Consider the following 106,748-nt stretch of genomic DNA (forward strand, 5'->3'; position numbering starts at 1 on the left):
GGGTCCTTTTCGGGTCCAACAATTTGGATCCGGTTAAAATCGGGCATAGGCAAAGGGTTCCAGTCTTGCTAAACCACAACACTGTACCTGTCTAGACCTGATCGTGGGACCCGACTAGTATGTGTGGCCTAGCAATGGAATGGGGTTAAAAATCGGACCAAGTTCATCTCCTAGCCGTTGAATGAGGTTTGCTAAGGCACACACGTGTAAGAGGGCCCATTTACGGTACGTGTGTTAAAGGGGAACATTTTGTGCGATCCAATCCATCCAATCGGTGTTCTCAAGTCAATGTAAATGGACTTATCTGAACTGCATCCGACTCAAACCCAGTTTCCAAAGAACCGATTTGAGTACCCAGACTCGATATTATCTGGGTCCGTCCTAAATTTGAGACCGGAACCCGAAACGACCAGTACCCGCCCAGATCCGAACGGAATCAGCCCAGGTACTGTCGGACCTGACCGGAGTGGAAGCCGTTGCATACTGAGTATAAACTATGTGGGGCCCACCGTAGATGTATTTATCCTATCCACGCCGTCCATCCATTTTTTCAGCTCATTTTAGGGCATGATCCTAAAATTTAAGCATATCCAAGGCTCAACTGGACCACACCAAAGGAAATAGTGAGGATAACGACATCCACCATTGAAACCTTTCCAGGGCCCACAGTAATGTTTATTTCTCATCCAACCTATTCATAAGGTCAAACAGACATGGATAAACATAAAACACAAATATCAGCTTGATCCAAAGCTTCTATTGACCTCCAAGAAGTTTTCAATGGTAGGATTTCAATTCACACTTTTCCCTGGGGTGTGGTCCGTTTGAGCTTTGTATTTTGCTTTCATTTTTGTACTTGTTCCCTAAAAGAAGCTGGTAAAATGAATGGACGGCATGGATAAGACACATACATCACAGTGGGCCCCAAAATACGCAATTGGCTTCCCACTAACCTCCCACTGACAACAATTTCAACCGTACTTCTTTTATATATAGAGCGATTGAAGAAGTGCATATTGGCACATGTGAAATATTTAGAGCATTTGAAAATGAATAATACACATGAGCAGACAGGTGCATGTGAGGTGTTTTATACACGTGTGTCATAAGAGAAGATGAATGATAATACCCGTGTTACATTAGCTAACAGATGCAGGCGGCAAAAGATAATAGATAATGGCACGTGTGGCATACTCGTGCATAACAGACAAGGTCCCAGGAGAAGATTGGAGAGCAGATTAGGTGAGACTCTGGTCTTACCCATGATGGTGTGGCCCTTACTGTGGAGCCACCTTAATGAATATGTTATGAATCCACTTTGTTCATCCATTTTTACATATCATTTTAGAGCATTCTCCCAAAAATGAAGCAGATCCAATTATCAGGTGGACTATGCCATAAGAAACAGTGGTGATGGACCGCACTATCATTAAAAACTGATTAGGGTGCAACTTAACGTGTCTGTAGTTTTTTCTTTTTAAACCATCCAATTAGTTGATAAGGTGGCATAAGCCTGGATGAAGAGAAAAAAACAAATATCAGCTTGATCTCAAACTTTCGTAGCCCATGATCTGTCAATCAACATTGTTTCGTATGGTATGGTCTACCTGATAACCGGATCTATTTCATTTTCAGGATAATGCCATAAAATGACCTGAAAAAAAATGCGTGGACAATGTGTATACATAATACATACATCAAGGTCACCCCACGGTAAGGGTTGTACTGTCTTGGGTAAGGCAGGGTCTAACCTAATCAACTCTCAAAAGGCAGATATAGCAATATTTTAAATATCGATGATATGAATGGATATATCTCACAATATATCTTGTATCTCGCTTATGTGATACAAAATGCACATGTATTGCCAATATATCCCACATGTTTTATTCGATGAGCATTTTCGATTTTCATTTTTTTTTTTTTTAGAAATTATGTTAAATTAGTTCAAGTGGTTATAAATTCATTAGTTTTTCATGTTTTGCATAAAAAATCGTTGAGTTTATGCATTGTTATGGGCAGATACGAGTCCCTACAATTTCAAGGAGTGACATCCCCTTAATCCGATCGGACACACAAGAGTCAACTTGAAACGATAAATATTATTGAAGGAAGATTCACAGTTGAGCTCCCGCTCTGAGGCTGGCAGTCAGGTCAGACCGAAGACTTTGAACTGCCCTACTATTGTCCGACGAGAAGACTCAACTCGATAGGACAGGTCCGTCGCCCGCCTCGGAGCTTAGAGGGGAGACCTTCAGGATTCTCAACAATTCAATAAAGCCAAGTCCATCATGAGTTTAGGCCGGGGCTCGGCTTGGACTCGAGACGCAATCCCCATTTAAACGACTAAACATTGAATGTTCATGGGCATGTTAGCTTAAATTTGAGGCTTGAAGTCAGGGCTCTTTTAACCAGGGGTCCTAAGTCGAGGCCGACGCAAGGCGGGATGAGGACGCTCCATGCGCTAAAATAGGAAACTACCTTAAGCAGACACGACTAGAGCTGGGCAAAATTGATTCGATCCGATGGATCTAACCCGATCTGACTCGATCCTAACCGAACTGATGGCCTGGATCGGTGTGGATCGAGTTAGACAGTTCAAATCCAAATGATTTTCGGATCAGGATCGAATCGTGGTTAATTCGGACCGTTCCGACACGAAACCCAATCCAAATGGATCCGATTCGATCACATCCAACCCAATTCGGAGCCTGAGGAGGATTTTAATGGAGGATATCTAATCATTATTGTTTCCTTTGGTGTGGTCCACCTAAGATTTTTATCCATCTAATATTTTATATCAAGTGACCTCTAAAAATGGATGAACGGCACCGATGAAATACATACATTATAGTGGGCCCACAGATCACCGAACAAAGGGAGTAGCTAAGTCGTTTCCGTCAACGTCGAAATCGGATTGCGTACTTAACTACTCAGTACGCTTTTATCACACTGAGTAAACTCAATTGGGCCTACCATGAATGTGTGTGGATTACCCACGTTGTACATCTGTTTTTACAGCTAATTTTAGTGGTTGAGCCGAAATTTGAAGCATGCACAAAGCTCAAGTGGACCACACCACAGGAAACGGTAGGAATAATGACTTCCACCGTTGAAACCTTGGTAGGCCTCGCAGTAATGTTTATTTGTCATCCAACCTGTTCATAAGATCACAAAGACATGCATGAAAGGAAAAAAACAAATAACAGATTGACCCAAAACTTCTGTGGCCCCTAAGAAATTTTCAACGGTATAATTTTAATTCACACTGTTTCCAGGGGTGAGGCCCACTTGAGATTTGTATATACTTTGTTTTTGGTCTAGTGCCCTTAAATTATATTTTAAAATTGATGGACGGACTGGATAAACTATATAAATCATGGTGGACCCCATAGAGTTTACTCAGTACGCAATCTGCGTCCCAGTACCAAGCACCAGCTAGCTGTAGGCTGTAGCCTAGGCCAGTTGGATGTGGCGTGCGAAGACGAGAATGGTGCTCCTCGAGCTCCGAGTTGTACGAACGGTTCAAAGGACATCAAAGTTATATGGGCCCACAATTATGTATTTATTATATCTACACCGTTCATATATTTTTAGAAATTATTGTAGAGCATTATTTTAAAAAATGAATAATATCCAAAGATCATCTGGACCACACCAAAAATAGCAGCTGAGAATGATTTTCACAATTAAACATTTTGTGTCATAAGAGAAGACGAATGATAATACCTGTGTTACATTAGCTAACATATGCAGGCGGCAAAAGATAATAGATAATGGCAGGTGTGGCATATTCGTGCATATCAGACAAGGTCCCGGGAGAAGATTGGAGAGCAGATTAAGTGAGACTCTGGCCTTATCCATGATGGTGTGGCCCTTACTGTGGGGCCACCTTAATGTATATGCTATGTATCCACTTTGTTCATCCATTTTTAGGTATCATTTTAGTGCATTATCCCAAAAATGAAGCAGATCCAAAGATCCAAATATCAGGTGGACTATGCCATAAGAAACAGTGGCGATGGACCGCACTATCATTAAATACTGCTTAGGGCGCACCTTAACATGTTTGTAGTTTTTTTTTTTTTTAAACCATCCAATTAGTTGACAAGGTGACATAAGCCTAGATGAAGAGGAAAAAAATAAATATCAGCTTGATCTCAAACTTTCGTAGCCTATGAACTGTCAATCAACATTGTTCCGTATGGTACGGTCTACCTGATAACTGGTTCTATTTCATTTTAAGGATAATGCCATAAAATGATTTGAAAAAAATGAATGAACAATGTGGGTACATAATACATACATCAAGGTCACCCCACGATAAGGGTTGTACTATCTTGGGTGAGGTGGGGTCTAACCTAATCAACTCTCAAAAGGCAGATATAGCAATGTTTTAAATATCGATGATATCAATTGATATATCTCACAATATATCTTGTATCTTACTTGTGTGATACAAAATGCATATGTATTGCCAATATATCCTGCATGTTTGAACATTTTTGATTTATTTTTTTTTGAAATTATGTTAAATTAATTCAAGTGGTTATAAATTCATTGGTTTTTTCATGTTTTGCATAAAAAATCATTAAATTTGAGCATTATTTTCAATATCCATTGGTTCTTCATTTTATTTTTTTTCGAAAATTTCCTTTAACTATCTATTAACTGAGACTAATTTCCAAGTTCGTGATGAAATGATCATTATATGCACTATAATTTCAAATTTTGAGAGTAAGTGATTCGATTAGAGAAAATTTTGAATAGTTTTCAAATTCTTCCAAATTATTTGCAATGTTGCACTCTAAACATGAAATCATGTATAAGGGTTGATTTACTGATTTGTTAAATCCTGGTTAATTTTTTAAAAATAAAAATTATTTTTAATTACAAATTTATAAAAGTGTGTATTAAGGTCTTTTTTAACAATCCCTAAAGCTATAAATTGAGACTAATTTGAAAGCATTTAGGAGTTTTTAATGAAATAATCATTACATTCTCTAAATGTTATGTATTTAATTTGAACGTAGTTGCATTAGTTTAGTCAAACAACACATAAGTTAATATTTTATATAAAAGAAACATGTTATGTGCATTTCTATTTTGAGATGTAATAATTTTGAAGTGTGTATTAAGATCTTTTGGAACAATCCCTAAAGTTTCATCGAAAAATTCAATTATTTTCCTAGTGTTTTCTCATGTTTTCCAAAAAGTGCGATAAATTACTCAATACAAACGATATATCTTATGTAATAACCGATAGTATCTATATTCCAAGGATGTAATGCGTTCCCACATTTCAAACACTAAATAGTGGTACTTATCTAACACATTGGCATTCATGAGGAAACAGATTGTGTGGTGTGTTGATCTCACCAAGTTTCGCAAAGGCCATCATGACATATGTGTTATATCCACACCATCCATCCATTTTACGAGATCATTATAGGGCATGGACCCACAAATGAGGCAGATCCTAAGCTCAAGTGGACCATACCATTGAAAGCACTGGGGACAATGATTCCTACCGTTGAAACTTTCCTAAGGCCAACCATGATATTTATTTGTCATCCAACCTGTTCATGTGTTCACAAAGACCTTGACGGAGAGAAATAAAAAAAACAATTATCAGATTGATCTAAAACTTCCATGGCCCTGAGAAGTTTTCAATGGTAGATTTTCAATCCCCACTGCTTTTTGTGGTGTGTTCCACTTGAGCTCCAGACTTGCCTCATTTTTTAGCCGATGCCTTATAATGATCTTGTGAAATGGACGGACAATGTGGATATAACACATACATCATGATGGGCCTACAAAACTTGGTGATCTCAACAAGCCGCAAAGGTCACACACCACGCAATCCGTTCCCCACGAGAGGTGATCAGGTGAGACCCCGGCCTCACTCAAGATCGGGCGGCCCTTACCGTAGGGATATCGTGGGGCCCACCTTAATGTATGTATTATGTATCCACTCTGTCCATCCATTTTCTCAAATCATTGTTGGGCATTACCCTAAAAAATGAAGCAAATTCAATTATTAGGTGGACTATATCATAAAAAAGTGGTAATCGCCCGTCTTACCATTAAAAACTTGTTAGGGTGCACCTTAATGCCTTCACAGTGTTTATTTATTATCTCATCTGTTGATAAAATTACGGAAGCCTGAAGAATGGAAAAAACAAATATAAAACTTTTGTAGCCCATTAATAGCCAATCACTACTGCTTCTTATATTATATGGCCCATCTGATAAATTTATCTCCTTTGATTTTGGAATAATGCCCTAAAATGATATGGAAAGAAGGATGGACTGCGCGATACATAATACATACATCAAGGTGGGCCCCACAGTAACCCCACGGTGAGGGCTGTGTACGAGGCCCAAAGTGGTTTATATAAATCATCAAATCCATATATATAGCTCTTCCCACCTTAGATGACGGTACTCTAACAAACATGTTATTCAAGTTAAGGTGTACCACATCAAGTAAATTTAGAAGTTTTAGGCTGATTTTACAATGTTTCCTCTGGTTAGGCCCACCTGAGTGTTGGATCAGTTTTATGTTCCGGATCAATGACTTATATGGGGTTTTTCACCTGATGGACGGTGTGGATTTAATCTTCATGAAGTCGTGTATCCACGTCATCGAATCGTCACACCCCCGTGTGACTCCGCGTACTCGGGCAACCGTTTTCACATTTTGCGCTTAAGCGGATTACGTCCGAACCCGCCTGGACTATAATCTGTCCGACCAGGGGCTCACCTGGGCCCACCGTGATGTATCTGTTTATCCACGACGTCCATTCATTTTATCAGATAATTTTAATGTATTATGAGAAAAATCAGGAAGATCCAACGTTCAAGTAGACCAAAAAAAATAGTAATCTTGGGTTGCATTAAATGCAAGATTCATCTCTTGTGTGGTCCACTTGAGAGTTGGATATATCTCATTTTTAGTTTCATGAATTAAAATAATCTAAGAAAATGTATGGACGGCGTGGATAAACAGATACAATACGATGGGCCCACGGGATCCCCTGGTCGGACAGATTATTGTCCAGGCGGGTTCGGACGCAATCCGCTTCCATTTTGCGGAAACCCGTTAACAACTGCACACGCGGCAGGTAAGTATCAATCAGGGCCGTTCATATAGTGGGCCCTATCATTGATCGCCTATGTTTCAAAAATCACACCTTTGATAATCCATTCTATCAGCTTTCTACACTCCCGTGTTGAATGTTTCACCCTTAGCACTTTTGTTTTCTACCGTTACTTTGAAGGCTACTGATCAGACGGCTGAGATAATATAATCCATGTTTATTTTGAACGAAATTCATCCAAAGTAATTGAAACAAGATGGACGGTTCCAAATGATAAGCTACTTTGCCACGTCAGTATACTTCACACACTTATACTGTTGATAAGTACGCTCTCTTTGCCATTTTTGATAATACAATGTACAAAAGAAAGGGAATTATAAATTAGTACCTACTTATTCTAGAATTTACATTCCAATACCTTCTCAAAAAAGTTTTCAGAAAACTCCCTCGTTAGTCATTAATGGATATAACTATCGTTACGTTGCCTTCTGCTAGCATCCATCCAAGCAAATTGATCAGTGGATCAGGTGGGCCCCACTATCATGTTTATGTGAATCTAACCTTACTATCTAGTGCTTCATCAATTATTAGACTAAAGACCCAAAAATCAACTGTATTTATCATTAAGGTGGACCACATGATTCAGAGTATTGTTTAGGGCAATGCTCACCCTCCAAAGTTTTTCCAATAGCATGGCCCATATCAATCATTAATGGGTATTTTTTTTGGAACATGGGACTAAGATATTGTATAGAATCTAATGGTTAGAGTGAATTTTCTATAGTCATCATGGTAAGCTGTGTAAAAGTCAATGGTGGACATCTGTCTCCCAAATCTGGGATGTTAGTATAGAAGTTAGCTTGATTTTTTGTACGAGGGTGTAACATGGACTAAATATCTAATGGTTAGAGTGGATCTTACCTCAACAATCTCATTCAACATGATCTAGACAATCGCCTCCATGGATTAGTCATCGGGCAAAACATCACTACTAAAAAACAAAGCAAAGGCTATGGACCATGGGATATATATATATATATATATATATATATATATATATATATATATATATATATATATATATATATATATATATATATATATATATATGAGAAATTCACCAATTTACGTCTCTGATTCCAAAAAGCAATTAGACCATAATTTAAGTGAATACACAGCAAAAACAGTTGTGAAGAGACAGTCACTTTTGATTTTTACAATAAACACCATGATAATTATATGAAATTCACTCCAACCATTAAATGACATATCAAAATTTAAATTCAAAGACTAAGAATCAGTTCCATTTGTGATTCAAGTGGGTTATGTTAAGGTAAATATTTAGAAAGGGTTTTGTTGTTCTATACTCTATTTCCAATCACATGGTCTACCTAAATCACGAATGGAGGTGAGTTTTGGACCCTTGCCCTAACATGGTGTGATGAATTATTCAGTGGTCGGGATAGATTTTACTTAAAAATCACAGTAAAAGCTCACCCAAGTGGCCTATCAATTAATTAGATAACTTTTTGAAAAGATATCCAAACATAAGTAGTTTCTCGTAAAATTCTATATACCCAATCAGGTGAAAGTAAGCAAAACTACAAAAGTTCATGAGCAATAACTTTATTGTACAAGTGCTGGGTGTGGGACCCACAAGGATTTGTGTTAAGGGCATCCAACCAGTCCATCAAGGTCTCTTCATAATGAATGCCGGACCCAAAAATCAGGCCAATCCATCATGTTAGCCGCCACTTATTTAGAGGGTTTTTAATATTTGTCCATTGTTTTATATAGTGTGGACCATCTAATGATTAACCTGATTTTATTTTTGGAGCATTACATGGTCATCAGTGGCATATACACAACACGACAGGCACATCATCATAGCAAACAAAGAACAACCCTCCCACTGCTAAATTCACTTGGGTAATTGGATGGACCTGATTTATGAGGCCTACTTTTATGGTAGGATGCACACCTTGGTGGGTCCCACACGGGTTACCCCCACCACACGCATCACAAATAGCATATGCCGGAGGCGGATTGGCTAGTGACTCTGCCACTAGGCAATGGCTAGTGGTCTGTGCCTTGTGGGCCTAGCTTGATATATGTGTTTTATCTAGGCCGTCCATCCATTTTTTTCAGATAATTTTATGAACTGAGCCAAAAAATGAGGTAGATCCAAATCTCAAGTTGACCACATTACAGGAAACAGTGTTGATTGAACGCCAACTGTTAGAAACTTCTTGGAGGCCACAAAAGTTTTGGATCAAGCTGATATTTGTTTTTTTTTTTTCCTTTTATCCAGGTCTGTATGACCTAATCAACAGGTTGGATGTCAAATAAAAATTACAGTGGGCCCTAGTAGGTTTTTAATGGTGGAGATTCAATCACTACTTTTTTCCTGTGGTGTGGCGCACCTTAGATTTATGTCGGCCTCAATTTTGTTATCAAGCCCATATATAATCCAGAAAAATGAATGAACGGTGTCGATAAAACTCATACACCATGTTGGGGCCCACGGTCACCACTGCGTACGATGGAGCCTGCAAATAGAATAAACGGTGGGCCACTTGCTCTTGCTCATCGGCACTGGTCATGAACAGACGGAGGTAATCCCAGCCGTTGAGAAATTGAGATGGATCAAACATGAGGGATAAAAATAGGCAAATACACGTGCACACGTTGTGTAGAATTCTAAGAAGAACATATTGCACACGTCGTTAATCCAAACCATTGATCTGATGGGCCCACTAAAGATGTCAGATGCCCAAAAACTCTCTAAGAAGAACATATTGCAACGGTCCACATTCATTTAGAAAAAAAGGGCCAACCCTTTGGATGGCTAGGATTTCCAATGCCTGTTTTTTAAATACACCTCCCATCGGCAAAATCACCTTCACCCGATCTAGAGGTTAGTCATGCGCGATGTTCCTGTCCCTGATTCGACTCGACTTACATTCAAACAGAGGTACTAAGTACGGTGTGCGTTTATCAAAGTTCATTAAATGGTGGCATCTCGTGTACCGTATGCATTAATTCAGACCGTCCACATCGTGGGCTTACTATGGATGGACGATAGCCCAAAAATCACACTTATCACTTGATCTAAACCGTCCCAATTCAATGGCCCACTCAGATAGTTAATATCTTCGGACCAGTGTAATATCTGGACTACTCTACATCCACAACGGGCCCCACGGTGGGCCATATCCATCAACGTACATATGTGCCACGTGTACGCCCGTGATTCTCTAACCTTCGAAGTGCAAGCATGAGTTTGTGACAAGAGCCGTGATGTACTTTTTTAATGGACGGTTATGATAAAAGTAGAAAAAAATGCCATGAGAATGGCGCGAGGGCAGATTAAAGAGGTGGATCAATGGCAATAGGCCATCTTGAAAGATCTGAGCCATTCATTGTGTGGGCCCAACTGTGGACATGCCCTGGCCAGTAAGTCAGGCTAGTCAACCCTTCAGGTGGCCCACACCCATATGAGGAAAATGAACGGTCTGAAAGCTGATGGTCTGTAGTTCACATTCATGTGTGACCATCTGATTAGTGGAGTAGTCAGGCTTTCGGAGGATGGAAGGCTTATATTGAGCCCAACCTAATAAACGGCCAGGATTTTGCATGCCGCGGTTCACATCTTTAATCTCTCCTCGCGCGAGTCGCAGTAGCATTTCTCAGAGACGAAACACAGCTTTGTCGTGTCCACGTTCTACGGTGGAGAATAGCATTGTTGACCACATTCTACGGTGGAGAATAGCCTTAGAGAAAATATATGATACGTGGACACCATCTTAGCGTGTTTTCAAATATGACATTTGGGCCGTTGATTTGGTAATCCACACCGTTGTTATGTTGTGTACCATCTTGGATTGACTATGAGTCAAAAGTCTACTTTACAGGACAATCTTAGCCTTTTGATTTCTGTCCTACAGGTAGACGGTTAAGAAGAGAAATCAAACAACATTCCATATTCAACTGAAAAAACGTTATTATCGGATGTTGAATCTTCCGATGTGAGAGATTTTTCGGACCTACCCCATCCACGGTGGGACCGAACAAACTGACGGTCTCAATTACCTAACCAACGGTCCAGATTGCCAGACACGTCCACGCATATACAATTTCTCGTACATGAGTCTTCATCTACAGAGAGGTCACGATATTCACGTGTATGGCACTATGATTTCATGGATCATGGTCCCATGGCATCTCAGCAGTATCTGCCACGCGTCGTAGACGTAGTCAACGTACGTGAGCATGCATGGGATGCCCAAGGTGATCATGGCCCCATGTTGTTGATGGGACTCCTACTCTGGAAGAGTGTGATGGATGATACACAGGCCCTAGAAATTAATACAAAACCGCATACGTAGCATATAAGTCAAATAAAACCGTTTAAATTTTGGTTCCCAACTTGGCCGTCACATGAACCAAATATTACTATTATTTGATTATCTAACCATTGGATTGGTGGACACTTATTGAATGGTTAAAATGAAGATACTGAGGTTCCTATTTCAACAATCAAGTGTCCACGTTTTACACCCTGATCCATAGCTAGGTGGTAGACTGGGTGAAAGATTCCTCGTTTCAACACTGAGATCTTGGTATCAATTCCCAGTGGGAGTTGCTAACACTGAAGTGTGAACTTACAGTGGGTGTACTAACAAGCCAACCCAAAAAAGAAAGACACACAACCTCTCTCTTTAAACTCCTTTGAGTTTGCCACTGAGCCATGAATATAGACCCTCCATGAATCGTTAGGATTGCTATATTTTTGGAACGGCCACTTCGGAATAGTGGGTTCGATTTAATGGGTTTAACTTAGTTAATGTTGTTAAGCTCAAATTTGGGTGCCGTTGATTATGTCAGGGTCGAATGTAGTCCGATGCGAACCAACACTTTTAACTCTATTCATTGCAATAGACGGTCTCATGACCGAGAACCTTAAAGATTGGTTGTCTATTCTGTCGATCAAAACTAAATAATTTATGAAGGGAAGAGTTCATCCTTTCATGAATTCTTTTTCACCTTTCAATCAAAAGTGCATTTTACAATCATGTTTGTAACTGTTATTCAACAATAATACAATAAAGATAAAAGATTCAAGAGATAAGAGAACTAAATAAAATCAAATAAGTCATTAGTTAGGCTTAAGTCATGTATCATTTCAAAAGCTAAGGCCTGTTAGGTTATCATCTTTGACTCATATTGTACATAAGAGGCTCGTTGGATTTTAAGTAATTTGATATTTCAAATATTTTTCAAAATACACCATAGTCATTTGATATCATAGCTATAGAGATATTTTCTCTAGAGGAATTTTTATTTCCGATCCCAGCCGTTCATCGACTTCGATAATTATCTCGCAACAGATAAATGGTTGGAGAATTTCAAAAATAATAATAATAGAGGATTGCAATGTTTCGAATATCTATGTTCTCTTGTTATTTCTTTATTGTTCTATTGTAACCAATTACGTTTATTTAATATGAAGGACGTGTGCAATCCCAGCATGAATGATTTCTAAAATACACCATAATCATTAGATCCCAATCTAGATTTTGTGGTCCTTTTCGATATCCACACCAAAAAAATTCGCTGTAATTAGTGTCGAATCATTTAGAAGCTTTTTAGAGATTTTTATTATTATTATTGGATCAATGTCATTTGGAATAATCTTGATTATTGATGTAAATTAGTTAAACTCCTCATTTGAGACCGACTCTTGAACTGTAATCTTCTCTTTTACAATGTAATACAGGTTTTATAATCCACTCTCTTGTGTTCTCTTGCAATTTCATTAAGTCCTTAGTTTTTGATAGTTTCTGTTGCAAGCATGAAAAACACATTTAAATAGCTTTGGAGCATTGTATCAATACCACATTGACTAAAACTTGACTGAGTTTTGGAGTTAATCTAACCTGGTTGAGTTAGATTTTTTAATCTATAAATAAAATAATAGATGTATTCCAAAATAACTCTCACACCCTCGACTGAGCCACGCCAATGACCGGATGATGGGTCCCGGTGTCATCAAGGGCTGAATTTCCTTGACCAAACCTATGATCATTGTCATGTGTGCTCTCATCAGGACTTAAATAAAGTTAGGCATTAACAAAACTGATATAATTGCAGGATGAAATATGTAAATGAAGATTACATGACACTTACAGGGATGTTTGTTTTTTTTGTTTTTGTTTTTTCTCCAATAGCTACCATAAATGATGGTAGTGTCTACATATGTGGGCCCCACCGTGATCTGTACTTGAAACCCAACTCATTCCATCAGTTGACAGAGACCCAGAAATCAGCATGATTGTAATTCAGGTGGGCTACACCACAGGAAAGAGTGGAGAGGAGATGTCCATCATAGGTTTGTGTGCGGGGCCTACCATGCTGTTTGTAAGCCATCTAACTCGTTCATTATGTGAGAAGGGACAGCTCAAAGATTAGGCCATTCCAAAACTCAAGTGGGCGATACCAATTGATGTAAATATTTTATGACTGACTCTACACCATTCTTGATTGTGTGGCCTATTTGAGTTCTGGATCTGGTCGGTATTTAGGATGTCCCATTTTCACAATGACATAGATATCATTTGAAACAAAATTGAAATAATGTAGAATCTTAATTTAACCATGTGTATAAGAAAAAGAAACGATTAAAATCTGTTTTCTATTTCTAAGTTAATCTACAAAAATGAAAAAAAATAAAATTATTTGACCGTTGACCTTTTTAAATTTCCACATAAATTCATGGACAAATCAAACACAATCAAATACCTAGTTTTCCATTTCAATGGATTACAAATTCCCATTTGATATCCACGAAATAGGTTCCGCCAAACACACTCACCCTAAATTGTGTGTTGATTCCTACCATTCAATTCATCATCATTGATAAAAGAAGTGGAGCAAAAGTATATAAAAGAAAACAATAGACACCGAGAGTTTCCAAAGCATATATCCTTTCAAAAGTGTCATCACACAAAGCATCTCCCCTTGCATCAAAGGTATCAAAATCACTCCTTAACACTGTCAAATCACATTCATTACACTCCACAAGAAACCCTTCTCTAATTCAAGATTAATTATCTTAAAGCTATGTTTTAAAATACTAAAAATTGGGGTTTAGATTATATAATAATATGCTTTTGAGACCTTTCACTTTCTTAATGAAAACAACATAAATGAATGGCATGCAAGAGAGATATGATAGAGATCTGATAAATGGCCCACCTTAGACATAAATAGTCAATGGCCCTTTTTCTGGAGGTTGAATTATTGAGTTGGAATATTGTATATACTTCCACATCTTTATATGACTTTGCCATCCACAAAGGATTATTAAAAAAGAAAAGCACATAAACCATCTTTCCTTTTCAAACTTTCCAACCTGACAAAGATCTTGATTTGAATGCAAGCAAGAAGCAACACTCTTCAGCTTGTCATGACACCCACATTCTCCTTTCCACTAAAGAAAGCGCATTTGGTGGGCCCTTCATCTATCAGGCCACTGTGTGTGTGTCGAATATGAACCATTGGAAATTCTTTTAGACCTTCTAATTTCCATTAGTGGCCCATTAGCCTACTTATTCCCAGGTATCACATGCTAACATGCGCTGAAATTGTCACATATGGGTGGGACATCAGAGACGTGCATCAGATGGGCCCTACCATGTTGATGGTCTAATCCAAAAATTGGGTCGGCCCACTCATCAAATGTGCCGTATATGTTTGTTGGATGTGGATGGTTGTCAATTTTTTTGGACTCCCCCTATCTTCACTGCAGAGCCTACTAGATGGACGGCTTGGATGTCGCATAAACGTGCCGACATGTACAATATATAGAACCTCATCTGTAATATGGTGGCCAAAGGGGCCCACTGTATTTTTAATCTTTGGAGTTGCATTCATATGATTTTGTCTAGCATAAGCTTGCATTACACTAAAGTCGCTCCATCATTGAGACGATCACAGCCAGTGGCTAATGGTGGGCCCCCATGGATGATGGCATGGGCCTCTAAAGTGTGCCTTCCCTCTCCTGTCCTTCTCCTAAAAGTCTTGTGGGCTTTAAGGATGCCACGTGGCGAAGCGACGGGCGTTGGTTGAGTTTCGCAGGAGATAAAGCAAATCACTATGTGCCATCATTTAGTGCTACTTACAGATTGAATGTAGACCTCAAAGTCTATAGTCAGTGTCAATCCATGGGGCCCACCATAGATCATATGTCAGCATGGCCAGGACTGAACTAATCCCAACCATCTGAGTCATATCCAACTCGGGTGAGTTGACCCGATTTTCATCATGAACGACTCATACTGGTAGCACAAGTTAACCCCCTGACTCAAATCGAACGAGTTAGGACGAGTCACTGAGTCAGAACAAGAAAACCATGATGGCAATACATCTGGACTCACTGAAATATGATATGTTGAGATTATATTGGACCGTTTACTAGATGGGTCTCACTGTCGATGGAGGATATATAATAATGCAACTCCCCAATTGGAATACTTTAACATTTTAATTATTTTAATGTGGACAGTTTCTGCTTCTACGATCGTTGCGCTGTCGGCCATTGATTCTAAAGTCTAGGATTTTTCTATCTTAGAATATTTTTTAGGACGCTACTTCATCATTGTATTTCATCACATCAACCATTACACACCATATAACAATATGTCGGGATGTATCATAGCCAACCTCCAGGGTCGAACCCATTCGCAGAGCTTTTAAAGGTTGGGCTGGTTGGGTTTTCGGGCCACAGTTCGACTCTAATCTTAAGTTCTTGGGCTGGTAACGAACCTAAAACTTAAGCCTGTTTATTAATCAGGCTAAGCTAGGGCTATGTCTAAGAACCCATCAGCCAGACTGAGCCTGGCATGGATAATGGCCCATCATGCATACCACACAACCAAAATCTTTTGCTATGGTGTAGAAGCATGGATAGTTTATTGGATTTAGTGGATGCTGCGCATGGAGAAACATGGTAAATGAGCATTCTACTCAAAGTTGGTGGGACCTACTTAAATTGGAAAGGGACGGGGTGCATCCCAGTGGCCTTTTGGGTGAATGGACGCTCCATCTGAGAGGTACTATATGACTTGTAGTCCACATCTTTCCATAGCATGCAGTAGTTTTTATTTGTGATGATGGTCCTACCATGGATAGAGACGGTCCAAAAAAGAAACAGAAGGAAAAAAAAAAAAAAACACTCCCAAATTGGAAGATCCGAGTGACGATGAATTTGAACCGTTGCTGTACTTCTCTTCTTAACCATTACCAGGCCACAAATCAAAATATTAAGATTGTTGTATCCAGTGCGTTATGAGGGGTGGGCCAACCACAATGAGAGACAACATACCAATGGTCAGGACTACGGCAGGCCCCAGTTATAAGCACCGAATCTGCAGGGGCCGTATCAATATCATCGTAATATGAAGCAGAAAAAAACATTCAGCTAGGCTCTGGATTTCCAGCATGAATCTGATGTCAATCAAATCCAAATGGGACCCACATGAACAAAATGTGTTCTGAAGAGCAATATAATGGATATATTTCATTACATTGATCTTATTACACTCCATAAGCTTATCTTGGGTTTTCATGAATTGCTTGTCCGTGTGTGTGTTTTTTTTTGCTTGTCCCCAGATTCATCTTCAACATACATTCCTTAACAACAATGCCTCACATTATCTGACTTAGAAGTTTTTCATGAATTGAAAATTCTCTTCTCAACAGGTAAGATGAGATGATAAAAGTGATTCTTGAGATTGATGCACAATCTAAAAGGTGATTAGATCCATTTCCCTACCATTGACATGGGTTGGCCATTTCCCTAGCGACTGATTGGATGTTCCAACTTAAACAGCACTGCAGCAGCGCAAGTGATGGCAATTGTCCTGGTCTCGTACACCAAGGAAACTATTCGCAGACATGCATCTGCCGAATGTGAGCACCCTACATGCATTGACGGCGTAAGATCGGCACCATTCATTAGGCAGGCCCTTCATTAACCCAAAGGCCCAGCTGGTCCACTCAATTGGAGGGCAACACAATTTTGAAATGGGGAGGGGAAAAGGACTACCTTCAATGTACATTGAGCACCAACCTGACGAGTAGACTGACTATATTTTGGGTCAAGTAAACATGGGGTGATTGTGCTCAGTACGTCAAATGTACAGCTGCAAATAGCATTCTTCTTCCATCATCTGGTCCACGGCTCCATCAGAATGACATAGTCAGCTTCTGTTTGCCACAATCAAAAGGCTGGGGGAAAAAATCAACTGCTAACAAAATGTATGTGGTTTGGAATATTCAGATAGATCAGCAAACTCATTTTCTACTGAAATTCCATCAAGCCCAAATGGCAGAAGCAATTCAATTCAATAGCGAAAGGCTAATCATCGTTACCTGATGATCATGCTTGAAATGTTTTAGAGGCACAACATAAGATTATCATCAGTTCCTCCCTCCTGCATCCCTTACACGTTGCCAAACGCGTACAAATTCATAAAATAATGAGAAGTCAACTTCTGCCGGGTTCTCCCTATCGACAGTTATTTTTGGAGTTCCAGAAACAGGGGTGCATGGGTTTCCAGCAAAGACAATGTCGAATCCGCCAAACTGTCCAATCAAGCTTTTAATCTTCTGACTTGAAAGCCCCTGAATGTCGTCGATCAGCCTCAGGACCCCAGTTTGTTTGGTGTCCTGCCACCACTTCTTTTGGATCTCTCGATTTACTCTAGAAGCTTCGACGGAAACAATGCATTTCAAGCGTAGCCCAAGCTTGTGTAGGGCGACTGCCGCACCCCCAATCCCACTGAATAGCGATAACATGCTCACACCATCTGGAAAGATGTCCTTCAGGGGGGAAAGATGATATCCCAATGTGTCTGTTTGGAAGCTGTTTTTGAGTGATCTAAGTCTCTCCGCTGGTGGGCATTCCCCAATCTGAGTATGGCCTGATGGGTAACCCAACATGCGGTCCACCTGATCAGGCTCGATGGGGCTCAATTTATACTGGCCCACCCATACCAGATTCAATGTCTTACATTGATGAAGGATGTTCATCTGCTGTTCCTTTGAAAGCACCCCTCCCGAATCCACCAACATCCTTCCCAGCCGCTCGCATATCTGAGAGATACCTGTGGTTTCAGAGCTGATGCAGCTCAACTGTTTTCTAGTATCCCATGATGGCCACCATTTCTTTGTATGTGGGAGCGCATCTTCAATTGTCATTGGTGGACGCGGAAGAATATGGAATCTATTGCTAGTGGGAAGATTGTGCACATAGCCTTCTTTCCTAATGAAAGCCGAAAAGAACTGAGAATTTACATATTCTGGCTCAGCACCATGTAAAAATTGAGATATCTTCCTCCATGACTCTTGGGAGATGTTCGCAACATTCCCGTAGAAGAAATATGGGGGTTTACCCACCAGCTGATGAGGATTTTTATTGAGTATGGGCCGTTCTCTCATTTCGAATTTAACAGGTCCAATTTCTTCCGCTTCGCGGAGCTCTCCATATGTTTCTGTTTTAACCCCTCTTGCTTCCGACCTGGAAGTTCCAAAGAAATTGAATTTTTCGTCTTCAGGGTCGGGTTTTACCCTTTTTCCCTTTTCCATATTGTTGAAGTCTCTGTCCCTCGCACGAGGAATGGCATTTGAGCTTGATGACTCGCTCTCCTCTGTTTTTACAGGAAAATGCCGTTTTTTGTTTTCATTCCATGAACGGTGCTTCATCTTATATTCGAATGAGTCCTGCACAAAACCAGAGAGAAGGCACTCTTGAGTGAACAAATCCCTGCTCAGAGAAATGGATTGCCATTAAGCATATAAGCAGAGCATATACATGAATGGAATGCGGAACATGATTCATGTAGCCAACCTCAATTAGTTGGGGTAAGGCTTAGATGATGATGATATGCATGCATGGAATCTCTAATCATATGGCCATGTTTTGAAGTAATTTTCTTAATGGAGCCATTAACACTCACCCTGATTGATTTGCCACACCCAATTCCCATTTAGGCCTGTTCAGACTTCAGATTGGCTGAAACGCGAGCAAGGATATGGAGGGCAATAGAATCTTATGGAAGGAAACCTATCAGTTCCATATTGTTTTATATTGAGTGGTTTCAAGTGTCATTTTCCATGGATTAGATGTAGATTTCCTAATACTCTAATTGGATTGGCAATCTTCATTCATGGACTGCCTGTGATGTGGGAATCTGTAGTCTGTGATACTATAACCAGTACTTGCACCATTATAACAAATAAATCCCTACATCAAAGACCAAATAAATTTTATACTTCGTACTTGGATGTTAACTGCAAAATTTGCAGGACAATCCGAAAGAAACACACACACACACACATACTGCAAAAATATGTTTACTACCCCCTTAGTGGCCAAAAAAAATAATCAATGTATTGCATATCATTAAAAAACCATGGATGATAGTTTAACAGTCAACATAAACCCATAACTTGACAAAATCCCAAACTCCATGCATGGCTGAAAGGCATTGAGAAGACCCCAGAACTTGACAAATCTAACAATCTGGCATTAAATGACCTCAGAATCTTCAAATAAAACCCCATAACTTCATATTCACAGAGAAATCCTCTTTCACATCCAAAATACTATTGTCTCCTTCAAAGCCTTTCGGTCTATAAAAACCCTATCAAAACTCTGCTTCTGAAATGGGGGGGGGGGGGGGGGGGCGCACTATCTAAACTCTGCTTCTGAAATTGCTGCTTCTTCAGGATTCTGAGATGAGCTGCGAGACACTGCTGAAAAATGGTCTGAAAATGAAGGAAGAAAATGTTGTCATTGGTGGTCACGAGGTGTAGAGGAGATGTGGGCTCTTCTCAAATGGTCATCTCATTTCCTTCACAAGAGAGGGAAACTGATTTAACCCCTTATTTCATCGACATCAATTTCCACAATCTTGGGGGATAGTGAGGAAATAGAAATCAGTTTCTGAGCACCTGAAACGTCAGATTCTGTGAAGATTGCTTTCTTTTCAATGTTTTCATCTAATCCAGACACCACCTCAGGGGAACGGGACAGTACAAAAGTCCACTACTTCAATACCCATATGTCAAATCTCAAGATCAACTTGCACATATGTTCACCAAAGCACTTGGCTGTGGTAAATCTGAGCTAGATTATTCCAAGCTGTGCATTGAAGATACCTACTCACCGGCTTGAGTAAAGTGTTAAAGTTGACGTATTGTGGGCTGTACAACTGCATGCCCCATCAGATCAGTGTGTGTCAGTGTGGCCCTTAATTTTGCATCAATTATAGTACACATAATGTGAACTATATGAACCATCCTATGTGAACATTGTTGTATTGTATTATCAGGGCAAGCTTTATCAATATTGAATTTTTATTAATAGAGTATAGGAGTCGGGGTGTGTAACCTAATGAACACACTTTCACTTCTACTTTTCCTCTATTTTCTTCCCTTTTTTTCCCTTTCTCCTCTTTCACCATGCCATGATTTCCACAGACTCAATAACTTCAAGCATTGATCCATTAGGGCTTATTGTGTTCCACATTTTCCTTCAAGAGTGATGTTTCCCAATATAGCAGACAGAATTTCACACAATTATTCTGAAGGCAAGTCAAATTGCCTCAGAAAACACAATTACTTCGCATGATATACTTATCCAGCCAAATCTTTAGGTGTCCATTGGTCCATCCATAGAATTTGATGTAGCTCCTACAAATTTCCAGATTTCTAAGACCAATTATGATTGGCCAATCCAGATGATTTGTAGCCAACAGAAACATTTAAACAAAGAAACCCATCTGAAGAAACATGGCAAACTGTAGTAATAGATAAACCACAACATTTCAGCAGAAACAGCTTATCAACTGACTTAAATTGGAGGGAGAATACATTGTCTTCTTGTACACATGTATTGGCAATTTGGTTGGCAAAGATTGAGTCAGCCAGCTCCAAAAGTGGAACATCTCCACCTGAAAGTGAACAAAGGCATAAGAATATCAAATGTCAAAGTCAATGTGAAAGAATGATACATGGTCATGATACTTTCAAGTTAGTCAAAATTGAATGGTAACTTCTTGCAACTTAAAAAATGTTTTGAATCCATACATCCGCCAGGGTTCTCACTGATATTATCGGTATCAGCAGGTTGGTGATACCGAAACTCCAAGTTGGCAATACCAGCGATATTTTGGTCTATGTATATCTTACCCAAAAAAAAAAAAGGTCTTTGTATAGTATAAAAGTTCCCTGGTATTGGCGATACGAACAATAATGTCATGGACACCAGGAATACTTCTGCAAAATGTCAGAAATTTGAGAATAGTCCCAAAAATTGAAAAGATCATTGTTTTTTGTGGAAATTTTTTGCTGATTTTTCTCTTGGTGATTCAACAACCCCTTCTGGTTTTCTTGAATAAAAGCTTGGATTTGGGGGAGAAATCTCAACTCATGGCGGAGACGAGTCGGAACTCAAAGGTGACAAAAAATCCATAGAAACTTACTTTTTTTTTTTTCATTTTTTTTTTCTTTTTCAAATGTTAGCATGGATTGCAATGTCTTTGAATAATTCTCATGCATTCATATCGATTTGCAGCGAATAAATAAACATTTGAGTGGGAGAATGGGGATTGGGGGGGAAATCTTAATTTCCACCTTTTTTACGCCTCAAATTGAGAATTGATGTTTTATTACTTGCATTGTATGGTATTTAAATGATATGAACTCATTTTGGATATGATTGCATTACTTTTTCCTACAACACATGGTTTAGGCCTGTATAAAATGGAAACTTATTATGTAAAGTTTTTTTTGGGGCAATATTTTAACTTCTAAATCCGTAAACATGTCTTTTAACATCTCCTGAAATTTCGTTGGAAAAAAAATCACCTTTTTCCCAGTGTTTTCCTCAATCAGCAATATTTTTTGAGCATCAGTGATAATATCAATGATAACGATACTCTGAACACTGCACCCAACTAAAACACCTGATTTAATCTAATTCGATCCTTCTTGATTGTTAAAAGCAACTGATGTCACATTCTTGAAATTAATTATTTCTAAATCTTTTGCCTCTTTTAATGATTTCTTTTTTTTATTTATGAAAGAAGAAAAAAACTTGTAATGAAATTTTCAATATCAACAAAAAATAAATAAAGTATTTCTAAACAAAACTGACCAAATTTATCAATAGCTGAAGAAATTTCATCTCCTGAAAACCCCATGTCAAGCAAGCGAAGTGTCTTGTCCATTGTCCCAAACAATGTCTCAGTAGTAATTACCTAGAAATTTATAGCACAATTAATGTTAGGAAGCATCCTCAAGACCTGATATAGGCAGGAGTAAAATAGCAACATGCAAAGAACCTTGAACTAAGGGAGACACAAATCCATGATGGAGGGCTTCCAAACAAATGCAGTCACATATAGACACGTTGTGCACTCTTCACAAATTGGCTCAATTACAATAACATTACATGCCTGCATATTGTTCACACATCAAACATTTTCACACAAGAAAGCATTAGAATAATTACAACCCCATTCATAGACAAAACTCGAAAACCAGTTTGGAGTTGTACACCTTCAGAAAAAAAATAATAATAATAAATAATCTGCAGTTGGACTCTGTTTTTTCTTTTTCTTTTTTTTTCTTTTTTTTTTGGTAAATCAGTATAGAGTATACTTTCAGCAACAGCACAATGCAAATAATTTGCAACTTACGGATGTGCTTGAGAGTAGTCTACTATGACATATGAAAATCCATACTTGAACAATTGGACTCCACTCATGGCCTGATTAGGACCTTGTTTACAACTAAAATACCCAGCTTGAGATCTCCATCCAGTAGAAATCTAGAGAGAGAAAAAAACACACTAAAATGACATTGTTGTATTATGTGAAGACGGTTTCAATTTCCAGCAAGAAGAAGTGATGGGGACATCTCGCGCACACGCACGCCCCCCTTACGCACGTACGCAAGGAGGAGGGCCCCACCTTCAACCTGGATCGATGATGACATCCATTGAGGGCCTCCTAGCTAGAGGACTGTGTTTTAGATCCTTGAGGTGGACCCGATCATCATGTGGATCCCATCATTGGATCTCATGATTGTGGCCCACTACCCTAAGTGACCTAGGACTTTGAGTTTTGCTTATTACCGTCATTAGGAACATCATGAACGGTTTAGATTGCATTGATTAGTTGTTATTTTTTATTACTTCGTTTTTAAATAATAGTATGCGCACATGACATGGCTTTTGGGGTATAGGTTTTTCTTATAAATAGGCAACCCCTTGTAGGGTTTTTTTCATTGAAGATGATTAATAAAATTCTGCGTTTTCCTACTTCTCTGATTCTCTGAGTTGTGAAAACCTAATTGGGTGCGAAACCCTCCCTCCTTCGAAGGGCTAACTACCGTGGTGCGAAGCCACCCCCATCCCAAATCGTCCCCATCTCCTACCCTCCATATTCTTCATCTCCTACAGCCATCCCCTCATCAAATCTACCCACGTTTGCAGCTAATCTCAGCAGATTTCCAGAATCTGCCCCTACAGGAGGGCTAAAACTTCGGCGAAGCACTGTGTTCAAACCGATCATCCGTTTGGCCTGAAATTTGGAGGGAAGGTGGCCCATCCCTGGCCAACTAGGCCCTAGCTGGCCGATTCCAGATTCGTGGGCCCCACACACGTGCGGGCAGCCATCCAGGCACGTGCGTCAGGCCGATTTGCTGTCCACACATGCGGGCTGATCACAGGTTCCCTCTCGTTTCTATTTCACTACTCTTTCGCCTTGTTTCCATAACCCTAACCCTAAATCATCTCAAATCCCTAAGTTCTATTCCACTTTTGAAACCCTAGGTTTTTCCGAATTGAAACGTGAGAATCCCTTGGATTGGGAAATAATCCTTCGAATGTGTGGATGAATCTACTATCCTTTGAGCATTGTTTGGTCTATAATTTTTAATTGATTCAGCCCTAACATGTGTAGGCTTAGACCCTTGTAGATTCTCCTTGTTGAATGCTGACTTTATGTGGGATGTGGAATTATTCTAATTGTTTCTAAATGATTATGATCTAAAGCCTAAAATCTTGCACATCATATCTAATTTTCATGTCCTGCATCAAGAAGATGAGGAAACCTTGAAGGAAGATGGCTCACACATCTTCACCGGTAGCTAAGAAAGGCCCATACAACATTTATGTCCAGAATATACCATTTGCCTCCTCTTGAGATCATCAGAGAGCTTTTTGGGAGGTTTGGCATGATTGTTGATGTCCACAACCATATGGATAAGAACTTTGGGAGTGGGGGATTCATTTTGGTTACATAATCGTATCTTGATGAACCATATAATGCCAAATTGATTAATGGAAAAAAGGTAGGAGGCAGAGAGATCCAGCCTATTGAGGCGAGAAATGGTAAGCGCAGGAATCCCGGTCCTCCTGATGTTCCAGGCCTTTGTAAGGAAACGATCAATGTGGGCTCCAACTCGAAGAGACCACAAATCACTCACGGGGAAGGTCCTTCCGGGATGCTGCATCTTCTAGCCCTGGTTGATTCTCTTTGGCAACTTCTCCAATGGTCCGTGCTCACAGCTCTATTGCCGAGAGGATAGTTAGTGTTCAGTGCAATATGGTTGTGGCTAACACCAGCAATGTGTCCGTCTCAAATCTTAGTGAAGCATCGCAGTCTTCCCCCTTTGGCAAGGCCCACATATCAACTGCCCATCTAACCACCAACAAATTTCTAATTGCATTCCAATCTAGAGAGGAGCTTGTGGCATTCTCAGACAATGTTGTAACTCAGCATGCTTTCTCCATAGCTAGGGTGCAGAACTGGTGTCCATGTGATGTGGTCACCAACATAAGTATCTGGGTTCAGTGCAATATGGTTGTGGCTACCACTAGCAATATGTCCGTCTCAGATCTTAGTGAAGCATCGCAGTCTTCCCCCTTTGGCAAGGCCCACATATCAACTGCCCATCTAACCACCAACAAATTTCTAATTGCATTCCAATCTAGAGAGGAGCTTGTGGCATTCTCAGACAATGTTGTAACTCAGCATGCTTTCTCCATAGCTAGGGTGCAGAACTGGTGTCCATGTGATGTGGTCACCAACATAAGTATCTGGGTTCAGTGCAATATGGTTGTGGCTACCACCAGCAATATGTCCGTCTCAGATCTTAGTGAAGCATCGCAGTCTTCCCCCTTTGGCAAGGCCCACATATCAACTGCCCATCTAACCACCAACAAATTTCTAATTGCATTCCAATCTAGAGAGGAGCTTGTGGCATTCTCAGACAATGTTGTAACTCAGCATGCTTTCTCCATAGCTAGGGTGCAGAACTGGTGTCCATGTGATGTGGTCACCAACATAAGTATCTGGGTTCAATTGTTTGGCATCCCGGTGCATGCTTGAATAGAGTTGGTGATTATAGAGCTTGGATCTTGCTTTGGAAAGGTGTTGGGAGATTGATCCCATCATTTCAGAGGTGTAATTCTTGCTAATCACTACGGTGAAATTTCTTCTGAGTGTTGACGCCATGATCGAACAGATTATCATGTTGGTGGTGGGTGGTTGTCTTTCCCCATTTTCGCCTCTATTAAAACTCCTGGGTGGATCCATCTAGTTAACGTGTCTTATTGGGATGGGGCAAAAGGCTCCTATGATTCTGCAACTACAGTCTCTATCAAAAAGTGTGTTGATGTTAGCCTCTTTGCTACCAACAGCTATCATCCTTGCCACTCAAAGCCGATGTTTTCAGTGTCCTTGGGTGATGTACGAGGAACAAGGGATGGCCTACCTGGTGTTGCTCTTGGGCATGTTTTTCCACTAGGAATCAGGCTGGAGATAACATAGCATGTGGACATGGGTCTCAAGGTGTTCCAAAACGGTAACGGTGGCCGTAACGTCACGCCCCGGACTCGATAACCGAACTCACAAGGAACCCGATAGCCAGTTCTGGCCGCAACAGCCTCCGTAGTACCCCATTCTCGGCTCCTGAGGCAGGTTCCAATCCTGGGATCCTATATGGAGGATTTCCATAATAGTATAATCATTTCCAATACGAGCATACCCAAGATCACAGCAAGTATATCTGAGAATAACAAAGGCATACATCACAAAACTCACTAAGAATTTGAACTTTTACAAGTTTTCATAAGATCCAAAAGGACATACATAAGATAATAGAAGAAGGAGAGAAAAAGTTTGCAACACCGGGGTCCTCAAGCTCAATTCTAATCCAAGCTCTGCCGCTACGACGCGTGCCTAGGATCTCCTGCACGCGTCAATCGTGCATAAGCTTATAGAAGCTTAGAGGGTGGTGAAAGTGTGTGACAATAGTGCGCAGAAGAATAATAGGAGGTACGAGAAGGGAAACATGCTCAATGACAATATCACTAGCCTTATTACGGCCTATCATGAATACTATGCAATGAGTACTGGGCGCCTTACAAAGGCGATGCATAAGGGGGCTTATACAGCCAATGCGAATGCAATGCGAAGTGATGCCAATGGTCATATCCGAATCCACATGTCAAGTACATTTCCAATCATAAGGAAATCACCGGGGTCCAATACACTGCTGGATGACTGCCGCTCTACAGACCCGCACAGTCCAACGAGCGTAAGAGACCTCACTACCCGCCTGTGGACAGCCAATCACCAGCAAGGCCTGACGGTAGCGGACCCATTTACGAGCCGGTCAGACTCAGCCTAGTAATGTCTCCTTACATCAGGTGAGGAAGGCCACACCCCTACCCAACTGACTACACGACAGTGGGAGTCACGGCCTAACAGTATAAGGCCCTCATGCGCTCATAGTTTCTACTTGGTCACAGCGTTGGGGCAGATCCTTAGTACCATGGAAGTTTTGGAATTTTCACCCATGGACATCCTATGCACCCGGTATGCTCAAGTAATATTTCTGGTGCCCACACATACGGCCATCCACGAACGTCCCTGTGGAGGCAAGGCCCTGGTGAAGCAAGGGTGGTATCATCATGAAATGTGATGCCAATGCATGAGTCACATACATACAGATCATGCACAAGCTTCAGGCACTCAATGTGCACAAGAGGAGAAACTCCATCCCTCTATGACCACCACACAATGCAATCAATTCACACAGATGATGCATATGGGTCACAATGAAGTAAGTGTGCTACCTGTAGAATATATATTCCTCCTTCTCAAGGAGGGACAAGGTCTAGATACCTAGACGGGTAATCTAAGGAGAAGTGAAGTCTTCTAATGGGGGCCCAATACTTTGGGATGGCCCACAAGCTAAGAGAGTTATAAAGCCTCAAGGAGGAAACAATCCTAACAAGGTCCGAGGTGGGCCTTCAACCATCTACAGGAACCCTATGGGCCTACCTTAGGGCCACCAAGGAGGACATCCAACCTCAACTGGGTCCCAAAAGGTAGCCCGCTACGCATATAAAGTAAAGTCCAAGACCCAAGCCATCCATAGCCTAGTGGGCCATACACTAAGCCCAATACTTAGGTATCATGGTGGGCCCTTAAACAAGGTTTGGGCCCAACCATTATGGTCATGAGTCCACTCATTGTGGTGGGCCTAATGGGCAGCCCATTATTTCAAACATATGGATAATCCTTACATTTAAAACAAGTAAGTTGAGCCTCACATCTAGGCCCAAGCATGGATTCATTTTAAATGGGCAAGCAAGGGCCCAACTACTTGAGTATTTGGCCCATAAAACCCATCACAATAGTGTGCTATTTATAAGCCCAAGGGCCATGTGTCCAACAAGAAAATTCTAGGTCAATGGGCTTAGGAAACCCAACATGCAAATATGAATATTATTCCAATAAAATCCCAATTGAAGTGGGCCTTAAGTATGCACTAATTAAGCCCAAAATCTCATTAAAAAATAGGGCAAGATATGTGTAACAGTATCCCCAAATTTAGTGGACCATGCTGCCCTAAAACATCCATTTATAGGCAGCAACCATGGGTCTATTACTGAAATTCCAGCCCACCCACAATCTGGCATTGCTGGAAATTCAAAAATTAATTAAATTATATGTTTATTTTAGTTCCCGGTGACCTATACATGTCACAGGGGGGTCTACCAGATGAAGGGAGTAGATGGAACACATAAATCAGATGGGCCATGCTACTGGACTGGATGTCCAGTAGCAGCCCAATGGGGTGGGCGTCCCATGTGCAGGCAGCCCTATAGGCCTGGGTATTTGGCCCAAAAACTCATCCAATGGGCCCCAACTGGATGCTATTGAAGGGGAGGATGATCAAGTCTCCTATGGACCCCACATGGATGGACGGTGGGATATAAAATACAGTAAGGTGGGCCCACAAAGAGGCCTGGACGGCCAGCCAAGGCTAGATGCCCCAGCCTGGTGGGCCACTCCAGGATGCACCACGGTCGGTATAAGGGCCCGTTGGCCTTGAAAATTCACAGGGTGGTCCTCCCATGGGTGGGCCACACCTCAACAAAATTTCATGATTTTTGAACACTTAGAAATATTTTATTTTAATTCAGGATTACAATCTGTCCAGAAATTCTAGGCGTCCTAGCCTGGTGGGCCGGTCCAGCCCTTGCCACGGTGTGCACAGGGGTCCGTTGGCCCAAAAATTGGTAGGTGGGTCCCAGCATGGGTGGGCCACCTCCAGATAAAATTTGAGAATTTTCTGAGCATGGGAACTATTTTTATAAATCAAGAGAAAACAATCTGTCCAAAAATCTGGTTATTGTTGGAATTTTGACTATCCTTATGTTTGGGACCACATGGAGCGGGCCTGGAACCGCCCAAACCCTTGAAAATTTGGGGGAAAGGTGGTCCTACATCTAGTCAACAAGTGATGTCCATTGGGGTGGCCCACTTCTTCCAAAAATTCAGGTGAACAAGATGATTTCTGCTATACTACATTGCTGAACTGTCCAGAAAATTCTGGACAGTTGGTCATCTTTGGCCCAACCGATGGGCCTAAATCATGGGAGGTACGGTGTGGGCCCCATCCCACATCAAAGTGGGGTCCACAGACTACAAATTCCCTAAAGAAATTTGGGGAAAAAGAATCTGGAAATAGGTCTAATCATTAACCCAAAACACCTACTCTAACTGGGTTGAAATCTGGACAACAACATATGTTGTCCATATTTTGGCCCCATGCATAAAAATCGAAGGGCCCATGGCCCTGATTTAACTTGTGGGGTCCACCTTGACATGCTAGCAAAATTCTAGGCCCTTGGTTCCATTCAAACCTCCATAAAAAGGGAGGTTTGGAGATCACCCAAACCATGCATGCATGGTTGGGCCTAGACGTCCATTCAAGTGGGCTTGGATGTCCACCCTACTTGAGGCCTGGGAGGTTGCTGACCTTCATTGGTGGGCCTCACTTCATCAGCAAACATGAAAGGAAATTTCAGAAAAATAAGAAAGAGAAAGAGTGAGATCCGGCCATAGGTGGGTGGTCACGCCACTAATGGACCACCCACACACCATCCACACCATTACTATCCTTATAAACTTCATGCATGGCAATTTACATGGAAAATAAAGTGCTAGATGGTGGGGATTCCTCTCCCCACATGCATGCAAGGCCTATATGGCTCTAGATGTACAAGAAATGGGAAGAAGAAGAAGCCTCATGGTGGGTCCATGGAGAATGGCCCACCATAGCTAAGTTATGCAAGATCGAGGCCATTAGCCCTACCTAAGAGCCATGTAGGGCCTCCACCATGGATTGGTAGGCCCTACATGCTTCCATGTATGAGGCAAAAGAGAAAGGAAGGAGGGAGGAAGAAGAAGAAGAAGAAGAGACCAAGGAGAGCACCCACTTTCAAGATCTTCTTCTTTTCTTCACCACAATAATCTACTAGCTCCAAGGAATAGCTTTCAATGGTTGAGATGGGATTGGTATGGATGGATTGAGAGGGATTTAGAGAGAAAAGGGCTGGAGAAAAGAGTTCTCATGGATGTCCAAGGGAGCTCAAGCAAGGAGAAGGGAAAGAGAATGAGGGAGGAAAAGAGAAAAGGAAGGCTTGTAGCTTGAAAATAATGATTGCTTTCTAGAAAAGATAAGAAATGACGAGTTTTTCTTTCTTAAAAAGAGAAAAAACTGAAATCACTCTCTTGGTTAGAGAAAAGAAATGAATAGTTTATGGGATAGAGAGGAGGTTGTTTAGAAGAATGGGTTAATCATAGCTTAGAAAAGAGAGGCTATAATGAGAGGCTAGCTACCTATGGCCTATAGCCTAGGCTAGGGAATGATGATATCTAGGGTGATGTCACGCATGGGGATTCGTGCACACCCACGGTGGGCCCCACAAATCGTGATCAATGGTCCGCAATAAACACGGCCTACATCTTTTAATCTACAACTCGGATTGCCGCACGAGACGCGGCGTTGGAATCGCGGCGACGATGCGGTCGCTATGGCACTAAATTTGGGTCGATCCGGGTCGGGTATACGTGACTGGACTTCAGGATAACCGCAAACACTAATCGAAGGTTGCGGGTCGCTGGGATTTGACCGGTAGGACCGCGAGACCTAGAGGAACAAAATGCACACACTTAAGTAGAGTCTTACAGCTCCCAGCAGTTCCCTTGGGGAGCCCTGATATTATTTGTGAAGAAGAAGGATGGCTCGTTGTGACTCTGTGTGGACTATCATGAGCTCAACAGAGTCACCATCAAGAATCGATACCCACTTCCCCGTATTGATGATCTGTTCGACCAGTTGCAGGGTACACAGTATTTTTCCAAGATAGACTTGCACTCCGGTTACCATCAGATTCGGGTCCGAGAGAAAGACATTCCGAAAACGGTTTTCCGGACACGCTATGTTCACTTTGAGTTCCTGGTCATGCCGTTCGGACTGACCAATGCGCCCGCCGTATTTATCGAGCTGATGAACGAGGTCTTCCAGCCGTTCCTCGTTCAGTTCGTGGTGGTATTCATTGATGATATTCTTGTATATTCGAGGACCCGAGAGGACCATGTTGAGCACTTGCAGATTGTGCTGGAGACCTTCTGTGCCCACTAGCTGTATGCGAAGCTAGAGAAGTGCGAGTTTTGGCAGAAGAAGGTAAAATTCCTCGGTCACGTGGTGACGGGGAAGGTGTCGCTGTGGACCCCTCGAATGTTGATACAGTGCGTCAATGGGGCCAGCCCACGAACGCGTCCGAGATCCGTAGCTTCCTCGGTCTAGCGGGATATTATCGACAGTTTATCGAGAGTTTCTCCCGTATTGCTGCACCGCTGACCCGGTTGACTCGGAAGGGCGTCGAGTTCATATGGAGTGACGCCTGTGAGGAGGCATTTATGGAGTTGAAGGATCGCCTCACGTCCGCTCCTATTCTCGCTCTTCCTGATGGGAGTGAGGGTTTTGTTGTTTTCACCGATGCCTCTAGAGTTGGCTTGGGTGCTGTACTGATGCAGCACGGGAAGCCAATGGCGTATGCCTCACGCCAACTCAAGGTCCACAAGCTAAACTACCCCACCCATGATTTGGAGCTTGCAGCGGTTGTCTTCGCACTGAAGGTGTGGAGGCATTATCTATATGGGGTCAGGTTCAAACTCTTCTCAGATCATAAGAGCTTGAAGTATCTATTTTCGCAATTCGATTTGAACCTGCGTCAGAGACAATGGATGGAGCTGTTGAAGGACTATGATTTTAATCTTCAGTACCACCCGGGCAAGGAAAACGTGGTAGCGGACGCGCTCAGCTGTTAGCCACGAGGCCTAATGGCTCAGATGATGGTGCGTGAGTGGCAAATGCTCGAGGATGTCTCAGAGTTTGACTCTGAGTTCGGTTTGCAGTCTTCCATTGTTTAGCTTTCGAGCTTGTTGATTCAACCCTCTTTGGTGGCTAGGGTGATCGAGACTCAGCAAACGGATGAGTCACTTCAGGAGTACCGAGCAGAGGTGACATCTGTGGAGCAGTCAGACTGGCAGATTGGTTCCAATGGTAGATTACGCTTCAGAAGCCGATTGTGTCCTGGACTTGCTAGAGTTGCGTCGTAATCTGATGGCTGAGGCACATCGATCGAGGCTTACTATTCACCCGGGCTCCACGAAGATGTATCGTGATATAAGGAGGCAGTACTTTTGGCAGGGGATGAAGTGTCAGATTGCTAGTTTTATGGTGGAGTGTGACACATGTCAACGTGTCAAGGTCGATCACTAGAGACCCCTTAGTCCCTTGCAGCCATTGAGTGTTCCAGAGTGAAAGTGGGAGCACGTATCAATGGACTTCATCACAGGTTTGCCGAGGACTCAACACGGTCACGACACCATCTGGGTTATCGTCGATCGTCTGACAAAGTCGGCTCATTTCATCCCGGTGAGTGCTTCCTGGTCTATGGACCAGTTTGCAAAGGTGTTTATTGAGGAGATAGTGAGACTGCACGGCATCTCAGTTTCGATCGTTTCAGATCGAGACTCCAGATTTACGTCTCAGTTTTGGAGTTTCGAGCAGGCAATGGGGGTCACTTTGCGTCTCAGCACCGCTTATCAGCCGCAAACGGATGGGCAAACCGAAAGGGTCAACCAGATCCTTGAGGATATGCTCAGAGCTTATGTGATTGACTTTGCGGGTAGTTGGGATGAGCATTTACGCCTCGCTGAGTTCGCATGCAACAACAACTATCAGGCGACTATCGGCATGGCTCCTTTTAAGGCAATTTATGGCAGACCGTGCAGATCTCCTAGTTGTTGGAACGAGGTTGGAGAGCGTCGTCTCTTAGGTCCCAAGCTTGTACAGCAAATGTCAGAGGCTATTGATGTTATCAGGCAAAGGATGCGCATAGATCAGAGCCGGCAGAAGAGTTTTGTTGATCGTCAGCGTTGACCTCTCGAGTTCGCAGTCGGGGACATGGTATATCTCAAGGTCTCGCCTATGAAGGGCGTGGTTCGCTTTGGTGTGAAGGGCAAGCTTGCCCCGAGATTCATTGGACCTTTTGATATTACTGAGCGCGTGAGCGCTGTGGCCTATAGGCTTGCCTTACCTCCTGAGTTGTCCACGATCCACGATGTGTTCCATATTTCTATGTTGCGGAAATGTGGGTCGGACACTATTCCTGTGATTGATTGGCAGCCACTTGAGGTTCGTGAGGATGCTTCCTACATTGAGCAGCTGATTCGTATTCTTGATCGGAAGAAGCAGGTCCTCAGGACCAAGGTCATTTCCTTAGTGAAGGTGCAATGGGGTCATCATTCGGAGGCCGAGGCATCTTAGGAACGTGAGGCCGAGATTAGGGAGCGTTATCCCCATTTGTTTGATGCTTGAATGTTATGTTATTCTATATATTGCCTTCTCTTGTGCTTATTATCTTATATCATGATGTTTATGTATTGTTGTCATTCTGGTTTTTGGCAATTTCGATGACCAAAATTCTTTGTTGGTGGGGAGAGCTGTAAGACCCCACTCGAGTATATGCATTTCGTTCCTCTAGGTCTCGCGGTCCTACCGGTCAAATCTCGACCCACGACCTTCGATTAGTGTTTGCGATCATCCTGAAGTCCGGTCACGTAGACCCGACCCGGATCGACCCAAATTTAGTGCTATAGCGACCGCATCGTCGCGATTCCAACGTCGAGTCTCGTGCGGCAATCCGAGTTGTAGATCAAAATATGTAGACCGTGCTTATTGGGGACCATTGATCGTGATTTGTGGGGCCCACCATGGGTGTGCACGAATCCCTATGCATGACATCACCCTAGATATCATCATTCCCTAGCCTAGGCTATAGGCCATAGGTAGCTAGCCCCTCATTATAGCCTCTCTTTTCTACGCTATGATTAGCCCCTTCTTCTAAGCAACCTCATTTCTATCCCATAAACTACTCATTTCTTTTCTCTAACCAAGAGAGAGATTTCAGCTTTTTCTCTTTTTAAGAAAGAAAAACTCATCATTTCTTATCTTTTCTAGAAAGCAATCATTATTTTCAAGCTACAAGCCTCCCTTACCTTTTTTCCTCCCTCATTCTCTCTCCCTTCTCCTTGCTTGAGCTCCCTTGGACGTCCATGAGAACCCTTTTCTCCAACCCTCTTTCTCTCTAAATCCCTCTCAATCCATCCATCCCAATCCCATCTCAACCATTGAAAGTTATTCCTTGGAGCTAGTAGATTATTGTGGTGAAGAAAAGAAGAAGATCTTGAAAGTGGGTGCTCTCCTTAGTCTCTTCTTCTTCTTCTTCTTCCTCCCTCCCTCCTTTCTCTTTTGCCTTATGCATGGAAGCATGTAGGGCCCATCAATCCATGGTGGAGGCCCTACATGGCTCCTAGGTAGGGCTAATGGCCTAGATTTTGCATAACTTAGCCATGGTGGGCCATTCTCCATGGACCCACCATGAGGCTTCTTCTTCTTCCCATTTCTTGTACATCAAGGGCCATATAGGCCTTGCATGCATGTGGGGAGAGGAATCCCCACCATCCAACACTTTATTTTCCATGTAAATTGCCATGCATGAAGTTTATAAGGATAGTAATGGTGTGGATGGTGTGTGGGTAGTCCATTAGTGGCACGACCACCCACCTATGGCCGGATCTCACTCTTTCTCCTTCTCATTTCTCTGAAATTTCCTTTCATGTTTGCTGATGAGGTGAGGCCCACCAATAAAGGTCAGCAACCTCCCAGGCCTCAAGTAGGGTAGACATCCAAGCCCACTTGAATGGATGTCTAGGCCCAACCATGTATGCATGGTTTGGGTGATCTCCAAACCTCCCTTTTTATGGAGGTTTGAATGAAACCAAGGGCCTAGAATTTTGCTGGCATGTCAAGGTGGACCCCACAAGTTAATTCAGGGCCATGGGCCCTTTGATTTTTATGCATGGGCCAAAATATGGACAGCATATGTTGCTGTCCAGATTTCAGCCCAGTTAGAGTAGGTGTTTTGGGTTAATGATTAGACCCATTTCCAGATTCTTTTTCCCCTATGCATGGGCCAAAATATGGACAGCATATGTTGTTGTCCAGATTTCAGCCCAATTAGAGTAGGTGTTTTGGGTTAATGATTAGACCCATTTCCAGATTCTTTTTCCCTAAATTTCTTTAGGGGATTTGTAGTGTGTAGACCCCACTTTGATGTGGGATGGGGCCCACACCGTACCTCCCATGATTTAGGCCCATTGGTTGGGCCACAGATGGCCAACTGTCCAGAATTTTCTGGATAGTTCAGCAATGTAGTATAGCAAAAATCATCTTGTTCACCTGAATTTCTGAAAGAAGTGGGCCACCCCAGTGGACCCTACTTGTTGACCAGATGTAGGACCACCATTCCCCCAAATTTCCAAGGGTTTGGGCAGGTCCAGGCCCGCTCCATGTGGTCCCAAACATAGGGATAGCCAAAATTCCAACAATAACCAGATTTTTGGACAGATTGTTTTCTCTTGATTCATAAAAATAGTTCTTATGCTCAGAAAATTCTCAAATTTTATCTGGAGGTGGCCCACCCACGCTGGGACCCACCTACCAATTTTTGGGGCCAACGGACCCCTATGCACACCATGGCAAGGGCTGGACCGGCCCACCAGGCTAGGACACCCAGAATTTCTGGACAAATTGTAATCTTGAATTAAAATAAAATATTTCTGAGTGTCCAAAAATCATGAAATTTTGTTGAGGTGTGGCCCACCCATGGGAGGACCACCCTGTGAATTTTCAAGGTCAACGGGCCCTTGTACCGACCGTGGTGCATCTTGGAGTGGCCCACCAGGCTAGGACGCCCAGGCTGGGGCGTCCAGCCTTAGCTAGCCGTCCAGGCCACTTTGTGGGCCCACTTTAATGTATTTTATATCCCATCGTTCATCCATGTGGGGTCCTTAGGGGACCTGATTATCCTCCCCTTTGGTAGCATCCAATTGGGGCCCATTGGATGAGTTTTTGGGCCAAATACCCAGGCCCATAAGGCTGCCTACACATGGGACGCCCAGCCCATTGGGCTGCTACTGGACGTCCAGTCCAGCAGCATGGTCCATCTGATTTATGTGTTCCATCTACTCCCTTCATCTGGTAGACCCCTCTGTGACATGTATAGGTCACCAGGAACTAAAATAAATATATAATTTAATTGCTTTTTGAATCTCCAGCAATGTCAGATTGTGGGTGGGCTGGAATTTCAGTAATAGGCCCATGGTTGCTACCCATAAATGGATGTTTTGGGGCAGCATGGTCCATCAAATTTGGGGACACTGTTACACATATCTTGCCCTATTTTTTAATGAGATTTTGGGCTTGATTAGTGCATACTTAAGGCCCACTTCAATTGGGATTTTATTATAATAATATTCATATTTGCATGTTGGGTTTCCTAGGCCCATTGACCTAGAATTTTCTTGTTGGACACATGGCCCTTGGGCTTATAAATAGCACACTATTGTGATGGGTTTTATGGGCCTAATACTCAAGTAGTTGGGCCCTTGCTTGCCCATTTAAAATGAATCCATACTTGGGCCTAGATGTGAGGCCCAACTTGTTTTAAATGTAACGATTACCCATATGTTTGAAATAATGGGCTGCCCATTAGGCCCACCACAATGAGTGGACTCATGACCATTATGGTTGGGCCCAGACCTTGTTTAAGGGCCCACCATGATACCTAAGTATTGGGCTTAGTGTATGGCCCACTAGGCCATGGATGGCTTGGGTCTTAGACTTTACTTTAAATGCGTAGCGAGCTACCTTTTGGGACCCAGTTGAGGTTGGATGTCCTCCTTGGTGGCCCTAAGGTAGGCCCATAGGGTTCCTGTAGGTGGTTGAAGGCCCACCTCGGACCTTGTTAGGACCGTTTCCTCCTTGAGGCTTTATGACTCTCTTAGCTTGTGGGTCATCCCAAAGTATTGGGCCCCCACTAGAGGACTTCACTTCTCCTTAGATTACCCGTCTAGGTATCTAGACCTTGTCCCTCCTTAAGAAGGAGGAATATATATTCTACACATAGCGCACTTACATCATTGTGACCCATATGCATCATTTATGTGAATTGATTGCATTTGTGGTCGTCATAGAGGAATGGAGTTTCTCCCCTTGTGCACATTGAGTGCCTGAAGCTTGTGCATGATCTATATGTGTGACTTATGCATTGGCATCGTATTTCATGATGATACCGCCCTTGCTTCACCAGGGCCTTACTTCCACAGGGACGTTCGTGGATGGCCGTATGTGTAGGCACCGAAAATATTACTTGAGCATATCGGGTGCATAGGATGCCAATAGGTAAAATTTCCAAAACTTCCATGGTACCAAGGATTTGCCCCAATGCCGTAACTGAGTGGAAACTATGAGTGTACGAGGGCCTTATACCGTTAGGCCGCAACTCCCACTGTCGTGTAGTCGGTAAGGTAGGGGTGTGGCCTTACTCGCCTGATGTAAGGAGGCATTACTAGGCTGAGTCTAACCAGCTCATAAATGGGTCCGCTACCGTCAGGCCTTGCTGGTGATTGGTTGTCCACAGGCGGGTAGTGAGATCCCTTGCGCTCATTTGACTGTGGGGGTCTGTAGAGCGATAGTCATCCAGCAGTGTATTGGACCTCGGTGATTTCCTTATGATTGGAAATGTACTTGATATGTGGATTCGGATATGACCACCGGCATCACTTCGCATTGCATTCGCATTGGCTATATAAGCCCCCTTATGCATCGTCTTGGTAAGGCGCCCAGTACTCATTGCATAGTATTCATGATAGGCCTTAGCAAGGCTAGTGATATTGTCATTGAGCATGTTTCCCTTCCTGTACCTCTTATTATTCTTCTGCGCACTATTGTCACACACTTTCACCACCCTCTAAGCTTCTATAAGCTTATGCACAATTGATGCGTGCAGGAGATCTTAGGCAGGCGTCGTAGCGGCAGAGCTTGGATTAGAATTGAGCTTGAGGACCCCGGTGTTGCAGACTTTTTCTCTCCTTCTTCTATTATCTTATGTATGTCCTTTTAGACCTTATAAAAACTTGTAAAAGTTCAAATTCTTAGTGGATTTTGTGATGTATGTCTTTGTTATTCTCAGATATACTTGCTGTGATCTTGGGTATGCTCGTATTGAAAATGATTATACTATTATGGAAATCCTCCTTGTAAGATCCCAGGATCGGAACCTGCCTCAGGAGCCGAGAATGGGGTACTACGGAGGCTGTTGCGGCCAGAACCGGCTATCGGGTTCCTTGTAAGTCTGGTTACCGAGTCTGGGGCGTGACAGGAGTTGGTATCAGAGCATAGCCGTTATGATACGGGCCGTAACAGCTGTTATGGCCCTTTTTTATTTTTTGAAAAAACTGTTACAGGACCGTTATGGGGCCATTACGGCATATTTTTTCTGTAACGGCCGTTACAGCCATTTCGACCTTGTAATGTGTAACGGTTATGATTGTTACATAACAGCCTTTATGGCCGTTATGTAACCGATTTTGAATCCCTTGAATGGGTCTTGCCACATGGGTGGTAGAAAGCCTTCATACTTGGATTTCAAGCAATTTCAGGTCCTTCGTTTAGTGGGGTGACAACTCTCACCCATTCCCTCTGTGACAATGACCTTTGCTTTCAATGATAAGTCTCCTAGGGCTATGGTGGCAGGGACATGTAATGTGGCTTCAGATGCATGTCCTCTGTCTAACATGGAAAGGACTTTGGCAGACCATCTGGCAACATTACCCTCCAATGCGTGCTTTCAACACTCCACCTTCTATCCCAGAACCAAGCTTGGAAGGGGATTTCAGGGATGCAGGGCTACAGATTTTGATGTCGAGTGGTTCTTTGAGCCCACATGGTGGGTCGCTAGTTCATCAGAGTTGTTTTCATGAAAATTGATCGATAACACCAGATGGGACCGCCATGGTAGTGTCTAGAAGCAAGCTTACAAGACACCAGAAAGGATCGAGATTTTGGATTCTTCATAGTTCGGGATCATCGAGGGATGCAACTTATTCTTCAACACAAATAGAGTAAGGGTTATAATGGTAGAATCCAGCTAAGCAGCCATTCTCAGAAGCCGGTGTGCAGGTGACAAAATCTTCTTTTAATAGAGGTGACTGAGGAAGACAATAGCAACGAGGTAGACTGCGAAGCACAAAATAAGGTTTCATCAGGTGTCTTTGGTGGCTGAAGCAGAAACTGGTCCATCATAGGTGCATGACGCAGAAGAAGAGTTGACCTTGGTGTCTGTTATTGGTAACAATGCCGTTAATCGACAATTCAGCAGTTGTTGAAGATTCACCATCGGTTAAAAGAAGCCTCGAAAAGGTTCAAGACAATAGGTGCCAATATTAGAGGAGAATCTCAGAATCATTTTTAATTGAGTGGAGGAGAAGATGAGATCGAAAAACAACAAAGGATTATACAGGAAATCTAAAGGCACAAGAGAGCTTCAGAACTAGTATCTAGTATCAACTATAAACAGAAAGAGGAACATTGATGATGGCAGGGAAGAGAACAAACTTGCTTTAGTGTTAAGACGATAATAGTTTCACGGAATGTCTGAGGATCCGGTAGCAATAATAAATAGATGGCTATCAAGAACATGGTTCACAACAGCAAGGTTGAGATTCTGATGCTTCAGGAGACAAAGTCCTTTGATTGATGCGATTTGATCTCTCTGGGAAAATGCTCTTTGTGATTGGAACTGCATCAACACTTCGGGCAGATCAAGAGCGGGGAACTCTGATTCGATGTTTAAGGTGACTCGCACACAGGGATTTCATCTTTGTCAATCTTATTCAAATGATTGGAGGTGGGCTGGTTTCATGCCTAAAAACAGTGTATGATTCCGATGATCCAAGCCAAAGTTTTGGAGTTCTGGGAGGAACATAATTTGATCCAAGGACATTGGAACACCCCCTGGTACATTAGAGGTGATTTCAGTGTTCTCAGATTTGTCTTTGAAAAGAGTTTGTATGTGTGTAGGGGGTGGCAGGGCAATTCACAATTGGATTTGAGCATGAAAGGTTTTGGAGCTTTCGCGGGTGGATGGGGCCGTATCAAGTGTTCAAGGGTAAGTTTGCATGTTCTTCGTAGCTTTTTTGGGTTTATCTTAGCTGTAGTAATTTCTATTTTTCTTTTTGTTCTGATCGTTACTCTCTACTTGATAAAATTGCAGAGTTAAACATTTAAAAAAAGAAGAAGAAGAAGAAGAAGAAGAAGAAGAAGAAAGAAAGAAAGATTAGGACCATGTTGAACCTGATTGGTAGCCAATCATAACTGAGCCTTCTGGCAATAAATTTAACTTGGATAAAGGGAAAGTATTTAAAAAATATTGTGCTGCTGATTCACTTTCGACTGCATTGTTAGGTGAGTTATTTGCAGCTGTATTTGAACATTTTATTATTGCAATATATTTTCCGAACTACTTGTATGGTATGATATGTGTAGATACAGTTGACAACTGATACGGTGATACCATATAACCTATGACCTGATGATCTTTAATACTTTGTGGGAGATAACAAGGACAGCCATCATAGAAATTCTAAAATTTTTACATAAAAAATATGCAAATTACTGATGATATAAATTTATAAGACGTTCGGTATAAAAAGTAAAAACAAAGAATATAAAGAGAAACAAAAAGGCATGAAAACATGTGAAAAATCAGATGAAAGGTAATGCTCAGGTAGTTGGCATATCAAAATAGCTGGGAGCCCACCAGATGTCCAGCCTTCCCTTTTACCTCGGTTCTTGGAACTGGCAAGGGCAAAGGTTCAAATTGACACTACACACATGCCAACACAGTCCCACCCAGTACTGACCCCTAGACGAACTACTAAATGCACACCCCAAAGAGCAAGCAATCAAAGTAGGGTCATGGGGGGGCTGTTGCCAGGCAAACTGCTAAGCATGAAGCCCACACACATGAAAGGGCATGCTCAAGTAGATTGTTGCTCAAAGTAGTAGTGAACCCATCAATATATGGTTACCAGCAGGACTCACATGACAACAAGATCAATCCCACACCACATCTTAGCAGTTAGCACAGCTATTGAATACTACCACAAAAGGATATTAATAAGAGTTGATGGCCAGAGAATGTAGTGATACGCATTCTCCTGAGCCTGGACAAGCAATTTACGAAGAAAAGACATTGAATTATGATTCGTTTAAGAATTGATGCAAATGGTATGCAACTATGTTATAGTTGATTGATTGTGTCAGAACATGGCCATGGTTCAGGTCTTCAACTAAGGTTTAGCTTTAAACACTAAGTTTTAACTAAAAATGTTTCCATGGTCAGAACAAACTGAGGTCAGTAGGAACAAAATCTGGTAAAGTAAATTTGCGAAAGGCTCAAAACTTGGTATTTTCTACTCACCTAAATCTTAGCCCTATCAAGTACAAACTCAAACCAGACAACAATGAGGGATTTTAAAAAAGCTCAATAACAGCAGCTGAGATTATGCAAAGCCCAAACCTTTTTCGTCTTTCCAGCATGCCAAGTTCTAGCAAGCAGCAACAACAGTGGTAGCTTAAAATTTTCCATAAACCCAAGGGAATATGTGTGTGTACTTGTATATGCATGCATGCATGCATGTATATATGTACGTACATATTATCTCATACAGGTAACATTTACGACAGTCACAGCTCCATTTGGGAATAGGAATAGCATTCCATGAATGAGAGGGTCACCTTCACATTATCGCTATGAAGTGTATCATTTGTATCCTTTTCTCCAGGGCTCCCAGCTATTTGAGCAGCAACTATGAAGTCTACTAATTCCGTAATAGATGCATCTTCACCTGAAATGCAAGATATAAAATGAATCAACTTAAGGGGTGAAATTGTTTTTTATTAGGTAGTAATATCAGAATTACAAAATTCAACAAACTTAGAAGCACATATTATATTCTTGACTAGGAACACACAAGCTTTCGTCATTTACAGAAACCGATATTCACTGACTAGGTCTGCTGTTAACCTTTGACTAGTCCTTATTTGTTGACTACTCACCTGCACCCCAACTCCAAGGCAAGGCGTATGCAACAATTAAATTAAAAGTATGGATTTTGATTATTGACCAAATGGTATCTTGCTTTACATTCAAGAGCATTCACTTTGCAATACTACTTTACTTTTTATGTTAGTTTCTTTTAAAGAAAACTCAGAACTTCTTGAAAAACAAAGCAAAACAAGCTACAAAGGAGGAAAAGGGAGTAAATGATACCATTTATACCAACATAAAGACAATACCCAAGACTCCACAATCTGCTATTGGCTATGCACCAAGAAAGCAGATGATCCCCCAGTCCAACTAACAACTCCATCTGGCCTTTTGGAAGATGTCACTACATGAATCAGCCTTATTACAGAATTTCGTGCTCTCTTGTTCCCTCCAAATAGACCTCAGAATGGCAAGCATGATTATTGATTAGCCACCACGAAGTTTGTCTTCTTTTCACAATGACCACCACACACCACTGCCATGCCCAAACAAATGCCTCAATCAACTTTGGCATCATCCAGGACAAACTGGAGAGATTTTTTCTCTCTTGCTTTATTTCTTGTAAGATTGACGTCCCAGAGAGAATTTACTAATTAGAAGTGCCCATAGAAATGTGCAACAATCTACAGAAAGTTTTAGGCTCATAATTAAACATAAGCTCTATACCAAAATAATGAACACCGAAAATGGCAACAAAGCCTAATTAATTAATCAATACATGCATGCATGTATTTACCTACGGAGGCACAAACACATACATACAGATAACATACAAGAAATATAAAATAATTAGAAAAAAAAAAAATCCTAGAAAGCAAAGAAACTCCCAAATAGATAACTGATTACGGTAACTAACAAATAAGAATTCCTGGTACAAGGTACTCAATGTGTCCAAAGCATTTGATGAAAATGCCACATAAAGAAGGGGAAATTAAGTAAACAGATGACATTTGCAATTCAGTATTTACGTGGATGCCGGGAACTAAAGAATTAGGACAGTAATTTGATTACATTCCTCAAGAAACTAGACAGCTTAACCCAATCTCAGATCCTTAGCTGAAAACAGACTCAACATTTTATGCCTGCATATTTACATACTTTCTAATGAAGCTTTATTCTGAAATACTTCAAATGAAAATTTTCCCACTTTTAAGTCCAAGACATCAATGACAGTCAACAGGCTTACAGTTTCCTCTGGAGTTTCACACTGATTTCAAGTTCAATTTCTAAAACCAGAAACAGGGGATGTCCCAGATGATACAAGCAAAACACTGCAATTGCAATAATCTACTTATTAGAGATTATAAGAAAGAGAATCCTCAGTAAATGACATAAACATGTACACTGAATATCACTTCTGATTGATACAGCATCTGGATCGCCTGTGCCATATGATGTTTCACAGTTATCAAAATATGGGTGCAAAATCAAGCCAGCAAAGCAAAACATGCAACGAAACAAACATCAAACAGAAGCGTAAAAAATAAAGAAATGAGTAAAATCTAAGATGCAGTTCCTAAAAAACTGGAGCAATGAGAGTTCTATATGTTGCTTTAGCAAATTTTAGAAGTTCATGTATAAATTAAAATGAAGCACTACAGCCAATTTGTAGAAGAGTATTCAAAGGTGTCTCAAGAGATTGGAGTGGAGGAAAGCTTTACACACCATGCCTGCTAATTGCCAATTCAACTTCTTCCACAGAGAAATTCATCCTTAATAAAGAACCCTTTTTGTCTGCATTAATCTCAACAGATTCATCAAGCCCCTGCGACAGATGCATAAGAGAATGGATAAGCTAACTCCACATGCATGAAGGAAATGAGCTCCTTCATTGGCCAAATAAAAATTGATGGTTTATTTTAGTTCAGGGTCTATGATAGTGCCTTCTGCAACATCCAGTGGCATTTACTGTTGTTAATCCTTACCCTGCCTCAGTTTTAATGGGTGACCCAGAAGAAGAGGGTCAAGAGATGCTAAGGGGACCCAAGACTGTTGGAAAATCAGCAAGAGGGTTACCAGGGGTCTGGTACTAGAAAGAGGCATCTCGTCCTCATGGGTGCACGGAAGGGAGGACAGCAGAGGCAAAGGTAGGAGGGTCAGGGGAGTGAGAGGGTACCCAGAAAGGGGAGATCATCTACCTCAAAGAAGCAAGTCCAGTTCATCAAGGGGCTGCCCAGAGCATCTTTGACACTCACGGCAATCTCAACCCTTAAACATCCTTTTGAAAACTGAGGCAGTTGTAAGGATCCACAACGGAAAATGCAGCAGGACGCCACACAAAGCACTGTCATAGTCAGGGAGTAGATAAAATATTCTGGTACAAAAGCATATAATTCAACTCACTCAAACAAAACCAAGGCAGGTTACCTCAATTTCCTGACTATCACATGCAGAAAATTCAATAGGCGAACTATTTTCAGGCTCAACCTTGCAGGCGCTAACTATGCCATCTGGAAAGTCTGAGGATTCAGAACTTGATTTTTGAAGAGCCTAAATCATTCCAAACCATACCAATCATTCATCACATTTTTAAGCTAAACCAGAAATGTATAGCAATTTCACCTAATATCATTATTACTTCTTTTTTCTTTTTTCCTTTTTTGTAAAAAACAAAAGTTCACAACTATCATGATTGTAGCATAATACAATATAAACTCAATTCCACGATTATGTTTCTAGAATACCTATGAGGAAATAGTACAAAATAGCAGAGTAAAGAACAAGAAAAGAGCCCAAGAGGCGAGAAGTTAATAAAGCATTCCATTTTACATAACAGTAATAGTAGCCAATAATGACTCGCACAATTGAATGGATAAATGAAAACGGCCACCATCATTGTCGTCTTTGTTGCCTAAAAATCATAGCCATGTCCCAGCACTTTAGGGTCACCTTTGCGAAACCTATTTTAATCACATTCAAGACAGGAATTCACATGACACTTGGTAAAAGTTTTACAACCAGCAGGTCACCTGACATCATGAGATAGGGTGGACGGAGTTTGTATGAAGAAGGTATAAAGAAGACAAAAGTAGAAGAATCATACCACACAATTCAAAGTGGTTGATTTTTAGGGTTTTCTCCTCAACAAGAAAAGATCTCCTCTAAAAATGAACTTGCTTTAATCAATATTCCAAGCGATGTCATCTACAAAACCGTGTGTGTCACACACACACATACATTGATATATACATATACATATATATAAGACACTCTTAACTTAGTCCCAAGCACTAAACTCTATTAAATCTCAACCTTGATTATCTCTTAAAAACGTATAAAAAAAAAAAAAAAAAAGTGTGCTGACTGCTGAAGCTGCAGCATTTACCATTGTGCCTATTTTAGCATTACTGTAATGCATGAATGTAGCATGTACTATAGCCCAACCCTGTTTATCTAAAGACTATTAAAAACTACCAAGATCCTACAAGTACATTAGGTATGGGGGCCAGCCGGATGGACCATAGAACCCATGTTTTCGTCATTGGGACCCATATCTTTATCGCACACTTCCCAACTTGCATTACATCGACCTTCCTCCTTTCCCCGGGTATGTTACTGTTTAAAGTATCAGTCCAAGATGCTAGACTCCTGCCCTTATTTTTATAATGTACGTGTTATGACTACCCAAATATCAAGTTGAATAGGAGTTCAGCAATGTCAGTCAATATTAGCAACTAGATTACATAGTGTATCGGGATATTGGTGTATCTTTCATGAGATGTCTACGCCTACCATTGCAAATGGGCTCCTAATTTACCATGAAAAATGACTCACCATCTGACTTGATATCCTAGGTGGTAATAATCATATTTCGATCACACAATTCAATATGCTACCGCATTGGTTTGAAGCATATTAATACTTTTAAAGTTGATTTATCAAATTGATTGAAGAGTGATGAAATGAATGTGCAGGTAACATGCTAGACTTCTTACTAAAGATTGGTTAGGATCCTCTATATGGTTCATCAGAAGTACAGGGATACCACAGAATGCTAGTAGGCTAGGAAGTTATCACAGAAAAAAAGAAAGTGTTGCGTGGATGCTTTGGATTCTGCGTGGTCTGGAGAAGGAAACAGGACATTGTCGGTCCGACCGACAGTTTGAAGACTTTTGGCTAGGAGATAGTAGCAGAGTAGGGGACCTGTCTGATGCAGGACATGAAAAATTAAATATGATATGCAAGATTTCAGGCTTAGATCACACCAATTCAGAAACAATCACGCAAATTCCACATCCCACATGAAAATCCAAACATTCAATTAAAGGGGAATCTATGCGGGTCCAAGCCGACACAGGCTAGGACTGGACCAATAAAAATTATAAACCAAACGATGTCAAAGGGAAATAAAATCAACTAATCATGCATAAAAATCAGTCCCTAATTCAAGGGATTCCCTAATTTCAATTCAAGGAACCCTAAGGTGATAAAAAGGGGCAAATCAATTAGGGATCATGTAATCTAGGGTTATGATTTATAAAAAACGGCTATGAGCGGATAAAAGAAGATAAAAACCTGAGCCAAAAGATGATCCCGCGTGTGGACAGCAACAATGGCCCAGACGGACGTGCGTGTGATCCCGGCCGCACGTGTGTGGGGCCCACTATTCAGAAAAAGGCCACCTTGGCCCTGGTCGGCCAGGGATGGACTCCAAAACCTCCAAATTTCAGCTCGATCCGATGTACGGTTTATGCGTGATGCTCCGCCGAAGTTTCAGCTCGCCTACGGGCCGAAATCTGGAAACCTGCTTCAATGAAGAAATCTGATGTAACAAAATGACAAATTCGAAGTACGGATGGTGGGGGAAGATGGAAAAAAAAGATGATGGAAGATGGGGGTGAATTGGGATCGATGTGGCTTCGCACCACGGTAGTTAGCCCTTTGAAAAGGAAGGGCTTCGCACCCACTTTTGAATTCTTCCACAACTCACGAAGAGAGCAGAAAAATAAAGCAGGAATTTTTTTATTAACTTCAATGAATGAAAAGAACTACAAGGGGTGCCTATTTATAGGGAAAACCCTATACCCAAAAACTCACACCATGTGCGACACCTATTACTTGGCGATGAAGTAAACTAAAATAAAAACCAAATAAGGAAATCTAAAGCGTTCATGATGTTCTAAATAATAACAATAAGCAAAACCTAAAATATAAAACCAATCCGACGAGTGGGCCACGATCATGAGATCCCATGGTGGGCTTTTCTTGACTATCGGGCCACTTTTCTGAACCAAAACTTGACTTCTAGCTAGGAGGCTCTCCCTGAACGTCGTCATCGAGCCAGATCGATGGTGGGGTCCTCCTTCTACGTACGTACATGCGTAGGGGGGTGGCGTGAGTGCGCGTGATGTCCCCATCACTGTCGGTCCGGGTTGGTCTGACCGATGGCGTGTTGTCAGTCCGACTGATAGTTCGTCGGTCCAATCAACGGACTCTAGTTCTGTTGCGCGGTTTTGGGCAAATCGTGGTATTTAAGCCTAATTGCGATTAGGGCTTAATGAATACGAGTGTTTTCTCTCTAAGGGCAAAGGTTTTGCGAGGTGAGAGGGTTCTTTACACTTGTAAGGGCGTAGGAAGGGATTTTCTCAATGGGCTAGGGTTTTCTTAGGTACACATCGCAAGGGGAGATTGGATGATTCTGTAATCGAAGAAGGCTAGTGCTTTAAACTCTAAGGCTTTTGATTAGAGTGGAGATCTTTGTCGCTTTGTGCCGTGGTTTTTTTCCCTCAAGGCTTTTCCATGTAAAATCATTGTTTTATGTATTTGTTTGCTTGATTGTTTAAATTATTCTATTTATTATGATTGTTCTATCTTCGTTAAATGTGCTTCTGCAAAGTGCACGGATTGACAGTTGTATTAGATCCGAATTTCTAATACCTAGGGTTGATCCGGGTTTGTTGTGTTTCGGGATTACAACAAAGTTGTATCAAAACCAAGCTCAGTTTATCACAACAAAGTGGTATCAAAGTGTCGGGTTTAAGGACGTTCGGGAATTCAATGAAGATGTTAAAGTCTAAGTTCGATATACAGAAATTTGATGGGAAGAATAATTTCAGTTGGTGGCAATGGAAGGTTAAAGATATTTTAATATCACAAGGGTTGAACAAGGCATTGTTAGAGACTAAACTAGAGAAGATGTCGGAAAATGACTTGAGCGAACTTGGCAAGAAGGCTATGAGCACCATCTGTCTATGTCTATCGGATGAAGTTATATACAACATTCTGGATGAGGAATCAACTCGGGAGATGTGGAAGAAATAAGAAGACCTATACTTGCCAAAGTCCCTCACTAACAAGTTATTTGTGAAGAAAAAACTTTTCGGGCTACGGATGAAGAATCCAATCTCCTTGAGCACATAAACTCGTTTACAAAGGTATATAACGAGTTGTTAAGGCTCGAAGTGATGATCGAGGATGAAGATAAAGCAGTGCTACTTTTAGTATCGCTTCCTACATCATACGATCATCTCATTACTACTTTATTGTATGGGAAGCATACAGTGAAGCTGGAAGAAATCGTTGCGGCTCTCGTTTCTAACGAGATGAGGAAGAAATCAAGTGATGGGGACTCTCAGGCGGAAGGTTTAGTTGCAAAAGGGGGTTACGAATGTGGAAGATCCGTGGAGCGATCTTGGTCTGACAAAAAGAAAAGGCCTGCTAGAAACGGAAGGATGACCTAAAAAGCAAGAATAAAAAGGACACGGGCAAATCGACTAGCGCAGCACAAGAGAGCTCAAAAGGAGACCTCTCGATTTCCTCAGGTATGAGTCATCTTACAGATACGTGGATACTCGATTCGGGATGTCCGCATAATATGCCTGGATAAGACTTGGTTTGATTCCTACAAGTCCTATGATAGTGGGAGTGTTCTGATGGGAAATGACGCAACATACAAGGCCATCGGAATAGGGGTCATCAAGGTAAGGATGTTTGAAGGAGTCATATGTACTCTAGGTGATGTCAAACATGTCCCGGATCTGAAGAAGAACTTGATATGCTTGGGCATTCTAGATACGAACGGGTGCACAATCACCACATATGGCGGTGTAATCAAGATAACCAGAGGTGCAATGGTATTAATGAAGGGACATAAGACAGAAAATCTGTACAAGTTGATTTGGAGCGCAGTTATGGGTGAGGTTGCTACCACCACACATGCGGAATCCAACACAGACGACACTAATATGTGACATATGCAGCTAGGGCATATGAGTGAGAGGGGCGTGATGGAACTCCATAAACGGAAACTGTTGAAAGCGTGCAAGGTCGATTTCTGCGAGCATTGCATCTATGAGAAGCAGTGCATGGTAAGATTCAAGACTACTACACATACTAGCAGCGGGGTGCTCGATTACATACATTCTAATGTCTGGGGGCCAGTGACAGTACTGTCTAAGAGAGGAGCACGATACTTTGTAAGCTTCATAAACAATTACTTGATGAAGGTTTGGGTCTACTTCTTAAAGAACAAGTTTGAGGTGTTCGCCAAGTTTAAGGAATGGAAGGCAGAAGTAGATAAGCAAACCAAGAGACAGGTTAAGTGTATTAGGTTAGATAACGGTATAGAGTACAAAGAAGCGGAATTCATGAAATTATGCAAGGATCGGAGCATCACAAGGCACTTCTCAACTCTAGAGACCCCATAGCAGAACGAGGTGGCAGAGCGGATGAACAAAGCTCTATTAGAGAGGGCAAGATGCGGTTGCAGGCGAGGCTGCCTAAAAGCTTCCGGGCAGAAGCGGTTAACACGGCATGCTAGGTCACCATTTACAACACTAGACTTCAAGGTTGCAGAGGAAGTCTGGATAGGCAAGGATATCGATTACTCAGGATTGAGGACCTTCGGGTGTCCAGCATACGTCCACATGTGGAGTGGACAAAGGACGAAGTTCGATCCCAAATCTAGAAAGTGCATCTTTGTCAGGTATGAGAAAGCCATTACAGGCTACAAGCTTTGGGATTCAGTTTCTTAGAAGATGCTCATTAGTAGAGATGTTATCTTTGATTAGGCATCGATGTTGAAGACTAAGGACGTTGTAAGAAAGTCAGAAACACGTGGTGATGCAGAGAGATTGTCGGTGAAAGTGGAGCTAGTTGAGTCGGCTACTGTGAAATTCAGCAGGAGCAAGAAACTGACCGAAATAGTCAGTGGGATACCCAGAAAGTATAACCAAGAACAGAGAGAGACGAACCATTAAAGCTCCAATTCGATATGAGTTCGAGGACATGGTTTCTTTCGCTTTGTTCACAGGAAGTGAAGATCAATCCTTTCAAGAGGCTAAGTCTAAAAAGGATGGTGACAAGTGGATGTCGGCCATAGCAGAGGAGATGGAATCTCTACATAGGAATCGGACATGGGAGTTGGTGGAACTTCCAAGAGGTTATAGGGCTATAGGGTGCAGGTGGGTGTTCAGAAATAGGAAGCATTATCTGAGAAAAATGGCGAAAAATTCAAGGCACGGCTCGTGGCAAAGGGATACTCGCATAGGGAATGAGTGGATTACAATCAGGGTATCCCAAATCGGTTACGTATCGGCCGTAACGGCCGATACGTAACGGTAATGGTGGGACCCGTTACGCGATACGGGGTCGAAACGGCCGTTACACACCCGTAACGGCCGTTACGGGCCTTTAAAAAAAAAAAAAAAAAAAAAAAAAAAAAAAAAACCTTACCTTTTTTCCCTTTCTTTTCTTCTTCTTCTCTTTCTTCTTCTTCTTCTTCTCAAGCAGCTGCGGCTGCTTCCTGTTCTTCTTCTTCTTCTTCCTCTCTCTCTCTCACTCTCTCTCTCGCTCTCTCAATCTCTTCTTTCCCCCTTTCCCTCTTTTTTTCTTTTCTTTCTTTCCCTCTTTTTTTCTTTTCGTTTCCCTCTCTCCATTTTTTTTTAATTTGCAACAGCTAACTGCTGTAGGTACGTGTCACACAAAGACGAGCGCTGACACTCCTCGAGCTCCGAGTTGTACGAACGGTTCAAAGGAGATCAAAGTTGTATGGGCTCCACAGTGATGTATTTATTACATCTACACCGTTCACCTATTTTCAGAGATCATTTTAGAGCACCCGCCAAAAAATGAATTATATCCAGAGATCATCTGGACCACACCAAAAATAGCAGCAGGGATAATGATTTTCACGGTTAAATAATTTGTAGGGCCCATGGTAACGTTTATTTTCCATCCAATCAGATCAGACCTGAGTGGGCCCCACCATAATATATATATTTTATCCATTTCGTCCATCCATTTTGCGACGTCATTTTAAGTCAGGATTCAAAAAATTAGTAATATCCAAATCTCAGGTGGACCACACCATAGGAAATAGTGGTTATAGAATGCTCACCATTAAAAATTTCCTAAAATCCACTGTAATGTTTATTTTCAATCTAACCTATTAATTGGGTCATATTGACATGGATGAAGCAAAAACACACATGTCAGCTTGATCTAAAACTTTTCTAGCCTCCAATAAATTTTTAACGGTGAATGTTTAATTATTATTGTTTCTTACGGTGCAATTCACCCGAGCTTTGGATGTGCCTCATTTTTGGGCTCATGCCCTAAAATTGTTTGGCAAAATGGATGGACGGTGTAGATATAACACATTCATCACGGGTGAGGCCCAAAAAACTTTGACACGTGTGCTGCACTTTACATCCAAGTCCCTCCTAATTCAAGCCTTAAAAAATTGTACACGAGACATATATTAACTTGAAATTTAACATTTAAATTATGGACTGCAATTGCTAACTCACAATGCCAAAATCAAATTATTTGAATAGTTTTAATTGTTAATTTGTGAACTTTTATTTTTTAAAATAGGGCCTTTTGATTTTTTTTTTTTTTTTTTATGATTCACTATCCAATAAATGTCCACTAATTTATAAGTGGGATAATGACAATAAATGGCATGAATTTGAGGCTGATTTGAAGAATAAATTGGTCCTCCAAGTCAGCCCCAAATTAGCAACGCCATCTACCTGAATTTAATTTCATTTTTTTAAAGAACTATTGGGAGAAATGATATCAAGATGTTAAGTATATAAATTACATATTTAAAAAATTAAATATATGAATTTTGTAGTCATATTCAAGTTACCTGGTTAAAAAATTAATTAGACAGTCCGATACAACTTCTCACCAAAGAGTGGACCGTTACACCACCATAAACATGTTCCAATTTATAAATGAATGCATATTTGGAATGCTTAGAATATTCTGGATTTAATCCATATTTTTTCATATTTTTTTGGCAAAAAAAAAAAATTGCGCCGTTACGGGCCGTTACGCCCCCGTATCGCCGTTATGCCCCCGTATCCGTATCGGTTTCGGAGGGCACCGTTACGCCAACCGATACCGATACGGGACACCTTGATTACAACGAAGTTCTCTCCGATTGTGAAACATACGTCAATCAAGGTGCTACTGGCTATGGCAGCCAGTGTTGTCTCGCATATGCAATCGCATATGCGCACATATGTGCACTAATCGCATATACGACGGTGGCATATGCGATGTATGCGATCGCATAGCTGCCAACGGTCAGAAATCTATCCGTTTTCTGATCGTTGGAATTTTATTTTATTTTTAAATTCGGATTTTTTCTCTATAAAAAGGAATTCTAAGCACTCCTAGATGCCCTCAAAGCTCAAACTCTCTCTCTCTCTCTCTCTCTCTCTCTCTCTCTCTCTCTCTCTCTCTCTCTCTCTCTCTATTTTGCTCTCTTACAGTCTCTTACACAATTCCAGGCCTCAAGCTCCACTCCTCCATCCATATTTCTTTCAAGAATCAAGATTGAAGTTTCAATCAAGGGACAAGTACATACATCCACAAGGATTCAAGAGACATTACAAGACAACCAAGCTCTCCATCCATTAAATTGAACTCTCTTTCTAGTTTCTAATTTTTCCAAATTATAAATATTCACACAACACACCCACCACTCTCTCTTTCTCTCTTTCTATCTTGTTCTTTCTTAAAGTTTCATAATATCCAAGTTCTAAGTTTTCTAATAATTTCTAAGATTTTTTTTTAGTTTGTTTGTTACTTTGTTATGAGTTACAAGTTACAAGTTAGTGTTGTGTTAGTGACTTAGTGTTACAACTTACAACTTACAACAACAGAACTTTACAAGTCTACATTCTACATAATTTTATAATCAAGATCAAGGCTCAAGTCAAGGGTCAAGGATTCAAGGCAAAAGTGAAGACAACTTAGACAAGAAGTGAAGATTGAAGAATTTGGAACCTCTTTTTAAATTTGTAATTGTAATTTTGTCTGTGTGTAAATCTCTCTCTCTCTCTCTCTCTCTCTCTCTCTCTCTCTCTCTCTCTCTCTCCCCTTTTCTTTTCCCTCTCCCTTTCTAGTTTCTACTACTAGTGTAAGTGTGTAAGCGTGTGTGTGTAACTCTCTCTCTCTCTCTCTCCCCCTCTCCCAAGTCCCATCTCTTTAGTCTCTTTACCCTTAGTCTCTTACTTTAGTTTTTACTTTTTACTTTTTAGTTTACTTTCTAGTTACTTTTTAGTACTAGGCTACTAGCAATCAACACACACACACCACCAACATAATGTCTTCTTCCCAATCTTCCTCTTTGAAACCCAAGTCGAATGACTCGGTTGGAAGTATGGGCACTACCGTAGTATTACGGAAAAGACTCATAAATATGTGAGTTATATGGGTATGTGAGTTCCAGTAGCATTGCAAGGCATAAGCAACACCTTGCACATTTACCGGGGTCAAATGCAAAAGCATGTGATAAAATTACTCTAGAAATCCAAAGGGAGATCATAGAGTATATGAAAAAACAGTCAAGAAAGAGATGCGATAGTGCCCTATGGCAGGAGAAATATTTGGAACAAGATGTATATGAAGATATAAACGTAGTCAATGTAGATGAAGCTAGTCCCACTCCCCCTACTTTGACAGACTGGTCTAGACCACAAGTATAACCAATAGTCTCGAAAAGAGCCCGAGGGCATGGGCCCATGGATAGATGGTGTAGACCACATCCCGAGGATGTGATCGACCAAAGGGGTAGAGGCAAAGGGCCAGCTCAAACAACTTTAGAGAACCGGTATAAACAAAAAGATAGGAAAACCATTATTCAATATATTGCTAAGTGGTTTTACCAAACCAGCATTGCTTTCAACGTCGTTAAATCGAGAAGCTTCAAAGTAATGGTTGAGGCTATAGGTCAATTTAGACCTGGGCTTAAACCTCCTTTATATCATGAAATGAGAGAGACATGCCTGAAAACTGAAGTTGAATATACATGATCCTTCATAACTAAATATAAGGAATCGTGGAAAACATATGGGTGTTTACTAATGGTCGATGTATAAACCGATAGATCCAGTCGGTCTCTCATTAACTTTTTGGTAAATTGTCCAGCTGCGACAATGTTCTTGAAGTCCATGGATGCATCGGGTCATCCACACAAGAGAATATTTGTTTAGATTACTAGATAATGTAGTTGAGGAAATAGGTGAGGAATATGTTATACAAGTAATTACAAACAACGCAGCCTCGTATGTAATGGTCGGATGTCTTCTTATGGAGAAGAGGCGTCGTTTATTTTGGACCCATTGTGCGACCCATTGTGTTGATCTTATGTTAGAAGATATAGGTAGATTATTTATAGGTGTGATTGAAAGAGCTAGATGAATCACGGTCTTTATGTACAATGATGCCCTTTTTCTTAGTCAAATGAGAAAACACATTGGAGGTAGCTTGCTACATCCAGCAGTCACCCGTTTCGTTACAGCCTTTTTAACACTACAAAGATTACATGCAAAAAAACCAGAACTTAGAGGCTTTATAGTGTCGGCCGATTTTACAAGCGGGCCTTGGTCAAAGAAGGCTAAAGGGAAATAAGTTCAACAAACAATCCTTTCGCAAAGTTGTTGAACACAAGTGATAAGGGCGCTAAAAGCATCCGAGCTCTTAGTCACTGTGTTGCAATTGGTGGACGGGGATGAGAAGCCTGCAATGGGCTACATATATGATGCGATAGAGAGGGCGAAAAATAAAATCATTGACCATTTTAACTATAAAGACCTCGATTACAAGCCAATTTTAAATATTTTAGATAGAAGATTGGGCAGCCAAATGTTATCTCCATTGTATTCGGTTGCTTACATCCTTAACTCAGCCTGTTTATTCGCTTCTGCTAATCCAGCAGAAGCACTTATTATACATATGGTTGGATTTATTGATGTCTTGGAAATAATGATTCTAGATAGAGAAGAATAGGACAAGATTTCAAATTTGTTGGACTTCTTTACAAAAAGTGAGGGGATATTCTAAAGGGATATCGTAATAAGGCATCGAACAATAAAATTACCTAGTAAGTACTACTATGAATGTCAGTTTTAATGTCTTACAAATAGTTTTTCTACAAAGTGTCTCTAACCAACTTAAATTGTTTTTCTCAGCTAACTGGTGGGCTGCCTATGGAGTGGACCCAAACAGGAAGGATCCAGCTCTAAAGAAGCTAGCTATGAGGATTCTTGGACTCACGTGTTCTGCCAGTGGTTACGAGCGCACTTAGAGCACGTTCGAGGTGATAAGTTTAGACTGTTTAGTAATTGTAAACTTCAATTTTTTAGTTTAAGGCCTAAGGTAAATTAATTACCTAAATAGCTAATGTCAAATGCGCTTTCTTTCTTGCAAATTCATACCAAGAATAGGAATCGCCTTAAGCAAAAAAAGCTCAACGACTTGGTTTTCATTCAATACAATAAAAAATTGCGAGAACGATTCCAAACTAGGAAAGAAAAGCCTGGTTTCTTTGACCCTATCTGCTTAGATGAGTTGGATGTAGATAACGTGTGGCTCGTAGAGACAGAGGACCCAGTATTTGCTGGAGAGGACCTGACATGGCACGAGTTGAAGATGTCGCATACGGATCGACACCTGGTGAAGGTAGTACCACTCGAAGGATGGGAGGAGCCAGGGGGGCGAGTAGTAGCCGTCAACCCGTTGAAGAGATTGAGGAGACAAAAAAAGAAGATGATAATGATCAAGCTGAAGATCATCCACCATTGGATGTTGATAAAGTATTTGTACATACAGATGATGAAGAAACGAAAGAAGAAAAAGTGTATGTGGAAGAAGGAGATGACTCGACTGATGATGGTGATGATGGTGGTGGACCTGGTGGTGATATGCTACAATGGCAACTAGATCAACGTATGTAGTGTTGAATCTTGAATGTTGATATTTCATATTTGTTAAATGTTAACTATATTGTAGAATGTAGAATTGTTGATGAATGATGACTTAATATTTAATTAATTATGTAATTGATTTTATTTTAGTTAAATTAAATGTATTTCAAGGGCTAATGGCATATAATAATTTATTCATTTTTTTCTTAATTTATCCCTATTTTTCTGATTTTTTTTTAATTTTTTTTTAAAATGTTAAAAAAAAAAAAAAAAAGTGTGCGACCGCATATGCGCATAGGCATATGCAATCGCACACGATCGCATATGCTATTTAACAACATTGATGGCAGCAGAATCCAATTTGGAATTAGAGTAGCTAGATGTGAAGATAGCATTCGTTCATGGGAAGTTGGAGGAAGTTATTTATATGAAGCAGCCAGAAAGATTTGAAGAGTTTGGTAAGGAAGATCACGTGTGTAGGATGAAGAAGTCATTGTATGGGCTTAAGCAGTCTCCGAGATAGTGGTACAAGCGATTCGATTCCTAAATGGTGGAGATTGGTTATATCATATGTGAGTATGATTGCTGCGTATATTACAGGATACTTGAGCATGGGTCCTACATTCTATTAATGTCATACGTTGATAATATGTTGATTCCTACAAAGGACAAGAAGGAGATACTCTTGCTTAAGTCTTTGTTAAGCAATGAGTTTGACATGATGGATATGGGCGTTGCGAAGAAGATCCTAAGCATGGAGATTCACAAAGACGGAGAATCTGAGAAGTTGTAGCTGTCTCATAGGGGATACGTGAAGAAGGTGCTAGAAAGGTTAATGCAGGGGCATTTTCACACCGGGCTCGAGTGGGTTAGCTTGTGGGATGGGGGGACACACTCGAGGTGGGTGGCCCGTGTGAGGCAATACCCATGTGATGCGGGGCCCACAAGGGGGGTTCAGCCGAGGTCCTAACCCATGCGATGTGGGGCCTAAGCTATGAGATAAATGAATTAATTTGCCATGCTCCATCAGTCCGAGCTTTTAAAGCAAGTGGTTAATTGTCCTGCAACAAATATTAATGCATGGGCATTTTCACACCGGGCTCGAGTGGGGTAGCATGTGGGATGCAGGGACACACTCGGGGTGGGCGGCTCGTGTAAGGCAATACCCATGTGATGTGGGGTCCACGAGGGGGGTTTGGCCGAGGTCCTAACCCATGCAATGTGGGGCCTGGGCTATGAGATAAAGGGATTAATTCGTCTTGCCCTATCAGTTTGAGCTTTTAGAGCATGAATATATCTTACAGGCAGTTAGTGTGGTCAGCAAATATATGACGAATCCAGGAAAGGAGCATTGGAATGTTGTTAAGGGGACATGGAGCTTCAGGTGGAGTTATAGGCTACGTGGATTCGGATTATGTAGGAGATCCGAAGAACAAGAGATCCACTACAGGATATGTTTTCACATTAGTAAGCGAACCGATATGTTGGAGATCTATGCCATAGACTACAATAGCATTGTTTACAACCAAGGCGGAATATATGGCTGCGACAGAGGCATCAAAGGAGGCGCCGGACAAATCGTCTTCATTCTCTGTTCGGTCTCTCTATAACCAGATGCACAGACTGAAGCACGAACCCAAGAAAAACCTCTCCTTTCTCTGGAAGTATGAAGCCCCCCAGAAAATCATAGTGTTTGGATGGCTGGCAGGGAAAAAGAAAATCCTTACGGTGGACAATCTGAGGAAGAAGGGGATGGTCCTCCCCAACATATGTTTATGTTGCATGCGGGCTAAAGAGACAGTGGACCATCTGTTGCTGCATTGTATGTTCGTTCGATCCATTTGGGCTGAGATTATGAATGAGTTCAATTTACATTGGTGCTTTCCGGGTGAGAATAGCCAGTTCCTTCAAGCGTGGCACGGGGTGCATATTGGCAGGGTGAAGACAATTATCTGGAGGATGTCTATTCTTGCGGTTTGGTGGTCGGTGTGGGGGGAGAGGAATAGTAGATGCTTCAGGAATATTTCTAATATGGCTGGCTCAGTGGCAACTAAGGCCAAGCGTCTGATGATTGAGTGGGCCTCCAACGTTAAGGACCTTTATGGTCAAGACTTTTTCTTCTTAGGGCTGTAATTGTGGGCTGCTTTCTTGGCAGCCTTTCTCTTTGTTTTTTGCCTTTTTCTTAATGAAATCCTTCATCTTTCAAAAAAAAAAAAAAGGTTTGATATGAGAAATCGAGCTGAAGCAGGAGTCGATTCGGTTGCATTGTAATAGTCAGAGCACTATCCATCTATCATTGAATCAAGTGTATCACGCAAGAATGGAGCACATTGACGTGAAGTTCCAAAAGATACAGGAACTGATGCAAGACAATTAACCATTTGCTCTAAAAGCTCGAACTGATAGAGCACGGCGAATTAATCCCTTTATCTCATTATCCCAGGCCCCACACCCATGGGTTAGGTCCTTGACCGAACCCTCCTCATGGGCCCCACATCCATGGGTTAGGTCCTTGACTGAACCCTCCTCGTGGGCCCCAAATCCATGGGTTCCACCCCCTCGTGGGCCTCAAATCACATGGGTTCCGCCTCACACCAGTCACCCGCCTCACACGGCCCCCAAATCACATGGGTTACGTGGGCCGCCCATCCCGAGTGTAACCCCGCATCCCACAGGCCACCTTACTCGAGCCCTGTGTGAAAATGCTCCCGCATTAAGAACTCATTACTTCATGAGAGATTCAGTTTCAAAAGATTCATACGGACGAGAATGCCACAAACATGTTGACAAAGCGGGTGACCATAGACAAGTTCAACCAGTACTTGGGCTTGATCAATCTCACTAGCCATTGATGATATTGGGCACCCTTGCACATGGGTGTGGATGGAGCTGCATTCCAGGTGGAGGATGCAGGGAGTAATATACACTCAAGGCAGAGGCTTGTACGGCAAATCTTAAAGGTGGCTTGACATAATACAAGTCAAGGTGGAAATTGTTATGAGGATACCTTCGATTCTACGTCATCTGGAGCAGGAAACAAGACACTATCGGTCCGACCAAAAGCAGCAGAGCAGGGAACCTGTCGGTCCAACCGACAGCGTGTTGTCGATCTGACCAACGGACTCTAGTTTTGTTGCATGGTTTTGCACAAATCGGGGTATTTAAGCCTAATTGCAATTAGGGCTTATGAATATGAGTGTTTTCTCTCTAAGGGCAGGGATTTTACGAGATGAAAGGGTTCTCTACACTTGTAAGGGTTTGGAAAGGGATTTTCTCAAGGGGTTAGGGTTTTCCTAGGTGCGGGAGATCGGGTGATTCTGTAATCGGAGAAGGTGAGTAGCGTAAACTCTAAGGCTTTTGATTATAGTAGAGATCTTTATCGCTTTGTGCCTCAGTTTTTTTTTCTCGCAAGGGATTTCCACGTAAAATCGGTGTTCTGTGTTTGTTTGCTTGATTGTTTTGGTTATTCTGTTTATTGTGATTGTTCTATCATTGTTGAAGTGCTTCCGCAAAGCACACGGATTAATGGTGGTATTATATCCAAATTTCTAATACCTAGGTTGATCCAGGTTTGTTGGGTTTCGGGATTACAACAAAGTTGTATCATAGCCGAGCCTGGTTTATCACAACAGAAAGAAAGAAAGAAAGAAAGAATGAAAGAAAAGCAAAAAAGTGTGTTATGAAGTGACTTAAACTCAATGTGGTAGATATACGAGAATGTGGGTGGAGATCCCGATTCCGGATGATTTTTGGTTTTATGGAGCCCTCTCTAAAATAGGAGCTTTCACTTGGTTGGTGTGCAGGAAATGAATCCTAACCTTGGACAATCTCCAAAAGAAAGGATTGTGCCTTCCCAACATTTCTCTCCTTTGCATGTAGGACACCGGATCAGTAGATCATCTCCTCATGCACTGCCCTTATTCTAGCCAGATTTGGGTCCACATTTGGGGATTATTCGAGGTGAAATGGTGCTGCCCTCAGTCGGTCCCGCATCTAGTATGGGCGTGCCATGGAGTACATCTTTCAAGGACAAGCTATCCATTTGGAGGTTGTGCCTACTTGCATGTCTATGGAATATATGGGGAGAACACAATGCCTACTACTTCGACAATTCCCACAAAGTGTGGGAGGAGAGGCTTCGGAAGATTAAGAGAGATGTTTGTGAATGGGTCGTGGTTCTTATGCATATTGACAAGAATGAAGCTCGGTCTATTTTGTTTCCCTATTCTTCTGCACATTGTTTTTTCAGCCAGCTTATGCTAGTCCGTTTTTCTAATAAAATTCCATTCATAACTCTTCATAAATAAATAAATAAGCACTCAATGTGGAGTCTTAGACTATGGTTTGTCCAAATCCCATTTTGCAACAAGACTTCTATATTTCAATGACAGAGGAAAAATATAAATATATTAGAATTTATTTGGTTTGATCCTGCCCTTTACAAATCCATTAGACTTTCGGATAAAAGTTACAACCGATAGTCTTCATGATCATGAAACTAAAATGTCAAATGGTGAGGAGGTGTCCTTTAAGAGTTCTGAACAAAGTCAAGGCAATTTGACCATGGAACATAAATAAAGACCTGTAAGACAAGTACCACTATTAAATAACTTCCGTGAGTTCCCAAATCTGCCTGAAACAGGCTTAAATGATTTCAAGACCTGGCAGATGGATATAAGTTTATGGCATGCAAAGAATGATCACTTACAGAATATGTAAACAGAGTCTCCAGTAACATGTCAAAATCCTCTTCACCTGGATATAAGGGAAAAAAACACATAATAATCAAATCCCAATACTAGTCATTGGACTTGCAAAATAATTTTCAAGTTCAAAAATAATTTAGTGATGTATTTATCATGACCGCACAAATACAAATTGCAAGTAATGCATAAATGAATGCACAGTGTTCATGTGTATTCACACATGTATATATGTATTGTTATATAAAACGGCGTGTGGTGTTTGTATTGTTAGGACTTAGGACACTATGGTGTTTGTTACTTTCTTTTGCTTAACTCATCAGTGGCTTGCTCTTCTCATAACTGGCAAACATGCACAAGGTTTGAACCAATGATCAGATTGGCTATTACAAAGACAGGCCATGGACTAAATCTCACTGATCTAATTATATTTAATGACTTTTGGGGAAAGAAAATCGATGGATATAGAATTTTAAAAGAAGAAAGAAAAGGGAAAAAATCCAGCAAAAATTCCTTTTGACCGTTCATTTTTTTCCTAGAAAATACTCCAATCCAAGGGTTTAGATTGTCCAATCCGTATGAAATTTGTGATATGGCCCATCCAAGTTAGGGCCTGCCTGATGATGGATTTGCATCTCATATGTGTTTGCCACATGTATGAAAAGCAAGTCACTGATAAGTTAAGAGATGGAGAGTAACAAACTCAGGGGCAGTTTGGCATCACTACGAATAAGAGCTTATTTGCTTATTCTATAAAAATAAAAATAAAAAAAATAAAAAATAAAAAAAAAGGCTTTTATTTCTGAATTAGACTATTTGGTAAAGCTTTAATTTTAAAACTTATTCTTTTAGAAACAAGTTGAAAAGGTCTTAAAAAATAAGTGATGGGGAGGTCACTTTCTCTTTTAGAGCCTATTTGGCTTAAGCAGGTAGACATTTTTGCTTATTTTTTGGACAAGTTTGTCCTGAAACTTTTAAGTAATTCCCATCTTACCCTCCTCTCTTCTCCTTACAATCTCTCTAAGGTGGAGCCACGTGATGAGCAACCCATGTTGAAGTTGGGGCTCCACATGATAAATGGTCCATATCAAGGTGGGCTCACATAATGCACAGTCACTTCAAAGGTGGGCCCCACATGACGGATGCCCCACATCAAAGTGTTGCCCCACATGATAGATGACCCACATTAAAAGGTGGGATCCATATGATGGATGGTGGACATTGAAGGTGGGACCACATGATAGAAGGTTGACATCAAAAGATGGGCCTACATGATGAATGACACATATTAAGATTGGGCCCACATCATGGACTGTTGACAGGAAACGTGGGACCCACATGATGGATGGTGAACATCAAAGGTGGGTCCTACATGATAGATGGCCCACATCAAAATGTGGGCCCGCATGATAGACTATCTACGTCAAGTGGGCCCCACATGATGGACGATCCATAGCAAAGGTGGGACCCACATGATGGATGTTGGACATCAAAGGTGGACCCATATGATGAACAACCCATATTGAAGGTGCCCGCCACATGATGAATGGTCCCCATCAAGGTGGGCCCACATAATGCACGGTTGACGGACGATCCACATCAAAAGGTGGGCCCACATAATGCACAGTTGACATCAAAGGTGGGCCCCACACGATGGATGACCCACATAAAAGTGTTGGCCTAGCATGATGGACCATCCACATTAAGTGGGCCCCACTTGATGGACGGTCCACATCAAAGGTGCGACCCACATAATGGATGGTGGACATTAAAGGTGAGCCCATGTGATGGATGGTTGACATCAAATGTGGGCCCTCATCAGTGTTTGAAATATCGATACTATCGGCCGATATTATCGTTATCGCACCCCTGCGAGACGATACAGTCACGATAACCCCCGGAAGATACCTAAAAACTCAAAATCCAGATATTGGCCGATATATCATCGATATCGCACGATATTTTGACGATATCACGCGATTTCCTCTCCATTATTGTCGAACATCGACATCATCATCCGAAAAAATCGGGAAAAAAAAAAATAGAGAGTGGATTTCGGTACGTGTAGAAGAGATCACCATGATCGGAAGCTTTCATTTGGTGGGCGATTCGAATTGAAGCGTCATTCCTAGGTTACCGCAAATAACATCTCCGATTTTGGAGAGAAATCCGGAGACATCCGATGAGATTTGGGAGATATTTTAGGATTCTGGTTTCCGGAACCCTCTCTGTTTGAAAACCAAAGGTCGTTCGAGCCTTTTTTCTCGGACGCGGATTAGCTACTGACAGGTTGTGTAGCGAGATCGCTACTGAAGTGACGTCACCAAGTTACGTGGGTCCCACCATGATGAATGTGTTATATCCACACGGTCCATCCATTTGGAGATATCATTTTAGGACATGAGTCAAATAACGAGGGGGATAAAATTCTGTAATGGACCCCACTACAGAAAACAGTGGAGAAAGTGACATACACCGTTGAAACCTTCCTAAGGGCCACCGTGATGTTTATTTGAGATCCGACCCGTTAATAAGTTAAAAAAGGCATTATAAAAGGGGAAAAAAATATATCAGCTTAATCGAAAACTTTTGTGGCCCTCAGAAGTTTTTAATGGTGGGCGTCACTCTCTCTACTGCTTTCTCTGGTGGGGTCCATTGGAGCTTTGAATCTTAGTCATTCTTAGGCTAATGGCATAAAATGTTCTCTCCAAATTAATGGACGGTGTGGATACAAAACATACATCATGGTGGGGCCCACGGAACTTAGTGACGTCAATTTAGTAGCGAGTCTCGCTACTCAGCTAATCCGCGCCCTTTTTTTTATTGTAATCGAGTACGTGCGCACGGCGCACCACCGAACTGTGTTGACGTCACCAAGTTCTGTGGGTCCCAGCATGAGGTATGTGTTATATCCAGGCCGTTCGTCCATTTGGCGAGCTCTTTGTAAGGCTTGAGCCGAAAAATAAGACAGATCCAAAGATCAACTGGACCACACTGCAAACAGCAGTGGTAGATTGAACGTTTACCATTGAAACCCTTTTGAGGGTCACCGAAGTTTTGGATCAATATGATATTTATGGTTTGAGTTCATCTCACTGGCAATGATGTTATGAACGGTATTGATGGCACGTAAACATCATTGTCGACCATGGGGAGGTTTCAACGGTAGGAATTTTCCTACCCACCTTTTCCTTTAGTGCGGCCCACTTTAGTCTTAGATTCTGCTCATTTTTGCTCTCAAGTGCTAAAATGATCTCAAAAAATGAATGGACGAGGTGGATTTCTTACAAACATCACAATGGGCCCCACATAGGTTTTGAGCGAAGGAACTTGGTAGCAGCGCCCCACCCCAGTGTGGTGGGAAGTGGATCCCCTAGTGAGCAGTGTACTTTGTAAACTTTGTGGGCCCACTATAATTCATGTATTTTATCCACTCCGTCCATCCATTTTACCAGATAAATTTATGGTTTGAATGAAGAGAAAAAACTATTATTAGCCTGAACCAAAACTTTTGTGGCCCCACTAATGGTCAATCACCATTGTTTCCTATGGTATGGTCTACCTAATTATTGGATCTGTTTTATTTTTTAGATAATGTCCTGAAATGATATGGAAAAACGGATGAACAAGGTTAATACTGAATATAGTTGTCTTAGTTCAATCGGACAGCGCACAGCTTGGGACCTTATACAAAGGAAATTTATTATGTACACTTCTTTTTTGAAACTTTATGATTTAAAAGTGTGTATTAAGGGCTTTTTTAACAATCCCCAAAGTTTCATTAAAAAATTCAACCATTTTCCCAATGTTTCCCCATGTTTCCCAAAAAGTGCGATAAATTATGCGATACAAACGATATATCCCGTGCGATAACCGATGCGTATCTGTATCCCAAGGGTGCGATACATTGTGCGATACCGATATTTCGAACACTGGCCCTCATGATGAATGACTCGTATCGATGGGGAGCCCACATAATGAATGGTCCACATCAAGGTGGCCCACATAATGGATAGAGTGGCCAGACATGAAGGCTAGCCCACATCAAAGTGTGGCCCTTGTGATGGACATTCCACATCCAAGGTCTCACATGATGGACGGCCCATATCCAAAGTGGCCCAACGTGATGGATGATCCACATTGAAGGTGCGTCCCACACAATGGATGGCGGACATCATAAGTAGGCCCCACATGATGGACAAACCACTTCAAAGTGGGGCCCACGTGATGGCCACATCAAATGTGGATTCCACGTGGTGGGTAGTGGACACTGATGGAGTTGTAATCTTTAAAAATGACATCAACTACCCCTACAAAAAGCTCTTATTTGAATGTTTTGCCAAACGTGCTTATTTCATATAAGAGCTTTTTTTAGTTTTGAAAACTTGATTTTACCAAACAAGCTTATTTAAAACAAGAGCTAGAATAAAAAGAGCTTGTTAGAGTAGCTCTTTTTTGAAAAGCTCTTATTAGAATAGAGTAGAGATGCCAAACGAGCCCTTAATAGGTTTTATCATATGTAATGCATGCATGTATGTCTTATATAGACTAACCATTTTCCTCAAGCACTTTCTCAACAAGAGCTGGTGAAAACCCCATCCCTACAAAATTTGATTTCAAATGACTCCAAGATGAGCTTGCGAGACTTCCCTATAACCAAACAAGAAAGGAAAAGGAGATGAGCAATTCCTAAAGAGTTAATGATAAAATATTTGAATCCACTGAACTAACCCTACAGGAAATATGCACCTCAATGGGCTTCGTGCAAACTGGCTCCGAGGACAGCTCCCAATCCAAAACCTCAACCTTTGGCATGGCTGCTATCTTGCCCTCTTGGTCTTTAGAACCCTCACTGTCCGCACAATCTACCATCTTGTCCTAAACAATGAAAAGAAGGCAATACAAAGAAGACGTGAGTTTAGGTTTTATGTGTATGCCTGACCACAGAAGTGGCCTTCTCTTGTTTGACCAAGCAATGGCACAAGTGGGCCCCACCTTTGAGGAACCTAAGTTGTTTAACTGGTGGGCAACATAACAAGACTGGCCAAGCGCAGATATCTCCTCTATCAGATGATTCGAATGATCATACCTGTCCAAGGGGAGCTTTGCAAATGGACAGTTGTTGCTGATGATCCACATTCAACAAAGGCCCAAACAGGCTGTTAGGATCACCTAAAGGAGGAGATTTTAAGAGTACTATCCACGATGAGGCCACCATATGAACGGCTTCGATCCCCATAAGATGGGACCCGCATGCACAATTTGTTGAGTCTAAACAAATTGTTTGTACATTTCCTCATCTGAGTTTTAAATAAAATAATAAAAACACAACCTTTGACATCAGACACCCACGAAAACTACCATTTTGGAATGGTATGAGAGGCAACACAGATTTTTAGCATGACTTCTTAGTAAATCTCTGCAATAGTAATTACATAACCTAATCAGCCAAAACTATTATAATTGCTATGAAAAAGTTAAAAAAAGGTATACAAATTATGAAATTAATTTATCTAACAACCCAAATAAAACGGAAAAAGTAGTATATAAAAACCACTGAATGGTAAAATGAAATTGCAAAAAAAAAAAAATCCAACATGTCAGTATTGTGATACCAACTCACATTCTCAGGCCATAAAAATAGGGTTGCGTTAATTTGTTGAAGAAAAAGGAGTCCATAAGTATATATTCTTATTGAGAAGCAGTTTGCTTGCGCAGCAAGCAATTTTTTGGGGCTAGTTTTGTAGGGGCATAAAGCGGAAAACAGATTGCTTTCTGCACAAAGCTTTCCATCTTTGTCAGTGATGCAGATGGCTTTGGTTTTGGCAGCTCGTGGTGTTCTTCTCTCTTATGACACTCTAAGCGAGAAAATTACCGTCTTTGACACATGATTCAAGGTTTTTCCAAAAGAAGCAATGGCAACAAAAGGTGGGAATTGGTTTTAGGTGCTTGTTGGTTGTGTTAGAGTTATGAGATGGGGCAGTGACTGCCAGCTTGTGCAATAGGTGAAATTCATACCATCAAAGTAGCAAATTTTCTTATCCATATAGTTAAATATTCATTTTGGTTTGCCAGTGAATGTAGTCACTCATCATGGAGAAAAACATATATCTTACATTTCTACTTTCGTCATACCTTGAATCTTGCCATGAGTGATTGATTTTCCCTCTAATTTATCATACACAATGGTTGTGGTATACATGCCGTGGGTCACAAGATATACTGCAGTTGGATTCTTGGGTTTCGGGATCGAATTATATAATGGTGGATTTTTGCTGTAAAAAGTTCTACCAGAGTGTCACTACAGTTGTCATTTTGAGGTGGAAAAACTGGAAAGAAGCATCTTGAGCACCAAAAGTTGAAAGTGGAAGACTAGCTTGTACAACTCGGCCGAGACAAGGCATCTCAAATAAACCAAGAACAATGACAGATACATGGGAGGAGCTTGATAGGAGGACCCTATCAATTCTCCCCGTGTCCTTAGTGGATAAGGTTGCGATTGGTAGCATCAAAGCTAAGTCTAATTGTGGGGAGTGGGCTTGTACATGAAGTTGAAAAGTTTGTATCAAACCGAGTCATTGACAAATAGACGGTCTATTTTCAAACAGAGATTATATTTGTGGAAGATGAAGGCATACTTAAAACACTTTTAATAATATCTTCTTCTTTTTTTAAAGGTGACAACAATTTTATTAGAAAAGCACCAAGAAAGTGCAAAAACCATACAAAGTGATGTAGGGACATGTGATGACCTAATCCTAGATGCATGTATAATCAGGTTAAAGAATGTTCAAGTAAATACACGAATCAACTAACCGTTTCCAATCAAAGGGATTAAGTAAATTTCAACACAAAGATGAGGTCATTCCGTCAAGATCATGCCCCTTAGCATAAAATCACGTAAACAGTAAAAAAGAAGGATCTAGAGATATGAGGATATCCCAAATCTAGTAGAAGTCAGTCCACGATTAAGCTTGGATCTGATTCTACTGACTAAGCATCCTTCTTTTCCGTTTGAACTAGAAAGGAGATATGCAAAGAGGAACGAAAGGGGTAAAAAATGAACGGTTCGAAATGAAGAAAGTACACAAGTCCTTTTGTCGTCAAAAAAAAAAAAAAGGAATGATTCTTACCTTTTCCTGCACCTCGAAGATCTAGAAAGAAGGAAACCTGAAATCAAGGTGGAATCCTCAACACCCAAGGGTCAATCCTGAAACCCTAATCTCTTGAATAAATAGGAAGAAAAAAGACGAATTTCTATTTATTCAATAATAATGAAAATAGGGTTTCTCACAACGTATATATAAGCTATGATAAAAGTAAAAGTGCACTAGAGCCCCTGAAAACAAGAAAAATAATAAAAAGATGAAAAATAAAGAAAATGCAATAAAGCCCCTGAAACAAGAAAAAAGAACAAAAACGCCTAAAACTAAAACACCCGTGTGGTAGGGTGTAAAATCCGACCCATGAATTTATAGTCAGGGTGCGGTCATGCCACTCCTACACTCATAGCGCGTCAGAAAATGGGTCTAATGAACCCAATATCCATCTACATCAACTCCTCCACTCCGGTATTCTGTCGTAGACGCCTCCTCCTCTAGTACACTCTAAAGGGTGCACCACCGATATCCGCATCAAAGAAACTAAACACCAAGAAACATCCCAATATGAACTATGCCGCCCCTCCCCCCCAAAAGGGATCAAGTTTGAGATTGGCAATGGGGAGAGGATGGTGCGGTTTTGGGAAGATGGTGGCTACTAGTTAGGTGAGAAGTCGCTTTAAGTGATGTTCCTGCAATTACCGAACCTAGCGCCGGAATGCAACATTCCAATTTCTTGGTGCTTCTCCATTAGAAGCGGAGTTGTCATTTGGTCTCCTTGTCGCAAAAACTTGTTCAATGAGGAAATTGAAAACTCTGCAAATCTCCAGGGCCTTCTTTAGGGCTGCTCCCTGACCCTGGAAGAACAAGATAGAATGCAGTGGAAGGCAGATAAATTGGGGCATTTCTCAATTTGTTCCTTGTACAATCTGATTCGGATTGCGAGAGCAAGAGGAAGCCATGCATACACCTCCTTCATCTGGTCCTATGGTGTGCCGCCTAAAGTGATGGCATTTAGTTGGGAAAAAAAGAGTATTGGCAGTGGACAATCTCCTAAAAAGACCTATCGTGCTACTCAATATGTGCGTGTTGTGTACAGCGGATGCAAAATCAATCAACCACCTATTCATTTTTTGCCCTTTGGCCCAAATAATGTGAAGGACAATTACAAGAATACTCAATGTCTCATGGGTGATGTCGGAATCAATCGAAAACCTTTTCTTGGCTTGGCATGGTGTCGTGCCGAGTTGGGGAAGGATAGAGGGGTGTGTTGAAGATTGGCATTTTTATCAAGCCTTTGGGCTTTGTGGGGTGAGAGAAATGGTAGATGCTTCCAGACAAACACTCCGGCAATCGAAGTGTCTAACAAGGCAAAGCTCCCGTAGTGGAATGGCCCTCTTATGTAAAGGAGCAAGTTACTTGTGATCCTTCTACCTTTTTAAGAACATAATTTTCTTTATACACTTTGTATGTTGTGCCATCTTTGCGCTTTTCTTTTCAATGAATTACCGTTAGATTTCAAAAAAAACAAAAAAAAATTGAAAAGAAAATTTGAAAAGAAAAGGCAATAAAGCTTTATAGAAATAAACAGATGATAAGAAATCATCCTTCCCCATGAGTAATCAGACAACTGCCCCCTAAACTAACCTTAACTCCATTTTTTCTTCTTTTTTTGTCTGAATTACTGTTCAAGGAGGACTGGAACCAATCAGTAGGCCTCAAATCTGCATCTCCTCTCTAGTAGGGGCATGCATTAACTAGTTTAACTAACAAACTAGATGAAACTCATTGAAATACTTCTTCTGGCAATCCTTCTCTATTGTTAAAAGTCTTGTTGTTTCATCCTTTCCAAATTGACCATAACCCTGCTAAGAAAGCCAATTTCCACAGCCTCCACCTTCCTTAACTCCATATCCATAATTCTATCTTGGAAATGCTCAGTTTGTAAAGGAAGCAATTTGTCTTGGATAGTCAAATGTTCAGTTTACCTTAAAAAAGGTATGATCAAATAACAAGAATATCAATGCGGGCGGAATGATGAGTGTGCCAAAAAAGGTTGATTTGGCATTTAACTTCACCAGGTTTTAGAGAAAAAGAAAAAATGATAATTAAAAAAGTAGAAGACTAAATGTTTCGCATGGCACATTTGGTTTTTGCCATCATGGTGAAATTTTTTGGCATTGTGATATCAAAATCATATTTCTAAGCAACAAAATTTGGTTTTATTAAAGAGATACAATCCTGAAGGCGTCATCCTCAATGGATGCAAGTTGCAACTGCATTTTAGTCAATTTGGACATTAGTATGTGGTGTCCAAGGCAAACTTTTTTTGGGATGTAAGAGGAACAAGATTTACTTCATCTTTTTACGTAAAAGGGTTTCATTTGCAAGGATCATCTGTTTAAGTAAAACGATTTACTTCATCTTTTTAAGTAAAAGGGCCGCCTAGACATGAGTCAGACCGAGTGTTGGCAGTTGCTGGAGTTGGCCGCCATAGACGTCAATTGCATAGTGAATCTCTAGTTGTTTAAGGGCCTAGCTTGACACGTTCCATGAGTCCTAGGGCTTTTGATGTATCGGTTGTTAGAAAAATAAGGAAAAAAAAAAAACATATTTTGTTTTGTAGTGTTAGCTATTCTCCTTTATTTTTTGTGTTGGTTTTAGTCCCTCATTGGAAAGGAGATGAGAAGAGAAAACCTTTATATTAAAATCATTCACTTGTTGTTTGTATTGGGAACCAAGAGTATGCCATGGGAGTAACCTCGCGCACGCACCCACGCGCAAGCCACAGCCGCAGTCATAGTCGTGACGTAGTGTAGTGTAGTGTGGTGTGTCTTTGACTCAACCACTTTAGTTTTCTCTGCATAGGCGACGTCACGCACATGCATGCGTGGACAGAAAGCCATCATGCACTAACAAAAAATTAATGAGCCGGAATGCACCGACATATCGTTAATGCGCCACCCAAATGCACCTCAAGTCCAACAGCTATCTCTAATCTCTTTATAAAGGTTTCTTGTTTCTCATTACAAACACACAGAAAATATGTCTCTTCTTCTTCTCTCTGGTTTTTTTTCTCTGGGTTTTCTCTTTGCATTCTTTTTTCTAGGCAAATTAGATGGAGCAACATGGGTTCATGTGGTTGAGATCATGTGTACACCCTTTTTTTTTTTTTTGAAAGATAACGATTTTGTGTTAAGAAGAAAACAGAATACACACACACACACAAAAATAATAATAATAATATTATTATTATTATTATTATTATTAATAAATTATTAAAAAAAAAAAAAAAAAAAAAAAAACAGGATAGAAAAGAAAAACAGGAAAAAGGCTCTGCTGAGGTAGCAGAAACCTCTAAACTCCTAGAAAAATAAAATCAAGCCATTCATCGTGGAGGAGAATTATCGTATCCTGGGGGCAAAGTTGTTGAGACCTAGTGCATCAAGGATCTTCCTTGTGGAGCAAATCTGTCTTTAAGACAGTGACTATAACGTGCCTCAGCTCTCCATATAATATTTTTTATTTCTTGCTTATGATATTTCAATTTTCTGCTTTATCTCTTTATTAGAACCAACATCAGTTAGGTCCTTAACAGATATAAATATCCATATTTATTTGCCTGTGGGTGAAGTCACACACCAACTCGTTGATTGTAATCAATGCATGTACTAGTCTACTAGATAGCGCTTGATTGTAATCAACCAATGTAATAGTCTATTACATTGCACCTGTGGGAGTTCTGTGCACTCATTACCAGTCCCAAGCCCAGATAAAGGAGGGTTGAGTCAGGTTGGCAGCCAGTGTCAAACTTCTGCCATAATTTTCATCATGAATATCATGGGTGTAGTCACACACCATGATGAACAACGTATATCATGTGTTTGCTTTTTCGCTATCCCTTGATTTTTTTTATTTTGTTTTCAGCCACAACAACTGTAGGTATTCCACCCGCACCAGATACATTTCAGTTGAACGGCGTATATTTGTTGTTCATGTTTTGCCCTCTCTTGAATCTCACCTCAATTGCTGATCTCCGCCCCAATTCATCACCCACAACGGTTGTGGGCGTTGTGCGGGCACCAGATACACTGAAGTTGGGTATTATTGTGGCGGAATTCGCAACGGCAACAGAAAAGAAAACAGAGAAATCCTACAGAAACCGAAACGAAAAACGAAATGCAGAGAGAATAAATAACACAAATGAAAAGAATACATCATTCTAAAAAAGAAAATGCCACTACTTACAGCAATCCCTTCCGATCTGCCAGTAACAGAAGTGTATTTCTGTACTACTTCATCTCCAGAATGGAAAATCGGTGTATGCAAGTACAAAAATGGTAGTTACGGAATCTGCAGACACAATTCCTCTTTAAAAATTCCAGAAAAGAAATTAGATTATCCAGACATGAAGATTCGAGCCTCTGTTTTGGGGGGAGAGATGGAGGGAAGAGGGGAAGTGAAATGAAGAGAGATAGGTGGGGAAGCGGATTGCCTGTGCCCCGGGCACAGAGATATACATGTGCCCGGGGTTGTGTGGGGCCCACAGAGATGTCCGTGAAAAATCCACTCCGTCCATATGTTTTTAAAGGCCACAAAAGTATTGTTTTATAAGAATAAAGCAGGTCCAAAACTCATGTGGGACACACCAACGAAAAAGTGGTAACAGAAACGTCCACCGTTGAAACATTCCTAGAGCGAACCATGACGTTTATATTCCATCCAAACCGTTCATATGGTTATTACCACTCAGATAAACTGTAGGTACAAATATCATCCTGATATAAAACTTCTGTCAACCCAGGTGTTCAATCCCCACTATTTCGTATTGTATGGCCCACATGAGTTTTGGATTTATCTGATTTTTAGAATACTGTCTTACTTTGATCTTTCAAAACAGATGGACGGAGTGGATTTGTCAACGACATCTCTTTAGGCCCTACAATCCCCGAGCACAGGAATATCTCTGTCCACGGCCTCACGGGCAATCCACTTCCAGCTCTGTGGAATGCCGTACTCTCGCTTTTACCGAGAAAAATAATTTTTTTTGGTGGACAGCACTGAACTGATTTGCAGAGGCACGCGGGAAAGTGTTACTTCTGCTAACTGAATGCCACGTAGGACAATCATACATCAGATCCATCCAGTCCATCATGTGAACCGTTATATTTTGACCGTTTACAATAAAAATCAGTTAAATATAATCTTGATTGGGCCACTCAATAAAAAAAAGTGTAAAATCATTTCTAAAACCTTTAAATTCGGCTAGTGCGGACCACTTGAATTTGAAATGTCTTAATTTTCGGGTAATCCGTTTATCCTGTTATGGTAGGTCAGATGAGTGGATAGGATGGAATATACGCACTAGAAGTCTACGTACAGGCCACCAGGAATATTTTAAGTGACTCGCGGAACTTGATTGAGCCGCCTTGGTACAGTGAGAGTTGAGTTAGTCGAGCGCACTCGATCGAATGGACACGGATATCATAATGACGTGAAAGAATCTGATTGGTCCAAGTGCGAGTAAACGTGGGGAGCTCAACTTAAATATTTATATGCCGTCCAAACCGTTCATAACGTCCTTTATATTTAGGCCTGAAAGTCGGGCGCGCCAACGCACGGTCTCTATTCCTCAACCCTAACCAAACCCAACCTGGTTGAGAATTCTCAACCCAAGCAGGGTTGGCCGGGTTAGTCGGGCGGATGTGCTAATATTTTGATCATTGCATTAGTCTATTCTATTGTATTTCAACACGCCTTATTTTTTGTATCTATGATTTTATTAATTATATATATATAGTTTATTCCCTATGGTGGGGGTCGTTGGTAACAAATGAATTTGGCGGTGGCAAGGGCTTTATGGACCCACTACAATCAGCGTTGTTAGCCTATTTTGCCTATCATTTTCAGGTATGTCTGCGCGAAATTGTTGCAAATCAAAGGCTCAAGTGGTCCACACAGGGGATTGAACAACCACCATTAAAAACTTCCTATGGTCCCCACGGAAGTTTTGATTAAACTTATATTTGTGCTTTCCCTTCCTCGATAACCATGTGACCCTATAAATAGGTTGGGTGTCATGATGAGCCGTAGGAAGGTTTCAAGGATGGTGTAGTCCGCTTCACCCTTGAATTTGCCTCTTTTTTGGGCACGTTTGGTTAAAATGGTTTGCCGAAATGGATGGGTAGCATTGATAAAACACACATCATGGCAAGCCCCACAAAGCCCTTACTAGGGTTGGGTTTAAATTGAGGTAGGATGCAATCCATAGCCAATTTGCATTATGATGCCCTTGTAAGAGATAAGGTCCATGCAAAACATGTTTGAAGTTGTTCGGTTTAGTACATGCCCAACTAGGCTCATCAATCAAATCCCACTATGTTGCCTGGGCAAGATTTGACAGCGATGAATCTAACAATGCAGATGCAGCCATGTGGCAGGCACAAGATCTTTATGCCATGCGCTTGATATACGAAGGCCAGCTTATCGGTGATTGGGTCTCTAGGAGTCGCACTGCATATGTAACTCGTTGATTAGGACAATGAACCATTAAGGATATGTCAACATCGGGGTATGATCGATAACTAACTGTTTTGATAATGACGCATTCGACGAATGGCAAAGCATAAATGACTAAAGGCAATCGTCACGCTTATAACTAGTGGTATTCAACATCGCCACATAAGCAGCAATTATTCTCACGATGCCGCTAAAAAATCTATAAATAGTGAATGAGTATATTGAACTAGAATCATCAAATCATCAACAAAAAATCAAAAGAACTCTCAAACAAATCAACTCCAACACTACACTGTTTATCTGGTCCCCTTTGACATCTATCCTCTCCACCGGTTATGAACGTGGACCCCTTAGTATCTAAGAGTAATAATCTATGTGAAGATTTGAAGGTCTATCGAAGGTGCAGAAGCCCTTGTTTACACCCATTCACTTGTCTCACTTGCATTTTCATGAGTTTCAATTCATAGCACTTGGGGGACAGTTTGACATGTTTGCAATGAGGCTATAAATCGTTTGGGGGAACAGGCTGAATTGCTTACAATGGGACCGTGAATCGAGTGCTGCATGGTCTACCTTTGGGGGAGCACTTGGGCCATGAAAACTGTACCAACACAACTTTGCTTGCATCCAAACAACCCCTTTATCAAGCTTGTCATTGTATGAAATGTCAGTAAATATTCCCAACTCCCAAGCCTGATTAGACCATGATACTCTTCAGCAGCCCAAACAGACCCTTGTGGTTATGAATTTTGGTTGGCATTAAAATAATAATAATAATAATCTTTCTTTGAGTCATTAAAGAGGTCCAGTAAGGTCGCAATGGCGTAGTCCAAACAATCCGTTGAAAGATATCGACGCAGTCCTAAATGACTGGCCACCACCAATTCCACATAAAAGTCCAGTCTTTAACATTTGCTAGTGCAGAAATCTCTCAAGCTAACAAGAACACTAAACCATTCCCAGTCTTTAACACTGGCTGTTGCAGAAATCTCTCAAGCTAACACAAGCACTAAACCGAGACCAGTCTTTAACACTGGCTGTTGCAGAAATCTCTCAAGATAACACAAACCAAAACCAACAAAAAAGATTATTGCAGGTTTACTACTAAAGACATCAGCAGCTTCTGTTACTGGGGCCATGGCATCGAACTAATGATGCTGGGAAACTATCAAGGTAAGTATCAGATGGAACATGCATGAATAACCAACTACATACCACTCAAACATACTAAGATGATGCATTTTCAAGTGTGGCAAAAGTAGTCAAACTTATATCGGGGTTCAGAGTACTGCATAGAAAGGATTTTGGATGCGATTACCGCATTGGCAGCTTCCGAGTAATGCACTCCATCCCAGCTCACATATCGTGATCCGTCGCTGCAGACTTGGTAGCCTGTCTGGCCACATGTTACGTTAATGTTATAATTGTATGGAGGTCCACCAATGCCGCAACATGACACTAATGGATTCCTGAAACCTACAAAGGAAAATGGCATATCAGTACACCAGGCTGAAATTCAAAACAACCCTCTTTTCGTATACTAAAATGTTTGCATCCCAAATCAGGTGCGGATTTAAAAGTCCACGTCTATAAGTAGAAAGTGAGGTCCTGAATTTGGATGACCCTAAAGAGTTGGCGGGTGGGGAGCATTTCTATCTGAGTTAGGATCCAAACAATAATGGTTTGAGGTGGAAAAGAGAGTAAATGGAACCCATATTCCGTCACTGAAATCCCCGCCATCTGTTCTGCCAAAATATCCACCCTGTTGGTGATCTGGGGGAACAGCCAAGTGCACGGTGCACCTACTATTTCGGGACCGGAACATCCAGAGATAGCTAGATTCAATAGAGTGACAGATTCATGAATTTGAATTTGATTTCAAATACAGTTGAAAATCCAAGATCGATTTTGCAAAAGTCTATACATTAGGTGGAGAATAAACAACACAAAAGATGAGGAAATTTCGGCCTTGAATTCACAATTCAGATTTTGGAACTCACCATATTTGGTAGAATTGGCGAAAAGATCGTACTTGATGGCGTAGATATCTACATAAACAATCGTGGCATTCTTTAACTCAGATCTCATTTCTTCACAGAGTGCACGTAATCCACCATTGAAACTTTTTGCAGCATCGTTGAAGGTTTGAAGGCATCCATTTGAATCAAGATCTCTGTTATCTTTGTTAAATAAGGAAAGTTTTTGTGGCAAACAGCCCAAGGGACCAGTATTGTGTATCCAGAAACTCCTTCCACCCTCTTTGTATATAGTCTGCACTTGAATCAAACAACACAGATGACTTCTTAGATTCCATGGGAACTAGGGTCTCCTGAAATGATTCAGATAATCATAATCATACATATTCTGCACACTAACAAGTTGGGTTTTTAATGAAATGATCGAAATACTCACAAGATTTCTCAATTTTAAAAGTAATAATAATAAGTATCCTATTTTTCAAGGTTGTGACTTGTCAAACTCAATTTCTCAATATATTATTTCTAGACATTTGCACATTTAGATACTACTAACATACTCTCACGAGGATAGCTGCTATCAAGAGGATTAGCTGCTAAAGGTATCTATCCAGCAACTGGATTTAATTAGACGTGAGTAATGGGCAGTGGATATACATTGCCAGATCAAGTTTCTCCATGTTTGGTTGAGTCCTTACTCCCTACAGATGTCAGCACTTTCTTCAAGAAGCCCCTCCTGTCCGCATACACTTCAGCAGAATGGTTCGTCAAAAGGAAGCACTGTCATATCATTGAGACACCTCACACCCGTCTATATTCATAGAAGGTGATGGCAAGCTTTAGTTTTCATTTAACAAGATAGGTTCGGAAGAGAAGAAAGAATATGATAGGCTCTAAATCAAAGAAAGAAAGCACATTACTTATCCCTATCGGAATCTTGCCAAGACACACCATGTCGCAACAAGCCTTATCCAAGCCCACTACTTATCCCAATCGGAATCTTGCCAAGACACACCATGTCGCAACAAGCCTTATCCTGCCATCCCACTTGCAAGAACCATGTGAACTTGGCAGAAAGAGATTCTAATGGTCTGCCCCAGCCTCTGGATTTCCATACTATTTGATTTTCCATGGTCTGTTTGATCCGTGGGATTAAATGGTATGGAATTAACACCATTATTGCACAATGATTGCATGTCTAAAAATACCATGATGGTATTTTGGCCATCGAATCCCCATGTTTGGGATACAATTTTTGCTATGGGAAAAACACTAGATTAAGGGCCTGTTTGATTTTCCATGATACATGTAAATCCCAGTAAATAAGTAATTACTGCTTTTTCACCTTGTTTGAAAATGTGAGAGTAATTCCACCTCGAAAATTGATGCAAAAGTGTTGACTTAAATCTGTGGACCCCACTGTAATGTAAATGATATATCTACACCATCCATCTATTTTATTAGAACATTTTGGGGCATGAGACAAAAAACGAGCAAATCCAATGCTCAAATGGCCCACATGAAAGGAAACAATGACCTTAATTCATCCACCATTGAAATTTGTTTCCTTCATTGGGCCAACATTGAGGTTTTTTTCCATCATCTAATCCGTTCATTGGGTCACACGGACATGGATAAGGGAAAAACAAAAATATCAGCTTGATCCAAAACTTTTAAGGGCCCCAAGAAGTTTTTAACGGTAGGCATTCAATTCCCGCCGTTTCCTATGGTGTGGTCCACTTGAGCTTTGGATCTGCCTCATTTTTTTTGCACATGCCTTAAATTTAGCTGACATAAAAAATGAGTGGTGTGGATAGGTCACATACATCACAACGGGCCCCATATTGATTTCATAAAATTTTCGATTTAAGTGTTAAAAAAGTAAGTTGTCACATCTACATTGGGAAATATTCGGTAATTACCTAGGTAAATAATTATTACCCATTTACATGGTAATTACAGTTGAGCCAAAAAATTAAACAGACCCCAAGCAAAATCCATTTGGTGGACCATGGAATTGTAATCAACGAACCAAATTCACAACGGATATCGGTCATTTGTACACGTATATAACCATAATGTCACATGTAAAGGGCGTATATGGATGGACAGCATGGATAAAACACATGTATCAATGTGGGACCCACATTTGTGGTGGATTTCAAAATCCATGGAAATCCCGCATGGAACCAAATGCAATTCTATCCCACCTAATCCCAACCCTTCCCATCCTTTCCAAATGCCAGATGGAATTTTCTCGATCCCAAATGCAATTCCATCTCACCCAATCGCATCTAATATCATGCGCCAAACGCCCCTTATGGTTGCCCTTGGAACACAAACCCACCACCGAGCAACTAAGCTCTTTCAATCTATTTTCCACAAAAACACAATTCAACACAACAATAGTAGACTTATGGAGGGGTAAGCTTCTTCTTCTTCTTCTTCTTCTTCTTCTTATTTTCCTTTCCAAAAGGAATGAAATGCATAGGGGATTGTCAAATGTTGACTACAGAGACTAAAAGAGGAAGCAAAGCTTCTGGCAAAGATTTGTAGACTTGAAAAGTCGCTTCTAGTTTTAAGCTTCTTCAATTTTGATAGTTGTATGTGTGTTTTTGGAGAGTGAGGGAGCAAGTGCTTCCATGAGCGAAGTGATGGTGGTGAGCATTAGGGTGTAGTTTTGAAGCTGAAAAATGTACGCTCATGCTAGTGGCAAATTAGATTCTCTGTAGCTTAAAGGAAAGGGTGTCAGAGAGAGCTGAGCTAGCAATGTCTTGCCAGGAAGCTCTGTATAGCAGAGTTGCAGTAGCTATATCCTACAAACGAGTACATGGGCCACAGTTTTGTTTGGTGGATTGACCTTCTCATTCCCAAATCAGCCATTCCTTCTCTGTCTAGCCCAAGGTATCACCATCGTTACAAAGACTGGATGAGGTGGCAGATGCTTCCTTGAAGCGAATGAGTTGTCCCACTGGGGCACTTAGAACAGATATCAGACTCAATATGCAGGATTTTCTGTTTGATCACTTTCGCTTTGATGGAAACTTTTGGACCTAGCAACAAATATGCAACTTCATGCAAGCAAGTGCGAGAGAAGCAGGCAAAGTAGAAGCTTTACCAAAAGCAAGACAAGGAAATGAGGTGTCGCAATGTGTCGGGTTGTGTGTGTGTGTGTTGGGGGGTGGGGGGGTGGCGGCTTGGATAAAATGATCTTTTAGGAAGTAGTCCCATTACCGTTGAGGCCAGCACCCGACAAGAGGAGACGAGGCACTCTCCAACAATTTCGAAGCTGAGATCTCGTAAAGGAAAAAATGAGCTAACTGGTTTGGACATGCATGAATCAATTCAGTGAAGGGGGCCTTACGGCTTTTCCAAGCCCTGCCAATAGGTGGCTCATGGTTTGCCCCACAAGGGTCCAACCAAGGAACCAAGCAGGTCTGACTAGTGGACCGGGCAAGAAGCTGCCAAAGCAACTAAAGCATTAGCAACTGTACTAACGAGAATTCATCATCTCCAAGATGACTTACGAAGCTTCTAGATCAGGAACTCTTTAACACCTGGGCTTCTCCTCAATGTGAAGTTTTCCTTTGTTGGACATAGGCCCATGGGGCCCACTTGTGGGCAATCACTAGTGGGTGGGTCCCACAAGGTTTAGCCTACTCTTAAAAATAAAATAAAAATAAAAAAATTCAATTTTCTCTCTATCAGATAAAGATAAGACCATATAATCTCTGGTCTCATCCAAACTCCCAGTCCTTCCCTATAAATGGGAAGAGGTCCTCTCATGAAAATCATATTAAGAAACAAAGAGAGTACACGAAGAAATTTGAGAGATTAATATTGTCCATCTAGCCTGTCCCTTAAACGATCTAAGCCATAGATCGTAATCCGAAGCCATCTATACCATAGAATTAGAGGGGAGATTAGACACATCTGCTCCAGTAGTGGTTAGGTGGACCGCTAGACCTGAACCATTCATCCTCGACTTTGTGAAGGTCTCATATCATGTAGACCGTCGAACCCTAAGGGCCCACTCTTCCGCACAGACTTTCATCCTCGACATCCCAACCCTTTCCAATTTCAATCAATGTGTCTTCCTGAGACATATGTACCAAAATGATGTTAGCCTCCTCACTTGCATCAGTGGATCTAGTTCCTCTACCAACTCGCGTAGTCTAGTTTGATTTCTAGATTATGCAAGAAGAATAACTTGTAGATTCTTTAAGTAGACTAGATAAGAAACACGAGGAATTAGGAAAGGATTTTCAGTCTAATACATTCCATTGTGTTACCTAGCCAAACACGCCACGTCATGTGCCAAAGTCAAATGGTTGTTCTTCCTTCCCCGCCCCCTCTTTTTCTACATATGCGGCGGCAAGCTCCGCGACCGTTTTCCACCTGCCTTCTTCCCTCCTCTTTTTCCATCCCCGACAGCCCTTCCTACGATTACGTCAGGCCCCTACTTGGCCCTCAGTCAGTTCCATCTCTCCTGCCAACCCCTCTCACAACCCCATCTTCTGCTATCCTCCTACCCTCATGCCTTTTCCATCTATCTCAATCTAGCGACAGCACTTGGAACACTGCTGCCGCTGCCCTTTGGGTAATACGGCTTTCTTTGGGAATCAAGTTCGAAATCCCATCAGAAATTTCAATATGCACGAGGGACTATTTGTATGATAAGATTATGATTGGCTAGTGCAATTCCTAAAGCTAATGAGAAGCTTATTTTATATGTATATATTTTTTTATCTTCTTATCTCAGGTTCAGCTGCTCAACGTTAACGAATCAAGGGGAATGCCTAATTCAGTGAATAACATCCAACTATTCTATCCAAATCTAAGCAACAGAAGAAACTAACATACGTATCACTTCCATTAACGGTCTATAACATGATAATTCCATGGTCTTTCAAGTCATAATTTCAGTGAACTAACTAGAACAGGAATACCATGTTCTTCGACTTCCTTTGGCTGCTGCCCAAAACATCTTCTCATGTTTCCCAACTTCCTAAAACAACATTAATTCAATAGGGAAGTCATGGAAACTAGCTGAAACATGATCTGTTTTGGTCTTAAGAAAAAAACCATTGAATTCTTTTTTAAGGGACAAACTAATGAATGAAATACAAATGATCACCATAAACTTAATTGGGAAAATAATAGAACCAAACATGTGCCTGTGCGCGCACATGTGTGTATTGAAGAATATAATAGATACAGACATAAATATCTAGGAAAACCAAACTCACCTTAACTGCATCTTTGATTTCTCCAAGCATTGATGGGATTCTTTCAGCGACTTGTGTATAAGATAAGTGTGCAGAGAAGGCATTAGAGAGATCGTTTTGTCCAATGTCGAATACGTAAAGTGCATTATGGAACCCATCATAATCAATTAAATGTCTTGACCCTGAAATAGAAATTAGAAGTACTTTCGAATTCAACTTTTAAGATTAGAGAGATCCCCGAGATACATGAAATCAACAAATGTGGAACAAGTAGAAAAATATAATCACTATTTTACAGTTTGGTGGAAGAGGGATTTAATAAGAAACTGTACAAATAAAGTTGCAAGTTTGCAATCTAATGGGTAGGGGCAATTTTTTAACAAATGATGTAAATATAAATAGTTAAACTCACATGTAGCTGGTTCAACAAGAGCAAGGATATATGGAACAAGAAAAGCAAAATACTGCTTTTGCAAGTACTAACTGATATTTTAATGTCGCAGCCATGTTTTAAAAGAAAGGTGGTATGCGATGGAGGGAATGAGAAGCTTATGATAGAAGGAAAGTGACAGATTTGTCGGTTCAAACTTTGGTTTAATAGTCGATATATTTATAAATAGATTAAGGAAAGTGACAGATTTGTGGGTTCAAATCTTGATTTTCCAAACTTCTCTTTGGAAACTTTTAGCATGAGGAAAAGCAGGAAAATGGAAAATTGTCTCTAGGATACAATGGACTCACAAATTGGATTTCAACACCAAGATTGCACCTATAAGTGTTGAATCGACATCCTAGAAAACTCTCTCTCTCTCTCTCAAGTGGATATTTGAAGGGGGCAGAAATGGGTACAAATGAGTAGGATAGATGAATAAGGGATTTATTTATTCCGAATGAATTCTCCTGAACAATGTGTCCTCGATTTATAGATTCTATATGGACGTTATGTTTCCAAACTTGCCATAATGAGGGGAGAAACCCAAATAATGTTAGATGCATTAAGAATGATTAATAGTCCAAGACAATGAGATAATGAAAGGTAGAGAAGCTGTTTTCAGAACTTGTTGAATGAGAATTACTCTGAGAGCATAGCGATAGAAGGAACCATAAACTCAAATAACATCGGAGTCCATACATACTTTCGTACTGTTAGGATACCTAGAGTTAAAGAAGCTTTGAGAAAGATGAATATAGGAAAGGCCATCAGACTGGATGGTATAGCAATAGAGGTTTGGAAGGGATGAAAAAGTTGTTCAACAAGATTGTAAGGTCAAAGAAAATGCCAAACAACTGGAGGAAAAGTACCATAGTACCTATTTACAAGAATAAAGGAGACACATAGAGCTACACTAACTATCGTGGGATTGAACTTGTGAGCCATACTATGGCATTTTGGTAGAAAATGATTGAGTAAAAACTAAGGCATGAGACAAATGTATCAAAAAATCAGTTTGATTTCATGCCAGGGAGGTCTACCATTGAGGTTGTTTTCCTACTTAGATATTGATGGAGAAATATAGGGAGAGGATGATGGATCCCCCCATGGCCTTTATTGACTTAGAGAAAACATAAGATAGGCTCTCTAGAGAGTTCATCTAGTGGGTGCTAGGAAAGAAATGCATTTTAAGAGAATATATTGACATGATCAAGGATGTGTATGAGAGAACAGTAACAAACGTGAGGACCACTAGTGGAGAGAAGTGAGTTCCCAATTACTATAGGATTGCAATAGAGGTCAACATTGGTCCTATACCTATTTCTCATTGGTTATGGACAAGATAATGAGGCATTTGCGGGAAGAGATCCCATGTTGTATGTTGTTTGTAGATGACATAGTTTTGATAGACAAGACAGGGGAGAGCATAAACACAAAGTTAAATTTATAGAGCAGTGCTTCAAAATCTAAAAGGATTTAAAATTAGTCGGACTAAAAGTGTATGGAGTGCAAATGAAGAACTGGTTAAGATTGTCGACCAAGAAGTTTCCCAAAATAACCACTTTCGATCTCGTGTTGATAATTCATGAGAGTGGAGACATTGAGAATGATGTTGCTAATAGATTTCAAGCAAGGTAGAGTGGAGATGTGCCTTTTTAGTTTTATGTAATTGTCACATACCACTCAAACTGGAAGGGAAATTTTATAGGATAGCTATAAGACAAACCATACTTTATGGGACAAAATGTTGGGCAGTTAAGGAACAACATGTTCATAGGATGAGCATAGTTGAAATGAGAATGTTGAGATGGATGAGTGGTAAGACAAGGAAGGATGGAGATAAAAATGAATGAATTCGAGGAAACTTACAAGTAGCACTACCATGTAATAAGATGAGGGAAAATAAACTTGGATGCTTTGGTCATATGCAATAAAGACCAAGAACTCTGTCAGTGAGAAGGGGTGACTTGGCACATATGAAGGCTCTACAAGGGCAAGGGGAAAGCCCAAAAGGATGTGGGTGGTGGTGGTAAGAAAAGACTTGATGACCTATGGTAATGTGGGGGCATTTTCACACTGGGCTTGAGTGGGGTGGCCTGTGGGATGCAGGGAAAATAAACTTGGATGCTTTGAACTATGTCAGTTAGAAGGGGTGACTTCGCACATGTGAAGGCTCTACAAGGGCAAGGGGAAAGCCTAAAAGGATGTGGGTAGTGGTGGTAAGAAAAGACTTGATGACCTATGGTAATGTAGGGACATTTTCACACTGGGCTCGAGTGGGGTAGCCTGTGGGATGCAGGGGCACACTCGGGGTAGGCGGCCCGTGTGAGGTGGGCCCCACCTGTGTGAGGCGGGTGGCTCATGTGAAGTGAAACCCATGTGAAGTGGGGCCCACAAGGGGGGTTCTGTCGAAGTACTAACCCATGGGATGTGGGGCTTGGGCTATGAGATAAAGGGATGAATTTGCCATGCTCTATCCGTTCGAGCTTTTAAAGCAAGCGGTTAATTGTCCTGCATCAAAGTTATATCAAAGTAGGAGATCTCATGTTCGAGACTCCTCACTGGGGGTGATTAATGCATGGGCATTTTCACACCAGGCTCGAGTGGGGTGGCCTGTGGGATGCAAGGGCACACTTGGGGTAGGCAACCCGTGTGAGGCGGGTGGCTCGTGTGAAGTGGAACCCATTTGAAGTGGGGCCCACAAGGGGGTTCGGCCACGGTCCTAATCTATGGGATGTGAGGCTGATGACGAGGATGATGGACACTCTGTCTTTCCTGGAGAGATGCTCATGTGCCCGTTTAGGAAATTCATACTTCACATATTGATTGTCATCCTAGCTAGTATGTCATGTTATAGGACATAACTTGTCACATGGCAATTATCAAAACATTTCTTTGGGATGGGGACAAATTATTTTTGTATTGCTTTTAACACTGGTAGTTATCCACCATGTCACTGTAGCCTAAGATCCGTGTCAGCCCGATTGACGTGACTTTTATGCCACATGTTAGGCACCCAACAGACACCATAGCTGGACTCCCAAATCGCATCCTATGAACTAGGTGGTTGAACCTCTTGCTAAACCCGTATTCACATCTGGTTGCTTGCACCAAGGCTCAAGCAGATCCGAACCATTTGACAAAATTATAAGGCCCCTCAAGCTCCTTGTGGGGATATGAACCAAGGTCTCTTGTGGTAAAAATTCCCCTTCTGACCACTAAGCCACTTGGAATCTTTTCAAAAAGTCACCACAAATAAAAACAGTTACTTTCTAAAAAATAACAATTTATTTTTGGAATTAATTTTGCTCAGAAGAAGTCAACAAGTCATACCTTTGAAAATTTCGAGGGTGCGAGCTTTGAAATGAAGGAATTGAAGCACTTGAACATTCAAGTTAAAGGGAACAAATGTAGGCTGAGTAGATGAACCAATTACAGCAAAATTCACTCCATTTGAGAAATTCGAACCCAAAGAGTCAAGGTATGGGCTCAAATAGTTTGTGTTCAAACTTTCACCTGCAAAAAGCCACTATGTTATTAACAAAAAATAACACCAGCAAGTGCAATAATTCGCGATCTTTAGTCAGAAGGATGGAAAACATTGTGTCATGCCTGATGTTACCTAAATTGCCAACACCCACCATGTCTTCTATTTAGGATTCCACAATCCGGATCTCCCACATGTGCCATGCTCGTTAGAGATTTTTGTGGCACATGGGCCGGCTTGTGCAAGATACAGGACAATAATCAGCTGGGGCGCACCATGAAGGCTCCCTTGCCAAAAAGAGAAGCTGGTCCATTCAAAAAGTGGGCACTTGTGCATGAGAAAAATGGGCGGCTAGAGCCAATAGTCTATATAGTACACGTGTAACACCAGCTAACCATCCTGATTTTTTGGGCCAGACAATGTTGATCTGCCCATCACAATGAGGTTTTAAAGAGGCATTCACATCAACTATTCAACTATGGCAAGACCGCTATTGACATTGCAACATGAAGAGAAGCAGAGAACTAATCACCCAGAGCCAAGGCACCAAAACTATTGCTACAGTACCATCTTTCCCGCAACCTGGCACTTCTCTAGGATAGCAATACCATCAAAATGGTAGGCCTCACCATGAAGACCACCTCAAACAAAAAACCAGGCCATTCCGCTCTTCAGGTGGGCCACACTGTTGGAATCAATGGATGACTAGCAGTCTGACTCAAAATATAGGTGTGACCCACCAAGAGAATGGATCGGTGTGATCTTTGAGAAGGGCATTCTTCATGGTCGGACCTATCGTTTTCATAGTACCAACTTCCTAAACAAGAGACATGTCAGGGGAAAGAAGGTGCTGTTAGAAATTAATGGGCCACCCATGACATTCGCCATCCGGAGAATGGAATGAGCTGTTTAGGTGGGGCCCACAGGACTGGTGTGGAGAGAATTCTGGTGATGAGTAAGGTTTTCTCCACCACCTTTCAAGACCTATATGAAGAACCTATTCAAGTGAAAATAGCCCCATAGAACAAAGGGTGTAATGGAGCGAAAGCACCACCGGGGCTGCACACATTCTTCTCCAGCCATCTTCATCAACGGAAAACATGTTGGAATCAGGTATGGCGCCCAGACATGAATCCCTTGTACAGCAAATTGCCTATAACCATTGTTTGAATTATCTCCGATATTATCGTTATCTCCAGCTTGGCGATACCAATAACATTGGTAACGATACCGATAACACCGGTAGTATTAGAAATTCCAGGCATCAATAATGTATCACTAAGTACTGCCAACATATCGATGTTGCCAATATTTTCAATTGTGTCAATTCTAGGCGTCGCTTATATTGCCAATGTATCGATATCGTCAATATTTTCGACTACGTAAATTCTAGGTAACGCTTACATCACAAGTGTATCGGCGAAATTTCAATAATATCGCCAACGTAGAGATATCACAGAAAGTTTGTTTATTAAAACAAATTTTATTTCAATTTTTTAATGAGCACGTGGTTGTATGTAGTTTTCAATTTGTCATTGCTAATATTGATAATAACTCAATATTATTGTTATCGTAACATGCGCGATATCAAGACCACAATTTTTCATTTCCTTTCTAGTTGTTGATGATTTTTTGGCAAAATATCACGAGTTGTTAATATTCTACAATATTGACGGATGATTGGATTGTTAGATGGTATTTATGGAATGATTAGACTATTTCTTACGACAACACATGCTTTTAAGCCCCCATTAGATGAAAACTTACTGTGTATACATTCTTTTTGCAAACTTTTTATTCATAACTATGCAAATATGTGTAATTTAGCATCTCCTGAAGTTTCACTGAAAATTCTACCAATTTTTTCATGTTTTCCCGCATTTTCGATTATTAACGATATTATCGGCGATATCGATATTGTTTTTATATATTCCCCGGCCAGCGAAATTTATAGCGATACCGATACTTCGAACACTACCTATAACCAAGAGTCACATAAATCTCCCCTAACCCCTGACATGCCCAATGAAAAAGTGTCATCAGTGAAAAGGCAAAAACATAATTTCCATAGAAGAATCTTTGCTTTTCACCACCTGCCTCACTTCTTACCAGTGCACATGGCGCTTTTTCATTGGGCCGTGCTAGTGTTACAAGAGAATCTTGCAACTAGCAGTTGACATCTGGATGAACCGGCATATGATAGAGCCATATCTCCACAGTACATGTGGCAGGGTGATGTATGGATTGGGCCACACATATACAAGCACCAGGATGGATGGCTTACGTTTTAAAAATAAATCTACGAGAAAGTCTTACCCATAAGTTGTTCTACACTTCATCCCACTTCATATTTGTTCCTTAACTGCTTTTTTAATTTTTGAGACATAACACCATCCATGCTAGGATGCTCCACATGGGCAGACCCGCTTCGTTGATTCCCCTACCATGTGTGCTGTAGAGAGATGGATTTACAGGATTGCGTTTACAGTTCTTACAGAGGTGCCCATCTGAGTGGGTCACATAGTCAGCGAATGGGCTCTTAGTTTATTGAAGTGGGCCCATGGTATTAAATAACGGTAACAGTGGTTGTAACAGCCTGCCTTATCACTGTTATGATGTGGGCTGTGACGGCCCCATGACAGATAAGAAAATTTTCAAGGAAAAAATGTATCACCCCATATTGGCCTGATAAGCGCCCATATCGGTTTGTGACCGTAACGGCCATTACGATGCTGTATATGTTAGGCCCCATATCGGTTTGTGACCGTAATGATCGTGTATATTGGGCCCCAGATCTGTTTGTGACTGTAATGGCCGTTACGATCCTGTATATATTGGGCCCATATTGGCCCATTATGTGCCACGTCAGTCTGTTATGGCCCCATACCGGCCAGGTTCATTGTGGGACTTCTTTTTCAAATGAGGAATTATGGCCTATATGGCGTAACAGGCACCACCGTCGCTGTTGCTGCAATAACATAAATGTTTTTTAATACCATCTCTACGTGGTAATCCAATCCATTGATATTATGGACCGCACTGTAAATGGTCTATGACAAAAATATATAAAAAAAAATAAAGAAATAGAGAAAGAAAGGGAGAGAGATCTCCCAGGTAATTTCTCGAAGTTGGGTGGTCCATGCTCCTGCAAAAAAGTACCGTGGGCCCCAACGTGATGCCGCCACTCCGTCCATCAGTTTCATCAGATAGGACGCTTACTGAAAAATGAGGCGGATCCAAAACTCAAGTGGGCCAAACCGCCATGGTCAGTGGGGATGGAACGGCCACCATTGAAACCTTCCTGGGACCCACCATGATATTTATATCCCATCCAATCCGTTCATAAGGTGGGTCCCACCAGGATAAAGGGAAATCACGAATACCATCCTGATCTAAAACTTGGTTATGGCCTGGGAAGATTTCAAAGGTGAGCATCCCCATCCCGACTGACTCGGATTGGGTAGGGACCCCTCCACTACCCAAGTCGGTGGTGGAAAAGCTATGTGGCCCACCATGACGCATGTGTTTTATCCACGCCGTCCATCCGTCTTAGATCCAAAGCTCAAGTGGACCAAACCATAGGCAACAGTGGGGATTGAACGCCTACCCTTGAAAACTTACGTGGTCACAGAGAAGTTTTCAATGGTAGGCATTCAATCCCACCGTTTCCTGTGGTGTGGTCCACTTCAGCTTTGGATCTGCCTCATTCCTCGGCTCATACTTTAAAATGAGCTGGCAAAACGGATGGATGGCGTAGATAAAACACATACACCATAGTGGGGCCCACAGAGCTTTTCCACCGTAGTGGAGAGGTCACTACCCAATCCGAGTCCCATCCCCACTGTTTCCCATGTGCGGCCCACCTGAGTTCTGGATCTGCCTGACTTTTGGATTCACGTCCAGTCATGAACGGATCAAACGATGGACGGAGCAGATGAAAGACGAATACCACATTAAGCCCGACGGAGCTTTTTGTTCTCAAATGACCAACTTACCCCTACCTTTATGGAAACGGAATAACCACCTGTTCTAAGCAACACGTAGGACAAGCAACCTCTGTGGGATCCATCATGTTGTATTTGTAAAATCCACTCCGTCCATCGGGTGAGAAGCATTATTTGGACCAGATATACAAAATATAAGCCGGATTAAAAATTCATATGGGCCACACCAATGGGGAAAATATAAAAATTACTCCCAGAACCGATAATTTCACACGGTGTATCTCACCTGAGTTTTGTATCGGCTTTCAACTGATTGAAAGGTTTGATGAAAGATACATACTACAGTGTCCCCGCACAAAAACCTACGGTTGGCATCCCTTACATGTGATGTGGCCCATCTGAGTCGTAGATCTTGGTGATTTTTGTCCTTAGGTCCTAACATCGAGGATAGAACGTGATAGATGGACTGGACCTCACATGGACAACATGGTGGGCCCCACAGACGTGGGCAGCATAAAACAGAGGCTTCCCGTCTGCCTTTTATTAATTCCATTCCCACCACGCCTCCACTCATCAGGGGCACTTTAGTAATTTAAGCGGCGAAAGAAAATCAGAGCACCTGATCCCACCGGGCATTCTGACGAATGGTCTTATCGCGAGATTTTCCAAAATCTCGGAAGATTTTAAAATGTCCGTTTTTATCGCGACATTAACTCGAAAAATAGTAAAAAACAAAAAAGTTATGGAGATTGTTATAAAAATGATATTCAAATATTAAATCTAATTAATATTTTTAATTTGTTGCGAGACTTTCCCGAGAGAGAAAACCCTCAAATTTTGAAAATATACCGAGAAATTTCCGAGAACGAGATCTGTCACGATTCCACCAAGGATAAATCGGCATTAAGAGAAGCGCAGAAGGGCAATACTGGAAATTAGAAAAAAGCAAACTTACATAAGAAATCAAGGACCAAACGGCCGTCACACAAACGGCCGGTGGATCGACGGAAGAAGGAACGGCCGTTAGGCAGATTGACGGGAAAGCCCAGGCCGGCTACAAGGCCCCCAGTGTCGGAGTTGGAGTCGCCGAAGTTGAAAATGCGGGGGTATTTTTGGCATTTTGATTGAGTGACGGGGAAGGGAAAGACCAGTAGTGTGAGAAGAAAGAAGAGAGATGCGCGGCGAAGAAGAAGGGAATCTTTTCCCAACATCTCTTTCCCGATTAGACGAGAATTCTTTTGGGGATGCTCTGTGTTTCAAAAGGAATTGGAATGATGCGGTGATTCGCGCGAGGAGAAATTCACGAGCTAGGAATTGCGGCACACGTGCCGAAGAGAAGCGTGTGTGTGGGATGGGTTAAATGAGCCCGACTTTGAAATGGCCACTTACCCGGTTAGCCCTTACCCGGGTAACCCTTACCCCGTGGGGCCACCTTGATGATTTATTTATTTTTTTTCATATCCACGCCGTCCATCCGTTTTCTCAGCTTATTTAAGGGCGTTATCCAAATATTTACGTAGATCCAAATCTCTGATGGACCACACCACTGGAAAAAGTTGTGAAAAACTATTAAAAGGTTTTTGTAGGCCAAAAGTTTTGGATCAAGCTAATCTTTGTAATTTCCCTTCATTGATTTCTGTTTGACCTTATCAACGGTTTGGATGGAAAATAAACATGACGTAACTGCTTAAAGTGGGCCTTGGGAAGCTTTTAATGGTGTATGTTCAATCATCACTGTTTCTTATGGTGTGGTCCACCTAAGATTTTGATATGCTAATTTTTTTAGCAACTTTACTAAACTTTTCTGAAAAAAAAAAACGAATTAACGGTGTAGATATACAAAATATCATGGTTGTGATGTGGCCTATTCTAAATATACTAAAGTGAATGGATGGTTGTGATTATGGAATTAAAATTTCTTAAGTGGCACTGAAGATATGGATCCAACTGATATTTGTATTTTCCTATGGTGTGGTCCACTTGAGTTTTGGATCTGCCTCAAGTTTGGGCTCATGTCTTGAAAATGAGCTGGTGAAACCGATGCACGGAATGGATATAAAACATACATCACAATAGCCCCCACAGAGCTTAGGGCTGCAGGCAATCCGCGTCCAATGGCTCTGATCTCACATGTGTGCCCCCCTGCGCATGTGCGCACATCAACTCTTCATCTATCCTCGCGCGAATGGCTTTAGCACCTTCAATGTTATCGTACACGCGACGTGAGTTTTCGTGCAGCTGGTTTTCAGTTCGAGAATTTGGGACTATTCTATGATGATCCAGACCGTTGTTCTATTGTGGCCAACGGTCGATGTATCATCCCCCAAATAAATAGAATATATTAGAAGGTGACTGTGACAAATTGTTGGACTTTTTAAAGTCGAATTTACCCTTTGCCGTGCTTCTCTTCTTAGCCGTCTATTTATATGAAATGTTTTCAACCATCCAATAAGAGAAAATTTTTGAAGAGTATCCATCTATCACAGGAAGAAACAGCTGGTCTCGATTACCAGAAAATGGGCCCCACTTCTTAGGAATGAAACGCGTGTACAGTTCAAAGACGTGCGTCGCGCATCATATGACTAAAGATGGCGTGGCAGCATGGGCAAACCTGTCGGGAGCAGACTACGGTAATGGAACGCCAGATTTTAGACGGTGGTGACTTATCGACGGGCGCGGATTATATACTGACAAGGTCAGTAGCCAAATCGCTACTGAAGTGACGTCACCAAGCTCTGTGGACCCCACCATGATGCGTGTGTTGTATCCATACCGTCCAACCATTTGTAGAGATCGTTTTATGGCATGAGAAAAGGAACTAGATGGATTTAAGATTCAAGTGGACCCACAACAGAAAACCGTGGGATCAGTCACACCCACCGTTGAAACATTCATAGGGCCCACCATGATGTATTTTTTTAGATCCAACCTAATTCATAAGTTAACATAGAGATATATGAAGTGAAAAAAAATATATAAGATTGATCGGAAACTTCCGTAGCCCCTAATAAGTTTTGAACGGTGGATGTCACTGTCCATACTGTTTTCTATGGTGGAGTCCACTTGAACTTTAGATCCACCTCGTTATTTTTATCATGCCATAAAATGATCTCTCCAAATGGATAGACGGTATGGATACAACACATGCATCATGGTGCGGTCCACATAGCTGGGTGACGTCACTTCAGTAGCGATTTGGCTACTGACGTTGTCAGTATTTAATCCGCACCCCTTATCCACCGTCCAGGTGGACCCCTGTCTGTCGATCCGGGACATCCAAACGGAAACGGATTGGCTACTCCCCTTGCCACCAGCCTGGTGGCTGATGATCGGTGCTCCGTGGCTCCACCATTCCGTTCATCCATTTTTACAGACCAATTTAGGACTTTATCCCAAAAAAAAAAATGAGAGGAATATAAATATCAGGTGGACCACTCCACAGGAAAGCAATAATGATTCGGATATCCACCATTAAAATCCTCCTAAGGCCCACTGTACTGCTCATTTGACATCCAAATCTGTTGATTAGGTCATACAGACCCAAACGATGGTTAAAAAAAAATAAAACAAAGATCAGCTCGGTCCATAACTTTTATGGCCCCCAAAAAGTTATGGATCACATTAGTCTACTCGAGATTGGAATATACCTCGTTTTTGGTCTCATGCTATAAAATGATCTAGAAAAATAGATAAATGGCATAGATGAAAAACATACATCATGGTGGGGCCCACATAGTACCGACCACCAGCCATTGGCTGGTTTTTTTTTTGTTTGAATTTGGCGAAGCCCAGTTCCCACTGACCAGATGATCCTAACCGGTCATTTATAAGGTAGCAAAGAGACAGCTGTATATTAGATGATATGCGGTCCAAGAAACCACATAATTATAGTATGATTTTCAGGTTGCGTTAGACATATATGCGTGGCCCACGTAATTACTGGATCGGCTATATTTCAGTCCGGACGAAAGGGCTATGGATGGGGCGGGTTCGAGTTGTATCTAAAGGGTTCCAATATTGCCGGGTCCAGCCCAATTTCAACCCATCTAGGATTTTAATTGAGGTGGGGTCCATTCGATGGATGAAATAAATTGCACACACGTGCTACTCTAATAGGTAACATGGTGTGTACGCGTAACACCCCGAATTTTTGTCATTTTGGGTCTGTCAAAAATTCTTTTAATTTTTGTTTTTTAATAACTAGTTACGTCATCACTTACGAACCATTAACGCTCGAGGTGAGCTTATACACGGCTAGTACCGATAAAGAACCGTACAAATAAGATCGATCAACCGTAAAAAAAAACTAATAAACTTAATTGATCACTTAAACATCAAGTTTATCTCCCATAATTTATTCACATAGGGCCCAAATCTAACTGACCTATCGCTAATTAATCAAGACAATCATAACTAAATTAAAGATCTAACCAAAATTGAGTCGGCAATGGCCTGGACCTTAATTAATAAACCAAGTCAACTCAGTCACTCTTTTAACATAAAATCGACAATTTAGAGTGATCAGGAACGAATCACCATTTTCACTAATTTCGAGTAGACCATACTGTGAACTTATTCAATCCATACCTCAATAACTGTACCCAAGAAATCTCCCTACTCAATTTACTCCAGAAATGCCCCAATTACCCAAACAAGATCTAGACCACCCGTTAGTGGGCTACTAGCTTCAAAATTTTAGAGTAATGTCCGCCTCACTGGGCTTATAGTTCATCGCGGACTATGAGCTTAGATGACGCCTGGAAATGAGATTCTCGCATCGTCCAGTTGGCACTTGCCAAATGCGACTTGCCATAATCTTTGGCCTGAGATTTGAAACTCAAAATCACTGACTCTTTTCTTGATATATTAATATGGGGCATTTCAGCCGTCGGATCTCTTCTAAATTTACACGGAAGGCTAAAATTAATTCCTCACACTCGTCTACAGAGTCTGGACCCCGATCGAGGGATGATGACCATTGATCGCAAATCGAAACCGTACGGTAAAACCCCATGTTCGTTTGCCGTCAAACTTTGTACAACCCTTCATCGAGCCATGAAGCATTTTTTCTACAGATTTCATGGCTAGGGGGCATCAGAGTGGCCCCAGCAACCAAAAATGGGCCCCAAAGGGCCATTTAAATATCTGACCCCTACAATAAAACTCTCCGTCCGTTTGCTTTTAAATTTTGCATAGCCCTTCATCGGGCCATGGGGCACGTACACTACAAATTTGGTGGCCAGGGGGGTGACAGGGCAGCCCCAGCAACCAAAGAGGGGTCCCACAGGGCCTTTAGAGAGATATTATGAAACTTAGGGCCAAGGGATTTAATTCTCAAAATATATATGACCCAACCCTCTCTCATTTCCTTATTTTTCAGCAAGAGAAAATATGAGAGAGAGAGAGAAGAGGAGGAGGAGGAGGAGGAGGAGAGAAAGAGCCCACCTTGATGTGCATGTGAGCTTGGTGCTTGGATTTTGGAGATCCCTACACCCTCACCTCTCCTCTATCGGCAAAGTTCATCGCATTCCGCTGTTAGAAGAGAAATTTCAACCCATCTAAGATAAGTTGGGATCTTAAACCCCATTTTCCTAAAATTTTGCAACATGCATGTGTCTTATCCTCCATTCTACGTAATGAAGGGCCCCCACACCTCAAGCTTGCAGACTCGACATCGCTAGGACCACCTTAGCAACTTCCGACTAAGAATAGGTGCGGACTATTATCCTTAGGTGACCAAGTATCAATTTTAGAATAAATTTAATGATTCTAAATGTTAAAGTGATGTGCATGAGTGATTTGAGGAAAAACCTAGCTAGAAACCTACCTAATAGGTCCACCAACATCCATGCAATGATAAATTGTTGTTTGATTGGTCTTCAACATGTTTGAGGATGAAATTGGTGTTGCGTGTTCATCTCACATCTGATTCTTGCATGATCTCCTCTGTAGCATGTATGATTGCATTATTTCTTGTTGTATTTATTCTGTAGTATGAGTGATGTGTTTGCCCTTGGTCTCTTAGGTAATCCAGCACCACACGTACACACGCTTGACTTATGCTATTAAGAGTAGTTGCATTTATTTTAATATCCTGAAATTTTATGCTCGATGTATTGTAGCATGATTCCACCTGTATTAGAAGATGATCTCTTAATTGCTAGACGTGTTATTGAATACAACTCATTTCTGGGTTGGTCAGGGAACTGAAATTTGTGAAGGTAGTTCCGTTGGTTGGACCGTCTTGTGACTAGTCTGATTGATTTGGGCGGACGTAAATGGGCGACGATAGCAGGACTACATGGGTTGCTTGCACCCGATGTCGTGCGTTGCGTGTTCGCCTGAACTTGGGCGGTCTAGTCCACCGACTGATCAACCATGTTTGTTAACCATGTTTGTTCACGCATGTTTGGAACTTGGAATACCCCTCGCCCACTGACGCCCATTAACAACAGTTAGAAACTGATCCACAGTCTTGTGAGTCGGGTATGGTGGAATGAGACACTATGTCCGAACTGTCGGCCTACGCTGGGGTGACGAGCCTCCCCGTAGTGACCGCGAGCGATCCCCCTTCCCAGCACTCCCCACGTGCTTACAATATAGGGTGGGGACTCCGATGGGATCAAGGATCGCGGGGTCTTGACCTCGTACATTGAGGGGTCCTGGCCTCGCAAATGGATGAGGGCATTGATATCGTCGGGGTGTACTAGTTTCCCTAACCTGCTAAATGAACGGAATTAACTAAATACTCTGCTAACATTATTCATACATTGCATTAGTTAGGATTTAGCGACCCAGCAGTTGAGGTCGCAATGAGGAAGTGTTGGTCATGCGTGACCATGAGGCGAAGTCGCTCGAGGGAGTGTTGTAGGTAATGTCATGCATCATACCATAATTCAAACATACGCATTTAACAAGATTAGTTAGAGATGTGTGAATTTATGTTTTTCATTAAATTCATTATAGAATTATTATTTGATATAACTTATGGCTAATGGCACCCACTGAGTTAGCTACTTACTCCCAATCTGAGACGGTGTTTTAAAACACCAACCAGACATGTCATTAGATGCAGATGAGGTCGAGCTCGACGAGCCGAGCAAGGTGAGCATAGATGAAGGAAAGAAGCTTCCTACTTCCAGCTTATGGGCAAATCACCATACACTGTGCTGGTTGATTATGAGTTGTTAAACTGTGGATCTAGCACACCATTTCTTTTGGACATTTATTTTATAAATTTTTTTTGAAGACACCTTGTGCGACCCGTTTGATATTCTTATATACTTGTATTTCTTAATCGCATTTATTTCAGTAGATTAATTGTGATTGTGGTTTATGTTCCAGCCGATTCACTTATTGCTCATTTAAACTGAATTATGTACAAATCACCATAATTACGATATAAGTGACACCCGGGAATTTGGAGGCCGAGTTCCTACACGGCCCCTGAAAACCTCAGGTGTTACAGTACGCCACTAAGAAATCTAATTTCTTTTATTAGAATAATAAATATATATTAAATATATAATTTTAGAATTGAAATCCTCCAACAGGAAAATCATACTTGGAATTGAGATCTTTTGCTTACCACAAAAGAAAAATCATACTTTCTTCCATTGTGATTAGTCCACGTAATCATTGGCATTGCCAGCACTTTGTATGCATTAACGTCGTATGTGATCATGTAGCCCAACTAGATTGCATCAAACAAAGGATCCAACTTTATAATTTTATTAAATATATATTAAATATATAATTTCAGAATTGAAACCCTCTACTTAACGCAACAGTAAAATCTTACTTTCCTGCATTGTGATTGTTCCATGTAATCGCTGGCATTGCCAACACTTTGCATGCATTAAACGTAGTATGTGATGATGTGGCCTAATAAGATTGCAACAAGTAAAGGATATGTATTCATAATTTTATTAAATATATAATTTTAGAATTGAGATTCTCTACTTACCACAATAGGAAAATCCTACTTTCTAGCATTGTGATTGGTCCACATAATCACTGGCTTTGCCAACACTTTGCATGCATTAAACATGGTTTGTGATGATGTGGCCCAATCAGATTGCAACAAGCAAAGGATCCGAATTCATAATTTTATTACTCAAGCCAACTTCGACCGACTAGACCTAAGCCAACTTTAATTGAATCCATGTGGCTCCTAACTAGAATCCCTAGCTAGACCCAATCTTTCATGAGGACATTGCAAACTCAACATACTTTATGAATAGGTCCAAAAATGAGACCTGGACCCATTAAAATTAGGTTAGGTCGACATAAACCTTAACCAACTTTCTCAATGGGTTCAAAATAAATGGGACCTAACCCCATTAAAATCAAGTTAGGTCCATTGGATGCATGTGGGTCTAAACCATTGACAGTTCTACTGAAAATGCCCTCAGCAATCGATATAGATATGATAATGTCCCTGTGCTACTTGAGTATAATTAGGGTGATTGGGTTAAGCTTTTTGATGTAGAGAGGGCCATAGACATTTTCATGTCTAAGATGGATCAGAGAAGTCCCGATCAAAGACAGAAATCATCAAGACCGTCAGAACCATAAAATAGGCATATCTCGCAAACCGAAATGAGTTACTCGACGTACCATATATGATTTTGGGATAGAACGAGCTAATTTAGCCAACCAATCTGGCTATGCCAGGTTGCCCATGCCGAAATTTGCGAGATTTCATCCTATTGACGGTGAAATTCCATGTTTAGTTCCGTTTTTACTATAAATAGTAAGTTTTAGTTTGATTATAACTCTTTATTCGTTGAGTTTTAGGAGTTGTGTCCAACATGAAAAGTGCTTAGAATAATTAGGAGAATAACGTAGTTAAGCCACATATGAAACTTACTATAAATAGTAAATTTACTATTTATAGTAAGTTGCGAATTTATAGGAGTTTTAATTTTAGTTTGCTTCTGATTTCTTTCTTATTGCTTGGTACCCCTATTTAAAGGGTTGTGAACTCGTTTTTAATAATGAATTAATCAATTTCGAATTTATTAGAATTTATTTCTATTTTCTGCTTTCTTTCCTCGTGGATTCGAGAAGTCTCTGTGAGGAGTCCAGAGAAGCTCCGTGGATTCCGAGAAGTTATCCTCATCACGTTCATCCCTGCGTCAAAATTGATTGTAACTTTTGATCCAGGTATCTTTACTGCGCACCAGAACAAATATTATGAACCGAAGCAACACGAGAACTCGAGGATGAGTTCTTTTGAAGTGGTGGAGACTGATGTAGAGAGGGCCATAGACACTTTCATGTCTAAGATGGATCAGAGAAGTCCCGATCAAAGACAGAAATCATCAAAACCGTCAGAACCATAAAATAGGCATATCTCGCAAACCGGAATGAGTTACTCGACATACCATATATGATTTTGGGATAGAACGAGCTAATTTAGCCAACCAACCTGGCTATGCCAGGTTGCCCATGCCGAAATTTGTGAGATTTCATCCTATTGACGGTGAAATTCCATGTTTAGTTCCGTTTTTACTATAAATAGTAAGTTTTAGTTTGATTATAACTCTTTATTCGTTGAGTTTTAGGAGTTGTGTCCAACATGAAAAGTGCTTAGAATAATTAGGAGAATAACGTAGTTAAGCCACATATGAAACTTACTATAAATAGTAAATTTACTATTTATAGTAAGTTGCGAATTTATAGGAGTTTTAATTTTAGTTTGCTTCTGATTTCTTTCTTATTGCTTGGTACCCTATTTAAAGGATTGTGAACTCGTTTTTAATAATGAATTAATCAATTTCGAATTTATTAGAATTTATTTTTATTTTCTGCTTTCTTTCCTCGTGGATTCGAGAAGTCTCTGTGAGGAGTCCAGAGAAGCTCCGTAGATTCGGAGTAGTTATCATAATCACGTTCATCCCTGCGTCAATTGGTATCAGAGCGAGGATTCCCCTTGGGCCGATGGCAAACAACGAAGGTATGAATCAAAATCCTGTGGACGGTGATCCAGGGATTCGTTATCTTTTGGAAAGAATGGAAGCTTTCCATCGGGAGAGTCAGTTGACTATACAAGGGCTGCAGACAACCCTCAACCGTATTGCGGATACGTTAATTCCGCCCCGGGCTCAACGTGATGCTCAACCGCCCGTGGCCGCTGTACGACACAACCCCAATTTCTGCAAAGCACCATCAGATGATAGTAAATCACAAACCACCACTTCGATCATAAAGAAGCCGTTATACATGCCAAAGGTAGAAATAGAATTACAGCGAGACAACATCTTTCAAATAAGGTGCACTGCATACAAAAAAGTCTGCAATGTGATCATCGATGTCAGGAGCGATGAGAATTTCGTGTCGAAAATAATGGTGGAAAAGTTACAACTGAAAACAGAAAGACACCCATCTCCATACACGATTGAATGGATCAAGGAGGTTAACAAAACATAGGTAACTGAATGATGTCGTATATCATTTTTCATTAGTAAATATTATAAGGATGAAGTAATGTATGACGTGGTCGACATGGAAGCTTGCCATATGTTTCTTGGTCAACCCTGGCAAAATAATATTAATGCTACACATAGGGTTCAGGATAACCTATTTATCTTTATTAAATATGGTAAAAAGATTATCCTCGCTCCTATAGGAAGGGAGAACCAACCCAAGACTTCTAAAGTGAAGGGACAATCTCTCACAACTGAACAGGCTTTTGTTAGACAATCTGAGGAAACAAGAGATATATATCCATTAGTTGAAAAGAAAAAATATGTGGAGCCTGTAAATATCCCAGAAGATTTGAAACCAGTGTTGCAGGAGTTCAAGACGAATGTGCTCAATGAACTCCCAAATAAATTGTCTCCCATACGAGATATACAAAACCACATTGATCTTGTCAAAGGGATAAGTTTGCCTAATTGCCCACATGGTCAGAAGGAATGTGAAATCTTGAAGGCAGAAGTGAAGGAACTGATTCATACTAGCCAAGTCAAGGAGAGCATGAGTACATGTATTGTGTCAACTCAAGAGTCTAATGTCATGTACAAGGAAATGGCTAATAAACATCGGCATCAAAAGTTATCTCAGAATCATGAACCAAGTCTCTTAAGTAACTCGAGGACGAGTTTTTTCCAAGCAGAGGGGTCTGATGTAGGACGTGTCATAGATACATTCCTAGCATGGTTGGACCAAAGGAAGGTGGACTATAAATTGATCGTAACTTTTGATCCAGGTATCTTTACTGCGCACCAGAACGAGTATTATGAACCGAAGCAACACGAGAAGTCGAGGACGAGTTCTTTTGAAGTGGAGGAGACTAATGTAGAGAGGGTCATAGACACTTTCATGTCTAAGATGGATCAGAGAAGTCCCGATCAAAGACAGAAATCATCAAGACCGTCAGAACCATAAAATAGGCATATCTCGCAAACCGAAATGAGTTACTCGACGTACCATATATGATTTTGGGATAGAACGAGCTAATTTAGCCAACCAACCTGGCTATGCCAGGTTGCCCATGCCGAAATTTGCGAGATTTCATCCTATTGACGGTGAAATTCCATGTTTAATTCCGTTTTTACTATAAATAGTAAGTTTTAGTTTGATTATAACTCTTTATTCGTTGAGTTTTAGGAGTTGTGTCCAACATGAAAAGTGCTTAGAATAATTAGGAGAATAACGTAGTTAAGCCACATATGAAACTTACTATAAATAGTAAATTTACTATTTATAGTAAGTTGCGAATTTATAGGAGTTTTAATTTTAGTTTGCTTCTGATTTCTTTCTTATTGCTTGGTACCCCTATTTAAAGGGTTGTGAACTCATTTTTAATAATGAATTAATCAATTTCGAATTTATTAGAATTTATTTCTATTTTCTGCTTTCTTTCCTCGTGGATTCGAGAAGTCTCTGTGAGGAGTCCAGAGAAGCTCCGTGGATTCGGAGTAGTTATCCTCATCACGTTCATCCCTGCGTCACTTTTAAATTAGATAGCAAATTTCATTTTCAACACCTTGAGCATACAACTTTAAATGTAGTCGTACATATATATTTTCTGTAAAGCTTTCAATGCAAGTGCGTATATATGTATTGTTTGTAATCTAAAGTTTTAAAATAGGTAATATAATGTTTCTTAAATTAAAAGGGTTTTAAAAGAAAGATTTCTAATCTAATGTTTCTTAATTTTATCTCACGTTAAAAAGTTTTTAAGAAAATTAAGGATTTAAATTAAAATCCGTTACTAATCATTTGTACTGGAAAACAAGAGTATATCATAAGAGGAACCTTGTACGCATGTGTGCGCAGCCATGGACATAGCGAGGTGTCTTTGATTGGACATTTTTGGTTTTCTCATCATATATTTTGTATTCATGCATAAGAAGATAAAGATCCATTTTACACTTACCTAAAATTAATGAGCCATCATGCGCCAACATGCATTTAATACGTTGCTCACATGCTCCTCAAGCTCCAACGGTTACCTACTTATAAATAAAGTTATCTCCTCTCTATTGTAAATTTTATTTAAAATTTTTTTCTATTCTTTGGTTTCCCTTTTGTATTCTCTATGGTCAAATCGGTATAAGCATTCTTGAATTCATATGGTAGAGAACGAGAGTGTATCTGATCGACGCCGTTCATCTTGAAGGAGAGATGCTGTATTTCATGGGCAGACTTGTTCGAACCCATTGCATTTGAAATCTTTATATGAGGGCAAATCTATCTTGAAGACAACGATTATGACATATATCAGCTCTTCAAATTCTTCTGTTATTATTTCTACTTATTATTTTGAATTTTTGTTATATCTTTATTTTTTAAGACTAACAATGTTGTATATGAATATGCATATATTTGTGTAAATGAATACATATGCTTTCAACGATACAGTCCTTGAACTTATTAAGATAATCAAGTGGATAAATATTTTCATAATATTTTTAAATAAAATATTAAATAATAATAGCAATAGATTAATAGATAGAAAATAAAAATAAAAATAGCCCATGTTATATATGTTGCGAGGCTAATAATGTTGACGGTATAAATCAACATGCCCTGGGTTTTGGATCTTAGCCGCACTTGTTATAAGAATTTTGGATCTATAAATCCGTAATTATGAAAATTCATTTTTTTTTAAAAATTATATAAAAGATTGAAATAAAATTAAAATTTTGAATAAGCAAGGATATAAAAAACTTATTTGATTTTAGGTGCGACAAAAGTCACTCGGCTTGAAATTGATTTGCCATCTTCTAGATAATTTTCACATACTAGACAATCAACATTTAAGATACTCCCGAATATTATCTCAACACACCGATGCACTCGATGTACGAAGACTCTAACTGTCATTGTATGTCTAACTTGAAGGTTGAACTAGATGAATCAAAAGAAACCGTTTGAAAGATTTTAAATGAAAAAGAGAGCCAAAAAATTAAATTAATTGTGAAATTCATAACTAGAGAAGTCTTTTATACCAACTTCAAAGGTTGCCTCATATAAGTGTGTATGCACTTCGGCCAACAATCATGGCAGTTGGGTTTTTTGAAAAATAAAACTTTTTATTTTCTAGCTCTGCTCAAAAATTCAAAACAAATTACTATTTTAGTCAACCGTTGCAAAACGGGACTTCAAAAAACGCTTGGACCATACCAAGCCATAACCCAACTAGGTGCATGTGGTTCTTAACTGAGATTGGGGTCGTTGGCAGAGTCTCTTAAACAACCAAATTTATATGCCCCCCCGGAAGGGCCTAAGCCCTATGCAAAATTCTTTTATTATAAATTTAAGTTTTTCTCATTAACTATCTAATGTGGGGCTAAATTCACACTACTACAAAATAAAACGTCTTCGTTGTTTTTCGAAAATCAAAATAAAATTTGTATTTTATTTTTTTTTGAAAGGCCAAAATAAAACACTTGTATTTTAAGACTTCATGCATTTAGACTTGGATACAAGTGCTTTTCATTACATTAGTTTTTTTTAAAATAAGATTACTTGTTTATCCGACTTCTAAACAAGTTGGACACAAACATGGCAATATATGAACCATTTACAACCCTAATTATGTGACAACCCTTATAAAGGCATTAAATGTTTTACACACACCAAAGGAACCCTACATAGAGAGTTGTAAAATAAGCTAATCTACAAACACTTGAATTTCTTAAGGGCCACATGTTTTGGATTAAGCCAACATTTGTGTCCTCCCTTTATCCACGTCTATGTGACCTAATGAGTAAGTTGGATGGCAAATAAACATCATGGTGGACCTTAGGAAGATTTCAACAATGGTTGTCATTATCACCATTGCTTCCTCTAGTGTAGTCCACTTGCACCTTGTATCTGCCTCATTTTTGGACTCATATACTAAAATGATAAATAAAAATGAATGAACAGAGTGGATAATACTCATGCATGAAAACTTCTTAAAGGCCCACCGCCATCCTACCCGTTGATAAAGTCACCATAAATATCAGTGTGGTCTACTTTTTTCTTTTTTCTTTTCTTTTCTTTTCTTCTTTAACACACGCAACCGACACACATACCCACGCACGCTGTAGCGGGATTTCACCACCTATGGGTCTTGAACCGAAGACCTCATGTTGAGACTCCTTAGATCCTAGTCCACCACATTAGGAAGGACTTGATCCCTCAATGTTGTCTACTTCATTTTTAGGTTCATACCCTAAAATAAGCTGAAAAAATGGATAAATAGTGTGGATAAAACATATGCATCCTAGTGGGGCTACAGAGCTTTTCCACCACCTAACACTGTAGGGTTGGTGTTACAACCCAATCTCATTAGTCAAAATTCAGATCATTTGCTTGCTGCCAACAGAAAACTCTATTTTAATGCATTGTGATTGGTTTACATTATTCATCACCACTTCTGCATTAAATGTAATATATGATGATAGTCTACGATGACATGACCCAATCACATTGCACCAAACAAAAAATTCCAATTTATAGCTAACACTGGATCTGGATTCAATCCCTGGACTAGAATTGGGTGCTACTATGGTCCCTTCAAGTTGGGACGGGAAGTAGCTCTGAGGCCCTACCAGGATGTATTGGTTTGATCTATACCATTCATTTATCTTGTCAAACCGTTTCAGTTATAAATCAAAAAATAAAGTAGGTTGACCACACCGCGGGGAGCAACGATGATAACGAAATAACTGCTAAAGCCTCCCTAGGTCCACTGTAATGATTAATTGCCATCCAACTTGTTCGTAAGGTGATATGGACCTTAACGAAGGAAAACACAAATATCACCATGCTCTAAAACTTCTATAGACTCAAGAAGTTTTCAACACTAGGTGTTTAATTCCCATTATGTGGTCCACTAATGGGAATTATTAGTGTTATTGACTAATTGCCCACTAAAACTTCTAATCCTTAATAATCATCCAATTCAAGGGTGACGATTATTAGTGTTATTGACTAATGGCCCATCATAAGTTAGGTGGACTATTCAGCTAATTCGTCTATTTGTTTTTCAATTCACTCATTATATAAATGTCCGTAAATGGATAATATTTGATTATGGATCTAATTTTATCAATTTTTTCTAAATTGATAATGACCGCTTGTTTTCTAAATTTATATAAAGCCTACTGTAATATATATAATTTATCCACATACGTCCATCCATTTTGAGAGTTGATTTCAGCGTATAAACCCAAAATTGAGGCAGATCCAAAGTTCAAGTCTGCCACACTGCATGAAACAGTTGGTTGAATACCTAATGTTAAAAATCTTTTATGATCACGATTTTTTATAGTGTGGCCCACTTGAGCTTTGGATATACCTCGCTTTTTAGCACATGCCTTAAAATATTTAGGTAAAATAGATGGATGGCATGGATATGTCACATACACCACAGTCAGCATTTATGGACTGAGTTTCAAGGTGGAAATATCACTTACTTTCAAACTAACCAAAGTAAATAACAACGCTTAACTATTTACTAGCATTTATTGGTATTTGGATGAATGGAAAAATCAAACAACCCCTAAATATCATTTATGTTTTTATGTCTACCATATTTAAGAAACTACCATTGCTTTTTTTTTCTTTTTTCTTGTGTCTATTCCAATTTTAGCAGCAGAAATTGCAACCAACGGTGTAGATGATCATCTGTAGGGCCCACCTGAATGAAGGATATATGAAGCATGGTTTCATATGGTACTTTAATGTCATGGCAAAGATCACATGTTAACACTGCTGGCACCGTTGACAGAAGGTTCAAAAAGGAAAGTAGCCCAAAACAGGCTGGTCCTGTCTACCCGTTTAGGGCTGCGAAGTACGAGTTTTAGGTTTGAACTAAACCGTCTGTCAGTACATTCTTTTTAAAAAGCCATTGACCGACTTTGGCCAGGACACGGATTGCGTACTACGCAAACTGTGGGTCCCACCGTGATGTATGTCTTATCCACACTGTTCATCCGTTTTATCAGTTCATTTTAGGATGTGAGACCAAAATTGAAGCATATCTGAAGTTCAGGTGGACCACACCATAGGAAACAGTGGGAAGAATTCAACACCTACCGTAGGAAGTTTTCGATCAAGCTGATATTTGTGTTTTCCCTTCATCCATGCCTGTATGAACTTGTGAACAGTTTAGATAACAAATAACCATCACTGTGGGCCCTAGGAAGGTTTCAACGGTAGACATCATCGTCCCCACTGTTTCCTGTGGTGTGGTTCATTTGAGCTATGGATATACTTCAATTTCCGGCTCACGCCTAAAATGAGCTGATAAAACGGATGGACAATGTGTATAAAGCACATACATATCAGTAGGCCCCACAGTGCCAGCTCTTGTCCAAACTGGCCCGATCATCCGTTCTAATTCAGGTTTTAAAAATAAAATTTCAAAAAAAAAAAAAAAAAACTTTTCAAACCTTCTCTTAGGGATAAGATATTAGGAATATGATTAGAAAGAAAGTCCACTAAAAGGAAGAAAAAATGCACCAAAATGGCTGTTGGATAGCAAGGATCAGATCCGGGCAATTCAACATACGTGTGGCTCACTTGATGAATATTACTACTAACCTAGATTTTGGTATACAGTACATTTCCAGTTTCGCATCACCTAATAAATGGCCGAGATCTCTGACACGTGCCATCAAACATCGA

At 40.7% G+C, this 106,748-nt stretch overlaps 2 protein-coding genes across 7 annotated transcripts; both read right to left on the reverse strand.

The window, feature by feature from the left end:
* Positions 1-16,644: 16,644 nt before the first annotated feature.
* On the reverse strand, positions 16,645-72,528 carry LOC131226171 (probable inactive DNA (cytosine-5)-methyltransferase DRM3). 6 transcript variants are annotated; one of them, XM_058221902.1, is made up of 12 exons: positions 72,277-72,527; positions 66,261-66,347; positions 65,678-65,806; positions 65,482-65,578; positions 60,934-60,980; positions 44,431-44,553; positions 43,729-43,828; positions 41,751-41,860; positions 22,327-22,429; positions 21,042-21,121; positions 17,538-18,887; positions 16,645-17,335 (listed from the first exon to the last, which is right to left on the reverse strand). In XM_058221902.1, exons 2-11 carry the CDS (start codon positions 66,267-66,269, stop codon positions 17,586-17,588), a joined length of 2,100 nt encoding a protein of 699 aa, XP_058077885.1. In that variant the 5' UTR covers positions 66,270-66,347; positions 72,277-72,527; the 3' UTR covers positions 16,645-17,335; positions 17,538-17,585. The 6 variants fall into 6 exon arrangements, with proteins under 6 accessions (XP_058077885.1, XP_058077884.1, XP_058077883.1 ...); XM_058221901.1 differs by lacking the exon at positions 16,645-17,335 and adding an exon at positions 72,050-72,181 and having other exon boundaries at positions 17,447-18,887; XM_058221900.1 differs by lacking the exon at positions 16,645-17,335 and having other exon boundaries at positions 17,447-18,887.
* A 3,078-nt stretch (positions 72,529-75,606) lies between these two features.
* Positions 75,607-90,909, reverse strand: LOC131225544 (GDSL esterase/lipase At1g09390). Its single transcript, XM_058221081.1, has 5 exons — positions 90,571-90,909; positions 85,518-85,700; positions 81,773-81,933; positions 76,548-76,818; positions 75,607-76,023 (listed from the first exon to the last, which is right to left on the reverse strand). Exons 1-5 carry the CDS (start codon positions 90,824-90,826, stop codon positions 75,791-75,793), a joined length of 1,104 nt encoding a protein of 367 aa, XP_058077064.1. The 5' UTR covers positions 90,827-90,909; the 3' UTR covers positions 75,607-75,790.
* Positions 90,910-106,748: the final 15,839 nt, after the last annotated feature.

The sequence above is a fragment of the Magnolia sinica genome, chromosome 14, assembly GCF_029962835.1.
Source record: "Magnolia sinica isolate HGM2019 chromosome 14, MsV1, whole genome shotgun sequence".
NCBI classification, from domain to species: domain Eukaryota; kingdom Viridiplantae; phylum Streptophyta; class Magnoliopsida; order Magnoliales; family Magnoliaceae; genus Magnolia; species Magnolia sinica.

Coding starts and splice junctions, on each gene's coding strand:
- LOC131226171 (XM_058221902.1), bottom strand. Junction 41,861..43,728: donor ATTGGCAATTAGCAGGCATG/GTGTGTAAAGCT, acceptor CTTGCATTTCAG/GTGAAGATGCATCTATTACG. Junction 18,888..21,041: donor CATGTGTACAAGAAGACAAT/GTATTCTCCCTC, acceptor GGTTTTGTGCAG/GACTCATTCGAATATAAGAT.
- LOC131225544 (XM_058221081.1), bottom strand. CDS start 90,826: ATGTTGGGAAAAGATTCCCTTCTTCTTCGCCGCGCATCTCTCTTCTTT. Junction 85,701..90,570: donor TTTGGTCCTTGATTTCTTAT/GTAAGTTTGCTT, acceptor GGCTTTTTGCAG/GTGAAAGTTTGAACACAAAC. Junction 81,934..85,517: donor CACCCTCGAAATTTTCAAAG/GTATGACTTGTT, acceptor TTTCTATTTCAG/GGTCAAGACATTTAATTGAT.